Genomic DNA, 144,179 nt, shown 5'->3' on the forward strand with positions numbered 1-144,179 from the left:
TTAAAGTCTTATAGATTAAAGGGATCAACATATTATTACAAATTTAATCATTTTCTTCATTATTTTCCTTACCTTCTATGTTATTTTCTGTCATTGAAAGTGTTGTCCAAATACAATAATAAAGAGTTATTGATTTACCCGATTTACAAGAATTTTATCTTGTTTATGAACCTTCATTAACACGTGTTAGTCCTCCTCTTCTTGTGGATAGGGTGTTTGTGTTTGTATGAATGCTAAAGACTAGATACTACTCCACACTTTTGCCGTTTTAGGTTACCAAAGTTCTGAGAAACCTATTTAGTACTTTTGTCGTTACGAAATTAGAGTGAAGTATATCCAACCAATTGTGCCAATTTCGTAATTCTAATAATAATAATTGAGAAAATAAGTACTTGTAACCCAGTAAGAAGTTAGGTAGTTGTTGGCGTAACGTAGTTGAAGCAGTTGTTCTCCAACCAGAGTTAATGAGATCGTTAAATTTAGGTGATGTTTCTGTTGACTCGTGGTCTGTATTCAATTTTTCTGTACATTCGCAAACCATACTTCAATGATTTGCTCTGTCAATTGGATCGTGCATTTTTGTTTTGGAACATTCTAAAGCGATCAGGGTAAGCGCCTTCTAAAGAGATGTTTGTATGTTGTATAAATCATCTAAATTTGGATAGTTTTATATCCGAGTTCTGTGGTCCAGGGCTAAATTAATACAAGTTTTTGAAAATAGATGTGCAAAAAAATTATGCAGTGATTTAGATCACAGCGCACTCTTTGAACCACCCTCAAAATAATAATGAATGACAGAATCTTATTGTTGTTTGTATAGGTTGGAGTTACTAGGCCCCCTCCATGATCAGGATTCAGGAGTGACGGATAATCTAAACAATAGAAATAAAGTTCTTTTAGGTATGCGATCGGAATAGATTACAGATCGTGGATTTGATTGGAGTTGTTTCACTTGGAATTGCGGGTCAACTATAAATTAAAGGGAGTAGGTGGTTGTTCAGCCATGAATTATTGGGAGTTTAATGCACCCGACACAGTTTTGAGTCACATCTTGACTTTTGAAGGGGTTAAATCTTTTTAAATACCGATTACAGAATTTTTTTTTTCAGCCGATTGGCTATATTATGCAGTAGCTTTCACCCGGAAAGTTGTCTCACACCGGGAAAATTAACTTTCAGGCAGTTAGAAACATTCCTCACCTTACGCCTGAAAATAAATTTTATCTCGCAACCAATTTCTTCGTTTAAAAGGCTGCAAAAAACTTGTCTGGAACTCAAGGATCTAGTAGCTTGTAAACCACGATATTTTTAGTTTTATTTTTCGGTTAATGTGAGTAGATTGAAGCAGCAGCTGTAGGAAGATTGATTTTGGTTCGTCTCATTTTAAAAATGTTTCTTTTTTGGTAGGGTTTCGTAATATTTTTCCTGCAAACTTTGCCCGTATTTTCTCATTGGCATCTTTGACAGCACGGCACAATTTGTGCAGAATCTTGAGGTAAGTCACTTGGCATGGTTTCAGTGAGTTTTTCTTGTTCTCTGTTGGAATATTTACGCGGCTGGATCATTTTCTGTTGTGTTTTTTATTTTATTCTAAAACCAGTCTGTTGTTATCTGTTAAATGAAGACATTGGTTCCAAGGTTTTATCTATGGCTGTTTTCATATATGATATTATTATAATACTATGTGTCACATAGAGATATTTGGAATATGAAAAATGAATTTTACATTTATTTGGTGGTTTAAAATTTTTGTTTATATTGTTTTTCATGTTCTTGAGGTTATATTTGTGACGATTTCCCTGTCAGAATTATTAAGTTAGTATTGAACGAATACCAGCTACTGTTGATGCTGTAAATGCAACGGTTGCCAGAGCTAGTTTTGCATTTAGTGATTAGTAGGGATTGGACCATCTGCATATGCTAAACTTATTACATTCTCTTTCATAAACCTTATACATTGTACATCATATTTCTTCACAGTTTTGTACCATTATACTGGCTCTTGTACTTTAAAGACCAAATGCCACAAGGCAAGGAATAAGTGATAAACAGCTTAGTTTTCCAGATGGGTACATCCTCTCACATGGCTGGTTACTTGGGGAGGACTCAGTAGTACAATTAAGTACCGAAATGCTTTTGATATTATTACATTCTTTTATGAGATCACATGTCTATATTACTTCACAAAAACAGGGATGTCACATTTGAGAGATCATCTTCCCACAGACAAATAGAGCTAGCATCTATGCTTTTGCATCAACTTGCAATGATTCAACATCCTTTTAGAAGCATTTCTAGACATGATTGTGCCTGGCAGGTTTTTCCTTAAAGTATTAAATTTCTGTAACTGCAAGGAAGGATTCTCTCTCAAAAATCTGTATGCAAAAAAAATTCACAGTTTGGCATTTGTCTCTTGTGGTCTCCAGTCGTCCAAATTCCAGATTTCTTCTCCTAGTGCTATTTTTCATTGCAAGGCACACAAGGACTCTTCTATAATCTACTTTTTATGTACCCTTAAAAGGTTTTAGCTGCCTTTCATTATAGAAAGATGCACAACATTGTTTCTTCTTGGTGTTATTTAATATAGGTAATGCCTGTGAGCCTTCGCTTCTTCAATCTTATCTTGACTAATAAGCTCTAATGGAGAAGTAATCAACTCAATACTTTATATTTAAAGCATTTTTACTTGTAGTCTTCTATATTTTGGCACCTATGCAACCATTAATCGTTAGGTCTTGGGACTCCACTCATTTTTAAATTATTAGAAAATGGGAAACTTGTGTCCATACTACTTGTATAAATCATTAGTTGCATTAAGGAAAGATTCCTATGAGTCTATCTCCAGTCCCTCCAAATAGGCCCCAAAAACTCTATTTGCATTTTAGAAAAACACTTTGGAGGAGTAACTTTGCAAGCATTAGGTAAGTTAACTTATCCATTGCTATATATCTTTGGATACGATGGACTATCCTTAAGTTTCAAAGCATTTTGCTTTTGATCTCAGCAACTTGGAAAATAACCATACTCTTAGCAAGTGTTTCCATTCTAGTTTGATTTGCTTTCTCCATTGCCCTCTAGAACACCAAATAGGGATAATAGAAATATGACAATATCTTCTAAACTAGGGCACAAAAAATCCTGAAACTTTTTTTTGCATATAAGAATTTCTCAACAACTCAGATTTAGAATCAGATTACTGATCTGATTTTTCTGCTAAAATAAAATTTGAGTAGAAAATTATAGGAAAACACTCTAATTCTGCCCAGAACTTTCAGAAATGATTTACTTTGATTTTCTTGAATTTTTCTGAGATGAAGATGCTTAAAATATGCAGATTTAGATACAAATACCTCAGAATTTGCCTTCAAACCCTAGCTGTCCTTGCCAAACTCCTAGAAAACCATCGCTAGGTCTGATTCACTTGTCCTTCTTGTTGCTATCCCCAATGATGCTCAGAAATACGAAGGTCTACACCTTGCTGTAGTTACCCCAAATCTGAAGCTTAAATTTCACCTTCAGAAAATGGCTTCCAAACCTAATAATGAATTGCAGCTTTGATAATGACGTGCTGGGGCATCACAAACCAAAACCCTTACACTGAAACACACCCTTCTTTTCTAGGGGGAGCCCATATGTCTCTCTGAAACCAGGGATACTCAAGGGTTTCAGACTTTAAGCCAAAGATTGCATCAACAATAGATAAAAGACTGATAACATATTGGGCCCTAAAAGAACCCTAGAATGTTATATAATAACTCCCGAAAAGATGATTTAACCTCAGCCCTTGATTCATTACCAACTCAGTCCAATGCTCCACATTAAAACCCTGAAAATGAGCCAATAGGCTCCTTGAAAACCCATACCCCATTGGCCTTTTTGTCACATGTTTATTAAAATCACTTAAAAGTATATGAAAACGGGGACAATTTAATTTTTTAGGCTAGGAGTTACTTAAGTTGCATAAAAAGATGTGCCCACAACTTAAAATCACTTAAGCTGGATAAAAAAGACGTGCCCACAATTTAAGAAAAGAATAGAATAGAATAGAATACAAGCCTAAAGCTCCACATTTACCCAATAATGCGCTACATCCTCTTCCTCTTCGGTAATCCAAGGAAAGGACAGCAAATGCATGCTAATCCTCAAGGTTCGAGTTGGGGACATCACAGGTAGCTAGCATAGATTGCAAACCATAGAGCCCCACCAAATCATAGGGCCTCGATGGTGGATGGTTGTTCTATTGGCCAACCTTTGGTAGCCATCATAGAGTGTAAGCTAGATTTCATTGATTGTGAGATGGCTCCTAGATTTGCATCTCAGAAATTATGATAAACCACAATACAATGATCGAAGAGGTGGTGCTTTTACAATACAATGAGTTTACTAATTCTACTTGTATATATAACATAATCCCATAATCCTATAGTTGAAATTATTTCAAACATTATAGCTTTGTGAAATCTTGTCTCTCTTAACAAATCTGAGATTGCTCCACAAAGTCAACGGTCATCAATCATGTAGCAATACCAATTGACTTAATACAAGGCTCACAACATCCCATGATTACGCTATACAATACCCTGTTGTGACTGTACTTTATTCCAGAGAATATATGATTTAGCGTTGAGATTACATGGGAAATCTCTCAAAGCACTTTGGCCTATCCCACAATAACACTCAATATTCAAAACTCTTTTTTTTGGAAATTGTATTGGGGGTTACAAACTACTTGTTAATGATGCAATATGCCCTATATGACAGATTGCGCACTTAATAAGAGTGGAAAATAAAGCCTTCTTATTTACAACAATAAATATTTATTATTTAATAAAAATAATTTAAAATGATGTGTAGAATTTAGTAAAGAAAAGCCCATAGTTGCTTCTTGCTAGTCTTTGCATTTCCTTACTTTGCACGAAATCAACAGAAATCTTTTGGGAAAAAAGTGAGAAAGAATTGGATTTAAAATAAGTGAAAAAATGTAGGAAAAGGGACAAAAACTTGTTTTTGAAATTTAAAGGCATTTCCATAGGATAGAGACAGAGATCAAATAAAGTTGAGAGTTTAGCCCATGAATTGTAGAATACAGATTTTTTTTGTTTATGTTCATATTGCTCATTACATTGCATTTCACAAAACATATATCATAGTGCATATGCTGATAGTTTACAAATTTTCAATTACAATCTAGTTTGTATAAAGTCAACCTACAAACTAAGCAAAAAGTTCCAAAAAAATCAGACGTAGCCAATGACTCTTGCTACCACAAAGAGAACTACACTAGAGGGTTGTAGGTCTTGACGATGACAATCCTAGGTCAGAGCCTCTCCTAATTTATTTGATCATGTAATGTCCCTTTTTGTAAATGCCCTAATTTTTGCCCTAAAATCAAAATTCCAAGAAACTTTCCTACTAGGGTTAGGAACATAAACTTAATCATAAGATATCTCTAATTTATTGGGGAAATTCAATCATAGGGAAGCTAGGATAAGGTGACTCGGCAGGGTGCGCTAGAGATCCTCTATCCTAGGCCCAAGAGTGGATATACCATTCCTTTTGGCCTCATGTGGCCCATGCCATCCATTTAAGGTGTGTACCTAGTGAGGTGTCCTATAACCGTTCCCCTCAATCTTGCCACCTCTAGCCTACTCCCCATGATTGAACATTCTTGATGCATTCATGGGGAGTAGGATAGAAAAGGCAAGATTGAGGGAAACGGTTATAGGACACCTCACTAGGTACATCCTGGGAATTCACAATAGGGTGCCCTGAAAGTCCATCCTTTCTAAGTCCAAAGGTGGTACCCTTTGTACACCTTTGGCCCCATGGGACTCCCTGGTCTTATACCATGAGGCACCATACCTAGAAGATGGCCTGATCATCATTCCCCTACTTGTAATTCCCCAATTTCTCTACCATGGCTAGTTTAATCAGAACACATGAAGAGTTCCAGTATCATGCACACATTCTACATAAACAACAGCAAGATATTAATTAATGTTTGTTGTGATATACATACAGTCATAAACATACAGCCTATTATAAGCAGTCATAAACTGTCAGATATATATTATAGACAGTCATGTATATTATAAACAGTTATAACCAACAGCATATTATTAATCATCAATGAGCAGTTAACATTCATCATGTTGTGCTTAAAGAACTCATAACCCAAAATCTGTAAGTATATTCGAACTACTGTATATTTAGTTACTAACATTCAATCTGATTCCATTTGATGGTTACATATACTCCTCTTTCCAAATCTGCTAATAACATATTTATGACCTGCTGTTTATACTCAGAATTCTGCATTTTAGGATGGCATCCCATATCCTCATACAGGGCAGGTCAGCGATTATGTCTAAGAGATAATGTTGTCTGCATTAGATATCAGCGAGTCTCATACGGTCAACTTCCTATCATGGTCGATTCTCCAAAGTAGCTGACTTCCTTGCTGACTCACGTACTACACAGCTATGACTAAGAGATTACATTAATGCAGTAATCTGAGAAGTTAGAAGTGATTATAATACAGCATTTGACTATCAAGAAGAGATGTGATCTTACTAAGTTGGAGTGATTTCATTATGTTTACTAAATGATGTGATCTGATTACAACTGGTTGATTAGAACAAAACAGTGATTTACAAAAGAATGTTAAAGTGTAATAACCAAAAGGAGCAATTTATAGCTTTGACTAATATTTATCAAATCTGCAATTTGACCATAATTAATAATGCTTCTTAATAGAGCACGATTTAGTGAAAAGAATATAAGTTAAGGGATGCAAGAAGAAGTTATGTCTCCTCAATGAATCGTCTATTCAAAGGGTAGGACTCTTTGATGTAAAGACACATATATGGAGATTGCAAATGAAGGAATGGAACAGCAGACAATAAGAAGAGCAATCGGGGAAGAAGCAAGAGCTTCAGATTTAATAATAATAATTGGTAGGCTCAGATATATTTACAAATATTGGGTATGATGCATAAGGCATAGTCTATGATTTTACTGATTTGATATATTGTCTTCCATGTAGGAATGAATGTAATGAGCATATTATTGTTAATATAATATTTATATAATCCTATCCTTGCTATTATGATATGCATAATAGAGTATATATATATATATATAATTATATGTAAGATTTTTTAATACTTAAAACAACCAACTATACCATTATGGAGGCGGGAAGGCACATATGAGGGATGCAAGTAGCTAGGGATCCACTCAGGTAGAGACACTCCAAGTGGGGCTAGGAGGCCGAATGGTGGGTGTAATTCCATGCTCCTAGGCTTGATGGAATGGCTCGAGGTGCCTTTTATGATCTGCCAAGGGGTTCCATACTGTGGATGGGTTGTTAGGGAAAGTATCATTGAATCCCTCATGTTCTTGATCATAAGAGGATGAATAAGGAAACATGGATAGGGGGTGTAGATACAAGCACTACATTAGGTAGACCACTCCATGTGGGATGTCCAATGTGCCTACCACATGGAGACAAGAGGGTGAGTGTTTGCTCTTGGGCTTAGTGTGAAGATTGCTTCGGGCCGATCCTATCATGCTCCTTCATTCAAAACCCTATCGTGATTAGACCTCTCTAATGAATTATGATAGTTATATGTGTTCATACTTATATGTGTGATTACTAACCCTAATGGAAATAATTGAGATTTATGAATTATATATTTTATATTTTTTAATACCATTGCAAGACTTAAATTAGGGTTTATCCCGTTAAAAAGGTATTTCTAAGGGTAAATATATAACCTCAACTATCTTAGATCTCTTATTTGAATGAATTTTGTGATTCTAGGGCAAATTCTTGGGTAATCCCAAAAGGGGATATTATAATTGGTATTAGAGCACCGTTCTTGCCATCCTATGAATGATAGTTGATGCAACCTAGCCAAAGGGCTCAAAGGTCTTTGGAAGAGAAAGGAGGAAACTAGCATCCATCAATAACCCTACACCCAACAACACTATGAGCGAACAAATGGGCAATGAATCAAGGACCCTCACTCAAGCTCTCATGGAGCAAAAGGAAAGAATGACCCAACTCCTCCTCCAAGCCATCCAAAATATTTGATAACAATAATTCTAGATTCAATTTGAACAATGGGAGGGATACCCAATCCAACCACTTTGAAAATAAGAATCCAACAAGGGTAACAATCCCTAGACCAACAAGACCCCCCTTCCTACCTAAGGAAGAATGCATGAGAGAGGAAGAAGCAAATAATCTAACCATTGATAATGTGGAAGAACTTGTGGAAGCATACTCAATATTAGATCTCGAAGTTAAGAGGGATGTTTAGGGATTATTGTGGTGTTAAAACATGAATTACCCCAAATTGGAGAAGAGGGCAACTTGACAAAGACTTAAAAGAAAGGATTAGTAAAATGACCCTTCCCAAATTTGATGGATCCGGGAAGTCTATGACATGTTCATGGGTCCAAAAGTTGGACATTTACCTTTCACTTAGCCCCATGACAGAAGAAAACGCCATAAAATTTGCCGTATTCCACTTGGAGGGAACAACTCATTATTGCTGGCATCATGGCCTTATTACCCAAGGCCACCAACACATAACAACTAATGATGAGTTCACCAAAAAACTTATCCAAAGCTTTGACCAAAAACACCCTAAATGGTACTTTAGAGAACTTACACAACTAAGGCAACACGAAACTGTAGAAGAGTATGTCATTGAACTACAAAAGCTTTCAGTTATGGTACCATGGGTTTCACAAGGAAAGAAGGGTCTATGCTTCAAGTGTAAGGAAAAATGGGGACTAGGACACATGTGGAAAGAGAAGCCAAACAAGTAATATAGAGGCAATGTCCCACAAAGAAGCAAAAGGAAATCCAGGCAAGAAAACAAGATATGATGAAGATCTTAAAAGCATCCAATCAAACGAAGAAGGGACAATAAACAAATGGAGCTTTGTGGAGGAGCAAATCGAGTAGTTATTGCACTCTTATATCCTCAAGATCTAGAAAGTGATCTCGTAGTAGTATGTCAACTTGAAATCCCTTCATAGGACCCTAAGGTCTCTTTGACAAGCAAAGGCAAAACCTCTTCATACATTACATAGATATGTGCTATACTCCTAATCCCCATCTTAATATGGAGAAAAACTTGTAAACTCCAAAATTGGTTATAACTCATTCAAATTAAAAGTAAAACATCTATGTCTGTAGACCAAATTTGCAACTTGTAATAATATAAAAAATGCAAAGTGGAAGAGGGGTTATGTAACAACCCTCTCGATGATCTAACCATCATTGCTTGATGATGAGCAATCTCAGGAAGGGCGGACTGTCATGCCCCACCTTGACAATAAATGCTTACAAAAGAAAATTGATTTTCTAAAGACTTTACAATTTTCTAATCTCTCAATCTGACCTTGCATTGATACCAGGATGGGTGTCAATAATCAGGAAACCATCCTTATCTTAATCGAGTTCAAATTGGCAATACAGAACTGGCAGATTCTCATCCTTATACAAGGCAGGTCAGCGATTATGTCTTGAGAGATAATGTTGTCTTCATTAAATATCAACGACTCTCATATTGTCGACTTCCTATTATGATCATTTCTCCAAAGTTGCTGACTTCCTTGCTGGCTCACATACTACACAGCTATGACTAAGAGATTACATTAACGTCAATCTGAGAAGTTGGAAGTGATTATAATACAGCATATGACTATTAAGAAGAGGTGTAATCTTACTAAGTTGGAGTGATTTCATTATATTTATTAAATGATGCGATCTGATTACAACTGGTTGATTAGAACAAAACAGTGATTTACAAAACAATGTTAAAACGTAATGACCAAAAGGTGTGATTTATAGCTTTGACTAATATTTATCAAAGCTGTGATTTGACCATAATTAATAATGCTTCTTAATAAGGCATGGTTTAGAGAAAAGAATATAAGTTAAGGGATGCAATGAGAAGTTATGGCTCCTTAATGAAGCGTATATTCAAAGGGTATGACTCTTTGATGTAAAGACATATGGAGATTGCAAATGAAGGAATGGAATAGTAGACAATAAGAAGAACAACTGGGGAAGAAGAAGCAAGAGCTTCAGATTTAATAGTAATAATTGGCAGGTACAAATATATTTACAAATATTGGGTATGATACATAAGGCATAGACTATGATTTTGCTGATTTGTTATATTGTCTTCCATGTAAGAATGAATGTAGTGAACATATTATTGTAATATATATTTATATAATCTTATCTTTGTCATTATGATATGCATAATATAGTATATATATGTAAGATTCTTTAATACTTAAAACAACCATCCCATTATGGAAGGGGGAAGGTGCATATGAGGGATGCAAGTAGCTAGGGATCCATTCAAGTAGAGACACCCCAATTGTGGTTGGGAGGCCGAATGGCAGTTGCCATTTTGTGTTCCTCAACTTGATGGAACAACTCGAGGCGCCTTGTATGATCTCCCAAGGAGATAATGTGGATGGGTTGTTAGGGAAAGCATTATTGAATCCCTCACGCTCTTGATCATAAGAGGATGAATAAGGAAACATGGATAGGGGGTGTAGATACAAGCACTCCACTAGGTAGACCACTTCATGTTGGATGTCCAATGTGCCTACCACTTGGAGCCAAGAGGGTGAGTGTTCGCTCTTGGGCTTAGTGTGAAGATTGCTTTGAGTGGATCCTATCATGCTTCTTCATTCAAAACTCTATCATGATTAGACCTCTCTAATGAATTATTATAGTTATATGTGTTTTTACTTATATGTGTGATTAGGAACCCTAATGGAAATAATTGAGATTTATGAATTATATATTGTATATTGTTTAATACTGTTGGATGACTTAAATCAGGGTTTATGTTGTTAGAAAGGCATTTCTAAGGGTAAAGTTATAATCCACTAGTCTCAAGGGTCTAAAACTTTTACAACTTGTTCAACCACATCCCCAAAACTTGTAGAATAAATGTACTCTGCCACTGCTATGTCGTATATTTGATTTGTGAAGCCAGAATCAATCCACGCATTTGAAATGAACATTCAATTCAAATTTCTTTTTTGGTGGCAAAGAGTCTATAGTGCAAGAAAGTGTGTTTCAAATCTTGTCACCCTTTGTTGAACTAGCTCCTTTCTCTTTGTAAAAGAGTGCATCACACAAAACTCTTGTGTGATTATGGATGAATTTGGTAGCATGCGAGCTTTTTGCAATACCTCCTTAGCCATTCTAGTTTTTCACTGCCCTCTAGGGTTTGGTTAAGGCAATGTGTTGCACATGGGCTAAAAACATAAGAGGGTTATTTTGTCAATCAGCAGTCTCCCAACAAAATCATAAGCAGCTGTATTGCCTATAATAAATTGAAAAACATTTGGTGGCTTCACATCTCTGACCACCTCATCAAACAACTCGAACAATGCCACTACATATTTGATTTTATGTGATGAATCCATAGATTTGATTTGATTACTTTGTGGAAAGAAGTCTGATATATAATTAGTATAGATATCTTAAATACATTTACATGCAACCCGTTACATCTCAAAACTGCAAATAAAGAGCTTAAAAAAATAGAAGTCTAGTAGTGATTGCTTAGGAGAGTAATCTCAGCCCCAGCTAGTGGTGGGCTATTGAGAATATGTAGCAACTCCCCAGATAAGGTAATTTGTTTATTTTGTTTGCAAAATACAAGTGTAGTTATTGATTTGCACATAAAATTGCTGGATGTACTCTCCATGGGGCTGCAAGGCTTAATTATTTTTTTAACAGATCTTGATATGTAAGTTGGATAGAATATTTTCCTAGAATTTAATTACTTTATTCTATATTTTTTCAAGTTTCATGCTTGATACATTTACAACCCAATTCAGAGGTTCATCCTAACCTTGTCATTAGTTGTGGGCACATATAAGAAAAGTAATGTATTCTTGTATAAGTTTCATTTTTGAGAAGGAATAAACAGGAACTATTATAGATTGCTCTTGGAATCTAGAAAATTATTGAAGTTGTTAATCTTGATTTGAAGTGGTTGTAAGTGTTACTGATTATTTTAAATCTCTTGTTGCTTCCACCACTTACCAAAATTATAATTCTAACGGCATGCTTGAAGGAGATTTAGTTTATAGTACATCAGTGACTTGTAAGTTGTTGAGATGGTTATTTTTCTTCTTGTGACATTTAGGAACTTTCAGTATGGATTTTAGTCTAACAAAGATTCAGGATTTATATACAACTTTATGATAATAGTGTGGTAAGGTGACTTAGTTTAAATGCCAAATCATTTTGAGGTGCTTGCTATTTGATCATTATGTGTCAAGTTTAGCAGAATTGGTGAACAATTAAAGTGCCCATGTAAAGGCCGTTAATTATAATGTGAGCTTGTTTGACATTTTTTTGGCTAGCTCTGTTGGTCTTGTTTTGTCATGTTACTAGTAAAAAATATGATGTTAATCTAAATAGTTTATGCATGGAATGGATTGTCAATATACTAATGGACGTTTTCATATTTCTAGATGTATGTATAGTTGTTTTAAATTTTGCAGGTGAGTAATATTTGTATATGTTGACATGACTTGGTATTTCTTTACAAAATGACATTGAATGGCATTTTGTTGTTCTCATCATTGTTGGAGTCTAATTATTCTATATCTTCATGTGCTTATTTTTTAGGTGTAACAAAATACTTTGGCCTGTGGAAAATCCTGAAGGAATTAAGGATGGGAATAATAATGGTCGGGTGCAGGGAGAAAATGATGATGGTATTCCCTTGAATTTCCTATTGACACATTCCTTGCACCTTTAAAAGTCGCAAGGGCTAGTTTATAATAAAAATAGAATTAAATACTTGTAATTTTGAGTCTGCACTCGTTGTGGAAATTGGAAATAATGGACATGAGTATTGAAAGCATGGCCTCGCTACTGGGGCAATCGGTTCCAGTTACGCGGTTTCTTTTATGCTTCTTAGCCACTATTCCAGTGAGCTGGGGATGGCGATTCATGCCTGGGCCTCTAGGAAGGCATCTGTATTCAGCTTTTACTGGGGCCCTATTGTCTTACTTGTCATTTGGGTATTCTTCAAATCTGCACTTCATGGTGCCCATGGCATTGGGCTATGGTTCCATGTTGCTGTGCAGGCATCACTGTGGCCGGATCACTTTTTTTAGTGCTTTTGCCTATCTCATTGGCTGCCATGTTTATTATATGAGTGGGGATGCTTGGAAGGAAGGAGGAATTGATGGAACTGGTGCTCTCATGGTCTTGACTCTCAAAGTCATTTCTTGTGCTGTCAACTACCAAGATGGGTTGTCAAAAGGAGAAGAGGATGGCTTATCGAAGGAAAACGGGTATGTTGTTTCTTTGATATTTTTTAAATTGCTTTTAGGATTTGCAACTATTTAGGATTAGATCCCATTGAGGGGGCTCAGGGACTTCATCTTATATTTCTGCATGGGGGTCCTATTGAAATCTTTTTGAGTAATCCTGTGAGAAATTTAGAATTTTGTCCTTAAAAGTTAGTCATTATCTACACTAGATAGCATTTGTGCAAATAAAGAGGTGGGTTATGAGGCATTTCCCCTTAGGTTATAAGCAACTTTGTGATCTGAAAGCATGCTCTTTGTTAGCATCCTCTGCCTGTCTGATACTAATATTCCCTTTGCAATCCAAAAGCAGATTTCTGTTACTTTATCCAATAATAACATCTTCTTTGCAATCAACATGCAGACTTTGTGCTCACATCCTCCCTCTACTGGCACTAGGATTCTCTTTTCAATCCGTACATTTAGTATTTGCATTCTCTCTCAGTCCAATACTAGCAATCTATTGCAACCCACAGGCATACATTGTGGTGGCATCCACCCTTTATCAGGTATAGTATTTCCTTTACAATACAACAGAGTTTTGTGTTAGCATCATTCATCAATCCAGTACTATCATCCTCTGTGTAATCTGCATGTAGACTTGGTGTTTACACCCTTCTTCTATCTGGTTCTATCATCCTTTTTGAAAACCAATAATGCAATTAGCATTAGCGGCCTCCCTCAAGCAAATACTAACATCCTATTACAATCCACAAGCAGACTTCATGATCCCATCCTCCCTCTATGTGACTCTTATGCCCCCTTTGAAATCCAAAAGCTCACTTTTGTGTTAGCATCCTCAGTTGATCCAATACTACCATCCCCATTGAAATTTAGAAGTATACTTTGTGTTGGCCAATCCACAAGTAGACTTTGTGTTCACATGCTCTCTATCTGGCACTAACTTCCTCTGTGTTTGAACAGAACTTTGAGCATCAGTGTCCTCCATCAATTGATACATTCTATTTGCAATCCACAGGAAGACTTTGTGATTGCACCCCCACCTATCCAGCACAAAAATCTCCTTTGCAATCCGAAAGCAGATAATGTGTTAACATCCTCCCTCAATTTAATTCTAACATCCTCTTTGCAATCTACATGAAGACTTGTGTTCTCATCTTCTCTCTACTCTATGCTAACATAGCCTTTGCAATCCAAAAGCAGAATTTGTGTTAGCATCCTCCTTTGATCCATACAAACATCGTATTCACAACCACAGGCAGGCTTCGTGATCACATCCTCCCTCTTTCATGTTTTAATATTTCCTTTGAAATCTAAAAGTGGACTTTGTGTGAGTATCCTCTGTCGATTGAATACTAACGTTCTCTTTGCAGTCCACAGTCAGGTTTTGTATTCACATCCTCCTTCTACCTATTACTAACATCCTCTTAAAAATTCAAAAGTAGAGTTGGCATTAGCATCCTCCCTTTATCCAGTACTAAAATTCCCTTTACAATCCAAAAGACTTGTCTTTAGAAACTTTCCTCGATCTGATACCAATAGCCCCTTTGCAATAAAAAAACAGATTTTGTGTTAGCATCCTCCCTCTGTCTGGTATTAACACTTCCCGTAAAATCAGAAAGCAGACTTTGAGCTAACACCCTCCCTCTATCTGGTAGTAACTTTCCCTTTGTAATACAAAAGAAGACTTTGTATCAGTATCTAACCTCTAACTGGTACTAACATCTCATACCATTAGACAATCATGCCTTATAAATCTTCTGTTACTTGTGGTTGTTATGTTGGTGATGCCCATTTAAACAAAGTGTTAAATATACTAACACTATGATAAGAGTGTAATACATAATTTATTAATTTTTCAAAATCTGGGTGGGTGAGTTGTAAATTCTACATTAGATGGGACATGACTCCTTGTAAATTACTTCATATTTTTCTAAGGAGCATCTACTCAGATAATTAGGATTGCCCCCCTTCCATGAGAATATTAACTTGCCCACACACACACTAGGGTTTATGCCTCTTGTTAAAACTATGCTCATCAAAATTCAAACACTGATCTGTGAATGGTGCTATTTGTGAATGAATGAAGCAACTGTAGTCTAATAATTAATTGTTAGTCATTGGCATGTATACAATCAGGAAAAACAGGCTTTTGAAGTGCCCTTCAGTTCTGGAGTATCTGGGCTATTGTCTATGCTGTGGGACTCACTTTGCTGGACCTGTTTATGAGATAAAGGATTATCTTGATTGGACAGAAAATAAAGGGCTATGGAGTCATCAAAATGAAAGACCTCAACCCTCCCCATATGGTGGCATGCTTAGAGCTTTAGTTCAAGCATCACTGTGCATGGGAGTGTACTTGTATTTGAGTTCGCATTTTCCTCTTTCTCGTTTCTCTGAACCCATATATGTACAGGAATGGGGATTTTGGAAGAGGTTAGGTTATCAGTACATGAGTGGATTCACTGCACGATGGAAATATTACTTCATCTGGTCCCTCTCGGAGGCTTCCGTGATTGTCTCAGGGCTAGGATTTACTGGATGGTCAGATTCAAAACCAAAGTGGGACAGAGCAAAAAATGTTGATATTCTTGGTGTGGAGTTTGCCAAAAGTGCTGCAGAGTTGCCACTTGTATGGAACATTCAAGTTAGCACTTGGTTGCGACACTATGTTTATGAAAGGTTGATACAGAAAGGAAAAAAACCAGGTTTAGTTCAGTTGCTAGCGACTCAGATTGTGAGTGCTATTTGGCATGGTCTGTATGCAGGTTATATTATATTCTTTGTTCATTCAGCTCTGTTTATTGCTGGTTCAAAAGTTATCTATAGATGGCAACAATCACTTCCAGAGAAGGCTGTCTTGGGCAGAAGGATGTTAACCCTGATTAATATTATTTATACAGCAATGGTGCTAAATTATGCATGCATTGGCTTCTTGGTACTGAGCCTACACGAGACATTGTTTTCTTATGGTAGTGTGCACTATGTAGGGACAGTATTACCTATTGCTTTGATCCTTCTAGGATCTGTTTTGAAACCAAAGCCAAGACCCAAAAAGAAACAGTAGCATGTAACTGCAGGTTATCTGGTTGGAAGTTTGAGGGATGAGAAAGCAGCAAGCAGAAGATATCCATTATAAACCAGAATATAATGGAGTTTCACAAGAATCTATGACGCAGAACTTTTTCCTTTTATCAAAAGGAATGTGAAATTTACAGTCATTAACAATTATGGCATGGATTTTACCTCCTTAACTTTCTAAAATAAGTCATTGCCTTAATTATCACATACTTATTTATTCTCTCTTTCTCTCTTTCTCTTCTACTCTTTAACTCTACAAATTGCTTTCAAATAAGACACTAGATATAGTGACTGTCACATGTAAGACTGTCTTTTCATTTTCAATGGTGTATGTTTTCTTTTTTGAGCAGTAATGAGTTTGCTCGTCCCTTATAGAAGTTTTCTCTATGGTAAATTATCATGCTGCTTGTGTAAATGTTTCTCCATGAAAGTAGGAAACAAGACCAGTTGCCTTATTGATGAGATTTATGGATTACCAAATCATCTAGGAGCATGCAGGGATAAAATATGGTTGAATAATGCCACAACACTTATTCCATCAATTCTTTACATTTTCTAAGAACTTTAGTCTATAACAATATAAATCATCCGGAATTAGAGCTATGCACCTACATAAGGCTATTACAGATATTTGTTTTATTTGATAGTTGAGCACTAAATGGACATTCTTGTTATGATAATTTTTATGACTGCATGGAAAATTTTGAATTCTGGTTAGATTTTTAAATTTTTACAAAAAGCCAAGAACAAATTTGGGGAGTTAAGCATAATAAAAGATGAACTTGCTCTTTACAAGCTAATCTCATCTGTTTTATGAGTTCTACTAATATTCTGAAAGTGTCTTAGTAATAATGTCTGTTTTCTGGAACAAAGGTTATAATTTACATTTTTGTTCTTCCTTGGTAATAAAAGACATCTGGATGTTAACTTAAAAAACAAAGAAATGGAATTAGGTATCTGTTAAGAAGTGACAATTTTGGATGCAATGCTTCAGATGTTCTATACCTTTTGTGAGATGTGAACTGTATGGGAAATTTAAGATGTATATGTTCAACCATTTAATGCTAGCAGTTTCTCTGATTAGATAAAAACGAAGCGTTTTTTGGGTTTTACTTGGTTAGTAGCTTGGCTGGAAGTGGAAATTTGACAGTTTCCAAATTGTTTAGTACACGAGGATATCCTACTTAGTAGGGAATTCATTAATATTTTTTACAAAGTGTGGTGTGACTACATCCTTGAAAGGGGTTGTCTCTTCTTTGTTGACAAGAGATGGATCTTCAAGTGATGCATTCAAGATGTTTTGAATTGTATGAAATAAATCGCTTTCATTACAATAACGTCTTTGGAATGTGTAATTACTATTCCAGTGCAGTTCATTTAAGGTGGCCTACTCTATTTTTTGGATTTAATAGTAATAACCTCACGAGTAGTTTATTTTTCAATTAGTAATTTTTTATGTACTATTATTTTTTTTCTTTTGCTTCTCCTTTATTGTTCTTGGTTTTCCTTTGCCCTTATCACTCCCCTGCCCTTCCCTACTTTTTTAAGTGTAAAGCCTGCAATCGAAATCATAATTCTCTCATCTTGATGATGGATCACTGAGTGTGATCTGAAATGTTGATGCAAAAATTTATACACAGTTGAATCTAAAAGCACTTACAATCGAACGCTATAATCTTGGTTGCTCATGAAGCCTTACTTCACATTCTCTACAATGCTATTTATATTTTCTATTACATAAGAGGTTAGGGTTATTTAAAATTTCAGTTATTTATTGTTTTCTCGTAGTTAAGAGGTTAGCCTTTATGTGATTGAATTGTACTTTACAAATGATAAATGCCTTGCATGTAGAACAAGAAAGAGATTTAGTGTGATATTAACAATAAATAGGCAATTGTTGCCATAGCGCTTTATATTTTGGGCAAGTTGTGATCTTTTTAGTTTATGGTCATTTGTTTGATATAGAAAGAATCAATTCATTCCCCTTTGTTTGGAGTAATCCCTCACTGTTTCATAAGATTGCCTCTTTGAGCTATGCTATAGTGCTACACTTATTTCATGTTTGTTCACTAGGCTAGGGAGTCCTTAGAAGTCTTGATTACACCATCATATAGTGATATGAATTTGATTGGATATATATTCAGATTCAATTGGTTGAATGATTAGCCATCCTGTCAGTTTCAGAATAGAATCACAGATCAGAAGAGATGAAGAAGTGGAATATTTGTTTAATAGTGACATTTTTGGTTGAGTGTAAATTGTAGTTACCATTTTGGCAGCTGGTGAGTTTGTCATGGATAGGAGCAGGTTCAGCAGATATATTTGATTGCCGATTAAATGGTATCATATACAACAAAATGGCAGTGCCAAAACTCTTCCAGTGAGTTGAATTGATTCTTATATCTTTCTGTATGGGAGACGTTCCAGTTCCTCATGTTGACTCTTGTGCTCATCCTTGGGACAAATATATCATGTGGGTATATACAAGATGCTTTAGAGGCATAGAGTTGGAAGCTTGTTTGACACATCTTTAGGGATATATATACCATTTGGGTATTTGTTAGATGCTTTAGAGGCATGGATGGATAGAGAGTCAGAAGCTTGTTTGAAAATTGCATTTCAATTCAACTTATAGTAGAGGTTTTGGCAATTTAGGTTGCTGTACATTACCATTTAGGTATTCGCAAGATGCTTTAGAGGCATGGAGGGATAGAGAATCAGAATCTCATTTGAAAATTGCATTTAAATTCTACTTATAGTAGAGATTTTAGCAATTTATGTTGCTGTACTTTCCTATGTTTTCTAGAGTTTTTTTCTTTTTTTAATTGGGTTTCTCCTTGGTAAATACTGTCATCTTAAATTTTAAGTGATGTTGCTTTCATGTATTTCCTTGCAAGTTGCTGACATATAGAACACAAGTAGATAATAGGTGAATTGGCATGGCCATCACTCCTAAAAAAATCAGTCAGCTGTAGGAAGGTCATCATTTGGAGCCTCAAATAATGTTCAATTAAGCAAAGAACTTGTGAGCACCAAGGTGTCGAACATAGAATTTGTGTTGATAAGCGTAGTATGGAATATCTACGTGGATAATGGTTTCTGTAGCCTCAAATGTTGTTCAATTAAGCAAAGAACTTGTGAGCAACAAGGTGTTGAATATGGAACTCATGTTAATAAATCATAATATGGAATAGCCATGTCGATTATTTATCATAGACACTTCTAGTTGCTGAAATTACTATTGAATAGCCGAGTCCTACCTCTGTAGTAATAAATCTATTGCTGTTATATCTAAATTAATAGATTTTTGCTATTGCAATGCTGCTGTTATATCTATGATTCTATTATACTGTATTGCTGCAGAGAAACCAGTCCATTTTTGCAGAAAAAACAACTTATTATTATAAGACAAGAGGGTCTTTTTCTTATCAATTTCAAATCCCCTCTTTGAAGTCTTAGCTTTTCATTGATACTCGTGTTTGTGTTGGGTTTGCAGTTTTTAATTTTGTTTTATTGTGTCTTTTTTTCTCTTAAGAGTATTGTCATTATGCATTTTATATGAATATATAACAAATATACATGTAGCTTGTGGTTTAACTAGCAGGGTTAATTAATAACCGTTTTGCTCATTCACGCTCACTATAGAACACAAATAGATAATGGGTCAATCAGCATGTACATCACTCCCTAAATATCAGTCAGAGCTTTAGGAAGATCATAATTTGGAGCCTCAAATGTTGTTCAATTAAGCAAAGAAATTGTGAGCAACGAGGAGTTGAACATAGAATTTGTGTTGATAAACATACTATGGAATATCCATGTGGATTACAGGTTCTGGAGCTTCAAATGTTGTTAAATTAAGCAAAGAACTTGTGTAACAAGCTGTTGAATGTATATCTTGTGTTAATAAATGGTACTATTGAATATCCATGTCGATTATTTATCATATGGACACTTATTGTTGCTGATATTACTATTGAATAGCTGAGTCCTAATACTGTAGTAAGTAATCTATTGCTGTTATATCTAAATAGATGCCTGTTATTGCAATGCTACTGTTATGTCTATTATACTGTATTGCTGCAGAGAAATTGGTCCATTGTTGCAGGAAAAACAACTTATTATCATAAGACATGAGGGTTTTTTCTCCCATCAATTCAACTCCCTTCTTTTAAGTCTTTAACTTTTCATTTATACTTTTGTGTTCTTGTTGGGTTTATTACAGTTTTTTATTTTGTTTTATTATTTTTTCTCTTAGAAGAGTATTGTAAATTTGTAATTATGTGTTTTTAACTAGTAATTAACAAATATACATGTAGCTTGTAGTTTAGCTGGCAGGATTAATAACTGTGTTGCTCATCCACCCCGACTATCCAGCATTTGCCTGTGATGTCTATCTAAAGATCAAATCCTCGCTTGTTTCTGTGAATTCTTGATTGTACCTATAGCAGGGGTAATAACTGTGTTGCTCGTTTACCCCCACCATCCAGCATTTGCCTGCAATGTCTGTCCAAAGATCAAATCTTCACTTGTTTCTATGAGTTCTCAACTTTAACATTTTTAATCTCAATGTCTTCACTTCTTTATACTTGTAGCAACACATATCTTCTACTGACAGTCTATTAGGTAACTTGAAAGCACACAGCATGTGGCATGAACAGATGTCTATCGAAGCATTTTCATCAATACCATTTCCATTTACAATTTTTGCATCGGTACTGGCCACCCATGATGAGAACACTTATTCTTAGCCAGTTAAATTTTTAATTAGATTGTAGTAGCTTAATTTTTGACGTCTTTGTGTTTCTTGGAGTGAAAATCTGTTTGCTGGCTTTCCTTTTTCTATGACTCTTTCAAATACACCTTGACAAACTATAGTGTTCCTCTTAGCTTTCTCTTGAACTAAATTTTGAACTAAATTTTGAAGCTGAATTTGATGACAGTGTTGACTGACTTTTACAATTTCCTAAGACATCCAACAAGGCCTATCAAATTTATAAAATAGAAAACTTCTGTTTCATTGCATTTCTCTATGTGATCCTATTTGTAAATTGAGATCAGCAATCTCTTTTGTCTAATTACAAATTGTAAATAAAAAGAAATTTTTTCCAGCTATGCTATTTTTTCATGTTTAGAAAGATCTCAGGTATGTGTCATTTTTCCATGCAACATGCCTTGTCAATCTTGATTTATTGAAAATGCTCAGACACAGGAAGACATACTTTAGTGCAGATAAATTCAGTGCCATTGAGGCCATTCAAAATATTAAGGAAATGTACTAGACTATCCTGTCAGATGGGAAAAAGTTTTATTTGCTTCAGAAAAACTGCTGTATCTAATACATGTTTTGATGAGCTACAAATCATGCATATTTATTACTCATGAAGCATTCAGTCGAATGATCAGAAAGAGAGAAGCCTGAGATGTACTTAATTTATGAATTAAGCAATTTGTCTTGAACAAAAAACAATATGATGCATCATTTGCAACAGACAAGAGTCTGCCTTGAGCAATATGATGCATCATAATAGAGTCCAACTTTCACTATATCTATATCTCAGAAGAAAGGTTTCTCAGAAGCCCATTTGCTGCATAATGTAAAGTTGCAGCATTAAAGTTTCTGTATTGCCCTCTCTTCATGAACAGAAATAACTCAAACTATTATCTGTGAAAAACAAATAAATACGTGTCACTAGAAGTAGGGACACTGTGAAGTATGAACATTTCATTTTTTAGTAAGAAAGCTTTCTCTGGTCGTGCTTATGGAATTGATATCACTCTGTTCTCTCACTGGCTTCTTGAACTGCAGAACATGACCAGATGCCTTTTTTTATGCAACTGTTTTCTAGCAAAATATCTCAACAAGGCCAGGTCTCTGACCAGAATAAATAAGGTACAGGATAGCTTTGCTGAACTTATTGGCATGAGGTATTTGATGGGTTTTCTTTGCCAGCCTATGTTTTAAAGTTTTTCTCAGATATAGTAAATCATACCCACCTCAATGAGTGAAATGTGAGGGATGCTCAATGCAACATTTGGCCCTCTACAATTCTTACGGAGAAATGAATATGCAACATCAATCACAAATTTTTTCAATATTGAGGATGAGTTTTTGGCCTTCACTTGTGAGTGTCCTAAAATGTATGCAGCACCTGCTTCCTTGGCTTCGATAAGATCCATAAGCTCTTTCCTGATTGTGCAATCTAACTTGGGACTCTTCCTAAAGTCAAATTTGACTTGTTTTTTCCTCACTGTAAGAGCATTTTCATTGGGTAAGCTTTCAGGACTTTTATGTAGTGAAAGTATGGAATTTTCCTCTTGATCTGATAAAATCATCTTTATTACAGACTCTACCGGTCTTACCACTCTCACCATATCATTTTCATATGTGTCAGTGTCATATTCAATACAATTTTCTTCGAAATCCATCTGTATAAATTCACTAATTTTGACAATTAACTGATTTTCAAAATCATAGTTGTCCTGAAGAACCTCCTTGTAACCATATCTAACTATGCACCGGAACATCCGGTATTCTTTTGGGCCTATTCTACCTATCAAGTAACGTTCTTCAGAAGGAACATAAGGAACTTGAACTGATTTGATGCATACAAACACAAGCACTTTGTGAAATGCTGGCAAATTTGTCACAAAATGACCAAAGATAGCAGGTATTCCTGTTACTAAGTCAGTGTATATTAGCCCAATTCCAGGGACCCGCACCATCCCAAGACTTGGTCCTGAACTCAATATCCTTCTCATGGAAACCTTGTTTTGTGAATCAAATTCATACTTCTTCAATGTTCCATAGTGCCAGATATACATGATGGCCATGAAGGTCAAGGAGAGTACGACAGGAACCCAACCCCCCTCAGGAACTTTGTACAGGCATGCCGAGATGTATAGGAGTTCAATAGATCCAAAGACAATCAAGAAGGATAGAGCTGTGAGAATGTTTTTCTTCCATACAATGATAATCACCAAAGACATCAAGCAAGTTGTTACAAACATGACAGTAATAACAGCCAGTCCTGCAGAACAGTAGTGACAATTTTATCAACTGTGGATCTCTGCTTGATCTGTTGGTAGTCAAAGATTCGATTTTAAATGAGTTAAGAAAAGCTCAAGGAAGAGGTTCAGATGCTTACCACAGGCATGGCCAATCTTATTTGTATCTCTGAAGCCAATTGTGACTGCAAGACACAGACACATAAGTATCCAGTTTACTTCCGGAATGTATATCCGCCCATATATTTGATTGGAGGTGTGGACAATTTTCACTCGGGGAAAACAGCTGAGAGCAGAACTTTGACTAATAATAGAAAAGGTTGCTGAGATGACTGCTTGACTTGCTACTACTGATGCCAGTGTAGCCACTACAAAGACTGGCCAAAATACTGCTTCTGCAGGAAAAGCATTGTCAATTCAAACTCTATCTGGACAAAATTTGTAAGATATTTTGAATATGTTTCTGAAATGCTAAACATCTATTCCTACTGACTTAGAGAAACAATACAAATGGACATTCTATGCTTTCCTGGAATGGCCTTGTAAAAGCTTCTTTGTAAGTCCCACTTGTGTTTGGAAAGAAAAGCTGCTTCACCCATGTATGCAAGAATTAAACAAGGATACACCAGTCCCGTGAATGCCATCTGCCATAACATTCTAAACATTCAGTGCATTGAAATGGGGAAGTGGATGCACATAGTTTCTCAGGTTCCTGACAGAACATTCACTAACCTTAATAGATAGCTGGGAAAAATGCCCCAGATCAGCAAACATAGTCTCAGCACCTGCCAACCAGTCATGGACATTTTGAGTGAGGTTACTCATAGTTTATGGTACTTTAACACCCATGAGATTCAAAAGAGGTCTCGGTCACATGCTTTGGCAGATTCAAAACAGAAATAGGAACCAACCTGTGATGCACAGTACCACACCTCCGAGTGACACCCATCCTTCCATGCCTGTTTTCTTGAGTAACTTGTACATGTAATAGGGAGAGATTGCTCGGAATATTTTTGGGTTCCAGTGTATTATATTATAGATACCAACTCCACTTATACAGATGAGCCAAGTAATCACAATAGGTGCAAATAGAAAAGCAACCCTTTCTGTTCCATAGTGTTGTAGAGCAAATAGGCCCATTAAAATTACACAGGCAATGGCAACAATGCAATCTGTAAAAATTTAAAATCAATTAAAGTCAGAGATGAAAATTTACTTAAATATGAGCTCTAAAGAACAAAGGGCATGGCAATATCATGCAGTGACAATTCGCTGAAAAATCATTTTCAAATGTCAAGGATGGAGACAAAATTCAGGATCCAATGACACAACTGGGTGCAGAAGATCATTAAGGATTTTCATTTAATTCTAGTAGGTGGGAAATTGTGAAAATGATAGGATCAAAGTGTATGCCCACTTACTCTCATGTAAATTATGAATTTTGATGTTAACACCCGACACAGCTGAAAGAACTGCAAAATCCACAAAATACATGATGGTCTATTAGAAAATCTCTGTACCCAATGGCAGTTATTCAGTTCAAGCCAATATTAAAAAAATTGTTTGGAGAATATATTTCATTGTTCTTATAAAATGGATTCAAGAAAAATATTTGAAGCTAATGCATTCTCATTAGGCGAATTCCAAAGTATTTCTAAATCAAGTTCGTTCCAAACCAAGCTATTGCTTTAGTGTAAACGAATGTTCTTAAATGCCACGACAACCTCTTCTGCAAGAAAGACATATTGGTTGGTAGCATAGTAATTGTAAATAAATTCCATGAAAGCAAATTGATCATTAGACGTTGTGTAGACCTTGATTAACAATGTTTGTGTTGATCCAAAAGGAAACAAGCAGGTATAATAAATGTATTTTGAAACAATTGAAATTGGCAAAGAGATATTCAAGCAACCTGAATGCTACCTCCCATGAATACAAATGTTATTCAAAATCATAAAAATATTGTAGGTACATTGCCTATGTCCGCTGTCCAGAAATATTCATAAAATATTCAAGAAAAATTTGTATAGAAACAAATGTACCTACAATATTTTTATGATTTTCATAAAAATATTGTAGGTACATTGTCTTATGTCCGCTGTCCAGAAATATTCATAAAATAACATATTGTGAGGAAGATTGCAATATCTGATTCAAAATTTATGTCGAACAGCATTACATGTCTCCAAGGTTGCATATTCAAGTGATTTGAAAGAATACTAAAAACTAGATATTTTGCACCTGATATTGCAGGCGTAAGCACTCCATCTCCAATGACCATACAGGTTCCAAGCAGAACTACAACCAGGAGGAAAATTCGAAATCTCAGATGTTTTTCAAAGAATGCCTTAACTGCTGAGCTTTGAGATGTTTCACAAGGTCTCATCAACTTGTAAGTAGAGAGTTGTTCGTCTGCTGGTTGTTGGTTGGGAAGAAGGCTCATTTTAGCATGCCTACAAAGTAACGAATAGAGGGCAAAAGTGCCACCTGCAGAGCCAATACATAATCAATGTATAACATCCACGAGGCTTAACCATAATTGTATCAATTCCAAGTTCAAAGAAAGTATGGTTGTTCTATAGTTTAGTTCATTCTCTTTAGCAACTGCCCTCTGATAGCCATTCTGTAAAATACTAGTGCAGCCAATAGCCGTCTCAAGGAAGTTGCCTTTTAGTGTCGACAATCCTTAATGTTAATCGATTAAATTGTACATTAACAAGCCAGCAACAACAAATATATTGATTCTCATTGACATAATTTTGACTGATTTCTTTCTATCTTTCAGAATTTTTGAAGTGTAAATTATCTTTGCAGTTTAATGTTTAACATTTTGATTACATTGTTAAAGGGGTTGTGCTCAAATGAGTACATTGTCAAAGGGGTTGTGCTCAAATGGCAAGAGACAAAGAGTTCTGAAGATGGAGACCCAAGTTCAAATCCCCCAAAGAGTTCTGAAGATGGAGACCCAAGTTCAAATCCCCCAGAGTGACATCTCAGGGCCTGGTGTGTGTGTTCCAGTGGTATCCCTGCAATTCAAGTTGTAAGTGGTGTCCCCACAGTTGTAAGGAGTATTCCCACTTGTTAAAAGTTATCCCTGCAGTTTGATTGTAATGGGGTGTTAGGTCACAAAGACCAAATCCACATACCAATAATAATAATTAAAAAACATTGTGAGTACATTGTCTAAGTCTTCAGGATATCATAAACCAATCAAATACCCCAGAATTTAATCATAGCTGATAGAAAGTTTCCCTGCTATTAGACTTCCAGAATCGTAGCAGGCAATTAAAATCAACTTACTTTCTACATGCTTGGTTCCAATATATAATATTTGTGTCAATGAAAAAGTCGACTAAACCATGTGGTAAAAATTAATGAGAAAACAAAAAATGAAATTATATTTTTAAGCCTTAGGAGTATACTGTGTATTGATATTTGAATCAATACTTGGGATCACACTCCCTGATCACCATGATCACCTACAAAACTAGCCAAATGGATAATAGATTGTGATCCAAAATGTTAATTCAAAAATCACTACATGGTTTACTCCAAAATTTCTATAATTTTGAAGTTTACTGAATCCAGTCCTGAGACCTGGAGAACTTGTGAATTCAATCCAGTCCTGAGACCTGGAGAACTTGTGAATTCAACTTGGGTCCCGCATTATCCAAAGGGAGACCACAGACCAATTTCTCTTGAAGAGGGAGCTTAGATAGTTGGTACACCATCTTGTTAATGGTGTTCCGATGTAAACTGATTCCTCAAAATCAAGAGTCACGTTAGACTGATTCCAAAGAGTAGGAGGCAAGTTTAACTGTATTTGCTATGTTTAGAAGTAGTTTATAATAACTATATCTTGTGGGAAACAACTGCTACTGTACAAAAATGCCATTTTGAAGAGTTAGAATTGAATTAGGAGTCTTTCATGTGCCTAGTAGAGGATTCGAGAATGTGGAAGTGGTAACTAGATAGGGACTAGCTGAATAGTCGGCAGCAGTAAATACGTACCAGCAGTTACCTGCAATAAAGGGAATGGTTATTTGATGCAAATGGATGATCTGTCCTCAAAATATATGGTAGGGAATTCCTTTCAAATAAAGCCTTAGATTTGGAGGAAAGAGGGATTCGCTGCCTTTAGGCTACAGCCTGGAGGGGACTCTTCCATTGTATGTTTCCAGCAATGCACGTTAGCACAATGGAGAGTTTGGAGATATAAGACAATGCGCAGAAGCCTACGGGGGACTTTGATATCAAGTATTATTAGCTATGCATGTTAGATGGAAAGTTAGTATAGAAACAGCTAGAGCTTTTTCAATAGATAATTATTGTGAGTTGCATTTTCTTTCTACCTTATTTTGCGGTCTTCTGCATTTTGCTTTTTATCTGAATTAGTTTAGCAGTGATAGACGAGAGGTATTTTAGTGTCTGCTTTGTTTGAAGTTTCATTTCACTAGCAAACACTGATTTCTAAATTTTGGAAATTAGAGCTTTACTTTGTAGGACAACAGTTTTATAGAGACAATTTAATATGGCAGTTTATGATTAATATAAAAATTATAGTCTTCAGCCTAAAACTCTCCAACGACGTAACAAATTAGACTTTAGACCTGAGTTTGGTTATGAAGTCGAAATCGAACTACAAAATTTGAACATTAGTCAGGTGAAAAAGCTCTCCTTTTTTGGCAAAGGGAACCTCACAAAACAAATTGGCTAGCTGCTTTTTACATACTCCAAAATCTGTACCCCTACTAGAAGTTCCGAGTGAATTTTGGCAGAATTGAAATTTTTAACAGCTAAACGGTGTGTCAAGTGAATTTTTACAGAATTCGTAATTCTGCTTAATTGAAAATTGTTTCCAAGTAACTTTGGGGAAACAAATGCATACAAGATTTTGATAGCTGAAAGGTGTTTCTAGTAAACTTGAGTAGGGAATAAATATTTCATAGCAAAAAGGTGATCAATGTTAAGTTTGTTTTGACAGAAATCTTTTATAACAGAAAGGTGTTTCACGTGGATTTAGGTGAAACAAAAATGTTTAATAGCCTAAAACTGCCCCAAGTGAATTTTGGTCTAGCAGAAATCTTTCATGAGAAGATATTCCAAATGAATTTTGGCTGAACATAAATTTTTTTAACGGAAAGGAGCTTCAAGTGGATTTTAATAGAATGTAATTTACAGCAACTGAAAGGATTTCAGGTAAATTTCGGTCAGATAAAAATTTTCAAAAATGGAATTATAAATAAATTCTAAAAATCTTCCATGACAATTTTTTTTGGGATAAATTTCCTCCGAATAAAAATATTTCACAACCAAAAATTATTTTAACTCGATGCTACTTGCCCATGTCTAATTGATATTGAGATTAAATATAAATTTTTGCTTGACATAGTAATTATATTTTATATATAATTTTGTTATTAATGATTTAATTTTTTAAATTACAACTTTAATAATATCATATATTTGTAGAACATGTTACGTGTTTAATTTATTTTTCAAGTTTTTTTATTAAATTTGATGAGGTTTTTTTTGGTTTGCTGATAAAAAATTATTAATTATTAATATATAATTTATCTATATTTCATACATTTTAACTTATTTTTGGTGTGCCATTTTCCTGTTAAAAAACTGTTATTTTGAACTTACAAGTCGAAACCCAATAGAAAACTCAGTAAATGCAGAATTAATGAACACTTTTAAAAAGCAACATGACGTTCTTTCCTCTTTAATAAAAAAATTGGAAAGTGCATACCTTCACCATTATCGTCTGCAGTCAAGACTATGAAGATGTATTTAAAGAGGGGAATAAGCGTGAAAGTCCAGAAAATGAAAGACAGAACTCCCAAAATCTCGTCATCATTCTCGTGGAGTTTCAATTTGCCTGAAAAGGTACTCTTATAAACATAAAGTGGCGAAGTGCTCAGGTCTCCGTAAACTATGCCTAAGCTTTGGTAAGCTAATGTCAACACATTCTTGCGTGAACTAACTTCGCTGCGCTGAAATAAGAATTTGAATATATACGTAAGCCAACACGTAAATCTGGTTCAAGAAATCTTTAAAAAGAAGTATTTATAATAATAATTTCAGCCTTTTTAATTTTCGATACTCCAATATTTGACATCAAAACTTCAATTTGTCCATTTTATTTTAAAAATTTCTAAAAATAGGCAAACGTATAAGTTCTAGAATCCAAGCTTGAACGTGTTAATTTTAATGAATTTCTGATAATTTTATAAAATCTTACCACATTTAATATGCCCCAATATGTTAAATTTTATTAATTTCTAGTTAAGATTTGTAAAAATTTACTTAAATTTTCTAAAAATCAATAATCTCAACTGTAATATTCTGAAATGTAAATTTTTTTTCATCATTTTAAAGAAAAAATCCCGTGTGATCCAATCATCGATAAAATGAAAACTTACGCATTAAGTATATTTCAGAAGCAATTTAGCTCATCTTCATAGGTTGTGGAAACTTTATATAAACTTTATAAAAAAAATTGAACGCGATCATATATTTAGAACTTGAAAATTTCAAGTTTATTAATTCCCAAAATAGTTAAATTCAAATTCTTTGACAAAAGATGCGACATTCCACTCATATAACTCAAACTTGTAGGAAAAGCGTCCGTAAATCGGATCGAGAGCAAGCAAAGCAAAACTAAGAGCAAAATCTAATTTAAATACAAAATCCTGAACGTTTCAATTTTATTTATTCCAAACAGCTAAGTAAAGCAAAACAAATTCCGGAGAAACATCTGACGAGCGTTACTAAAACATCTGACATAGTACAGGAAAAAAAATGACAGGAAAAATAAAAACCTTGGTGGCAGAACCGCTCGCCTCCGCATCCATATCAGAAAATTAGAGAAAAGACCGAGAATTCTTTGCAACTGGAGAAGCTGTGAAAAATGTGATCTTAGTACACCAAACTGCTGCAGTGTCCAGTAACGGACAATTTCTTTTCCTCTACTCTCTGGGCGGTAACTACGAGAATCATATTATAAAGAATGGATGGATCATTTCAGCGAGTGCGAAGTGACTAGGAGCACGATGTGACAGAAATCCTGTCACAGAACAAAATTCACGACAAATTGTCCCGGCGGGGAAAGATTAAAAGGAAGAATCAGAACCGCGCAGGAATTGTGTGTGTGTGTGTGTTGTTGAGATGTTTGAGGCATGATTTGTTCGAGAGTAGCTAGGAGGAGACAAAAACGTTGATGGAATGGGGAATAATATTTATAGTGCCTCATCTCTCACGTGGCCTGTGCAGAATGTACGAGACGCAGCCAGCGGGCCCCACCAGTTATCATGTTGTGAATATTCCCGGAGATTCTGTGGACTCTGGTCGCGGTTTTTCCCTAGTTGCGGTCCCCGGGTTTTTAGGGGGTAAAAGTGAAAGTGATTGCTCTTGGGCTTCCACATGGATGGGTGGCCACGTGTCAGTTACAAGAAAATTTTGTGAGCAGTTCACATCAATTCAGATATCTAAAGAGGAGTGGGCAGATAGAAGATGTAGAAATTGCATTCAAGGAGTGGTGGAGTTAGAGTGGCATTACATCATGGAGTGTTCTACAAAGATATTCAAGTCAATTATATTAAGACACTAAATATAAACATAATCTGTTTGAAGAAGAAAAGATAACAATTAGAGTCGACACAGTAGATTCAAGATTTAGGCACAATGATTTGAGCTTTGCATGCTTTTTCTTTGCTGGCTACTTGTGGGTCTCATAGATTGTTTGACCTTGTGGACGTTATTAAAAGCATTCATTCAATGATGGATGTCATTTAGAATAAGTTAAGCATACATAGGATTTCTCTATTTATTTGACATTTGCTTGAAGGACATTTGATTTAATGGCATAGTCCATGTTCAAATCTTCTCCAATACAAAAAATAAAAATAAAAATCAAGATTTTATATATTTAATGAAATTCATGTGTTTGTGAGGATATTTTTATTTGGCTTTTGCTTGAAGGGTATTTGGTTTAATGGCATAGTCCAAATCTTCTACAATAGAGAAAAATATATTGTATGAAATTACTATGTTTGTGAGGATGTTTTAATTCATAAAGCAGAAGAATTTAGCACAATATATGCCTATAGTATTTTGTATTGTAATACTAAAATATTTAAATTATCTATAATTAAATCGACATTTTAAAGACTGGTGTAAATATTGTCTTAATGTTTGTATTTATTTTTCTTTAGGTATTATCTATGTGATAGTTTTACATTGAAGTTTTCATTACGTTTAGGTTTTCAATATGTCCAAGTTTCATCTATAAATTGGAATCATATTAGTTTGTCTCAAGTATGACTCAAATTTATTTATAATGTCTAATGTTTTTTCTAGGTATTATCTATTTGGTTGTTTTACATTTAAATTTATTATTATTATTTAGGTATTATCTATTTATTTATCTTAGACAAATATCTATTTATTGTTCATGTTTAAGTGTATGTGATTTTTTTTAATAATATTATTGTAGTGGAGAAAATTCAATAGATAGAAAATAGTTTACTCTTTCATCTTTATGTTTTACACCACTTTACACACATATTTATGTCTTTAAGAGAGTCTTTTAGAATTAACCATTTTGTAAACACATGTTTATCTTCTTAAGTAGCCCTTGCTTCTAAAAGGTCCAGATCTTAAATAGTGTTTTAGAGAATTTGTGCATTTAAAATACCACTTTAGTTCTTTTTAATAATCACATAGAAACCCAAAAGCACAAGATAGCTTCATTAAAGAGCTTCATTTGATTCTCATTGAGTCCTAGTCTTTGTTTCTCTAGTGAATCAATCCTCAGGGATTGACAATCATCAAAAAAGTTCCATATTCCTATGTAAACAATAGCCTCCCAATTTTTTTCCTTAGCACCACTTAGTTTAATTAATAGAGATAACACTCAAGCAAGTACTTTTGTAGGTAATGAAAATAAAATTATATAGAAGATAAAATTGCATCAATCAAGATAGGTCATTTAACTTGGACCAAATCATGATGTAATCACATTCCATCCTCCAAAAATTATAGATTTTGTTCATCCCAAGCCTCTAATGCCAATTTAATTCTAGATTTAGATACAAGTTCTCTATTATAGCATCTCAATGGTTAAATCATCATTGCATCAATTTTAAGGTAAGCACTAATCTATTTTGGTCATTCTACTTAATTTTTATTTTATATTATTGAGCATCTTTATTTTCTTTTAATCAACCTCAACTTAAATTAAGTTAGGATCAAACTACATTACTTACCTATTATCCTTTCTTTAGACATCTAAATTAATATAGTGTTAATTATCTCCCTATATTTTGGCGAACATGTATCTTCCATGCCTATTCTTTCTTGCAAACTTTTTTTTATTTTTTGATCATATTACCTTATTATTTTTTCTATTTGACTACTCAATTAACATTTAGTACCTTATAAAGGATTTTTCCCCTTAGTTGATTTAACCTTTCCAAATCTCCCCTTGCGTGCTTTGCATTACAAAATTCATATTCATGTTTTCATTAAACTTTGACCTTTTCTTCTATTCATGCATGTATCAAGGATTTAAATGTGTTCTTGCAATTTATTACATTTGATCTTTGGTTCCTTCATGAGATCATGTCCTACCACAAAAATGTGGTGCATATTACATGAATGCATTATCTCATTGTGCAAGTGACTTTTCATCCTTCATAGAACTTATCATTATTTTTCCTTTATTAGATACATTCACTTTTTTTGCTCACTAGCTTTCTAATAATCACATTTCTTCTATGACACATGATAGTGATTTTAACTTAAGTTACTTTCCTTATCCGGTAATGATATACTTGAGGATGATATATTTTGTGGTGATGTAATCCTTCCCATCACTCGTGACATAATTCCTCTCCATCATTGGATCCAGTGCCTATGGTTCATTTATCTTATGGAGACCTCGGTGATGTGTGGGTTATCCATGGATATGCTTTATCTTCTCCTTTATATAATTTTTTCATGGTTGATGATTATGGTATTTCTTCAATGATATATATTAAATTAATAGATAGTGTTATTGATTCATAATGTCATGATAGATTGGCTCATGTTATTTCTACTATTAATAAATACTTAGTGTGATGTAGTCAAGGATAAAGGGTTCAATAAATGAACATTGTTCTTGTAACTAACACTCGCAAGAGATTTAATAAGTTTCTAATAATAATCCATGCAAAAAATTAGATTCATTCTAACATAATGATTTTCTCAAAATAGACACTTTGATTTAATGCATAAGATAGAAATACATGCAAGAATTCTAGAAAAATCCAATGGACTCTTTGTTAGAGATTACAAGAAAACCTACATTTGTGAACACCAAATAATATCTCACAATTTTACTAGATCAAATAACATAAACCATAACAAATATTTACACCACGAGACTTCAAATCTCTACACATATAATGCACCCAAGATTCTAGGGATTTTTTTAATAGAATCATCCCTTGTAAATACCATTTCAACTTACAAAAATAACACAAAACAAGATCAGCTCCTCGAGTACAACACTTGCACTTAACCCAAATGTCAAGTATTCTTACTCCCAATTGAGTTCTTGATGAACTAAAAATAATGAAGAAAATTCCACCCATTCATCATTCAACTTGTAGTCAAACCTATGGAAGTCAACCCTCATTCAATTTTAAAGCACTATTTGTAGCATTCCTCTTTGATTGAGCTCTATCATTAAGTAATCTTAAATAATCAATTAGTTTAATATTTTTTTTTTCTATTAAATATAATACAATCACATTATAAAATGAGGCTTAATCAAAGAGCTCGAAAGATCATGATCAACATATTACCCTAGGATAAAATCTAGTCTATTGTTTGCCATAGTGTCACAAAATTTTTGCATACAATATCAATTCATTATGGAGTCTATACTAAGTATGGAACATACAAAACAAACGGATCAAAATAGTAGATTAATCAAATACAAATTCTCCATCCGGGGAGTTGGTATCCCTTATCATCTCCAACCATGCAGTCCATTCGAAAGGCCCATCATTCCAAAGTAGAGATTTACCCCACATTATGAGATCAAGGTATGGGTGCATTATAGGTTCAGCAACAAGTAAGGTCTGCTCTATGTGAAGGTTGTGGACAAGGGCTCACTGGGGAATGAAATTAATAGAGGTCTTATCAAGCTAATTCCTAAGGAGGGAGATAGGTCTCTTATCAAAAATTGGTGCCCCATTGCATTACTCAATGTGTCCTACAAGATTTTTACCAAAGCATTGGCTAGAAGATTGGAAAATATACTCCCTAAAGTGATTAATCCTACCCAGACAAGCTTTGTCAAGGGTAGATACATCTTACAAAAACTCCTTACATGTTGGGAAGCGATGAATTGGACACTAAACTCCAATCAGAAGGTGATTATGTTGTTGTTGGATTTTGAGAAAGCCTATGATAGGATATCTAGGCATGCCTTTCTTTGCCTCTCCTTGGCTTTTCAATAATTATCAGTTCTGTCATGTCCATAAGCAAAAAAAGAATTTCTATGGTCAGATGGGAAAGGAGGTAAGAAGTTTCATGAGGTCAAATGGCAGTGGTGCAATATGAGTAAGAGTAATGGTGGTCTAGGACTTAATGATCTAAGATAGCGCGTAATTTCTCTGGCAACTAAGTGGATAATTAAGGCCTTGCAAGGGGAAGAACCCTGGAAAATTCTTGTAAGGCATAATCTTTCATAATTTGTCCCTAAAAGAAATACTTCTTGGAAAGGGCTATCAATCAGTGATATTATTACTGGATCATTTGATGTTAAACCTATTGGGTTTGTTGTGTTTAAATCGGTTTGGAAAGCCTGGGAAATTGTTAGGAAATTCATCTCCCATAATTGCATTATATGGGAAAATAATGAGGTGTGTGGGGAACAGTCTATTTGGTGGAATTTGGAACATAATGGGAAGCCTTTGGCTTTGCTTCAAGGATGCTCAGCCAAACTATGGGCCCATAAGAAATTCTCAAATATAATCAAAGATGGGTCTCTAATGAGTTGGAATGATATTATGCAGAAGTTTGACATCCCTACCTCCCAGTATAGAACCTATTATGTGCTCAAATTGACTTGTAACTATATTTCCCTTCCTAAAGTTTGTGTGGATAACAGTCGCAGATATATATCCTTTAGATGGATTGATGGATCTATGCTATTAAATATCAAGACCAAATCAATTTATAAACTGCTTGCTGATAATGAAGATATATTTTCTCATGCCAACACCTGTTGGAACTTGAGTCTTACCTTCGCCCGATGGCACAAAGTTTTTGACTCCCTTTGGATAAACCCAATTGAACCAAAGAAGAGAATGTTCGTATGGCGCTTTATCCTCCAAAAGTTGTTTACTAAGCAACCTAATGGTTAACCCAACATTTGTTCTTTTTCTGTCTTCCTGAAATTGTTCCTCATATCTTTTTTGAATGCCTTTTTGCCAAAGAAGTGCGAAGATTATTTGGTAATTGTATGGGTAGAAATATTATTGTTTTAGATATTATTACTAATCATGTTCAAAGCCTAAAGAAGAATTGTAATATTTTCTAGTTCATCTTCTCTGTTGAAATTCTATGGCTCATTTGGAAATTTAGAAATGATAATTTGTTCAGTGTTACGAGTAGAATTCTCACTGAGTCTCTAAGGAGACCCATTTTTCACACCATTGATGTGCAGGTTAATGTAACTATGAAGCTTGGGAGAAGAAAATTTGAAAAGTGGCTATCGGATGGCTCTACAAGGGTTTTTACATGGGAAATATCTCATGGATTTTCTTGGACCAGGCAAAATGATGAAAGATCCATGTTTGAAGTTGGTCTGGCCAACTTCATGAGGGAGTTGAATGAACAAAGAATGATTAGATTAATAATTTAGATCTTAGTACTTAGTAAATAACTTAAAGCCATGCAGAAGAGGCATAAGTTAAAGGTAAATAAATTAATATCAATGCAAACCTTAATTCATTTAACCATAAGGTCAAAAATTAAATTGATAGGAAATTGAGGTTTAACAAGGCAAGAATGTTAGTAGGAACATTGCTAAAAAAGGGATGATGAATCAAGTTAAAAGGATGGATAATAATAAGAGAAGGTTGATTAATTTCAATCCAAATTTAATCGAGAGAATTTTACAATAGAATTGTAAATATATAATATGAATAATTCTTAAAATATCATCTATGGTACAACCTAAGAGAAATGAAGTTAAGCTAGCTAGCTCAAACTTATTATAGATTAATACATAGATTTAAATTGCTTTACACGATATAATATAGGGATTTAAGTTATTGTCATAATTAATGAATAGAATTAGTATTGAAACAAATAAAGAATGGTAATATATTATAAGGATTTTATCTGGATTGTAAGCTCATTTATCTTATTATGAGAAGAGCACTATGGAATCTATCACACACCTTAATTATAAAGCACAATTGGTATAATGTCTTAAATTCTGCTTGGGATGATTATTGGTCCTACATTATAATATGGACATATGACTCAAGCGATAAAAACAGAGTAACTAGATTAATAATCATACTTTAGATAAAAATAATTATAATATATTCCCAAACCTAATTCATGAATGCTATACTACTAAACATTTAAATGGATTAATATAAATAAAATCCTAGTCCAATTTTTGGGGAATATATTTTTTTTATAGTGCTCAAAGTGTCGTGTCCCACTTCAAGGTATAACACAACCTTAAAAAAAAGAAAGAAAGATATACAACTCCTTTTTCAACATTCTCTCACTTGTTTATACATTGCACAAGGGATTTGCATACCCAATAACAACTTAAGGACAAAAATTGCGAGAACCCAACTTAGTAAAATGACACATTTCTTAACTATCTCTCACTTGTTTATACACGTAAGGACAAAGTATTAATAGAATCTTAAGATTCTATCCAAGTGGGATATCCTTTTCTATATGGACACATTGTTTACAATACTATAAATATTAAATATTTAGACTAGATCTAGGACTTGGAAAGTGTACAACATACCTAGTTGCATAGCCTGAATAGTTTCTCACTCGGTACACACACAAGGCATCATGGACCATTTAAACTTCTATACATTCACAAGTTTCATTAAAGCATTTGAAACAATCATTGACACATCCACCTTTTCACACATAACTCTCTTATCCTCCACCATGTCATGCACAAAATTGGTACTACACATACGTGATTCATTCATACATGAATGTTGACTTTTTTTAAGATAATTAAATTTTGATTGTCACACTAGATTATAACCATATATTGCTTCAAGTTGATGTCTAAACACAATATGTAAAACTAGATTACCTCCTTACATGTGTGAGTAGCTACCATATACTTCTAGTTGAAAGAGAAACCAAATCCCATTGTTTTCTCATACAAATAATCGGACCACTAAACAAAAAACACATATCCACTACTAGATTTCCTACTATCCATGCATCAAGTTCAATTAGAGTCCATAAATCATTATATAGCCATTGTTCTCCTAAAATTTTATCCTCCCTAATGGCTAATAAAAACTAGTGTGTCTAAGATATTGAAAAAGTCTCTTCACCATAATGCAATGCTCTTTCTCTAGATTCGGCACGTACCTATTTAGGATTCTCAATACTTAGGTGATGTCTAGTCATTGGAGACCACATCATACATAATACTACTAGTTGCACTTGTTGTCATATCTCAATTTTTAATTTAATTAATTTTATAGATATTAGGACTATTCATTATTTCTTGTGTCCCTTGGTCTTGTTTTGTTATATTTGCTTCCCCTTCTCTTTTTTGATGAAATTTAATGACGTATATTTTTCAAGTTTATGTTGGTTGTTGTTTAGTCCTGTAGGGAACTTATTAATATGTAGAGTAAACAAAGATATCACTCATGTAATATAAAGTAACAAAACATAACAATGCCAAGTACAAAAGTTTTGAAATATGTATGGGTAAAAGCACAAATTTGTGGTCACACTTTTAGCCAACTAAATAATTTCTATCAAAATTGTTTCACCTTAAATAAGTTTGCATGTTTTTGGGGCATGAATTTTCTTTCACTCTCTGAGCATTATAAAATGTAAACTTTGGATCATTTGTAAAAGTTTGAAGGTTGAAGATACAACTAGATGTCCATAGATAAAGTTGCTTTTTCAAGTTGTTTCAATTTCATCCTTTTGCATTTTAGCTTAGTTTAGAAGTATTTTGGAGCCCATGAAATTGAAATTACCAATGAAGTTAAGCTAGAACTTTGTAATAAAGATTTTGGAGATTATTGAAGACACATACTCATCAATTTTGTAGTTCCAACATTGCTTCTTGCATGTAGCTGGTATTTCCTTTATTGATTTCGCATTGTCATTGTTAAAGAGAAACCGTGCTTACAAGTGATATTATCATTTTAATTCTGATTTGTGTGTGGATATGGTAATTGAAATTGAAATTGTTGTATTTCTTTAAATCTAGAAAGAACCCTTTGAACCTTGCATTGTTAGTATTTTATATTGTATTTAAATAGATTTGGTTACTAATGATTTTATTATCTGTTTGATGATTAACAGATAGAATTGGTAAATTGAATGCCAGTTGCTTTTACTTACATGCCTTGTCCTATCTTTTGAACTTTATTTACAACCCTTGTTAAAATAGGAGTAGATTAAGAGACCGGTGTAGTTTGACATAAATATAACCAGTAGACCCCTTTAACAAACAACCATATTGTCCACTAGTTTGCACAACATAGTTGTGACTTGACTCATAGGACAAAGGAAGATAGTAGTTATTAGGACTTGTCATCTTTTTAAGAGAGGTGATGTGAACATATTTTGCATGTGTTGCATATATCAATTTGGCCATCAACAAGTGTCAATATTAGTCATGTTTTGGCGCCATAACTTTTCCAAGTAGGATTTTCCTATCAAGATCATTGTTCAAATTTGGAGATGCAAACTCACATTGTAGCCAAACTATAATTGTTATGGTGTATATAAAAGGTTAACCACATACATTTATGGGGCATCATCTATTAATTTACACAAGCCCCTCCCCCAAAATTGATTGAGCACTTGTGTTTGAGTGTGGAGATCATAGGATGAAATCCTTTGGCTAGAGAGCAATCTCTTTTAGAAGTCAAAATTGAAGCTTCATTGATTGTGAGTTTTAGTTGCATTTTATTGGTTTGATTTGTTGTTTTCATTTATATGAACATAGAAATTTAATAATTCTATAATTGTTGATGTTGTTTATCATTATATATATTTGTGTGTGTGTATGATTATTGTCTCAAATATTAAGTATTTGTAGAGGATTAAAAATTGTATTTGTGTAAGTGTCTTGGCCACAACATTACACTTGCACATATGACACAACTTATGCTTATATCTCATTTGATATTAAATAGCACTGATCAATAATTTTGTTTGTTCAAATAGGGATGAGAACACTCACTAGTTTACAATCCTACATCCTAAACCATTGCAACACAGAGTTAACATAATTTTATTTGTGTAAGTGTCTTGGCCACAACATTACACTTGCACATATGACACAACTTATGCTTATATCTCATTTGATATTAAATAGCACTGATCAATAATTTTGTTTGTTCAAATAGGGATGAGAACACTCACTAGTTTACAATCCTACATCCTAAACCATTGCAACACAGAGTTAACATACTTCCTCTAGCTAATCTTGAATTTTTAGATCACTCTATCTCTCTTGTTCCATCCCTAAGACAAAATTTTCTAAACCTAAATGCTTCACATCAAATTGAATTAAAAGATGCTATTGTAATGCTCTAATTATATCCTTACTATTAACATATGCAATTAGTCATTCTAATTTAAAATTTAGGTTGTGCAAATTGATATGATAACAAATAACTTCACATAAGGTTGACTCTAGAGTGGTTGTATTTGAATTTTGAATAAAGAAAACAAGACAAGTTATATAAATTCATCCACAAGTAGGATTGCACTTACAAAATTACATTATGCTAAAATAATATAAATAAATTAAAAAAAAATCAATTATATATTGAACAATTCAAATTAAACACTAAAACATTATATTCATGGCATATACCTGAAATGATTTAACAAATATACAACTTTATCCTTACAACAATTTCTACCTTCTTTGTCATGTCCCCTTTCTAGAGTGGACATCGGAGACGGAGGAGTTGGCCTATCATTGGAGTCTCATAGGCTAGCAGAGGTTGATTGGGACTCATTCAGTGCATATAGTGATTGGATTTTGGCTTTACAGGCAATTTGGAGCCAGTTTGGAGCAGTTCCTAGATTTTAGGGGGTATCCCTAAATTTTAGGAGGTCGTGACAGTTGCCAGTCGTGAGGTTATTCATGACCTTTTAGATGGTTTCAGTTTCAAAGAGATTGGGCTTGTTTCCTAAATTTTAGGAACATCCCTAGATTTTAGGGATGAGACTACCAGTGAATCCTTGATTTCCGACTTCAGTCACAGACAGGTGACAGGATGATTTTAGGGTTTGTAATGTTAGTTGGGCATTTTGTGGCTATTTGGGTTATATTTTTAATATTTCCTAAGTTAGCGTTTAATAATTAAATAAGGCTAAGTTGTTAGCCATTTTGGAGTAATAAGGGGATTTTTGGTCTCATCTGGATGCGCATCCTATTGTGTGATAGCTCGTTGGAAAGATCTTGAAATTCTTTAAATCTTTCTCTTTGGTCTCAGGGCAATTCAGTGAGCGGATTTCTGTCTATGGGGAAAAAGGTCATTTTCTAGTAACATGACCACTTTAAAATAAGAAATTATAACATTTCCACTAGACCACGCCACTTGGAGACAATTAGGGTTCGATTTGCAATTGAGAGGGGTTATAAGGGGATAGGAGCTTCATTCTATGATGATCTTTTACACATTTTACATCTTGGATTTGAGATTTGGCTCTGGAAGAGCTTTTCAGCATCTGGGACGCCAACCCCAATGCCTTGCCTGTTTGGGACGTAGCCCCCAATATAGTGGTTTGGATTTGTTTGCAGCTATTAGCATCTTGGAGATTGTACGGCATTCTTTCTGGAGGTTCAGCAATTCTGACAGAGTTCAGCGTGGGGTTTGGGGTTTCTAACCAATTGGGTGTACTTGGCAACCATACGGCTGTACCTGGCAGCCACTTTCCTTCCCACGTGCAGCACTTGGAGGGCTGGAATCTTGCCACAACTTCATTCCTAGTTATGTTACTCTTTCAGCATCCAGGTTGGAATTATGCCTGATTGTAATCTTCCTGAAATTATTGGAAATCTTCATCTGGTCAAATATTTGATTTTATATTCAGAAATCTGCCTTGAATCGAATTTGTTTTGGCTGTATATGAACTTCATTTTCAGTACTTTGTTCATGTACTTGTACTTCATTATTTACTTGTTGAAAAATCATCAAAATACAAAAAGAATTCAACCCTTCTGCAACTTCTGTCTATTTCTGAAAGAAAATATTAATAAGCAGGAAAAATCAATTTAAATAAATAAAAATTACAGCAGATTGGTAAAAGAGATCCATCAGGGATCTTTCATTCTTAACATATGACAACAGAGTGCCCCGACTTATATAAAGATAACAACAAATATAAATAATTATGTTCTATAAATTACAGTATAATGTTTCTTTATATCCCATCATTCACATGCCTTTCTCTATATATTTTTTGTATTTTCTTTTCAAAAGAGACCTACATATCAAAATATTATAGTTTAATTGATTGAATATAATTGATTAGACAAACAATATATTTCTTGATTACGTCATCTACTAAAAATCAATTTGAAAATCATATTCTGTTTAATACCTATAAACCCTATATGTTTAATACAATATAAAAAAAGATGTATAAAGTGAGTTGTACTATTATTAATGTGAAGCTTTGGTGTAATGATAAATCAATGATTCATCTTTTCACTCTCAGACCACGTGTAAGTCCAAATGTGGGAAACTTTTGAATGATTAATGTGAGATTCTCTCAAAAATAAGTACGTCGGGCAAAGCATAGTAGATTCGCAAGAGATTGCAAAGGATAACATTGGTGGAAATTCCATAGAGATATTGGAAGCATATCCACCAAAATGTCTTATCCATAGGAATATATCCTGTGGGCACCATTTGTCCACATATCAACCATTCTATAAAGATGGTTATTATTATAATGGCCACTAGTGTTTAAGTGGTATTTCTTAGTGTAAAAGTTGTGATTAAATTGATTTTAATTTTATGTGATGTAAAGTTGATCTTTAATGAGTTGAATTTATGGTTGTAAGTTTTAGTCTATTTAAAATTATTGTTGTGGATTTGATTTTTGATAAATCAACTTTTTTAATTAGTCATTATTTATTGATTAGAGTATGGAATGTTTAAATTTGGAAGCTAAAATGTTGTATAAAAAATAATCTTTAATTCATTTGAATCATTAAGAGGGTCACAGAGCTCAATTACATATTGTATCATTATTATAAGAATTTATCATTAATATTTACGTCAATAATAACATATTAGATTTTTACATATGCTTTTATAAGTTTCTTCAAACTTGTCAAAAATGTTGAAACGATCCAAAGGTTTGATTAAGACAAAAAAGGAAAAAAACACCTTTTGCACCTAGCAAAACAAACCCTACAAGGGTTTATTGGCACCACCATATTTAGATGCTTGAGACAAACATTTTTTATAAAAGAAAACCGAGTTATGATTTAGATTCGTAGTAGAAGGTCGAATCCACAAAAAAGATTCAAATCCATAATTGTTAGTATTGGATATGACCTAACATAAGATACATCAAATTTTAGAGTATCAAGAATCTTTTGGCACAACTTTGATTGCTAGATGTGTGGACATATCACGTGCACTATTTGTAAGGGAATATTCTTCTAATTCTTTGTGTCAATTTTAACATTTATTTATTGGCATGTTTATATATCATTTCTAAGTTACCTAAGTTTATTTATTTATTATTGCTTCATGTTTTAATCAAACCTAGATATTTTTGTAGGTATGTTTTATTTTCTTATGTAAATTGATGAACCTATAAGAGCTTACACACATTAGGGTTTGGCATTTGGGGTTTATACTTCTATATTATCGTTGATTTGTTTTCTACTTCTATTGCATTCATTTGTCATTCTTGACATAATTCACATTGATTAGGGTTTTGATGCAAGAAAATCCAAGGGCCATGCAATCTTGCATCACACAAAAATATTTGATAATTATTCATCCTTTGATAATATTGAGTTTAGATTAGTCATCGACCTTTCCTTCTCAAAAGAAATAATTCTTCTTTTCAATTTTATTTTTAACGCCATTTAATAGTTTATCGTTTATTTTAATAAATAAATCTCTAAAATCTCGATTACCCTCTTTCCTCTTTGGCTATATTGATGATTCTACTTCTTTGTTTCCCTTGTACACAACATTGAAAAAATTATCTTAAGATTTCTTTATTTTTATTTCATATCAGATTTTATTTAACATAATAGAAAGTACATTAGACTAAGCTCTTACACAAAAAAAAATTATTGACTACATGTGGATGTCAAAAGGATTACATATAGGCTTGACCATTTAGTAGGATCCTAGATATAGTCATCCATTTTCCCTTATCCTAGATACATGCACTCCAATATGTCAAATCTCTCTTCTAGTTCCAAAAGTGCCACTTTGTGGTTTTGTAACTCCTTCCCCTCTTGCAATCTCAACTAATTCCCTCTTATTATTTTATTTATGTGTACCATAGTATATTACTACTTGCATCACTTGTTGTCTTGTGTGCATTTTTGTAGTCTTATATTGTTTTTTTTCTTAAAAACCAATGGATCTATTAGGACATACTCATCTATGATTGTAGAAGCATACCGAGAGCACTTTCAACAAGAACCAAACCCTAAACTAGAATAGTCTACCATCAAACCATGTTCTACATAATTATTGTTTTCTATATGAACTATCTATGCAATTTAACTCTTTTTAATCTATTTATTGCAAAAGCTAAATTATTGCTAAGGAAATGAGTATATTCCATCTAAATAAAATTCACTTAAATAAAATATCACACAATTTTTGTTATCTTTCTTAGATTATTGTTAGGTGTTCATATGTTCTTATAGCACTAGATTCAGTGAAAACTTCAGTGGCTAATATTCGTCAATTGGCTATTTTTTGAAATTTGGGAATGAAGATTTGGCTAATAAGTTCAGCTTTTGAGGTGACTTGAATCGCCACATTTTTACAAATTTTTATTTTTGTGTTATTTAAATCACCAGAGAACTTATTTTTTTAGTTTTTTTAACTCAAAGATTCGCCACAATATTCGATACATAATTGGATCATATTCACCAACATTTTATAATTTATTGTAGAAATTTAAATTAATTTGCCAAAAATATATCATAATTATTAGTTACTTTAGGGTTATATCAACAATATTTATTTGCCACCATTGATGTAAAATATAATGTAATGACCTTCATTGTATTCTATGAGGTAAATTGTACCTACAAGTTGTAATGACCTCAATGAAAATCAATCGTCTAAAAGAAAATTTTGACCCCATGAGTATTACAAATTGTTGGTACATTTTATCTCACTAAATACAAAGAGAGCTATTAGATTATTTTAAGTTAATGGTAGAAACTAAATAAAGTAGATTATACCCCTTAAACTCATTAATGATTTCCACCTTCGGGCCTTTACTTTTCTATAAAAAAATATTTTTTTGAATGAAAGCATTTGAAATAGTAATTAATGCATACTCTTATTATTTTCCAAGATTCGCTAATATTTTCTACCCAAAAAAATTGATATAAAAAAATTTGCCAATAAAATTATATTTTTCTTTTAAAAAAGGAAATATTTGCCAATTAAAATAATTGTTATTTTAAAAAAAATTAAATATTCGCCAAGATTTAATACAACTTTCTGAGAGGGGGTTTCTTAAAGTTATCATCAAGTGTCCTACGCTTCATTTTGAAGAAATTGGTGTGAACCCTCCTTTTCCCCTTTGCATTCCCATGTTGTGATAATTTGTCTCTACTTTTCACATCTCCTTACCCAACTTTTTGTTTAGAAATTGATTTTTTTTAATAGAAAAGTCATTTCCATGAATTGGTAGATTCCTCTAAAGATAACAAATTCATTTCATTTCCCATTACTATGAAAAATTAACTTTGATCTATTTACAAAATTGGTTTAATATTTTCTCTCAATTCTATTTTACCCTTGTGAATTTAGTCTGGTCTTTAAGCCCTCTCACCCCTCTCCCTCATTTGTCTATCTTTAAACCCTAGTTTTCACACTCCCCTATTTTCCTTCTAATTCATTTGAAATTATTCTCTTTTCCCTAAACATGTGTTTTTATCATCATTTTAGTCTTCCCACTCTAATAGAAACCTCCCTTTGCCATTCAATCTTCACAATCTTTCTCCCTATCTCACCTTGCCTAGCTTTATTTCCTTTTAGTCATTTCCAAAATACATAAAGGTTTCAATATCTATACTTCGAATAGCTTTAACTTCTTAATATGAAATTTATTTATAGTTTATTTTTACTTTTGTAATAAAATGGACTTGAGTTTGAAAGCCCACAGAAGAACTAATGAAAGTAGACTCCCCTTCAATCCACTTTGTTTTATAGGGCCCCTTCTATAGATTGTCTTAACAAGTAAAATATGGAAGAATCTAGCAAAAATTGTCACAAAATGTAAAGAATAAAACATGGTGAAAATCTCATAACAAAGTTGTGTTAATTTTTAGCCAATTTTAAGATATTAGACTAGGTCATCCCCTAGACCAAACACCTAGCAAAAAAAAAAAATAGAAGACCAAGCCACTCTATAATTAGATGCATGGAAGCCTTGTCCCTACCAACCTAAATAAGATTCTAATTAACAAATGAAGACCTTCCTTATTAAGAGTTCATCATCTCTTCCCATACATTTAGGTGTAAGACCTTCCTTATTAAGAGTTCGTCATCTTTTCAATATATTCTACTTAAATTTCATCTGATGGATACATTTTTATATCCATAAGAATGTAACGCATGGTGTTGAGAATGCAACTAAACAAATAAAGTTTGTCGTTTTCTAAGATCGAGATACCTCCACTAGACCAAATAGTTGTCTACAATGTTAGGAAAGGACCAAGTAGCCCCTTTGGTAGTCACTAAACCTAGTGGCATAGTCCTCTACTTATAATTTTCTCAAATTCACCAATATCCATAAGAATATAAAGCATCGTGTCAAGAAAGCAACTAAACAATTACAACTCTACCTTTCTCTAAGACCAAGATGCCTCCACTAGACCAAATAGTTGTCTACAATGTTAGGGAAGGACCAAGTAGCCCCTTTCCTAGTCACTAAACCTAGTGGCCTAGTCCTCTACTCATACTTTTCTAAAATTCACCAAGGTGTTGAATAAATGAAGGAATTTTAATGACATCCACAAGATCCAATGATCTAAGGGACCAAGATGCACGAAGCTAGCCCACTTTCAGGTTCTTTTCCATGGTGGTTCTTCTCTTATGAATCTTGAGTAATAAACTCATTGTTTTGTGAAGCCTTGACTCTTCAAAAAGCTCATTCAGACTATCCACCTTTAATTCATTATCAAATTGACTGCGAATATCTTCGTAGGCTACACATTCCTTAATAAAATTCTCTCTCTACTGTACTTTTGTTGCAAAAAATGCATGTTCTTTCTTCCCAATCCTCTTTGGGCACCTTCCATCTTCTTGTTTCACATCTCAAATGCTGAGATCCTGTCCTTAGCATGCAATTAGAAATTTAGCCTTTGCATTAATCATAGATCTCAAGTAAACTTTTTCACCATGTTTCCAAGTAGAATTGAATTATTTAATACAGTAGGCTTTTTTTTCTCCCTAGCTATCTTTGTTGGTGTAAATAATTAATCATCTTGGATATTATTACACTTTACTTAAGTTTACTTAGGTACATGGATTTCATAGTAGTTTGGGTATGAGACACTTGGGTGTTTGTGCAACATTGGGATAGTGTGTGTAGGAGAATTTCCACCTTTTATGGTGTGATCTTGTTGTTACACTCCACATTCAGTGGGTGATCCACCTCATGTGGAATATTATATTGCTTCTCCTACCTACCCACACCTATTTCCTTGCCACCCTTGTTTCTTATTGAGCCACATGTCATGTTTGTGTGTTCACATATCCCTAGCCTTGCCTATATAAGCAGGCTCATCTACATTGTTTGTACAGTTTATTCCTATCATCTATTTTGCATCTTAATAAAATACAGTTTATTCCTATCATCTATTTTGTTCTCTCTTACTTGTGTTTTCCATTGCCTCTTAATCTTGGCAAAATCTCACATGGTATTAGAGCTGGTCCATGTCTCACATGGTATCAGAGCCATTAGAGTGTCATTGGTTTGTCAATTGAGAGAAATTTGATGCTATTTGGGCTTTGCATTTTGGAGCTTTCTATTGCAGGTTATTATTGAAGCTTGATGAGTCAAATCTGAGGTTACCATTGGATTGAGGAGGTCCAAGAAAGTTAGTTTTGCCTTTTGTTTCATCCAAATTTGACTTCGAAGGCCAAATCTAGAGGCATTTGAAGTTTGAAGCTGTGGCAGAAATTTCCCAGAAATTATAATTTTACAGGCAATTTTCAAATAGCGATATCTCACTCATCCGGACTCGTTTTTTCGAGCAATTTTTTTTGTTTTGGGGTAGAATTTTGTGATCTGTACAATGGTGCAGGAGTTTTCTGATTTTCAGATATAGGTTTTTTCGAAAATCGTGATCCCGATTTTTACAACTTTTGAGGCTTCATTTGGGCTGAGATGGACTCTTTTTTCAGGTGTCGTTTTTTTTTAAAGTGCATAATTTTTCATCTACTTTCATAATCAGCCAATTGTTTGCAGTGATTTTAAGTAGAAATTGTACTTTCAGTATTTAGCCATTTTTGGCCTATTTGGTACTTGTATTTTCCTTGGATCTCAATTTAGATCACTAGCAGTATTTGTTGAAGACTCTTATATCTCATTTTGAGAAGTTGTAATCATTGAAATTAAAAGTCCACTTTGTCATTATTTGCAAGTGCCAACATGATCTTTTTATGGGGGGTCAATTGTTCATTTATATCTCTTGGTGAAATTTCATTCAGAGGCATCTTCATCTGCAGTATTCTTTAGGGCTTCTTTGTTGGTGGCATCATTATCATGTTTCTACATTTGAATATTTTATCATGATGTATGCTCTTGCTTGAGCAATGTTGTACTCACACTATCATAAAGTGTCACACCTCTTTGTATTTTGTCATTGTTGACATTTTGATGTAATCCTCTTGTACACTTAAATTAGGAATATCTTGTGAAACTTGGTGCATGGCTCCAGTTGAGACTTAGATTGTACACATTTGTGCATAGCTCCCGTGAGACTTGGATTGTACCATTATTTCTGCCATTTATGAGTATCCAGATGATGCTCAAAGCAGATTGTCTTCATGCCTGATCTTCTTTTTGTTGTAGCGAGTGATTCATCGTCATCAACTTGGTACTTGATTTTTTCACACTTTGACATTTTTGGTGCAACATAGGCTCTCTTTCTTCCTTATGGGGAGGTATTTTGGTCAACATCTTGGACCATCCTTGCAGGAGATTTGACATTGAGGAGGGGCTTCATGGTCTCTTCTTCTCTCTTATGGGGGGGACATATTTTTGTTCTTCTCATTCATCATTGAGAGCATTGTGTGCTTTCATCATCTCTCTTTTGGGGGAGGGTTTTTTCCCATTGGGTTTTTCTCTCTTTCCCCGCTTTGTGAGAGATTTCCTTGCATTGTTTTGCATGCATTTGCTTTTGTACATGGGTACCTAACATGGCATCGTAGTCAGGACCCATCTTGCATTGCTTAGTTGCATTGTTGATTTGAGTCTTCATTCCCCTAAGTTGCACTTAAGGGGGGGTGTTGGTGTAAATAATTATTCATCTTGGATATTATTACACTTTACTTAAGTTTACTTAGGTATATGCATTTTATAGTAATTTGGGTATGAGACACCTGGGTGTTTGTGCAACATTGGGATAGTGTGTGTAGGAGAATTTCCACATTTTATGGCGTGATCTTGTTGTTACACTCCACATTCAGTGGGTGATCCACCTCATGTGGAATATTATATTGTTTCTCCTACCTACCCACACCTATTTCCTACCTACCTTTGTTTCTTATTGAGCCACATGTCATGTTTGTGTGCTCACAAATCTCTAGCCATGCCTATATAAGCAGGCTCATCTACATTGTTTGTACAAGCAATCAATCTATATCTTGTAATGATCTAGTTGATCATATTTTTGCATCTTGATAGAATACAATTTTTTCCTATCATCTATTTTGTTCTCTTATTTGTGTTTTCCATTGCCTCTTGATCTTGGCAAAATCTCACAATCTTGTCCATATGGTGTTCCTAAATTTCTCTAAAACCCACTTTATTATCTCCTCCTTGTTGCTATGACCGACATGTAAATTTATGTCCCACTTGTTCATCCACTTGTTATTTTGTTTCTTCCAGGTCTTTTTCCTACAATTTTGGTCTTCTTCAACAACCAAATTGGGCTACCAATGATTATCCATATTTTCTACCTTTTTCAAGTAGCATAGCAATCAGCCTCAATTGGAAACATACCCGCTTTCGCTAAATGAACTGCGTAAGGTGTCATTGATTTGACTTTGAAGCTATTGGTGATAAGATGCTTTTGAATTCTTTATATTTGCCTCCATTTGGGGTTAGACATGCTATTCCTCCGAACTTCACACCCATAAAGGATAACCGACACCACTAACAAACCAGAAAGAGTTTTCTTAGTCTTTCAATCCCACAACTCTGTTTTCCTAAATTTGTTCTAAATAAGGTATAAAACTCTCCAACCCCCTTGGATCCTCTTTGATCTGCATGTCTCCCTGTTGAGCCTATTATGAGAGTCAATTCCTAAGTACTTGTACTCTTCCACTACCTCCAACGGGCTGCCCTCAAAGATAAAATTGACTTGTTGCTTCTTTTTTCAAAGAAAATATCACAACTTTGGTCTTGCTAGTACTCGCATTCCTACCTCTTGACAAAATAACTCGAGCCTTCAAATGTTCTCTCAGACCTTATGCGGATTTTGCAATAAGAATAAGATCATTTGCATATAACAACAACTTCACACATAACCTGCCAATTGAATACCTTCCCCATTAGTCTGACTGAGCCACTCTTCAAGTTTATCAATATATAAGCCGAACTACGTGGGAGAAATTGGACACCCTTGTTTGACCCCAGTATCAATGTCGAAGCACTCAGACAACCCTTCTTTAGTTTTGATTTTAGCTCTAACCTGCTCATATAGTTTGTGGACAGCAACTCTAAACTCCTTTGGAACCTCGAGTTCATCCATCATGTGCCAAAGCTTTTATCCCTAGAAATGGTATCAAAAGCTTTTTTGAAACCACCAAGCAACAAAAAGCTTCTACACCTTGGTTGTCCCAAACTTTTTCAATGAAATGCCTTAGAGTGATGCAATGTTCAATGGTGGAATGTTGTATATCCTATTTCAAGGTATTTTCTGAAACTATTAGTCATCTATCTTAGTACATTTAAATCCTCTTTTCCCTTGTTTTATCCACCAAGAGTCCATGTTAGTTTCTATCTAAAGAACCACATCTTTCACATGCTATTAATTTTTAGTTTTTTTCGATACTATGGATTTGTGAAGGTAACTGTTGGCCAAATTATAAAATTAGGAAAGCAAACTATATAAATTGCTAATGATTGACCAGAAATCCAATCATTAATAGCTAATATTAGGTGGTCACTAAGATAATTGTATAAGGATACTCCTTGCATCTCAACCTATACACTCAACAACTAATATTTTTTTGTCAAAACATATTGTATATGTTATTTATTGCCACCTAATTTGCATTTCAAGGCACAACAAACCAAGTAAAGAGTAGCTTAGATGATTTAGATATCTAATGAGAGGCTTAGATAGCTAAGAGGTTGGTACTACTCCAAGAAGGGTGAAATGCATCCAAACTTCTATGAAAAATGATTTTTAAATGAAATTTACAACCACAGTTGAAAACCAAGCGACATATAACTAGATAGTGAAAAGATGGCTAGTTTGTAAGCTAGTCTCCTAGAATGTGAATGAATTAACTAAAACCAAGAGATATATTATTAGATAGTGAAAAGACAGCTAGTTTGTAAGCTAGTTATCCCCTACAATGCAGATGAAATCACTAAAAGCAAGGGATCCCTGGGATGAAGATGTCGAGCCCAATACATATATTTAGTAGCACTAAGAAGTAAGAAATATTGTACATAATTACCTATAATTGAAGGCTTCACTTTCTATGTTAGAGATGAGTAGTTCAATCTTAGGGATTAGTGGGTATATCCAATAACATGGATTTTGTGCAGTACTCAGTATAACCAATTCTATGGATTTTATTACAAGGTCATAGAGAGTTCAAAAGACGCTAAGAAAATAGGGGGTCGTGGAAAAGAATGAGCATTTTTGTCTTTCAAGATTATATATTCCGAATTTTTATGTTTTTCAGATGTACCTAGAACGCACCCACCCTCAAAATACCAAAATCATCTCAAAGTCATACATACCAGTTGATATGAGATCATGTAGCATTACCACTTTCCAACTCATAAATATCCTTAAACAGACCCCAATAGTATATTCGCTTCATAAAAAGCTTATGTCCTAACTAACACATTATTAACTCCAATAACCCCCATCCCTCAAGCATTCTCAGAGAATTAACCCATCTCCCCAGGACCTTGCCACTTATGGGTGGTAAATGTGATTGATCTGCAACCAAGAACAGTGCTACCATGCTCATAACCATGTATGCCATGAAATAAAAGATGCAATCTTGATTTCATTTGACAGTCAATTTTCATGGTATGCAAAAATACAAGTGGATTACTACAGAAGTACAACAAAAAGACAATAGAAATCGCTATTGGAAAAACATCCACCAAATGGAAATTTTCTCCAAAAACAAATGCATCACAATGTTACAATGATTTTAATATTCTTAGTTTTGCCCTGTATAACTTCCAAAACAACATAAATTTCAAAATTGAATCATTTTCCTAGCACATTGAGAACCATAGAAAGGTACACTCTTGTCTATACAGCCATCAGACTGCATTTATTAATTAACTGAAAATTAAAAAACTGTTTTTTGATTAATTAATAGTCAAATGTGCAGTCTGACGGCTGCCTAGATGTTGCCGAAAAAAATTGCGTACAAGAGAAAATAGGTCTACGCAGGACCCCACCATTTCAAAATGTATCTCGAAGCCCTACCTACAGTTCATATGTAGTGCCACTGACTACAGTTTTCAACCAGCAAGCTCCTTTCTTATATTAAAATTAACTATTCAAATTTTGATTCGTCCACCTAAGATGCAAAGTTCTAAGTTTTGTCTCAAGCGTCAGAATAGTCGGCTGCAACTAGGGTTAATGTGAGTACAATATCCAAGTCTGCCACTGTTTTAAGCGAAAACATATATACAGACAAGAAAAGCTTTCTTCAAACATTGTGTAATAACAAAGATGACTCCATTTGCATCGAGAAACTCTAGACCACCAGACATTAGTGACAAATTTAAGAAGTTTCAAAATACAAAATGGGAAGATACAAAATTTTGCTATGACAAACACAGAACAACAGTTCAGACAAATATTTGTGAAAGCCTACAAAGATTAAAGCAAGTAACAGACCAGATTGTACTCCCTAGATAACTATCCAATCTGAGGATAAACTGTATAGAAGAGAATATCACAGATAGACCTGCAACTCAATGAGATTAACCAACTTTAATAAACTGCATTAGCGACACACAAGGTGTGATAGCGACTGCTGCTAGTTTCTGATGTTATTACCCTCTTGCAACATCTTTGACAATGAGAAATAATGCAAAAAAAAATAAAACATCCCAGGATTCTGTAAACTAGAGAATAGGTGATATGTGAAGGATTATTTAAATGAGTTCGTATAGAAATGTCCTCCAAATTATTATAAATTAGACCAAAAAACTAGGCTGAAATTGAAGCCGGCATTTTTTAAAGAGTGTAGTTGTTACGGTACATTACTTCTCAATTATTTGTCACAGGCACCCATCCTTCACGATGAAGTTACTTTTTGTATCCCAACAATTTGTCTTAGGCACTCATGCTTCGTGGTGGAATTACTTTTTGTATCCCTTGATTTCTTTTATCACACCATCAGTCAAAGTATCAACATCATAATTTTTACCAAAGAATTTCACAAACTCCATATCCGGGTCCATTAAATACCTGCAAACAGAATATTCACGTGTAAATGCATGTAAGGAGCAGCAAAATAGCATACTTGTAAATACATTTGCATTTTGCATGAAAATTATCTTTCAAAATCATAGTAAGATCTAAAAAAAGATTAAACCATAGCCTTGAGATTGCTAGACTAGCAGTCAGCAAGCAGAGAGCAAGAAGCAAGTTTACCTGCCTTGCCTCACATTATATTAATGTAACATTTGTTTTTTTAATGTAATATGTAACCTTTATCCACTTTTCGAACTCCCTTCCATTATTGATGTATTATTTACCAAACATAAAATATTATTTAAAAACTATATGAGTTCATGACTGAGAAATGGTAGTCTAAAGGATGAGCATAATCTTCTAAATATCCACGATTGACGTTATATACTCTAGCACATGTGTGCCTCTGTCCTTAAAATTTCTTTATGAAGCAAAAGAGCTTGACATACTTTTGTTTGATCATTCAATAGGGCATAGGAAACCTTTCACCCTGATTTATTTCTTAAATTTAATATATATTTCTCTATTAATTTCTCTTTTGTTATTATTAAAAGGAGTCATAATTTTAAAAAAATGCATTAAACTCAAAATTTTAACATTAAGGATTCAAAAGTGTTAATTAAAAACATTTAGCCAAATAATATCTAGAATGAATTGTAAGTAATTGTGGCCCTTATTAGAATATTTAATTATATTTTAGTCACCTATATTTAGTTCCTTGTTTAATAGTCATTTAGTTTTTTAGTTAATTAGCTTTTGCACTTTATTTAGCATTTAGCTTTTTCTTTTTAGTTAATTAGCTTTTAAGCTTTATTTAACGTTTAGCTTTTTAATAGTTCACTTTAAACGACTTGTTCTTAATTTAAAACGTTGTCCTTGTAATCTCTTTATATACGCTTGTTCTTAATTTAGTTAATTAGCTTTTAAGCTTTATTTAGTGTTTAGCTTTTTAGTAGTTCACTTTAAACGACTTGTTTTTAATTTAGAACGTTGTCCTTGTAATCTCTTTATATACGTTGTCTTGTATATTGTTGAATAGATTATCTGATTATTGAATTATTCATTCAATTTATTTATTTTTGCAAATTGAAAATTTTCCTAAAGTTTCTGCAATTTTCGACTAAGGTTTTGACCCTTCAGTTCAAATCGAAATTTTATTCTAGTTGTAGATTCTTGGTGGGTTTTTCGAAGCCTCAACTGGGTCATCATCAGATTGGGAATTTTGGTATCTTTTGGGCACCATTTATGTTGTACATCCAACCTAGGGTTTCTGCCCCTAATTTTTTTGCATTTTTTTGGAAAAAATCGTCTATTTTTCTAGTTTTTTTACAAAAAAAATCAAAGGTATTTTTTTATTTCCTGCAAATTATTATTTTTTTTTTATTATTTTCAGGTAAAATTTCAAGTTTTAAGTTTGCAGAAAATTTTAATTTCTAGGTTTCTTCCAAACCTCAAAATTTGCACCTTGGAATTCGTGCCAGAATTCTCCTCCAGAGAATTCGATTTCTTGTGCAGCTATTTCTATTTTGATTTTTTAATTATATTCTTCTATCTCATGCTTTCACTAGGTTGACCTCGTTCAACCTCCATTTTCGTGATGGCATCTTTGACCAACATCATGTTGGAACACACTTGATCAGATTGATTTAGGCTAGACCTCGTCCTACAGGTCCCAGGGTTTTCACATTTTTTTTCCTCAAAAATTGTTCACAAGGTTTAGAATTTTTTCCCTAAAAATTATTATTCTATCATCCGCAAAGCTTGCGTGGGTTTTTTTATTTTTCGCCATAAAAAATCATGGGAGGGTTTTACTTGATTTTTTTTCTCAAAAATCAGGGTTTTACCACGTGATGTCTGGTATTTTACCACATGATGATGTTTTACCACGTGATATTTGGTGTCTTACCACGTGGTGTTTTGGGTCTTGCCATGCGAAGTTTCAAGGTTTTGTTCAATTTTTTCAACAAAAATCGTTTCAGTTTTTTACCATTTTTTTCCACAAAAATGATGATTTGTATCTTCAGTTTTGGAGGGTTTGCCGATTTTTCCTCAAAATCATGGTTTCAGGTTTCAGTTTGGTTACCCGACGTCAAGTTGGATGGATTTTGATATTCTTGGTCATTAACACTTTTCAGATCCAGGGAGGGTGATCAAAAGACCTGCAGTGTCTTATGTAGAATAGTTAGTAGATAGAATGACCATTAAGGGAGGGTATTAGAATATTTAATTATATTTTACTCACCTATATTTAGTTCCTTGTTTAATGGTCATTTAGTTTTTTAGTTAATTAGCTTTTAAGCTTTATGTAGCATTAAGCTTTTTCTTTTTAGTTAATTAGCTTTTAAGCTTTATGTAGCATTAAGCTTTTTCTTTTTAGTTAATTAGCTTTTAAGCTTTATTTAGCGTTTAGTTTTTTAGTAGTTCACTTTAAACGACTTGTTCTTAATTTAGAACGTTGTCCTTGTAATCTCTTTATATACGCTTGTATATTGTTGAATAGATTATCTGATTATTGAATCATTCATTCAATTTATTTTTCAGCCCTCACTAGTTATGGTTAAATGGTATGGTGAAATAATCCAAACCAAGAACACTTTAAAATATCTTAAAAAGCAAATAACTTAAAACAATAAAACTTTATTGGTTAAAGGGAAAAGTTAAAACCCTATATCGAAAATCAGAACCTCTGTTTTGCCCTTACTTCAGTCAATTTACAATTGCATCATGCCAAGTTTTCGTGAGTCCTTACCTTGCCCAACTCACAATTCTATGGATGAAACCATAAATGTGAACTATCAATAAAGGAACAAGCAAACAGTGGCACTTTCAAAACTGAATTATCTAGTGAAAATTCATTGGTAAATTGATAACATACATTAAGATGCCATAGTTCCCAAGTGTATAGTAAAGTGGGAAATCTAGACAAATTATGAACATACAAGAATTCATCATAAATACTGGATGATGATTTTCCCAATACTTTTGTTGTCATAATTTATAATTATAAGAACTCTGAATCTCCATCTACTAAGCTCAATATACTTGAGAAATCCACAAAATAACACTCAAATATGCAATTGGAGGTTTCAGGTTAGGAAACTCATTACTGACTTGATTACAAGGATCATCTGGAACAGATAGATTAACTAGACTGCAGAATGAACGAACATTCATTTCCCTTAACTGAATATGTTATCATTTAATAGAATATTTGATAACATATTTATCACCTTCTCCAATGAAAAATGTTTCAGCCAGCAAATTAGAGAAAACATGTGTGTTCTAAACTCCAGACAAATTTCAGTTCCTGCCACTGGGACCCACATGCCTCTCAATATTATTGCATTTGAGTATTATATAATTAGCAGTAGGTTGTATATTGTCTTGTTTTATCCTTATATATATCCTTGTTACTTAGTTCCACCTTTCTTTGCATTTATTTACTGTGATCTGCTCATTCATACCAATCACATCCTCTTTCCAAAGGATAAGAAAACAACTTTGATGAAGTAGTTGATTACTCCAAAATCAATTGATGAACATTTTAAAAGAAATGCAGACCTGACCATAAGTGAAAGAAGTAATGCTCCTTCGCATCTTTCTATATTCTGAGACACTCTGGTGATCTACTTCATTTTTCCTGAAGAGAATTGGTATGGTTTGTGATAGCCATCAAAGACACAAATTTACACTGTAAAACTTCTCTAATTTCAATAGTAAGCCACACAAAAGGGCCCCTCGAGCAGGCCAGGGCCTTTTCATCAAAGCCAACCCCTTCCCCAATTAGAATTCGATTTCAGATCTGCAAAGATGCCCTGCTCCATTTTAAACACCAACATGCTCATAAGCCATCTTGATTTTCCTACCACGGAAGAAAATGGTTGCTACCTAGGTATCGAAACCTCACTGCAGATCAAGTTTTCAGTAAGATGAATGAGAAGATAAGCATATGTCAATTCATGGTAGCTTGACTTACACCAAAAACAAATGAGAATTGGAAACCTGATCCAGAAAAGGTGTTTAACTGCTTTCCAAGGTGGACTGTGATTTATGAAAAAAATCAAAACTTATTTGTGGAATGCTGTCCCTGCATTCAAGCAAATTGAAGACCTCCCAAGTACAATTCAAGTTTAAATAAGACAACCACTTCTTCCAAGTGAATATTGGCAAGAGTACTCTCTCAAGAAAACAGCCAGTGGAGAATACATCGTGCTACCTGACTCAACAAAGCTACTGAGAATTCTCAATTACACCAGGGTCTGTGTAAAAAATTGATTTGGCAAAGTTATTACTAAACTGAATATTTCTGGACATGGAAGGCTTTTGAGTGGAAACAACTAATCGACTAAAAAGACTATTCCCATCAAGCCATATCTGCAACAACATGGTTGTCTGGCTCATATTTGCCCCAACAATGAATACCAAGAACAGATGAAACTTGTATATTAGGAACAAAAATCATAAGAGAGCATAAGAAAATAGCACAGTAGAAAGGGACAAACAAGGAATCAAATACCAAACTGAGGAAAAAAACACCCAAGTACCACGAAGGTTCCAAAAAAGGACAAATTCCATAGAGGCTAACACAACAAAAGACAAGTCAGCAACTCATCGGTCAACAATTTGTGATGTTCCCATTTTGAAATAGGAGTTAATAATAAATAATAATAATAATAAATCAAAACATAAAATAATAAAAATATAATATAATATAATTATAAAGTAATTAAGTTAATAAATGGTCAAAAGGCACGGAATGAAGAGTTGTGACTCTCAAACATGAGATATAAGAGGGAGAAGGGATCATTTTAAAAGGGGAAGGAGGAGGAAAGAAATGAATGAAGGATGTGAATCAAGGATTAATGAAAGAATAAAGGAATGGGAAGTAGATACAGAAGTGACTCTTTCAAATGGCAGAAATTATGAAGGGTTGCACTCTTTTAAAGGGTACTAATTGTGAAAGGTTGTCTCTCTTCCAAAGGGCAAGAATTATGAAGGGTTGTACCATAGTTGAACTACTCGCCAAAAACAAAAACTCACCAAGGCCCAAACAAAAAAACTTGGTGAAAACTCAGCAAAAACTCGGCAAAACTCGGCAACTTAAAAATTTGCTTAAATTTAATTAGAAATGCATTTTTTTTGCAAAATTCAGTGAGGAGAAGCATCCAATGACTCAATAAATGAGCACACAAAAGAAACAAGCTGAGTCTATATATATTTGATTAATTTAAATGCAAATTGGGTACAAAATTGCATCTTCTTGTGGAATGTTGATGACTGATAGACTGAAACAATATTAAATAGCAAATTGTTTTTGTAAAACTAAAAGTAAATACTACATCAAAACATTTTACACCTTCCTCTTCCCAGCTTTAGTGAAAACTAGGTGAGAGATAGAACTAGAGGGTCGGGTCCTAGGAGTGCGATGTGGCTCCTCCACCTCACCAAAATGAGGTTGAGGGTAGCACCCCTCGCAGGGGTCTGAGGGTGAGAGAGAGAGAGCGGTAGAGAGATAGGTATAGATCTTGGGGGAGAGAGGAGAGAGTGGTAGAGAGATGGGATAGAGGAAGAGTGATAAGGAGATAGATAGGTCTAGAATTCAAGGCAGATAAAGTGAGTGAGATAGAGAGAGCTACAGAATGCTCATAGGAGCCTACTGATTACTGAAATTTGACTTAAGTCTAAAGATATAGAAAATCTTCTAAAACCTAAAATTTGCATTATAACTCCTAGAGATCTGAAACCACTCTCAAACATCCTGTCAATATATACATGAAATATAACTTAAAGTATAAGAACTTATACTTAAATGTTATATTTCATGTATATATTCTGATGAAGAGAATGAGACTGACTTGAAAAAAAACATGTCTGGGCCTCTTTTTTTAATGCAGCCAAGTTTTTGCTGAAAACTTGTCGAGTTTTTGTGAAAAACTCACCAAAAACTCAGCGAGTTTTTCCCAAAAACTCGGCGAGTTTCTTCTAAGAATCAATGGAATAAATACTCGCCCAACAAAAAAACTCGTGTCCATCTAAGGGTTGTACAATTTCAAAGGGTGGAAATTGTGAAAGGTTGTGTCTCTTGCCAAAGGGCAGGCAAGATGAAGAGATATGACCTCTCCCTCCCACGGGAAGATACAAAGGGAATAAGGTTCATTTGAGGAAGAGATGGAAGGGAGATCAAATTGGAGAATAATATATTATTTTCAAAAGCAGCAATGAAAAGTGGTGATTCAATTGTTATGAAAGGTGGTGACTCAATTTGTATGAAAGGTGGTGACTCTTCCACCAATAAAGTATAAAGGAGAGATCATTCCAAGCATTCAATGATCACTAATTCAATCATCACTCATCACTCATGGATCCACAAAAGCAATCATCAATTATCAAATCAAGCAAACAATCAATCAACAACTCATACTATCAAATCAGCATTTAGTGAATCATCATTCACCAATATATGAAACCAGCATCCATTACATCATCACTCTTCAATCACCTAATCAACCATCACTTAATCATGACTCACCAATACTTTGAGTTATACGATCAAAGTAATTCATTCAATCAAAGAGATCAGATCTGACATTGATAACCAATTCAAGCATACAACAGTTTGATCTTGTATCTGTGATTTGGTATGGGTTTTCTTGTGATGTACATAGCATAAGAATATGTTTATGATTACTCACTGCTGAATAATGTATATACAGTCTAGGAAAATGACACTACTATACGATTGCTTATATATATAGGAAAATGTCATAATGTAGGACTCTTTGTATGTTTGATTAAATGTTATAATCAGCCACATCAGAGGTTTAAAGGGTTTACAAGGAGGGGAAACAGCATTGGGATACTCTTCTAGGTACCCCACCTCATGCCATGCCCCGTCTATCAATAACCCTTAACTGTTTTCAAGCAAGGAGAAAAACAGAAAACAAATAAATCAAAGAGGCACCAATGACCAGAAAATTGTCTCATTTACGAGACTTGACAAATTTCTGGCAACCTAGTTCAAACAATAGCAATACAAAGGATTGATTGGCTATATAGAGGATGATAGCATTCATGCTTGAGAAGTATAATACTTTAATCGCTTCCTCTCCTAAATGACAGAACACACAATTAGTGAAAACAATAGGCTAAATGCATTATTACTAGGCAGATTGGTTAACATATAATTAAGGCAACTCCAAAGGTAAGCGTTTAGTTATGAAAGGTTCAGCAGTTAAACAATGAAGATTCGTGTCTCCCTCTAGCAGTGCAACCGCAGGAAAGAGACATGACTTCCCATCACTGATGGAGGGATACAAATAACCACTCCAACACCCAAGGAAGGGACATTGAAGGAATCAGATTTGGCATTCTATAAGATATTGAAATATACAGCAGTTCAGTTCAATACTATAGTTTGCTATGAGACTTCTGTACATTACATAGTAAATACTGTATACAAATTATATCTCTGCATACTATCGATTAACCATACATTGCTGTTTATGACTACTTATATAGCATAGTGAATATTAATTGTATCTGCTCACTACTGATTAATGTTTTGCTGTTGCTTATGTCTGATTATTATATGTAAAACACATGCATAATACTGGAATTCTTTATATGTTCTGAATATTAAAGTCAGCCATGGTAGAGGAAAAGAGGGATTGCAAGAGGGGTAGGGCGATGTTGTACTCTTCCAGGTACGCCACCTCATAGTGGTGACCAAATGGTCCCGTAAGGCAAAGGGGGTACAAAAGGTACTGCCTTTGGGCTTCCGGGGCACCCTGTTGTGAATACACCTCATCCCTCTATCATGGTGAATTAACACACCAAGGAGTTCAATCATAGGAAGTGGGAAATGGATGGCAAGATGAGGGGGAACGCGTATAGGACACCTCACTAGGTAAACTACCTCATATGGAAGGCACAAGCCACATGAGGCCAAGAGGGATTATATATCCGCTCTTGGGCCTAGGGTAGAAGATCTCTAAGACACCCTATCGAGTCAACTTATCCTAGCTTCCCTATGGTTGAATTTCCCCAATAAGTTAGAGGTATCTTATGATTAAGTTCATGTCCCTAAACCTAGTAGGAAAGTTACTTGAATTGTGATTTTAGGGCAAAAACAAGGGCATTTACATAAAGGGACATTACAAAGGTATCAGAGCATGATCCTGCCAGCCTCCAGGTGAAAGATAAATCAGTTAATGCATTCTAGCCAATAAGAAAGGTCTAGCAATGCATATATTCATGTGTATGCTTCATGTCTTCATACATTCATGTGAATACTCTGTGTTTTCAAGTGAATGGTTTGTGTTTGGCTCTATATTTTTAGTTAATATGAGAATAACAAGAGTAAACCAAAAGGACTATAACGGTCATGGATGTGTGTCATGCTTCTAATCCTCTTCTCAATGAGGAATCAACCAAACACAGTTCTTACAATTACAATTGATGAGAGAAAACAACTCTTAAGATTACAAATCTTCAAGGGTTAGTTAGGAATCCTCACATTGGGAAAATTTAGTTAAAGTGATCAGTGTTGTCGGGTAATTAAGCAATAAGACATTTAATGTAATTAGAGTTAATGACGGCAGTTAACCCGTCGGTTGTCGACAGTTGACACCGGGTAACTGACCGGTCACCTTTATATATTAGCGAGTCCTTGGTCATGGAGACAGAGTTAGTATGGTCATTGTCATTGTACTAACATTATTATGAATCAATGAAGATCTGAGTTTCTTTATATTCTGTCATGACGTATTCTGTCATGTCTATTATTTCTGCAATGCATTGAATTACACTTTATTGGCAAAACAATCAGTGCTTAAGGACAAGCAATTTTGGGAAGGGCAGACTATCATGCACCGTCTATTAACAACCCTTATTTTTTCAAGCAAGGTGAAAAACAGAAAACAAATAAATCAAAGAGACACCAATGACCAGAATATCGACTTCACAATTTTCTGGCAACCTAGTTTGAACCATAGCAATACAAAGGATCAATTGGCTATAAAGGATAATAAAGTTCATGGTTGAGGAGTACAATACTCTAATCGCTTCCTCTCCTAAATGACAGCAAGCACACAATTACTGAAAACAATTGGCTAAATGCGTTATTACTAGGCAGATTGGTTAACATATAATTAAGGCAACTCCAAAGGTAAGCATTTAGTTCTGAAAGGGCCAGCGGTTAAACAATGAAGAGTCATGTCTCCCTCTACCAGTGCAACCATAGGAAATAGACATGACTTCCCCTCACCAATGGAGAGATATTGAAATACACAGCAGTTCAGTTCAATACTATAGTTTGGTATGAGACTCTGTACATGACATAGTAAATACTGTATACATACATACATCATACATATTATCGATTAACCATACATTGCTGTTTATGACTGCTTATATAGCATAGTGAATATTATTTGTATCTGCTCACTACTGATTAATGGTTTTCTGTTGCTTATGTCTGATTATCATATGTAAAATGATAAGAAATCTGATCAGAGACAAATGAAGCTGCAAATATTTTACACACAATAATACGTGGTGCTTCTTATTTTTCAATCAAATACATTACATATTTATAGGATTCACAAATCCTATTTTATACAAATCTTGAAAAACAATTTCCCTAGTTATATTAAGTTGTTTTAACAACTCAATATAGACACATATACATACCACCAATATGATAATTATTAAACAAAATCTACCAAACCTAATTATTATATGCATTCTATAAATGATGCAATATTCCTAACACCTATGTGAACATTAATTCCCAACATAAAACACATGCATAATACTAGAATTATTTATATGTTCTGAATATTAAAGTCAGCCATGGTAGAGGAAATGAAGGATTACAAGAAGGGTATGGCAATGGGATACTCTTCTCAGTACACCACCTCAAGGTGGTGACCAAATGGTCCCATGAGGCCAAGGGGATACAAAGGGCACTGCCTTTGGGCTTAGAAGAGATGGGCTTCCAAGGCACCCTGTTGTGAATACACCTCATCCCTCTATATCATGGTGAATTAACACACCGAGGAGTTCAATCATTGGAAGTGGGAAATGGATGGCAAGATGGGGGGGAACGAGTATAGGTCACCTCACCAGGTACACCACCTCATATGGATGGCAAGGGCTACATGAGGCCAAGAGGGATGGTATATCCACTCCTGGGCCTAGGGTAGAGGATCTCTCAGACACCTTATCCTAGCTTCCCTATAATTGAATTTGCCCAATAAGTTAGAGGTATCTTATGATTAAGTTTATGTCCCTAACCCTAGTTGGAAAGTTACTTGGAATTGTGATTTTAGGGCAAAAACTAGGGCATTTACAAAAAGGGACATTACACTTCATGATGGTCACCACGGGGTCCGTGAGGCCAAGGGGGTACAAGGAGTGCTTCACGTGGGCTTAGAAGGGAAGGATTTCTGGGACACCCTATTGTAAATGCACCCCAATTCTCTATCCTGGTGGATCACTATGATAAGGAATCCAATCATAGGAAGTGGAAAAGGATGTCATGATGAAGGGGAACGGTTATAGGACACCTCACAAGGTACACCACCTCATATGGATGGCAAGGGCCACATGAGGCCAAGAGGTAAGGTATATCTGCTCTTGGACCTAGGGCAAAGGATCTGTAGAGCACCCTATCAAGTCACCTTATTCTAGTTTCCCTGTGGTTGAATTTCCCCAAATAGATTATAGATATCTTATGATTAAATTAATGTCTCCAACATAGTAGAAAAGACCTTTGCTTTTCATGTTCCTAATTAAGAAAGTCTATTTTATGAATTGTGTTAAAAATGGTTTCTAACCTTTTTGCAGGGTCTCAATTGGGTAAATGATATCACTAAACCTATTCCATTTCTTGTTTTCACTTGGAAATTGTGATTTTGGGCAGAAACTAGGGCATTCACAAAAAGAGGACATTTCATTATATGTAATAGGCTGCCCCTATTTGCTTCAATCTCTTTCCAAACAGCCTTGAGTAATTTTGTCAAACAGTTGCCATGCATTCATCTTGTGTACTGATTTTTTTCCTTAATGAAATGGTCTGCTGTTTGTGTAATACCTGGTGCGTTTTGGCATAATAGTTTGCAAGTATTTATCCCAGTATTTATGAATATCAACAAGCTCATTCAATTTAACTCTTAAGGCAATAAAGACTCAAACTGTCCTTGAATTAATAATGCTTCAAACTCCAAAGTAATACAGTTCTAATGTATGTTGTTATCAACTTATCACAGGTTATTCAAACAAATCAGCTCCATCATAAATACACAATATCGGTGAAAGAATATCCCAAACACAATATCAACTCAAAAGAACATGTCATAACCCTGCAGTTGAAGAACAAGTCCCAGCTGCTGGCTAAACGCCATAATGATGACCTGTTGCAGTCCGCAACTACTCCCACATTCCTCACGTCCCAGCCAAAGCGCTGATCATCTCACAGTGGCAGCTGGGCAATACATATCCCACATACACTAGCGGCACTCTAAATGTCTGATTTCCACTTCAAAGTGCATGCCAAAGAAGAACACGCAGCTACATGTGCTGAAGCGGCCTGAACACAGCAACAGTGGCAACCATGTGGACTGGCTGAAGGTTATCCTGAGGATCATATTAAAGCTGAACCAAGATGTATCGAACCCCTCTTCCATGACACTAACAACCTGCTATACCATTCTTCAGCACTGAACTTTTTAAAAGGCTGCCATTCACAAAGTACTGCGATTTTCCAACTGAGCATTCAAGCTCTTCTATTCATTCAATCCAAATTTGTTTTAATTTCCCAACCCTGGTCTCTCACAAGTGTAGGAAATGTTGCAAGGGAGGGTGTACATCCTCCAATGCCTGAGAAAATCTCCAGATTTCTCCAAGAAACTCAAATTCCAAAAAAACCACAATTTCCAAGATATCTCAATCAGCATTAAAAGCTCTCATTTATAACTCCATTTGGGCCCAATTCCCAATAAACCATAAATGTGGGATAAAAGAATGTCATAATAAAATATTGATATCCCCTTATGTCTCCTCATTGTAAGGGGACTTTTAATTTTTCCCTTTAAACATTAGTCCCAGCATTTATTAATCACTTAAAGTTAAATATTTATATTTAACTTTAGTAACTTTTAACTTAATTCCCCAAATAATTATTGGCTCATTAAATTTGCAAACCTGATGACAAATAATGATCACCATAAATACTGGCATTATAAAATGCATCAAATATTTCCGGCCACTAAGCCACTGCTGACTTACTATAAATAGTAAGTATCTGGAAACCCTATCAAAACACCTCCGATTGGCCTGAAACTAAAATCGACTAGGCCAAATCCCTAACTGATCTGTGCAGAGTCTTGGTTAGCCCTCGGGATCAAGGCAAAATGGGCTAACGAAGCATCATCTATTAACTGGCTAAAATGGAGACATTACATTTTAACATCATTTGTATGTGTGCCAAGGTAAATTAAATTGCTTTGGTCACTTTGAAAGTTTTGTATTGTGGGTTTACACAAAATTAGGAATTGTGACTTCGTACATATACCAAAGCATTTGTCCTTGTATTTAAATCTATTCAGTTTTTATGTACTTACACTACTTAATCTCTACATTTAGCTGAACAGCATAAGCATGGAAGTTATTGTAGAATTTTGAGTCAGTAAAAAAACATAAAAACCTTCTGCCTTAAATTGAAATGCATATCAGCCTTTTGACTTAGGCAAATCCAAAGCACATACCTGTAGTTTTGTTCAACATGAGCATGAAACATCCAAGAAAACAAAATAAAAATTGTTAAAAAGTACATATTGTTCAAATTGGGTTGTTTTTTTGTTATAGGGAGCCTCCCTTTCTAATTTGAAGAACATGTACACAATACAAGCCATTATGTTTGTGTCAAGGAGGAATATGTGAATAAAAACTCTCAAAACATATCTACTCACCGTTGGAAGAGCGTCCATTTCATCTTCCATAATGATTCTCTACCTTCTAGAACATTGTATAGTCATATTGTGTGTGTGTGTGTGTGTGTGTATCATGCATATTTATAAAACTACGGTTACAGTTAAATAGTTTTACTATACATTACCAACTTACCTCTCAATGATATTCTTACTTTCTGGACAATTATTTAGCATTATTCGTTTCTGCTTATAACACATTATGTTCTACAAATTTAAAAGTGTTGTGCACTGGGTATGTCCTACAGTATGGATCCCTAACGTAGTGTCAATGTAACCCACATGATTGTGGATGACTGTAGGGCTTGAATTTAAATTATCGATTATACAGAAAAGTAAAATATAAAAAGTAGTGTAGGCTTTGAAGAATGGTGAGAATATGAATATAGTAATAACTAGAAGTCAAACTTAGCAGGCATCATTTTCATCATTGAAGCAATAACTTACATTATTTTATCCTAAAAAAAATTACTAAATGCACATGAATATGGGAGATTCTACATACATGATAATAGAATGGTCAACAAGGTAATCATCTTCTTCCTCCTCTGTCTTCATATAGTAAACTCGGTATTCTCGAGCAACTTGTCTTATATCACTCTGATTTCCTGTTAGACCTACCAAATTCGGATGGAATTCTGGAATCATGCAAAAACAGCAGTTAAGAATTGACTACATATTTCTCTGAATAAATCAATCTCAAGCTATATTGAAGTAACAAATCATTACACAGACCACAACCTATCCAAGCATTATGGACCAATCCAATCATCCTCTACCAGAATATGAGCATTTGAAGACCACATTGTTTTAAAATAAACTTCACTCCAGCCCATTACAGCAAAGAGAGCATTATTTTCAAAAATATACAAGACAAACATGACAAATATGCACGAAGGCAAAAGTTTTACATGGCATCCCATCTGCTTCTCTCAACGTTGGATGATTGCTAAAAGCAAGTGATAAGAATGGCACTATAAAATAAATGATGAAGCTCAACAATAAAGCTAAAGTGAGCAAGCATCACATTCTAAAATAAAGCTCTCGGATAGAAAAAGTCAAAACAATGTCTACTTTGTGCATAATCAAGAAACACAATTTGAACCAAGTTTAGATTGGTACTAGAAAATTACCTTTGACATACTCACGGACTTGCTCAACCGTATCCCTATCTGGATCAACAGAAATAAAGACAGGCACAACTTCCATATGTGCTTTTTCCTCTGCATTATAGAAAACAGAGATTTTGTCAAATGGTATTTCCAGTAAATCAAAACTCTTTAAACATTACATACAATGAATAAAATATAAAGTTCATAATAAACGTTAAAAAATTATAATTAACAAACTAATTTAATTTGAAGCTGGCAATTAATACGTGTAAGTCAAAAAGGAATTTTCCAGCTGTACATCAAAGAGAATATAACTAATCGTTTTTTAAAGACCACACTAGCAAGAAAATATTGTATTGTAATTGTCATCCTAAATAGCATCAGATGTAAAATTGTATATCAGATGGGTAATAAATTACTTTGAAGCCCCTTCACAAAGGCATCACGAGATATTTTTCACTATAGTTTAAACTTAAATACCATGTCTAGGAATGTTTCATATAATACCAAGGTTACCAGGAGACAGGGGTACTTGCAGACTTCAAAGACGACTACTGCTACGGCAATTTTCAAAAATAGGGGATAGGGCACTAGGAGACGGCATTTTTTTTATTAATATATGTAGTGTCATAAAATTGCGCCTCCTGCTATTTTAACCACATTTTAGGTCCTCACCTCGGCGACGACATCTTCTTCCCCAAACAAGACCTGTTTCTACATTTTCACCCTTTGACCCCTTCCTGTTTGAGCCCTAAGATAGCCTCAGGACCATGTCCTGGCCCCAAGATAGGGCAAGACAGGGGCGTGGTTAGGGTGGCCCCAAGATAGGTCCCCTCGGCCCCATCTACACTTCAGGATCCTAAATCTCCCCAATGTCGGCCTTTTATGAGATGAATTAATCTTCAAGAGGCATGTATAAAAGGGAATTGGTTTTCTCATTTGCATAAGGAGGAATGTGAGGCAAAATTCAAGTGAAGTGGATCATAAGCAAGCATAGAGGATGATATACATCAAGCATTCAAGTCTTCTTCATTCATCCATTGGAGCAATATTACAACATTCATTTGCAAGCATGTATGTGTGTTAGGGTTTTGTCATGTTACATGCCATTTCATGCAACACTTGTGATTACATTCAAGAAGCAAAGCAATCATCATCGACAAATTGCAGATCTACAAGGTATACATTTCCATTGTTTACATTCAAGCATTTGCAATTACTTTCTTTCAAGGTTGATTCTTCAACCGGGGTTTGACTGAGGCAAACCCCTATCCACAACCCCCTTTTCCTCTCTTTTATGTGTGTAGGTTGCAGGTGCGCAGCTATAATTGCAGGTTTGGGCTTCATTTGCAGAGACGGAAGAACCCTTTTCGTTTCGCGGATTTTGTGGAGGATCATGTACGCTCCCGCCACGGTCCCAACGAATTTTCTCCAAATTTGCAAGGCAGATCCGTATCAGTCTAAATTAGCTCAGATCCAAAGTTACGACGTGATCCTGAACTGGTAGCTCTTCATTTCACTCATTTTCTCTCTTTTCCACATAGTCAACAAGTCAACTTTCTCATTTACAAAAGAGCACAAACCACGCTTCAACCCTTGCAATCCACTTGGAATTCACATCCTTGTTTCCCTTGGATTTGAATATAGTGGATTCAACCCCTCTTTTGAATGTAAAGTTCCTCCAAGTGAAAATCATCCTAGTGGCTTCCTTTCTCTCTCCTAGGTGGGAAGTTTGATCTTTTTGCAAATTTTAGAGGTTAATTGCATAAAAACCCTAATTTTTCCTTTTGAAGAAATTAAGCTTGTGAAGTGGAACATTTTAATTGCTTGTTTCAGATTTGATTTCTATTTCAAATTGCAATTCAAATCTGTCTCTTTCCTTTGAAAATTCAGTTGTCAAATCATAAAACCCTAATTTTTAAGATCTTTCTATTTTCAACCTTTGACTACAAATTTGATAGATGTAGACATCTCCAAATCAGCTATTTTTTTTCGATTCTGCATTAAAATCATAATTTCTATCATCCTTGAAAATTTTGAAAAAAATTGGTCGGACCTTGTGCACTTTCGCCACGAACCTCGGCTTTTTTTCCAAAATTTCAGGAGACGGAATTGACTGTATTTTTCTGCTCATATCCAAAAAATTGGCATACTTTATCAATTTTAACACCCTCTAAGGTCGAACACAAATTCAAATTTCAAATCTGCAATTCAAATTCCATTTTCCCTCCTTTATTCAATTTTTTTTTTATGCATGTATGGGGTGAAGATTATTATGGTTAAATGACATGAGTTTCTTGTTTGATCATAAGTGCATATGGAGTTCCTATCTTATTTTGCTAATTCAATTTCGAGTTACATTAAAGATGTTCATGATGTTCCCTTTCATGCATATGATGATAGTTTAGTTCTCCCTTTCATTCATAGCTATGATTTACCTTCTCCCAAAATTGATCTCATTAATGAGGGCACATTGGTACAAAAAGGGAATATGGAGACTTCTTTCAAAGATCTCCCTCCTAAAGATGAATCTTTGGAGAATTGTGTTCCTTCTTCTACTAAAAAGTACCTCCCTCGTAAGGATTATTTGGTGCAAGGAGATGATATTATGGCTACTTATCCTACTGATACCATACCTTCTTTTCATGATCTTCCCTCTAAAGATGAAGCATTAATTACATATGATAATCCTCTTTCTAATGAGTGTCTTGAACATGAAGATACCTTAGAACAAGAGGATGATATTATTTCTCATCATAATGCTCTCTCTCCCAAAAATCAAGAGCCTAACAAAGATCATATAAATTCCATTCATGTTCCTAGGTGTTGGTGTAAATAAATATTCATTTTGGATATTATTACACTTTAATTAAGTTAACTTAGGATAATGCATCTCTTCGTAGTTTGGATTTGAGACACTTAGGGAAGTGTGCACATAGGGATAGAGCTTGTAGGAGAAATTCCACCTTTTGTGGTCTTATTTTGCTGTTACACTCCACATTCGGTGGTTCATCCACCTCTTGTGGAATATTATATTATTTCTCCTACCTACCCCTAGTATTTCTTACCTACCCTTGTTTCTCATTGAGCCACATGTCATAATTGTGTGCTCGTACATCCATATGGCCTTGCCTATATAAGCAAGCCTATATTCACTGTATTGATTAGTCCAGTTGATCATTTGCATATTGATGAGAATACAGTTTTGTTCTTGTCATTCTATTGTCTCTCTTTTTATGCTTTTCATTGTGCCTTTGATCTTGGCAAAATCCTACATGGTACCAGAGCCATTGGGGCCTCATTGATTAGTTTTTTGGAGACATTTTGGAGGCTTCTATTTTCCGATTTGGGGATCTTCATTTTTTTGGGGCGTCATACAACGATTTGGACATCACCGTTGAATCCGGGAGGCCGTTTCCATGAATTTTGACTATAAAGTCGACCTATTTTGGTGAGAAAAAAATTTTCCCCCATTTTGGCTATTATTGTACGGATTTCGAAAAAATTTTATTATTTTTCGAAAAAAAAAAAGAGAAAAATTTCGGAAAAAAAGTGATCAAAAAAAAAAAAAAAATTTGTTTGTTTTTTGGGGGTCTGCAGACCCCCCCGTACTCCGCAGTACCCTGCACGTGTTGCAGGTGTTGCAGGCCATACCTGCGCTGCCGCCTCGCTCCGCACGCCGCCGACCCTCCGGCATTGACGCCTCCCACCGGCCAGGACCACCAGCTCCCGCCCAGACCTCCTCCCGCCTGCCACTAAGACCACCCGCCGGTCGCTGCGCCTCCAACTCGCCACGCGGAGCCCAGTCAGCTGTCGGGACCCCGCCACACGGCATACACGCAGCTCAGTTAGCTGCCCAGACCCCGCCACACGGCACACACGCAACCCAATCAGCTACCACGTCACCCACCACGCATAGCTGACGCAGACCGCCACATCAGCAATCCGTACGCCCAGTCAGCTCCCCAGTCACCGCGCCACGTCAGTAGTATGTATGGTACGGACGCCCAGTCAGCAGGGAGGTGAAGTTTGTGCGACGGTCATACGGCCGTCAAATTTAAGCTTGTAAATTGTTGACGTCAGCGCCACATCAGCAGACTTTTGAAATTTTTCGACCCCCTCTCCATTGAGCTTTTCATTTTTGCAGTCCAACTTTGAAAGGCCATATCTTGCTCATTTTTGCTCCTTTTTGGTGCAATTTTTTTTGAAATGGGCTAAAATTTCGTGATCTTCTCAGTGGTGTGGTTATTTTTCTGATTTTGGTGCACAAGTTTTTCGGAATTTTCGGATTCTCTCAGCTGTACCTGTCCAATCCTCAATTCTGCAACTTCAAAGGCCTCGTTTGAGCTCATACGACCTCCTTTTCAGGTGCCGTTTTTTTTGAAAGTGCATGTTTTTTCGTCTACTTTCATAATCTATGATCAGATTTCAGAGATTTTGAGTGGAAATTGTACTTTCAAATATTGGTCTTATTTGGCCTATTAGGTACTTGTAATGTGCTTGGATCTTAGTTTAGATCTCTTGCATTATCAGTTTGAGTCTCTTTTGGCCTTATTGAGGCAGTTGTAAAATTGTAATCAGAAGTCCACTTTGCCATCTTTTGCAAGTGGCCCATTGTATACGCACTAGTTATAAAGTGCCAAATCATCACTTTTGGAGGGGGTTCTTTGATTGAGTAAATTTGGGGGGGTGTCTTGTGTGATTGTGCCTCTCTTTGTGCTCTTTCATTTTTGTTGCAATGAGTCCTCATAAATTTCCACCTTTAACTCCACATAATTATGCATCATGGAAAATTAAAGTATGGAGCAAATTAATGGAAAAGGGTCTCATTCATATGATCATTCCTCATTTGTATATATCCAATCTACAATATCGATAATCATATCATAGCATGGTATATCGGCTTGCATTATAACTGTGATCACCGATGATTATCGGGTTAACCATATATCCCGATTTATATCGGACATCTTCTCAGCAGCAAACAAATAATGATTATCGAATTGTTATCGCGTGACAAAGTATGCACCGCTTAACATATAACTATTAGTTAGTGATTGGTGTCGGTTAACTTAGACACCGATTGACATCGGTTAATATGCCACGCAAACACCGATCGACATCGGTTAAACATACCACGTGAATACCAGTTGGCATGGAATGCTAACTTACGTAGACCCCGATTAGTATTGGGCTGGTGATTAATATGAACACCGATTGATAGTTGTATGTCAAATGGTGCGATCAAGTAGTGTCTTGATCGGTCATGTCTATAAGACATGACCGGTCAAGGCACTACTTGATCCTCCCCTCTTGCATATATATATCAATTGATATTTGTGAAGAGGATATTGAAATCGATAAATGCTCCTCTCACTTGCCATACAAAAGAAGATAGTCAGAGTTATAATATAAATAGAAATACATAGATAGAGAGAATACAAATTAGAATACATCTTGCATATTGAATTGAAAATTGAACATCTTTACACTTTTGTGTATTCCACCTTGTAACAAACAAGTGAGATACATTGAGAACATATAATTCACTCTTCTATATTGTCCTCGTGCAATTGCAGCTCAAGATAGCAATCGTTTACCTTGAGATTACCTTTCCTGCCTCCCACTTCACCTTTGCATATCAACCCTTTATACTTTATATTCCTAGCCAACATGTATACCATATATGAATTCATATAAAATGTCTTTGTTCTTTCTAAGTTCCTTAGCTGAATATCCGAGTTGTCACTTATCATCTTTACCCAGTTTATCATTATCAATCCGGCTGAAATCTCCTCTATGAAGTACAACATTCATGTTTCAATTAGTGCACCTTGAGGATTCCCCTTGATCATATTCAATAAGAATATCATATCACCATATTCCTCCTTGAAATCTGTACTTATGAGTTTCTTCAGTAGCTTGGAGTGATGTCTCCTTGGTTCACTGACCCATTTGTTGTTGATGAGAGTCATACATGAATCCGGCTTCTTCTCAAGCATTGCTTGAGATTCCTCCTTAGTTCGAGTCAGCATTCCTTGGTGGTAAGGAATTCCAAACTTTCCCTGATTAAATCTTCATCGAGCAATGCAAGCACCACTCCTTTAGGTGGTTTTTATTGTCCTTGATTGCAGGTCATAATGTCTTGCACACTTGACCATCAATTCATTCCATTGCACTACTAGTGGAAAACCTGTTGCTTGATATATTCCATTCCTCATCATGTTGGCTGCCAAAGAGGATGGCATTTGATTTCAACTTCTGTACATCCTTTACTTGATCTTGGCCATATTTAGTCACTCAAAGTTGGTATCTCCAACTTTTTTCCACTTAAATAACATTTGAGATTCCAGATAGAATCCTTCAAGCACATTCATCATTTGTGTCTTCCTAGCAGCTACTCCGGACTTCAACCCCAACATGATCCTATATGAAGCTCGAAATTAATGACCTTGAAGAGCTATTAAAATGCTGAGGATGATCAATTAATTTCAAAATTCCTTAAGTTCTGATTTTGCTTATAAATTTAGAATTCAAATCCTACGTCAAAATTCAACACTTTGAATGACACTTCACGAAAGGAAACATGCTTGACAATATGTGAAATGAAAATTCTCACAAATTATTCCTGGAAAAGTTCTGATTTTAATTCAGATTGCTGAATGTTTGCCTTAAAATTTAATTCTTCTTCCTCAGTATAGGAAGATCTGGGCTTTGATCTTTGATCGGCCCTCTTGAATTCCTTCTTGCAATGATTTATTATTACAATTATCATCTTAATGTTTGATGCAATTTTGAATATCTTCTCCCTTTTGTGTGAATTGAAACAATTTTCCTTAATGCAAAGTGTCTCTCCCCTTGATGCAAACTTAGAATGTCAGATTTGAATTTGATTTTGAATGAGTGCTTCGTTCCTTCATTATATATGTCTGGCTATCAATGATCGCACCCCTTCACCATCCTTGCAGAGCCAACTTGCTTAGAAACATTTTATGTTTTCTTAACATTGGTATTTGTTTTGCAATTGATGGTTAAGTCAGCATCCCCTTGAAGCGATTTTTCAATAATCATAAATCTGAAGCGCTTAGTTTAGTTGCAATTGAAGGGTGGAAATTCAATAGGTATAGGGACGGAATTAGTCCCTATTCAAAGTTACATTATCCTTAGTTCATTCCACCAAATGCAATGGTGGAAAACGATGGGTATAGGGACAAATGAATCCTTATAGAATTTGCACAATCCTTGTTTGGAATTTGATAGGAATCTATCCCATGAACTTCGCTTGTGATTACCTCTTTCCACCAAATGCAATGGTGGAAAATCGATCCCCATAAGAACACTTTAGGTGTTATAGAATTTACTTACCTTTGCACGATTTGTCTTTGAGTGGAAATCCGATCTGAATAGGGACTATTTGATCCTCATTTAAATTTTATTTGTCCCTATGAATTTGTTCAAAATTTTGCAATCTTAACCCCTAGTGGAAAATCAATGGGTATAGGGTTATGAAATTTGATCAATCCTTGGCAAATTTTCACTTAGTGGACATTTGATAGGGATAGGGGCAATTTAGTCCCTACTTTTTTATTGATGCTTGCAAAGTATTCTCCCAAGTGGAAATTCAACCTTTGTAGTGACAAATTAGTCCCTACTTTTGTCCTTACTTTTGATGCAATCCCCCTTAGGAAATTTTATCTTTATGGGGAGGGTGGAAAATCGACCCTCATAGGTATTAGAATAATATCTTTAATTCTTTATTATTAATGGTCAATTATGTAACATAATGTACATATTAGTTACCTTCTATTTTCTTCAGTTTATGATTGTTTTGGTATAGAAACATCGTCCTTGTGAAATTTGATCAATCCTTGGCAAATTTTCACTTAGTGGAGATTCAATAGGGATGGGGGCAATTTAGTCCGTACTTTTTGATTGATGCTTGCAAAGTATTCTCCCAAGTGGAAATTCGACCTCTATAGGGACAAATTAGTCCCTACTTTTATCCTTACTTTTGATGCAATCCCCCTTATGAAATTTTACCTTTATGGGGAGGGTGGAAAATCGACCCTCATAGGTATTAGAATAATATCTTTAATTATTTATTATTAATGGTCAATTATGTAACATAATGTACATATTAGTTAGTTTCTATTTTCTTCAGTTTATGATTGTTTTGGTATAGAAACATCGTCTCTATAATTCGTGTCTTTTGTCTGGTCCCTACTCGCACCTCTTTCCTGTCACATTTTTTTTGTGTTCCAGGGCTTGAATTTTTTGACATGATTTACAATCACAATTGCTTCTTCTCTGCATCAACATCATATTCTCTTTGACGAAATTCTTCTACACGCGACTTGCTTCTTTCCACAACAAACTCCCAGCTCGCATGTCGGCTCTACTCGTGTTTGTGAGCCCCAATCCATGCGACTTTCGTTTTTTGTATGCACGACTTCTGTTTTTATCTGCATGTCACCTATATTTTTCGCATTTTCTCGTGTTTCAATGCTTTCGGACCGCGATTTCTTGCATGGGATTTCTCAGTGTTTTCTTTGCACATGATTCAATTTCTAACGGCTAGGGTTTTTCTTGTGACCCTCTGTGTTCTGTGCCAACTAGGGTTTCAGCTTGACCCTTCAATATTCTGCAGCCACGACACATTTTTTTTAGAACATCATGATCTGTTTGTTCTACCACATAGGATTTTTGCTAAACCCTCTGATTTTTTGTCGGAATTAATTTTCAGCAATAGATTCCTTGTGGGTTTTTCCCATATTTTTTGGGTCTTTGTTGGAATTTTTTGGGTCTGTCAAAATATGTGCATTGGGATTTGTGCCAACCATACTTCATTCAATCTCGAAGTCTGTACCTGAATCTACCTCAGATTCTGCATTGGGATCCATGCCTCAAGTTTCGTACTCTTCGAAAAACAATTTTTCACCTCTTCAATGATTCTCGTTTTTTGTGCCTCTGAAAGCATGCAAGATGGTGCCTTTGACCAACATAATGTTGGAAGGCAGTCAGTGATTTAACGGCAAAAATAACAACACATGGAAGTAACGGATGATGACGATCTTTGAATATCATCGCCTCGATGATCTCACTATGGATAGACTCGTCCTACCGTAGCTAGACAAGATCAAGATAAGTTTGGCGCACACAACTCAGAAGCGGTCATACTTATCAAACTTTCTGTTACTAATGATCAGCTGCCTCAAGTGCCATCCAGCAAGACAACTACAGAGATCTGAACTATTTTGAAGGATATCCATAAGACATCAAATAAGAGCCATGCGTTCTTTCTGAACCAGCTATTTTCTATCATGATGGATGAGTGTATGTCCTTACAGGGGCATTTGACGAAGATTAAGAACATTCGAGATCAACTGGAAGCAATTGATCAAAAAATGGAGGAAGAGGATATGGTAGTTATCACCCTACAAAGTCTACCTAAATCCTATAAGCACTTCATAGAATCACTCAACATTACTTCAATGAATGTTGACTTAAAGTTTCCAGACTTGTGCACCAAACTTCTGCAGCAGGACCATTGGAAACAATAGTTTGGTAGTAGTGCCACTTCATCCTCCACAGAACAAGCCTTTGCAGCCAAATTCTTTCACAAGGATAAAAGAAAATCTCAATCATCTCAGTAGAAAAGTCCCAGTCAGTCTCAGGATAGCTCGAAAAAGAAGAAAGTTCAGTGTAACTACTACCACAAAATTGGTCACTTGATCAAGGATTGTTAGAATCGGTTGGCTTCTGAACAGTGGAAGTAGGAAGGGTCTCAACCTAAGGCCAATGTTGCAAAGCACTCAGAGTAGAAAGAATCTGCATTTTATGCTTCCATGGCAAAAAGACCTGCAGATCGTGTGAAATCTTCTAATTGGCATATAGACTTCGATGCATCTCAACACTTCACTCATCAGCGTGATTGGTTCACAGACTTCTCGCCTTTCACTGATTCAATCATTTTTGGAGGAGAGAGTATACCAACATGGATAGGACTTGTTAGGAGAGAGAGAGAGAGAGAGAGAGAGAGAGAGAGAGAGAGAGAGAGAGAGAGATTATATTTATGTCCACAAATATCCAAAAGCAAGTCAATGTAATTCAAGAGTATAGTAGTTTACAATACAAACTTCTAGATAAGAAGCCCACAAAGGGAAAGAACCAAAGCAAGGAAATATGAAACAAGGGACCACCCACACAAGTGGTCAAGAAACACGTACATATAGTCAGGAAGGGGCAATAAAAACATAGATAAAAATTTAATAAAAACTAGAGATCATCAAGTATTATTGCCCACACTAGAAATGGTGAAGTCACCAATGCCATCACCAATTACTATGAACAAACTAATAAAATATGTAATAATACACATTAGGGAGTGTCAAGGGCATAGAGGGTCAAGCATAGTACTCAAACTAGGAGCACATTGACTCAACAATTAAAAAGGTTCAAGACCATAAATAAGAGAAAGAAAGATCTTGAAGAAACTTTTCTTCAAACAACTATACAAAATTATTGAAGCGATATAGAATAAAATGACTGCCTCACGACAATTTCTCGTCTTTGCATTGATTCCCAAATATTATAGTGCTGAGATCCTTTTTGTGTTGACAAGGGTTGCCTTATAGAGAGATTTCAAGTCAACGAAGGGCAAAAATTCAAAGACTCTTCCTTAATCCTAAGTTGTGGGATGCATTAGGATTGAGTTCATGCACTTTATAAATGCCAATGACTTTAGTATTGATGCTTATAGTTATTGGTATTTTCATGGCCAATCATTCACACCAACAACCTCTTGCAATAAAAATTTTTAATTTTATTTAAAAAATCATCTTTAAAGTTTCATTTATAAATTTAGAATTTAAGTTTTATAACTCTAACTCTCTGATTTTGTCTTACTAGATTGCTTATTCATCTACATTTGAGAGTAATTGGTGCACATACTATGTCCACTCGATAAAGCACAACTAATTGCCCTCAAAAACAACTTGCACCTTATTTCATACGAAGTGACTAAAGAGTAAGGGGACACAAGGAAATGGGAAATCAAGTTAGAGCATATTGACTTGGAAGTTTCTACTTCCCAATGTATTGCAACTTATATCAAAAGCGAGCCAACTAGCGAGCATGAATGTCAAAGGCAGCACTTGTGATTCTTCTAATATACCAGTACCGACATCCTCTAGCGTGGATGGTTATGATGATATTTTTTAAGATCTACATGACGGGAATGCCTAATCAATGATGGCTGATTGTAGATTATCATTTTCTTCATTTTTTATTGGAGTTTTGTTTATATGAAATTATCAATCTCGTGGATCCAAACCCAAATCCAAGTGAGTACCAAGATAAATAACTTCAATTAACAAGTAGCAAACTGTGTACGAGGAAAAAATGCACCATCATGAAAAAATGGTTCAACTAATATGAAAATCAAAGGACTCCCCAACCTCTTGTTTCTTCCTCAAGTAGAATTGTTTTTCTTAAACCCATCAATGCTTGAGGCACACAACTGGAAATTTTACATAGTATTTATGGAAGGATATGGCCTAGGTAGGAAAGGAAAATGGACACAAAAAGTAACAAACAATGAGTAGACTATGTTCTTGTAAGTAGACTTCTAATGTAGATCCCAAGTATTTTTGGGACTCCTTCCTCAATTTATAGCCTTGATCTAAGTTTGGAGAACCTTGGATGATTGTCTTAATATATATGCAATATGTCTCCAACCATAAATGGATCCTCATTTTATTGAATAACTACATTGATAAACGAGGAACCAATCTGACCTAGCATAACACAAGTTGCCAACATATTGATCACATTGAAGTCTTCAAGATACGATCAAGAACTCTATTAAAACATATGTTTTTTAAATAAGGAATGGATCGAATCTACTTTTTCAAGTACAAACACTAAGTTTGTCGTTCTAATGTGGCCATTTGACAATACAACTTTTAGATTCTAGTCAAGGAGACTGCAAAAGTAAGCTTTTGTTATTTAATTGTATAAATTATTTTATATGCCTGTCTTTCAAATATTTATTTTGCAATTCACAAAGCCATTAGTTAGTGTCATTTTCATGGTCAATGAATAAAAGACTACAATGGCTATGTCTATAACCAAAAATGAGAGTGTGAAGAATGTCATTGGTCACTTTTATGGCAAAAGTTGAGTCAATGAAACTCAAGGCCATTAGAGAGGCTATGTGTGACATGCATCCATAAAATTGCTCAAACATTTTTCATGTCCAGTTAGATCTCATTTTTTTATTATTGTCTTTTGCTATTTTTCTACATTATACAAAAGTTGGGGGTGCTCATCATCAACTTGCATAGGAAAAGAATTGATTTGCAGAAGTCGGTTTGATTGGGCAGGCTGTCCCATAAGCTATCCTTAGCCTCGTGGACGGTAAAATTGTCTTCTTCTTCTTCATCTTCTTCATCTTCTTCTTCTATATTTCTCACTTCATGTGCATGGTGGGAGTGTTTAGCACTAAAAAGTGAAATTTGTATAGATCTATTGTTAATGTTTAGTGAAAACCATGCAGTATTTTCATGTTGTCAAAATTATTGGAGTATATTTAGGCACATAGACTCCAAAGAGAGCAACAGATTATTAATGAAAAGATTGAATGGCCTCATATTTGTCCACTGCAACATTCACTTTTGTGACAAGCAAATTATAAGGGTTGGTTTATCCCCAACTGAATTGGTGGAGATTAATCCACAACCAGATTGGCTCTTTGGTTTTGCACGCTACAAGTTTTAAGAGAAGGGCCATTCATGCATGGATTCAATTCATCATGAAGGAGGAAGCATTAATCATGAGGGCAGAATGGGAACAAACCCATAAGAGCAAAGAATATCACTACATCATGTGTAGATAGAATAGTTGCAATTAATTGTGGTACATATACAAAGCACTATCACGAGGGCCACTTTATAGTGATTGATGTTGTAATGTCCCCTACTAGGAGTAAGCATGTTTCCCATTATTTAACCATATATCACCACTTATCATGCCTTCAATCAGATTATTAAAACCAGAGAACAATTAATTATTCCTAATACAATCAATAATTATTATATTTAGGCCCCATCCTTACTTCTTTCCTAACCCTAATGTAGGACGAGGATTTACTGTCTACAGTGCTTGGAAACCAGTCTACAAGTAGGCTCCCTCAAGGTTTCAAGAGTCTGTCCATACCCCATTTTGGGCTTACCTATCTTGTGAGGAATTACTCTGCCTCTCCCTACACACACCAACCTATCCTCTCACAGGCAATAGCAAATGCTTAAAGACTAGGCCATTGATATAAAAGTCTTTCATGCTCAGTTACGGGTTCTTGCCAAAAATGGCTGGGTCCTGGTCCTGGTCCAAGCCTGGTTCGACCTGGGTCCCACCCAGGTCCTCCCCAGGCGGCTGGGTTCCCTGTGGGTAACCCAGCCGCCTGGGCAGGACCCGGGTGGGACCCAGGTCGAACCCAGGAGGACCCGGGTGAACCCAAGCCTGTGGGTTCCCAAAAATGGAGCCCACGGGTTAGAAAACAAATAAAAGCAATTAAAAAACAAATTTTTTAATCTTAATATTTGTATGTTTGAACTGTGAACATATATAATTTTGATGTTTGAAGTTTGAACATATATATATATAAAAATAAAAATAAAAAATATCTATATATGTACGGACGAACCCGTACCCCCAAAAAAAAAATTTTTGCCAAATCCGCGAATCCGTACCCGAATCCAAACCTGAATCTGAACCGGATGCGGTAACTTAGCTTTCATGCATTATGAATGTATAAGAAATTGAGTATAAATTTGATCTATTATTATGATCAAATGCAATCTTATTGACCTGTTCCTCATCCATGGACTGATGTATCTTATTTTATGCCTAATACATTCATTCTTTTAATGCCACAGAAAATTGTTGAGTCTTATAAATAAGACAATTTTCTGTATATATACTTATTTATGAATATCTGATCTTATTTGATTTTTGCCCTTCTTTCAGTTAATCGCTGGATATATTTTCCAATCTCCCCTCTTCCTTGAATGCTGATCTGATTTGTATACACCTCAAGGTGAAGTGAAAAGGTTGTGTCTTTAGCCATGGTCACCAACTTCCCAAGTATGCTGTCCCTTCAAACTACCAGATGCCCCTTCCTTGGAAATAAGTATTGTTTTATGTTTATCCTTAAGCAAATCATTGACTAATCAACCAGTCAATGTTTATTAACATATTAATGTTTATTGATGTAAATGAACTAACTATTCGCTGCCTTTTGTTAACCTTTATTACTGTCTTTGTAGCATCTTAATCACTACCTCAATATTAATCACAATCGCTGTTTTTACTTCACTCCCGTTGCCCATTGATAATTCTTTACTTATGGGTGGGCCATGACATCACGTATCCCTTCTAATTATTGTCTTTTAGTATGTTTTGTCTTCTAGTGTATTTTGTTTTCTAGTGCCCTTTGTCTTCTAGTGTATTTCAAATTTCAGGGCCATTACAGATGTTGGGATGAAACATGCAAGTTCCTCAGCCCTAGCTTATGATATATGTTATGTTCTTGTTTTGTAAAAGCATTGATATGAAAATAAATGATTTCTTTCTTTTTTTTGAAAAAACAAGTGTATGTATTCCAATATGAAAACGAATATCTCAAATCAAAGTATTTACTCAGTTATAGGTGCATGCAACCATATGCTAGCAAATCATCATGTACTTTTCGATTATTGTTAGACTAATCAATATGATTTTCTGCAGTGCCTTTGCCAAATGAGAGCCCCGATCCAAAATCCAACTGTAATATCAATGTCTTGTTACTATGCTTTCAAGATATTGACCATAAATGGTAGTCCTTAATTTTATTGCATAATGCTTGTTTACCAACCCATATAAATAACACCTCTTGTATCTAGTACATTCTATCAGGATTTACTGAGGAAGAGAATGTAATATGCCTAGGAATGTGATATTATCATAAAGTAATGAAATAGTTGACCAGTGGGCCACACAACTCATGTTTATTAATAACTTTAGTGATATGCCCAATCAATAACTTCAGTAATTAATAAGATGGGTAACTTGTGAAAAAAGTTACATTTTAGTACCGACCTCTAAAATAATAAGAGAACTTTACATGAAGACACAGTTGTGAAATCATTAAGGATTATCAAAAAGTATAAGATGCTCGAAAATATTTAATTATTAAAGGAAAAAACTAGAGGATGAAAATCCCAAAGTGCTAGATTATTTTCAACGTTCTTCCACCCACTAGCAAATGTTTAAAGAAAATTGTGTGCTATTTGGGTTCCCTGACCTTTTAATTATTACCAACATACACAAGAAAATAATGAGTGCTCCCAGAGATTACATGATTTAATCGCAAATTGAGAAGATCGGTGATTTAGAAGGCATTATATAGTACAGAATTTTCAATGGGGAAAGAGACTAGACTATGAAACCTGAATGCAATGGATCACATTTATTGTTTCTCCTACTAACAAAGGCTTCAAGGTGCTTGTTTGCTAAGTAGGACAAATATAGTTAGTTTAATGACTTCTCATGAAGGTCAACTTGAGATGACTGAAGGTGCACACAGTCCAAATCCCATCAAAATTAAAAATCTAACCTTGATATTTTTATGGACATTGACTTAGAAGCTATAGTTTCCATTGCCAATGTGTAAACCAGGTGTAGACACAATTATTTTCTAATGTTCACACAACATATCCTAATATTAATGGAAGTTCACTCATTTAAGTCCAATTTGAGATTGATAAGTGCTATTTAAAATTTCTTTATTTGGTCATTTTTGTGCATGTGTTTCCAAAATATCTGCCTGGATCCTGAATCCATCTCAGCACCCAAACCTGCACCATCCAGACTGGAAACTGTACCCATATTGGCAGCCAAATATATCTTTATCTAACATGGCTATTCAATATTCATAAATAATACAGATGATCAAGTACAAAGAACATGAGTCAATGACATACTTATCTTATCAATTGCTGAAACCATTTTCTGAAGCTCATCTGGGCAGATATCAGGGCAGTGAGTAAAGCCAAAATAGATCAACGTCCACTTTCCCATGAAATCATGTTCTGTTACAGATTTGCCCTCATGGTTCACAAGGCTAAATGGACCACCAATTGCAGCTTTGCCTACAGATGGCCCCTCCTTTATCTGTGCAGATAGATTGTGGAGTTCTGCAATACATTAAGGTAAAAATCAGTATCACGTTCCACAAAGACCATAGCATGTGAATCCCTACAACACAATGGAATAACAAAAATATTTCAAGAAAATAATTTCAAATTAAAAGCATGACATAACTGAAATTACTTGGCAAAACAGATTGAAACATGACAAAAAGCACTAAGATGAGAACTTTAACATCAGAATCAAGATAATGTTTTGCTTATTATAAATATTAGATGCTATGTGTGGTGTATTTTAAACGAAAAAGAAAATTTTATGATTTCCAAATTTCACAAATATCATTTGACAAAAAGGATTATATATATTCTGACTAAGAAATTTATTTTTGTCTCATACGAGTAAAGTGTGGAAAGAAAGGAGTAGAAAAAATATTGATGCATAAGCATCCAGGGGTGTAAGAGTAATTCTGCATCAACCAAAAAAAATTATTTAATTTAGTTATGTTTGGTAAATTCAATAAGGGCTAAATGCAAGCTACCATATGGCTCCATGCACCTAGGAAAGTGTCCAAGGGGACATAGGTGGTTGAAATTATTTACTATTTGTGGCCTATGTGTAAAAACAATTGGAATTTTCATGTGTGGGCACATGTTTCTGTCATTTATAAAGAAATAATCAAGAAAATCCCCATCTTGGCATGGAACTGAGGAAGGGGAAGAGTCATGCATTCATATGTATTGGGTAGTTGAACACAATTCTTCTACTGGGACGGGGTAGGGGTGGCGGTGTATGAAATCGCAGAAGAAACAATCTTTTTCTTTCTTAACACCTTCAACTTTTAAAGAACTTTATGAAACTTTGATCTGAAAACTGAAAGAGATTGAAACTGAAACAAGAATGAAATGCAATCACACAGAGAAGACAATGTACAAAATTTACGTGGAAACACAGGATGGGAAAACCACGGTGAGAAACGCTGCTAGGATCTACTGTCCTAATCCAGCCTCACAGTTAAAAGAATTTACAAACTTTTAGGGTACCAACCCAAAGAATCACCAAAACCCTTATCAAAGCACCAACTTTTCAGAATCGCAATTCACCTATCTTAGCAACGACTCAGTTCTCCTAGAGCATCAACTTTTTGAAAAACAATTACAAATTTTACTGATTTCAACTTCAGTTATCACCACATTTACAACAGTAGAAACATAAGAATGGACTTTTACAATCTGATTGTCTGCACCCTTCAGATGAACTATGTAATCTCGCACTTATACACAAAGACCTGCAAAATTTCTCCAAAACACTGTCAACCTTCACAACAACACCAACCTGCAAAACTGAACTGATCTGAAACTGATTGGAAACTGTGATAATGTTAGAGTAGAAACATATATATGAGTCTTAAAAAACATGCTGATTTTCACCACTGCAATAATATTTATTGACTGTGTATACTCAGTAACAGCACTCACAGATCTTCCAGTTATGATAGCAACTTACATGCACACGTATTCTTCATCAAACTCTTACTTCATATTTCACAAAACTCATGCACTTCTTTTCAGTGACATATACACATTGAGATCTTACTTAAAACAAGGTGTTTTATACATAATAAAGACTTGTCTCAACATTATCTTCATTAGATCCACACTTCATATATATAATGTTCTCTTTCCCATCGATAGGAGAACTTCTTGAACTAACTAACTTCCTCATCGGTTGGGAAGTTCCAACTACCTCAAAACAAATACAACTGCCATTGGATTATTTAACTTTAACAAGTTTGTTTCTTTATAATATCATGTTTGAGCCTTGCATCCAACTGCTTATACGATGATAACAAAGGAGTTTGTAAACACAAAACTGCCAAGGAAAAAACAATTACAACTGTGTAACCGATACATATCTCTATTTAACAGCAACTCTCCTTTAGACATATCCGATCAAAACATTCTGTAGCACAATCTGAAGATAAGAACCAGACCAATCTAAATCAAATGTTGATACAATCATTTTGCAAGTAACTATATTCAGATTGAGAGTAAAGATGGTATCATTTTGTTGTGTATTGAATATTTGTGCTGCTGTTAACATTATTAATATTATTCTGAAACCACAGGTACTGTACCAAAACAGGTTTCACATCATCACTATGGTCAATTTGACATCAATGACAAATATGCCAACAGTGGTTACATAGAAAATTGAAAAGACACCTTTTTAGGCACCCACTTCGGAAAATTGAAAAGACACCACCTTTTTAGGCACCCACTTCGGAAAATTGAAAAGACACCTCATTAGGCGCCCTCCTAGGGAAGTTGAATATTCATCTATTTGCGATGTGCTGCAATTCTTGATTGCCATGTGTTGCTCTCCAAGGGGGATGATGGCCATGTGTTGCTCTCCAAGGGGGATTGGGATTTCCAAGAGGCACAAGAATGCTATAAAAGGGAGGCTTGGGCTAATGTTTAAGCATCCAAAGTTGAGTAGATCATGCAAAGTGGAGTTGACCATTCAGAGGGAGTGATCATAATAAGTTGAAAAGAATTCTCCTTCATATACGTATTACGAATTGAGTAGTAGTTCTAGCTTGTTGGATTGGTAAATCCCATGAGGCTAAGCATTGTATTTCTGAATATTTGTGTTTTATTGTATTGATGTAATAAAAAATCAGTTGTTTCTATTCTTGCAATTTTCTTTGTTATGCTACACATGAATCTTGGATAGAGTAACCCTGTTGATGTGTTTTTCATGCACATGTGAACACAGAATAAAATAGCAAGGTATCTTATCCTCTCTTGAACAAAGTTTCCCCGAATGCTAAAGATTTCGCCTAAGGATCAATCGAGGCAACTCCAAGATTCTGGTACGTAGGGTCTCTACGTGTGGATAAGCTCTTGTGGTATGATGTGATTATGCTGGAATCACAAGGGGACTTACATTCGACTGCATGAGCATTTAATCTGCTGGAACTTGAATCCTATCTACTAGCTGGAAGATAAAGAAATGGCGAAAGCATAGGGTTTAAGAATATATTTTAGGACCTAGAATGCAAGGCTATAGATGAACGACTAGGTGGAGTCCTACTGGGCTAGGTTTCACCATCAAACTGAACAATTCAACACCAGCTCAGTGCGATCTTCTAAGGGATGCTTCGAATATGTTCAAATCGTACACCATCAGACACTGATCACCATTCAATTTAATGCATGAACAATAGACGCGTAACGACTTGAGATTAAGCTCATTCTATGACAGTTGACCACGCAAGGCACACTTACAATCAACAAGAGGCTAGTGGTTTGGACTAAGCGGGTTCCACGCGAGTGCATTCAATAACTTCCTTCATTCAATCTAATTATTTACCATCTAAAATGAAGATTCAACAAGAGACCATGCATATTGCAAAGAAACGACACATTTCACCATAACTTCAATGAAAATGGAGTTCATTTACAATTTAGGCAACAATTTCTTGCCTTCTCCTCGTAATCTACTCTAATTGCTATTCTATTCATTATTCTAGCTACTAACTCCTAGCTATTAACCTCTATTAACCAACTATTAACCTTTACAAATGAAGGGCTAGAGCTTTACATAAGGAGCTCTTTACAATTTGATGGCTCTGATTGATTTAGAATGAATGGCTAGGATTACAAGATAGAAACCCTAATTAGAGTTTGTTACAACAAACTCTTTTAGCCAATGAGAAAATTACATTTCATGAGTGTGGTCAAATAGGAAACTGAGGTAGGTGCCTCGAAGTTTGTACCCTCACTGGTGAGTCGGATACATTGAATCTGGACATGCTGAGGTGGAGCTATTCGACTAGAGGAACAGTGCCTAGGATGCCACCTTGTCTGACGTTTGTATCTTGGTTGATCCTCCTCTGTCTTTGATGCGATGAATGATGTACCTCCTTGACTCCCATGTGTTTGATGAAGCCTCCTCACTATCAAGTTTTCTTTCTCTGGTAGCTCATATCGCCTTGAAGTGTTTATAAGATCCTTCTTCTTTGTCATCCTGTGGTTTCTTCATGTGGTAGAATGGAGATCTTGAGGGGATAGCTTGCAACTCCTTGAACACTTGAAGTCTTCCAACGCTTTACAAGCACCTTGAGTCCTCGATAATGATGAAACTTGAAGAGGTCGCCCTTGTGTTGGCCTGATCTTTCTCCATCTTGATTTTGTTAATCTACAAAACAAACAAAGGATGATTAAGTATACATGATATATTTGTTCTAACCTGATATTTCTCACCTTAAACTATCAACAAGAGGGCATTAGAATGAAATTCACTCAAGATCCTCTCCAGGGACAGGCCCTATAGTGAAGTTCGCTCTGGACCCTTTGGAAGGGTCAGGAGCGATACTGTTAAATGCACAAATCTTGACCATTTCCTTCAACCTTACTTCTAAGCTTGGCTTTTGTCTCTTCTCCTCATCTCAATCTTGCTCCATTACCCTCAAAGTGATGTCAATTTCAAAGTGTTTTGGCAAGAAATTAGGCTATCTTAGGATTTCACTCTGGACCCTTTGGAAGGGTCAAGAGCGAAATTTCTCTTCTGGGCTCAATTCACCTTCTCTTCCACTTGGCTTTGTCTTAGACTCAACCCTTGATCCATTTCCTTCCATAGTCTTGCAAATTTACCCAACCATCCAATGACTTAGGTGAAATCTTAGGTCCTTGGGGAAATTTCGCTCTGGACCCTTTGGAAGGGTCAGGAGCGAAATTTGTGAATTTGCCTTAGATACCACTCAAACATCCAAACTTCTCCCTCAATCACATTGCTCTTACCTCTAACAAACCACCTTGAGGAGTTCCTAACTCAAAAAATTGGATTACAAGGACATTTTAACCATTTTGCCCAAGTACCCCTGGAAGGATAGGACCTATCCTAAAATTTCGCTCTGGACCCTTTGGAAGGGTCAGGAGTGAAATTTACAATTTAGGCTTAATTTCCTTATTTTATTCATTCCAACTTGTTCACAAGGCAACAAATAGGTCATTCTTAACTCAGCCAAGATGCAGTGGCAAGCTTTGAGGTCTAAACTGGGAGCAAAAAAGGCTTCAAAGGAAATTCATTCAAAATCATCATCACTTCCTTGACTAAATGCCCTAGGTCTCAAAAGGTAAGACTGCTAGCAAGATATGAGGACTTCCTCAAACTCAACCCAACCTAGAAACAAGAACAAGGCCTGACCTAGAGAAGGCTTTCAAAGAGACCCTGACTTGGACCACCTACTGACCTACCTCAACTCAAGCAGAGCCTGCTATCTCAATGATCCCTCTGACAACTCTCCAATCCAAAGGCTAATAGTCAAGACCAGGCAAACAAACTAACTAACACGGCCCTAGAAAGCAAAAAAGGAGGGGTCCCCACTTGCAATGGGGCGATGTGTGAATATGTCACAACAAACCCTCATCTTGTGTAAAAAAGCCTATGTTTGGGGTGTGATAGGGGAGCTCCTATATCATGGTATCAGACCGAAGCTTCCTGAGTGTGCAAACAGAGCACCAAACAAGAGACAGTTTGCTCCAGGACCTGAGGGTGGAGTGTGAGAGAGTTTGCTTCCAGATGTAGGTGCAAGTTGAAAGAGGAGCTACTTAAAGGATTTGTTGAGCAGAGGTTCCTGAGTTTGTAAACATATCGCTCAGTGTGAGGCAGTTTACAACAGAACCTGAGGGTTTTGGTAAGAAGATTTGTGTTAAGTCTTTTTTATGCTTTGAAGATGGAAAAGAAAAAGAGGAAAATGAAATTTGTCATTGGTTGGATTCTGACGATTCCTATACTTGAAAAAAAGACTTGAGAAAATCAAAGCAAGAAAGATAAGAGAGGAAATAAAAGTGATGCACCAACAAATAAAGCAGAAAAGAGGAGACTGTGATTTTGAATATTTTACTAATGATGTTTTCGTTGCAGGAAAGAAGGAAGAAGTAGCAAAGTGCCTTGCATGTGGCACTGAAGAAGAACAAGAAGCTACAATGAAGCACATGAAAGGTCCAATACTTAAAGAGAATGGAGAAGAGTTTGCAGCGGAAGATTCATGTTAAGGAATGGAGGATGAGATAAAGGAGGTTGCAGTAGACAACAAGATGGACTTTGAGGGTCTCTTTTTTGATAAGGATGTCATCTTTAAAGAGGAGATTGCAGAAATCAATAGCTTCTTGGAAGCTAATCCTGAGAAGGAGAAGAAGATTGCAGCAGATCAACGAAGATAAGGATGTCATCTTGAAAGAGGAGATTGCAGAAATCAATAGCTTCTTGGAAGCTAATCCTGAGAAGGAGAAGAAGATTGCAGCAAAGGCAAGTCTTAATGAAGGCTTGAAAATGTTGACAGTAGAGAAGGAAAATGAAGAAAGAGTTTAAGCAATGGATGAAACTAAGGTAAAATTTGATTTTTCTGATATTGTTATGAAGATGGATGTAAGCATAATGAGGTAGCTGCAAAAGAAAGTCCTTTAGAGGACATAGAAAAAAGTGAAGAAGATGATTTACTAATGACAATTGCAGCAGTAGAAACAGAGTGGAATGCATTGATGGCAGGTAAAAGCAACGATACAGTTGAAGGCATGAAAGAAGACAACAAAGCTAAAGTTGCAGCAGGTGATCAGAAGGTAAAATCGTTTCTTATTAAATTTAAGAAAGATGATTTGCATGTTGAGATGGACAAGTTAGTGAATACAGATGAGATGTTTCAGATGGATTTTGTTAGTGTTGATTCTTATGCAGACAAAGATATGTATAATGTTGAAAAGTTTAGTGCAAATGCATTTTGGAGGAAGTGGCTGACTATGGTGGGTTGGATCCCACAAGATAGACAAGACTAAGAGTAAGAGTTGCACTTGAGGGAGGAGGAGTGCAGAGCAAACATGGTGGAGGAGGTCGGGTTACGACAGAGCTGATTCCACATTAAGGAAGAGGATTAAAGAGCAGAGTTGTCGGCAAAGGAAGATGCTTGTTTCGCCTAGGTGCTGGAAGAGGAGAAAGAAGAAATTGGAGGTACCTGGTACAATGATGGGGTACATTGTGTCATGTCCCCTTCTATTAAAAGTTGGTTTTTGGTCAATATTAACTCATTTTATTCTTCCATGGGTTAATTGGACAAGCTTAGGCAGAAAAAGTAATTTGATATTTATGAATGTCCAAATATTTTCAGTATCAAAAGGACATTTAGATATTAAATTAAATATTTGGAAACAATTAGTGGGGAATTGGATTTTGTGTCATAATGGGAAGTTTGAAATATTTCTATTTATGACTTTCCCACCAAGTGAGGAAGAGAAAATTGTAATATTTCTAATTAATGATTTTCCCACCAAGAGCAAATTTCAAAAGCAAGAGTGGAGTGTGAAATTAAAATATTTCTAAATAATGATTTTCCCACCAAGTGCAAATTTGGAAAGCAAGAGTGGAATGAAAATTTGTAATATTTCTAATTATTGATTTTCCCACCAAATTGGCCAAGGACAAGATAAATACAAAGCATATTTGGGAAAATGGATCTTTATGCCATTTTCTACTTCTCAATTTCTTATAGTATGAACTTCATCTTCTGCAAAATTCTTCAGTGGACGGAAACCCATAAGTTTCAGGTGGATAGTGAACGAAACCCCATTGTTCACATAGAGCAACTTCATCCAGAGGTTGCATTGGAGCTTCAAGATTTCAGCAGTTTTCCATTGTGTGTGTGTTCAGGGCTTCATTTATATTGTTGCAGTAATTCCAGATGTGTTTTGAGGGCTTTGCTGCTGTTATTAATCTTGTAACAAATCGTTTTCCATGTATTTTCCATTTGTAAATCAAACAATATCAGATTGTGGTGTTTACAGTGACACTGGTGGTATTTGGTTCTAATAGTTTTGTGGGTTTTGCTTATAAATTGGAGTTTGAATGTATTATTTTGCTGCTACAATAATCAGTTTCAGACCTAATTAAAGGATGCACATATGAGAAAAAAATTGTTTTCAATAATGTTCTATAAAGTTCCATTTTAACTCAGCCCTTCCTGTGCAAAAGTAGCAATATTTGGGTGTTTTTGGTGAAGTTTTGAGTAATATTTGTGAATCTATTTTCCAGATCTAAGAGCAATATTAAATTTTTGGTTGGGGACATTACACGTTGATGGTTGTTTACAACCTAAAAGGATGGCTCTACCATCCAACTCCATTTTGTGAGACTAAGCTCACAAAATTTTCTCACCCCGAGTGTCTAAAGCTAGAGAACCCAGGGGTGTAATAGCAATCTTGCATCAACCAAAACGATTTATTTAGTTTGGTTAAGTTTGGTATTTTCACTAAGGCCTAAATGCAATGCACCTAGGACAGTGTCCAAGGGGACAAGGGGGGTTAAAATTATTTAATATTTGTGGCCTATTGTAAAAGCAATTGTAAATTTCATGTGTGACACAGATTTCTATCATTTATAAATAAAAATCGAGAAAATTCCCATCTTGGCATGGAAATGAGGAAGGGGACAAACCATGCATTTGTATGTATTGGGCAGCTACATAGAAAATTCAAAAGGCACCTCTTTAGGCACCCACTTTGGAAAATTGAAAAGACACCTCCCTAGGGGCCCTCCTAGGGAAGTAGAAGAGTCATCTATTGGCTATGTCTTGCATTTCTTGATTGCCATGTGTTATTCTCCAAGAGGGGTGTAGGATTTCCAAGAGGCACAAGAATGCTATAAAATGGAGGCTTGGGCTAGTGTTAACGCATCCAGAGTTGAGTGGATCATCTAGAGTGGATTTGATCATTCAAAGGGAGTGAACTTTTGAAGATGAGAGGAATTCTCCTTCATTTCTAGCTTGTTGGATTGGTAAAGCCCATGAGGCTAAATATTGTAATTTCTGAATATTTGTGTTTCATTGTATTGAAGTAATAGAAAATCAGTTATTTCTATTCTTGCAATTTCTATGCAACTTTCTTTGTTATTCTTTGCATGTATGTTCAGGGTGTGTTAGGATCCCCTACAACAAATATATATAAGCAAGATTTTATTTGCCACCTGAAGTTTTCCCTATCACTCAAATTATTTTTGTGAGGCTTTGGCACAGCAGAAACTTTTATTAGAAGGCCAAGATTCAACAAAATGGCCCATGCCATTTAGGTTTTTGGAAGTTTGCATCTCTAAGTCATTTGTGAAAAATAGTGGCCTTTAGTGTATTTTGTAGTTAAGCAAGTGAGACAATGCCAGCAACTGAATAATATTTTCCAGCGTGAAACAACTTTTCGGGCATTTATTGGGCTTGAAAACCCACGAGCCCTATTGCCTATAAAACCAAAAATTCAAAAACAAATATAAGGCTAAACATGATCATCATTTAGAAGAAGCCATATGATAAACTTCACGAGAATACATAACAATATCTCCCCTTATCTAAATCTCTTCAATAAGCACAACTATCTGTGATTTTTTTAAATACACCCTCTTGCTGATTACAAAAAACATCAAACATCAAAAACTCAAATACGGTTATAACCACATTTGAATGGTATGAAATGTTTCTCACTAATAAACAGTGAAAGGTAATGCAAGCCAAAAATATATATTTTTGCAATCCACTCTGTCAGAAATAAATTTCTTCTCAAGCTTTCCACTAAATTTACACATTTAGACATCCCTACTCACCATTGGCAATCTACCTTCAATACGGCGCTTTTTTTCCTGATCATAGTAGATAATCAATCCAGCTCCAGTAAGGATCAATAGCAGCAAACTCATCCAAGTAACAGGCTGCATGCATTATAGAAACTATTGCATCAGGTCAACAGTACTTAACTTTTATATACACGGATGCAAAAAGTACAATTGTAAATAGGAAAAAAAAAAAAAAAAAATTAGTTGAACTTTGAAATAACGCTCAAGATATTCTTCCAATATTTTTATTTAAGTCAAAAAGAGACTGGCGTCTTACTTTTGATACCATTTTCTAGTCAAATATGTGAATATGAATAAAAAGTTGCAAGTTTCAAATTAACTTATAGGCAAGAGCAGATAATAGTGTCACTGGACCACACTTAATAATGATAAAAGTCTTCAATCTCGCTTGAGAGATTGGAGCCCTAATTGGTTTCCTAATCACAAATAAATTCTTGCACCTTAAGCACTTGAAACTGAAAAGACTTTTACATTATAGTGGGGATGTAAACATATCTTATGGAATTTGTACATAGCATTAAAACAATTACAGTAAATTTATATAGCTCAACTATGTGATCATGGAAAACCAGGCAGGAAATACATTCTAAGTAAAATTGTAAATAGAAAAAAACACATTAGTTCAATTTTGTAATAACGCTCAAGATATTCTCCCAATATTTTTAAGAGACTGGGATCTTATTTTTGCTACCATTTTCTAGTCAAATATGTGAATATAAATATAAGGTTGTAAGTTTGAAATTAACATTTCGACAAGAGCAGATAGTATTGTCACTGAACCACACTTAATAATGATCAAAGTCTTCAATCTTGCTTGAGAGATTTGATCCCTAATTGGTTTCCTAATCACAAGTATATTCTTGCACCTTAAGCAGTTGATACTGAAAAGGCTTTTATAATATAGTAGGGGATGTAAACATATCTTAGGTAGTTTGTACATAGCATGAAAACAACTAAAGTAAATTTAAATAGCTCAACTATGTGATCACAGAAAACCAAGCAGGAAATACGTTCCAAATTGATTTTGTATATGATGCAAATATTATTCATTACAATGCAAGAATCTTGATGTCAATAGTACTAAGTGTGATGACTATAGTTTTAAATTGTATAGCAATCAAACAGAAACTCAATGGCCTCCCCATTAATGGGGTATGAGATACGAAGGCTTACAGAGAACTGGTGAAATGGTCTTCCACTTTCCCAAGATTTGTTAAATTATAAATTTTGAGAGTCAGGCTTGGCTGGGGTTGGATGTATACTTAGAGATCACAATGGCCTTTTAAAGGGGACATGTCGATCTAAATACTTAAAATAATTAATGTATCAAATTCATTGGCCTGATAGAGGGGTTGAAGTTTGCCCACTCTCAAGGTCCTCAACTTTTGCAAGTTGTGAAATGTATCTGAATTCTATATGATTCTGATACTGATTTCTAAATACTCATGCTGAAATTAACTAAAAGTAAATACAAAAACCACAGGTGTTTAACAGTGATTGTAAATATAATTGACAATGAATCATCAACCAAAAATGACACTGATTTTCCAACACCAAAATTTCATTCACAAACTGACTGCTGTATGGCAGACTTTACATTCATCAGTAATTCATTCATCTACAACAGTAGTGAACTCAATTAACAATTATACAATATGCAGACCTGGAGACTGTCAGTTATGATAATGGTGGTGCTATAATTTGGCTCTTCCTCTTGTAGATGCGCACTTCCTACCAATAAGTCACTGAGGTTTTCATCTCAAAAGAACAAGTGCATGCATGAAGTGAAATGTTCAGCCGATCAAGATGATTCCCATTGAAAACCTTCACCACATATATAGGCGATAGCCCAAACATAACAACAGGTTGGCCTGGAAATAAAAAATATAATTCTCGGAGAGGTTGGCCTGGAAAAAAAAATATAATTCTTGGAGAGGTCGGCCTCAAAGAGAGAAAATATTTATTCCAAATAAGTTGGCCCAGAAGAACAATATTATTTAATATTATTAATTTATATGATAAAAATATTTAATATTAATATTATTTTTAAATTATTAACATTATCAATTAATTAAGGTTTAAAAAAACTTTATTACTTGCTGCAAAACAAACAAAACAGCTGCTCACTTGGGGACATAACAAGTTGAGGGAGATTCACAATTGATAATTAATGCAATTCTAATGGTTGGACGCTTAGTACAGAGCACACTTAGACAAGATCAAGACTTACTAATAAATCTCACTCAATTGGCTTAAAGCAGTTCCTAAGCAAGTATTGAACATGTCCCTCCCCCTTAACCAATCAGTCTTTAAAGGACACAATTGCATCTAAACCCTTCTTCTCAAGGACCCTTTGGACTTATTATCCTCTATCCTAAAGTTTTCTGCACTGTGCAGAATCTGGATAATCAGATCATTTGACCGCATGTGTGTTGTGACCATTTCACACATCGCCCCATCGCAAATGGGGACCCCCCTCTTTTTGCTTGTTTTTCGCTCGTTTTTGCTTTCGTTTTTAGGATTTTGTTAGTTAGTTAGTCGTCTGGATTTAGGGTCAAGCCTTAGGGTTTTAAATTTTGTCTTTTCAGGCCAGAATCCAGTCGTTTTTGAGAGTTTTTGAGCTTCCTTTCTAGGATGCAAATTTTGAATGCAATGAATTCGCCAAAATGGTCTAATTTTCAATTGGAATGTTGATGCAGAGCTTAAATTTGTCTAAGTATTGAAAGTGAAATGTGAATTTTTTTGTCCGATTGAATATTTTGACCAAATTTTGACCTTTTTTTATTTTGATCCTGGGCATTGGAATTGATTTGTTTTCGCCTCGTGAAATGTTAAAATGTGAAAAATCATGTTATTTTGGCCTGTAGGAGCAAAATCGCTCCTGTCCCTCAGTGAAGGACGGGAGCTCGTTCTCAAATATCTTACTATTCCTACAAGGTCAAGATGAATTACGAATTGGAAATGATAGAGAGAGGCGAGATCTTTCCATTGAATATAAATTGAAGATTTTCATGAGCACAGAAATGCCTCCAGGAGAAAAATCGCTCCTGTCCCTCAGTGAAGGACCGGAGCTATAAATTCAATTTTGCCTTGTCCTTGCAAGATTTCGATGACTTAACAATTTGAAAGGGTCCAAAGGAAGATGCTTTGCCAAATGAATATAATTTGAGATGCAAAAATGAAGGAGAATGACCTAGAATGCTAAAATCGCTCCTGTCCCTCTCCAAGGGACCAGGGCGAGGTACCTTGTAGCTCTCGTCCCTCTCCCAGGGACCAAAGCGATTTCCTTCATTAGGCAAGATCCGAGCTAAAATCAAGGCAAGTTTACGTACAAAGGCAAAGGAAAACATGAGATGAACGCGTTGAATACAAATTGAAGATTTTTTAGACGTCCACAAGAGTGCTAAGACCCAGTTCGCTCCTGTCCCTCAGGAAGGGACCAGAGCGATTTTTGTTGTAATTGATTTTTTGGCCAAGTTGCAGACAATGTCAGGGCATGGACGAATGGAGTGGAGCATGACGAGTCCGTTGAATATAAACTTGGAACCTGGCAAAGTGAAATAAGAGCCACAAAAGGAAGTTCGCTCCTGTCCCTCTCCAAGGGACCAGGGCGATACAGTGGTGATGTTGCTTCTTATGCGAGTTCAAGGTCGTTCCTCCCTAAGTTCAAGATCGATCCAAGTCAAGACAAGGTGGCGAAGGACATTTCAAGGCGTCTTCATCAAGCACAAGCGCTTAAAGGTTATCACAATGAGGAGATTTGCACCCTAGGACCTAGTTCGCTCCTGTCCCTCAGGAAGGGACCAGGGCGATGTTAGATATATTGGTCATTGTGTGCAAGATTTACGTAAGGACAAGATTTCGCAAGGTCTTAGAGGGTCCACGGAAAGATAGAAAGGTGATGCATGAAGATTTCAAACGTTAAATAATCGCCAAAATGGACTTAGGGACCATATCGCTCCTGTCCCTCTCCAAGGGACCAGGGCGATTTGCTTTGGATCCTTCGTTTTGCTTCAAGTACGTGCTAAGTCAAGACTCCATAAGGATAAACAAGGTTCAAGCCATCATTTGAAGATAACATGCAAGAGTTTTGAACGTCCAAACATTGCTAATCAAGGTAAAAGCTCATATCGCTCCTGTCCTTTGGACAAGGACCAGGGCGATCCTATCAAAAGCGCTCATATTCCTCCAAAATCGAAACAAGGCGAGGTTAAGCGAGGCAAGGGACGACGTTTGGAGGACATCACAATGAAGATCGAAGATCAAAAATGCAAATTAAACGTGAAAAAATGAAGATCGCTCCTGTCCTTTGGACAAGGACCAGGGCGATGAACATCCAAAAGGGACCCATGAACGCACACAAGGCAATCAAATTCGAAGGACCATCAAAATGATCAAATGTTGAACGTGGAGATGAAGGAGTTGGACGTAAAAAAAATGCAAAAATCAAGACAAAATCATGGATCGCTCCTGTCCCTCTCCAAGGGACCAGAGCGATGAGGTACGTCCCCTTTGTTTTCATAGTTTTGGCGCCAAATAAACAAATTCAAATTTCCTTAAATGCTAAGTTCGATAAAAAATTGAAAATCCTATTTAAACTAGCATTTAATATGGTGTTGATCTTTTATTAATTATTTTTGCCTGTATTAAAATCGAAATTTGCAAATAAAAAACGTAAGGCATTAATAATTAATTAATTAATTAATATAAAAATCGATTTCAAGCGCTCATTTAAGGAGGTCGGCCTTCTTATTTTATTGAAAATCATTGAAAATCATTTAAAAAATGGTTTTATTTACCAAGTCGGCCAAAGGGGGTGAATGGGTGAAAGCGCTATATATGGAGGGTGAGAGATATCATTTTCACATAATCATTTTTATCCTTCATGCGAATTGAGGAAAGCAAAGAAGGTGCGAAGGGTGCTTGAAGTGTGGAGTGCGAATTACGTTGAAGACCAAAGGTGGCGCTTAATTATCTAGGGTGGTGCGAACTTGAAGATCCATTTGAGCGATTTGTCAAGGGCGAATTTGCCAAGGATTGAAGACCACGTCAAAGGTGCAATTGAAGATCACGTTGAAATCCAAAGGTGGCGAAGTTGATTTTTGAGGAGATAACATTGAAGGCTATTTTTACCTCAATTTTGCCTAGGCGATCTTTTCCTTTTTGCATTCTAGAGTTAGCTCTCTATTGAGGTATGGCGATTTAATTATTATTGCTTTATTCTTTCGTCGTCATATTTTAAATTTTGAAGTTTTGAATTTTGATTTTCTTAGCTCAATCGTTGTTTTTTAGGAAATGATAACTCTAGAGACTTATCATGACGTTTCCTAAAAAACTTCTCTCTCTTATTTATGTTATTCATTGCAAAATCAAGTTCTTATAATGAAATGTTGTGTAGGTATGGCGACCCGAAAGGCGGGAGCATCCACCAGCCGCTCAGCTCTCATGAAAGAAGATCAGAAGACCGAAGAAGTGGAGACCAAGATCGTGTCAAAGTGGAGCAACATTGGAGATACCAACTTGGGGAACTTTAGCACAAAGAAGTTCCGAGAGGTCCCTTACATCGGCAAGCCATCACCTGTCGCCCGGAGAATAATCAAGAGTGGCATCATCAAGGCGGCCGGTTTTCCTCCAGCTATTCAGTGCCACGAGTTGATGATCGAGTGTGCCCGTCACTACAATCCACAGTCCAGGACAATTGTGTCCAATGAGGGAAACACTTTGGCGTACCTTTCAGAGGAAGCCATAAGTGAAGCCTTCCATCTTCCAGAGCACAGGGACATGATATACAAGAGCATTGAAGGAGCCAGATCAGTGTACGATGATGATCCAGATGCTTGCCTAAGCATAATCAATAAGAACTGGCTACTTAAGAGTCGTCCCTGTCTAAGCAAGGTACCGAACACACCGCATCGGATTGATTTCCAGGAGGAGTACAGAGATTTGATTACCATGCTCAACAGAGTTACAGGAGCACCTCATGCCTTCTATTTTGAGAAGTGGATGTTTTACTTCATCCAGGTGATTGTTCAAGGAAAGGGTACGATACATTGGGCTAGGATAATTAGCCATTGCTTAGACGTACAGTTGAGGAGACTCAGGGCTGCTAAGTCCTTCCACATGAGTTCATACGTCATCTATGCCTTAATCAGGAGCGTTGAGTACGCAGGACTACCTCACAGAGGAGTGATTGGAAGAGGACCCGGCGAGGTCAGAGCTTGTGAATCCTATACCTACTTGCATCATCCGCCAGGGAAGAACTACAAGTTAGTCAATGATACTTTCACGATGAACATCACAAGGACGTTGCAAGGTGGAATTCACAACAGATTATCTCAGGATGCCCAGGAGTTCATCAAGAGGTACAGTGCTTGGTTCATTCAGTTTCCCAAGTTCACTTACATTAGAGTGCATGGATGTCCTTTACCTCCATACATGTTGCCGAGGTACCCGACAGACAAAATTGTGTTACTTGAAGTAACAAGGCAGTTGGCAGCATATGTGAAGGCATTCAGACACAGACATCAGAATGGAGTCCAGGTACCTATTATTTTGGGTAATTCAGTTGAGGTATGTCCTAATGTCTTAGCCATGGATGACGCAGAGAAGGAGTTAGCCTTGTATTCTTTCTCGTCTTTTGCTTGGAGAGAGAGCTTTGATCCATATGGACATTTAGAGGAGACGGTCGGTAGAAGATTTAGACATGAGCATCAAATTGAAGATTTTATGATGAACCTCCTAGATGATCTTGAAGTGAAACGTAAGATACATTCTAGATTGCCTTTGGATTTCATCAGGAAATGCAGGATTTACAGAGTGGCCGACCAAGCTCAGGACAATGGCAGGCACATTCAGTCCTCCTATGATCGAGAAAGTAAAACAATAGGTTTGAATTGGAATGAACCCGAGCTCGTGGACTTTGATGCTTTGATGGCACCAGTCTTGTCTTGTACTCGCAGATGGGTAGACGTTCAACATCAGAAGTTGAGAGAACAAGGCATAGCTATGTCTTTTACTTTGGAAGAGAAACCAGCCGAAGGTGGAACAAGTGTGAGTGAAGGCAATCCTGATCCTAGGAATTCAGGTGAAGGTAACCTTCGATGTGCCAGTGAGGGCAATCTCCATCCGAGAGGTTCGAAGAGAAAGGAAAGATCAGAAAAGAAAGAGCCTTCCAAGAAAAAGCAAGGGGCCAACAAAGATCAAGCACCAGGTACTTCTTCTAGACCAGAGAATAGAACAATTCGAGTGGAAGAGTCCATGGAGTCTATGGTACAGAATGACAGGCAGGAGGAAGGACGGGCACAGCATGTTTCATCCGATGGATCTCTCCAAGACTATGATTTAGATGATGATAATGAAATGACATCTCCTCCCAAAGAAGAAGAAATAGTACATAAAGAAATTCAAGTTCAAGAGACAAGATCGAATATCCCAGATTGGTTGAAAGAAAGATTGACTAAGGTGATCGTCGTAGAGGACGAAGACAGTGCAATTGATTTAGAGAGCCTTGTTGGACGTTCACATGTAATAACAGAAAAGAAGAAGGCTACAAAGATGTCCAAGATGATTCGAGATGAGACTGGATCCAGAAAACTGCAGATAGCTACACCGGCAGCAGATAAATATGAGGGTGAGATCCTAGCAGAGGACTATCATATACAGACTATTGAGTTAGGACCGTCCACAGCAGAGCAGACAATGGATGATGCTACCGACACATTTGAAGCATTGAAGGACAAGCTTAGAGAAGAAGTGGAAAAGAATAGAAAGCTTGAGAGAGAGGTCGGTGCATGGAGGACATATTTCAATCACATCAATGAACCTTTAGGACGTCAGGATCCAGTTAGATCACCAGTGCAAGCATTGCCCCTTCAATCAATCAATGAAGCAGAAAGATTCAGGAACCTGGTCCAGCGTACATGTAGTTGGATGGATAGATCTCATACAGTGGCCATAGAGTTTGTTACAAGGATGTCGAAGATCATTCATCAGGCTATCCAAGTTCTTGAGATAATCCACAAATTGGTGGTAACAATAGCTGCATTTGCCCATACCAAGGACGTTACCATCCCTGTCTTGAAAGTTATAAGACACACATCCAGAAGAATTTTAGCGCAAGAGAGGATCTTGGAAGGTGATTCTCACAGTTTGTTTCAGTGGTCAACCTTACTCCATATAAAGAGTGTTCTCTTCGAGGACATCAGTGTTAGATGTGGCCAAGTTGAGGAGGTGATCAATCCGATCCAGGACAGAGTATTTGAGGTACTTCGTACCATTCTTGGCAGAAGGATCGAGGTCGAGACAGATGTGGATATGCAGGAATTTGAGGATAGAATCAAGATCATCTTTCGCAAGGACGCAGATGTTACAAATGAGCAGTGTGATCAGATGTATGCCACTATGCTCTTGATTGATAGAACGAAGGAACTTGAACCTACCTGGGACGCAGCTCTTCTAGATGCATTCGATCAGATTATCCACTTAGAAGAGAGTATCAAGAATCTTCCCGAGATTCCAATCACAGAAATCGAAGGAATCGTGACAAAATTCATTGCATATGCTAAGAAAGAGAATTGGAAAGGGAATAAGATTCTAGATGAAAGGTTGTTACAGATGACATGACATCTCATTTCTCATTGGTTGATACCTCCTAGATTTTTGTGCCGAATTTAATATTTGGCTATGTATTTAATATTGTGCAGTAAAAAGGAGGTCATTTGTAACAAACCCTAATTAGGGTTTAGGTGTCATGATCTTGTCCATTGATTTGTTTTCAATCTGGACCTTTCATTGTAACTGGGGATGCTATTTATACCCCCATTTTTCATTTCATTTAGGGATAGTCAAATTATAGTCAATAGAGTAAGAGTCAATAGTTGATGTAAGAGAGATTAGAGTTAGAAGCAATTTTATTTTTGTAGCAAGATTGAGTCTTGAAGAGAGAAATTCAAGCAATTGTTGTACATGATGACTTGGAAATCAATAAAATATTGAAGTTATGGTGTTTTGTTGCAAATTTCTTGAGTTATCTTCATGGTTGTTTGGCATACTTGAATCATGCTCAATCGAAGTAGATTGTTAATTTGAAAGACTAAGTGTGAGATTTGATATTTGGTAGGATTCGCAATCCAAACCACTAGCTTCTTGCTGATTGTAGGAACGCCTTGCGTGGTCGACTGGAGAACACTTTGAGTCCTTAATCTTCAATTATCATTGTGTCTTGGATATGTACCTTCATAGTAGTGTCCTTGGTCTTTGATGCATTGAACATCATTATATTACCTTAGAAGATCGCACTAATTTCAATTGAGTTGTTATCTTATGGCAAAATTGAAGTTGGTTGAATCTTGCCAAGTCTCATCCATGCTAAGTCATTCATAGGGTTAGGCTAGATTAGACCTCCTTAAACCCTATCCTTTTGCTATTTTTTAAAAGTTCCTTTTAGTTTAGTAAAATCTTCGCGCTTTGAATACGTAAGACCCCTTGGAGGAAACAGCAAATCACATCATACCACTAAAAAAGCTTGTCCACACGTGGAGACCCCACTAAAAGAACCTTGGAGTCCATCTAACTGATCCTTTTTGCAGATCTTCAGCAGTTAGAGACTATTTTCTCAAGAGAGGATAAGATACCTATTGGTATTTTATTCTGTGTATGATTGTGTATAAAATACACGTCAACAATGTGGAACATGTTTTTCAATTGAATGTTAAGGAGGAGAACTTGAACATTTGTGCCTATTTATTTTCATTTCAGCTGTGCCAATGCTTGTCACCGTTGCAGTAGTGTTTTGATTTCTCCTTTATTTCAAGCTGTACACCAAGACAGATTCTTTCCTTCTCATGGTTGGGCTCATCAAATGGTACTCTGATCCAAATGTCTAGATCTTGTAACAAGATGATTCTCTTTTACTTCCAGATTTGTATGTTGATGTCCTACTGGTCAAAAGAATTTCTTCATGCTCTATTGCAAAAATGAAAACCACCCTGCATAATAGAATTTGTATGTTGATGTCTTACTGATCACAAGAATTTCTTCATACTCTATTGCAAAAAGAAAAACCACCCTGCATAAATGGTTTTCTTTGACTGACTTGAGTCTGTTGCATAGTTTTCTTGAGATTCAGATATCTTAGGCTTCTTTCAAACTTAGCATTACACAATCGTAATACGCTCTTGATTTGTTTTCACTGTTACACATGGTTGATTGCTATCCTACTTCCACTCCCTTTCTTTCTAGATTTAAACTTGAGCCACAATGTTCTTCACCATTGGTTGATCCTACTTCTTATCAATAGCTTGTTGGCAGCCTCATCTACCGAACGCACACATGGGCCCAACATTTCATATTGCATGGGCTCTTGAGTCCACAAACTTGAATCACAATGTTCTTCTACATTGGTTGATCCTACTTCATATTTATAGCTTGTTGGCAGCCTCATCTACCTGACTCACACAGGGGCCCAACATTTCATATTTCATTGGTTCTTGGTTTATGCAAGCACCCCATGAACTGCACTAGAAGACAACCAAGTAGATTCTCCACTACATATAGGGTAATCACAGTTATAGGAATCATTATGCAACAAGTATGATATTCACTTTGTTGGGTATACTAATTTAGACTAGGTGACTGATTCTCAAGATCACAGATCTACTTCAAGCTACAACTTCTCACTCAGTTCAACTCCTATATGTTGGTCTCGCAAAGAGTGGCATGCTATTGCTTTATATTCGACTATGACCGAGTACAAAGGGCTATCAATGCCACCATTAACACCAAGCATTAGGGGCTTCTAAATGCCACTACTAAGGCGATTTAGCTTCAACATCTTGTCACCAAGTTTAGTATTCAATTTCAAACAGCCATCTATAATATTCAATGACAATCAAGTTGCTGTTCAAATTTAACAAAATCCAGTCCACCATCAATAGATCACGTTGTGAACCATATCTGGGGAGCTTTTATTCATTAACAAGCCATTGATCTCCAACACAGCCAAACTACCAAGTAGATTGCTAGCATCTTCACCAAACTCTTTACACAAAACAAGTTTCTTTGGAGTTGTGGGAGGCTACTAAGCAAGAGAGCTACATAATCCTCTCTCTCTCTCTCTCTCTCTCTCTCTCTACTTTCAAAAGGATGTAGAGATGTCTTCTCTTCTATTTGGGGGTGTGGGGTGTCTTCATTAAGGGGATTCCTATGTAGATGAGTACCTCGTCAAACTTCATTTGTTAAGACCCATCTTTTGACCATCTTTTGTTAAGGGGATTCCTATGTAGATGAGATCAAAGTGGACGGCATTGTCCATGTGAGCAACTCCTCTTTATTTTTGGTAGTTGGAGTTACTTCTCCTATTGGTTGTATTTGCCTCCCCTCTTATCCATATGTAATGACTTACTTTACATGTCTTGATCATGTTATTGTGAGCTTTTGGTTATGAATTATTGCTTTGAAACATTTTTAGTCTCATGAGTATTTGCATGCTCTCTCATCCTTGAAACTCTCATTTATGCTATTATGATCCTTAAATCATTTGTCAAATGGAATTCACCTGATTATAGTTACACCAGTTCTTGGTTGTTTCTTGATTTCCATAGAATCTAACACTAAAGTCTAAGTGTCTTAGCATATTGAATGTGTTTGTAGAGCTAAGGAAGGCATTCTAGAGCTTAAGGTTGAGATGATATTCCAACAGATAGCTGTTCGCAAAAAGATTGACAAAGAGAGCTAAAAGGTCTTCAATATCAGGCTTGAAGGATTTTAGACAAGGTAAAAAAATACCAATGTTCAGGTTGCAAGGCAGCTATGTTTATTATAACCAACATCCTTTTAATTATCCATTTCAGATGTCCTGTTCTTGTTTGAAGGATGGGCAAAGTAGAGTTTGCTGCAATGGAATTTAGGCCATAATGCAAAACTTCCATAAGGCCATTCAATTTTCCCTTATTGTAATAAACTTTTACGGCAAATTTGGCATCTTACACAAAAGTTCAAGGATATTTTACACCCATTATATATGAAATTCCTTCAAAGAGACATAGTGAAAAATGTACACATTTGAATTTGTTTTTTAGTCTATTGGATAATTTCTATTTTTTGTCGTTTCCTAATGTTTCAAGCTTCATGGGAGAATCAGGTGACATCTCAAGTTTCATGGGAGATCTAGGTGCGCAGTAATCATGCCTCATTGGAGTTCTCATTGTTTCTTCAATGCAGCTCCAAACATAAGTAGCTATAAATAACTCCTAACTAGAAGTTCATTTTGCATGTCCAACCATCAGCCATGTACTTTTATGGGTTGACAAAAAAATGTGTACTTACAATTTAAAACTAACTTTAAAGTAGCAATATTCGTAGCTTCTCAAAGCTAGAACACATATTTTTGCAGGTCAATAACATTTGTAAAAGGTTTTATTCTAAAACTTATACAGCTGTTAGATCATCCAGACAGGCTTTGAAAAAACAGAAGATTTCTTGTACCCATAAGTAAACTACTAGGACTATTCTATTTTAACTCTGACCGATGAATGGCACCTTTTACCGGTCCACACAATCAAATCCTTCACATCTTGCATGAGCGCCTTTCTATCATTTAGACAAATCAAAACTCAAATGATGAAACGGATATGAGAAGGAAAAAATGTGACTGTAACTCGTACTCTAATATCTCTAGACCATGTTCTGACTTAAAATCACTATAGCCAATGTCAAGTCATTGAAAAGCATGGCATTTAAGTAAAAAGCAGTATAATATTTGATCTTGCAATCAAAAAGTGATTATGCAACTCTGATCCATTCAAAACAAAAATTACAAATATACATGTTTGATAGCATAAAAACATAACTTGCATATCACATCAAATATGAATAAGCCTGAAACAAAATAGTGCACAGAAAACTCTGAACAACTATTCCAAAGACCAATAGAGGTAGTAACTTATGAACTTACCCCTCCTCGAACTGACCTTCCCTTGGAGCCTGTGCTGTCTGATCCATCTTTATTGCCATCTTTCTTAGGTTCTTGAGGTTGTTCATTTGGAGTCTCCTCTCCCATTTTTGTAGCATTTGAGGATATAGAATCTAATCCTTCTTTATCTCCTGGTTTCTTGGGCACTTGAACAACTTGTTTATCTGGACTCTCTTCCACTTTAGTAGTGTCCGTGGACATATTACACGAACTGACTGAACAGACAAACTTCGCATATCCTTCTTGTAATAAGATCTGCAGATAATTACTCCATATTAAGAGTACATTGTATCATACCACAAATCCATAGCATTCACCCTATAGTTAGAAGTAGCAATCTTTAGATAATAGGATGCCCATTTCCCATATAAAATATCTGAAACTCAACTTCATAAGCTAAAGCATCCATAAAAAAAAAATGAACTATTTAATTTAAGCAAGTAAAGATTCATTTACCTGCTGGAATTCCAATGATTTACTGCATTATTGATGTCACTCTTCATCCACAATTCAATAGTTAAACTCATATCAAGCTTATTCAAATCATCTCTAGTGTTTGTCAAAATTACAAAAAACTCCGGAGACAGCTCCACTTCATCAATATTACTAAAAACCCCAAACACTTGTCACATGCCTACAGATTTAGATTATAATACATGTGAACAAGTTGGAGGGTTAGGATTAGAAAGAAGAGGATAATGAATTAATTAAATAAATAAAAGTATTCAATAAATTAATAGAGGAGAGGGAGCTAGATTAAATAAATAAAAATATTTATTTAATTTAGGAAAAAGGTGAGATTAAATAAATAATTAATTTTTATTTAATTTAGAAAAGGTTAATGAATTAACTAAATAAATGAAAATATTTATTTAATCAATAGTGGAAAGGGCCAACAAATTAATTAAATAAATGAAAATAGAACTAAAAACATGTCGTTGCTACAGCTACCTTCTGTGTTTAAGGTTCCTGCAGAGGAGACCCAAAGCGGATTTGAATGGCATCAAGGGCAACATGTTTTTGGGGGGAAAGGATGACGATTTGCTTCCTCTTCAATTGATGGTAAGGGCAGCTTCTGTGATAGAGGAAATGGCACAAACCATCCCCGCTATGGTGTGTGGAATGATTACTCAAATAGGGGTGGGCAAGACTGAAAGGCAGCACGACTAAAGCAAGTGAACATTAAGGGTTTGGGCAATGTGCAAAGAACATACAGAGGGTTAGTAAGAATAGCATGGCCTTGGACAAAGAATGGGTTGAACCATTAATGGACAAGCCAGTGGTATGTCTGGATGAAGAGATTGGAAAAGAGGTGATAAGAAATATGAAGTTTTTTTTTTCTGAGAAGGGCTTGATTGGGGAATTTTAGGGCTTTTGCCCAAGCCTTGGTGAATTGCATAAATGGATATTAGAGTTTTAGAGCCCCATTTTGGAGGGGGATGTACAAATTTTTCCCAAGGCCCGAGAGTTTTTTGTGGCAGTGTTTGATAATGAACAAGACAGGAAGAAAATCTTGTGTGAGTATCAATAGAGCTGGGAGGACAAGCACGTGCTGTTGTTGAAACCTTGGTACCTAGATTTTAACCCTGCCACTGAATCCTTCGACAAGATACCAAAATGGGTAAGATTTCCAAATCTTCCATTGCATTTCTGGTTTTAATCTTTTTTTGAAGCCGTTGGCAATTCTCTGGGTAGTTTTTTGGGGGTGGATGAGGGTTCTTCAGGTTTCCTCAATACTACCTATGAGGGTTCTTCAGGTTTCCTCCATGCTACCTACGCTCGCATTCTAGTCAAGATGGATATGACAAAAGCTCCTTCAGCAAAGTTCTCTGAAATTTGCAAATGGCAATTGGTTGCAACTTGTGGATTACGAAGGAATTCCTTTCAAATGTAGAAAACGTTTTTAAATAGGGCATGTGGCTTCAAAGTGTGCCAAGAGGAAACAGCACAAACAGGCAACCTGATGGAGGGAGGTATCCCCTCATTATTATACAGTGGAAAAAGATGTTGTTGAAACACAATAGATGTAAAGGGAAAGAATGTTGCAGAGAAACAACAAAGTATGGATTGAAACTATGAAGGCCTTGGGAGGAGAAGAGACAATGATTAAAAATAGTGTGAAGGTTGGGTGTTGCTCCGTGGCAGAGAAAGATGATAACAAGTTTGTTTACAAAGCACGAATAAGAGGGAGAAGTCTTTTGTGGACAAATCCAAGGAGGAGGTGCTAGGAGTAGAAAGGTAGGAGAAAGGATAGACAATGGTGAAGAGGAAGAGGGGCAAGAAAGTTAAGGAAGAAGAAACCTTCAATATGCTTCTTCACTCACATGATAGAAGCATAGTTAAAATCGAGAAATGATTTGTTGACCTGTTAATGGGTCTTTGCACTTTGGCACTTTGTTGATCCGGGGAGGTAGCTCCCTCACCTGGTTCGAGCCAGGTTAAAATCCTGATATCTTAATATAAATAAATCATATTTCACCAATCAAAAAATATATAAAAAATATTTATTTAAATAATAGTGTAATACTGGAAAGATAATTAAATAAATAATAATTATTTATTATTTATTTAATTGGGTTAGAACAATTTTAGGCATCTACAACTACAAGATCATTTGTTCTAGTCTATGTCTTCTTTTTACTTTTACTCTTCCTTTTGGTTAAGGTCTGTGTTACTATAAACAAGAAACAAGAAACATGACAACGAAATGAAAAACAATATGTACAAGATAAAAGAAGATTGCTTATAAGAAATGGGTATATATATAAAAAAAAATCCAAAATATGATGTAATTATATGCAATTGTTTATATTAATTTTATTTACTATTATATTATAAAAAATAATCATATCATACCATTATATTAATATTACATAATATTAAATGTTATGTATATTTAAAAATGTATAGAAAACAAAAAAATAAAAAAATACACAGAAACAGCATTCGCAACAGAAAACACGTTGTAGGTTCTTAAAAGATGAAACAGGACTGAACCATTACATTTCTGGTAACATAATTTAAAATTAACGGAGAACATCACCAGGCCAAGACCAGCACTGGGAATGCACAGGCTCAAATCGCAGATGTACTATCGTGGTCACACGTCTGCTGAGTTGCGGGTCATCTTAAATTAGGGGATTAGAACTTGATTCATGCTCTTTACAAATGCACGGCTTCAGCTAATTTTTCATTTTATCATTATAAATTCAAAAAACAAACTATAATGATTGGAATGGACTTACCCTAGGTGTTAAATCTCTGGATCCAAAAAACTCTGGGCGAGGAAAAATCGAAGGTCCTGCATGCTCCCTGGCTGAGAGGAACGACGAAGATCTTGTGCTGGAGAAACGAGACTGAATGTAAGCAAATCTAGAAATTCTTCGAGAAACCCTTGACCCCATTGCCATTGAGATATGAATGCTTTCGGTTACTTGATAAAATGTCTGATAAACCCTAAAACCTGTAAAACCTCGACTTTCTTTTGTTTCACCGATTCAATATATACGTTTGCTTACAAGTAAAAATGCTATTTGTGATTGCGAATTTTGCATATAAGGGCCATTTTTCATTTAGGCTTGTGTCTCCTAGTGGTTATTTTTTAGTCTTTTATATATATTGATGAAAGATTAATATAATTTAAATAATTATCTAGTGTTTTTTTTTTAATCTCGTTTACAAATTCATATACACTTATTTATTTGATATTATATATTTACATTAAGTCTTATATACACACTATCTACTATAATATATTTCTTTTCTATCACAACACTAGTTTGTAATCATAAACTCATGTTTATAGTAATGGACTTATTTTGTATTAATTTAAATTTAAAATTCAAAATTGGTTCCTTCTCAATTTTATATTTCTCACTTAAGGGTGATTGAACACAAGTTTGTATGGTAGATTATCATGTCCTTATATTTAAAGCACTATAATCATTGAATAATGTTGAACATTATTTGTATTTTCAATTTGCAATTGGTGCTCTAAAAGGAACCTAGCTTTATACAATAATCATTCTAAAGGCATTTTCATGACTAAAGCGTGTTCAATTTCAAAGGATTGATCAAGGCATATTGCCCTTGCAACTCAATCATATGACAACCTGGAAAAGGTATTCAAGATGTTCATCAATACCACCTGTATATGGTGAAAAATTGATGATGACAAACTATTGCAAAACCACAAAGATCCAACCACAAGAAAAACCCTAGTTCTACAACAAAAGCATTCACCATACACCAATGAAGAAACCTAAGAAAATGCAAACGAACAAATTGAAACAATAATACCACTCACATGCCAAATAAGGTTTGATCTCCATTATCTCCTATCTCCATTGATCTTGTTTGATATATTTGCTCTCAGATTTTTGTATTGTGCACGAGAGCTCAACAAATAACAGATTGTGGTTGTAAAGTCGCTCGATTGCATAAAGATTGTTGGATTAGATTAGGATTGTGAAAAGATAAATGAATCCTCTTATATAGAAGACACTTTAGAAAATGGAGGGATAAGATTAAGAGGTGAAAATAAATGGTCGGCTAGGATTAAAGGGTAGATAAAAGAAATAATAAAATAATGAAGGGGGTAGGTAGAGGAATATTAAGAGATAAATGACATGTGCCATGAAAGAAAAATCTATTGAATTAATTAAATGAATAAAAATTCATTTAATGAATAGAGGAAGTGGGACCATTTTTTTTTTTTTTTAAGGTAAGTGCTATCAAGTATGGGGATAGCGCCCTCTATTAAATTTCTGGAAAATTACAGCCAGTTACGCCACCCACATATGACAAAAGGCGGGTGAGTTGAATCATCCTGACAACCCTATGATCTGACATTACATCTGGTAACAACACAAAAAGACCGAACAGAGACAAAGGACAGTATAGTCGACACAAGTATATCAAAAAAAGACAAAGACCAGTTGATTCCCAATGTGATTAGAGCAGTGACCAAGTGCAAGGTAGTTATTCATCTCCCCGGAGAGCTTGGAGAATAAGAGCAACATATTCACCAAGACTGATAACATTTGCAGTAGAAGCAGTTGGGAACCACCATTCATCGGAATTGGTAACATGCTTGAAGGGGTCCATGTTTCCATTCAAAACCGCACACCTAAATATCTCCCAAGCGTTTTCTACGAAGGTCTTCATTCGCTCCCTTTCCTCGGCCTTCTCCATTCTTCTTCACGTTGTACTGCCCTTATTATTGTTCTCGAAATCTGAGCCATCATCCTCCTCTTTCTCCTCAAAATTGTTTGCATCCTCACTAGAATCAAAGGGCAAATAGTACTCGAGCTGGAAATACATTTTTAATATGCTAACCTTTATATTTTCATCCAGGCCAAGAATACCATTGGCAACAATATTCCTTGTAGTCACACAAATCTGTCCAACTTAATTAAATAAATATTTGCTATTTATTTGATTAAAAATACACTAGCCATGAGTTAATTAATTAATATTTAATTAATTCATCTTCAAAACATTCTCCTATTGATTAAATAAATTATTCAATTTATTTTAATTAATTCATTAAAAACCAAGTTCACAAATCAATTAAATAAATAAAATCTATTTATTTAATTAAATCCCCCTATTCCTCTTTTAAAATAAATTAAATTAAGCATTTATTTAAATCATTAACCCCCCCCCACTTGCATTTTCCTACAAATGCATCTTGCACACATTTATTGAAATAAATAAATTTTTATTTTAATAAAATCTTATTTTCCCTCACCCACCAAATCCACTTGCAAATCTAATCCCCTTCTAGATTCTTCTAACCCCTTCCTAATTAGCCTAATCCATCCCCTAATTATTGTCACATTCCTAAGCAAAATGGAGTCACTTCTCTAAGACTTCAAAAGTATTTGAAAAGCATTTAATGCTTTGTGTGTTCAACAATTTAACCTCCAAAGTCTTCCAAAACCACTAATGGCTCTTACATGACCATTAATGGCTCTTACATAACCATTTATGGTTATTTCAACTTGTCTCCCCAAACATTTATTGCTTTGACCATGTTTATCCCTCTTGCCTTTTGCACGAGAGTTTATCCATTGGTTAAAAGCTTTATTCTTTGAATAAAGAGTTTATTCATTCAACTAACCTTGACCTTAACTCCCAAGGTCATGTCAAGCATTTAATGCTTATTCCCTCTCCTCTCAACCTATCTCACATTGACACTTGTCATCCTAGGATTGGGTTGAAAGCCCTCACATGGATTTGAAATCATTCAATCCTGACCCTTGTTGAGATTGTTCAATCTCAACCATCCATTGCTCCATTTTTCCTATAAATAGAGCTCATTTCTTCATAATCCAGATCCTGGAAACTTGTATGCATTTAACCTATAGGCATTTTAGAGAGCATTTAGCATAGCAAACTAATATATTGTTATTTTGGTTAAAATCAATCATTTTTAATAGCATCTAGTATTTTAGCTTTTCATTTTACATTTGGAGCAAAATACTCAAATCTCAATCCTCCATAAGCATCCATAGTGCAAAAAGCTGTTGAGAGCTACACTATTTTGGAACTTGGAGAGGAGAGGAACAAAGGAGAAGGAGCCAAGAGCATGTTAGGAGGCATTTGGAGATGCCTCATCATATTTGCTTCTTTAGTTAAATATTCTTTCATGTTCTTAGTATCTCTTTTGATATGTCTGTTTAGATTAGCTTTTGGTTAACTAACACTAACGATTTCGTGTGTCTTGTGTTGTTTGTCATTTGCTAACCTTGTCCATTTTGCAGAGCATCATTCCCAATAGACGGCTTCACAAAATCACACATCAACTCGACAGATCACTCCCTTAAGTCGGTGATGTCAACTAAGGGAAGAACAACTTCTTCATAAATGAGGCCATCGCACCAATGCATGTCAAAATTCAGAGTAATCCCCATCAGCCCCTAAATTGCCTCATACACATACTCCTTTGTAACAAATAGATTTCGAATTTGAGCGCTCACATGCTTTTCACAGTTGACACAGCTAATCTCCCCAAAGTGTGTCATTATCCAAGCTCATTAATACAAGCGGCATCATTTTGTGAAGCATTAATCTTTATAGAGTCAAATACCTCGGGAAGTTTTCTTTCCAAAATCCCCAAAAAGCAGTGTTTTGATACTGTTGTCCGATTTTCTCATAAATAATAATGCGATTGTGTCACCACTACTGCGTAAAAATCCTACTAGTATCTGCTTTTTGGGATATGGAAGGCAGTGAAATCATGCCACTGTACCATGGGACTAAACTAGAGTCTTGTCTAGTGCCACCTCTATCCAGGCCCAGACAGTCATCCATCCAACGTACAAGTCTCAGCCGATACTATCTCGTGAAGAATCCAATTTGATGTGATTAAATATGTCATTACTTGCAGAGTGTTGATCAAAGGTAATCTTGTTATTATTACATACCACGCCTAAGTTTGCAAGGTAATCGGCCATACAGTTCCCTTCCTGGTACACATGCTTAATCTCAAAAGTGTCAATCAATACCAACAGATTGTTTATTCGAGGGAGTCATTTGCTTAACTTCCAGCATTGGAAATTCAATTTGATAATGTTATTTATAATTATTTGAGAATCTCCCTCAATGAGCACCTTGGAGATACCATTTTGTACGCAAAGGTTTAATCCAACCTCTAATGCTTTGATTTCAGCCTCGTTGTTAGTAGCCATGCCCAGTCCACCATATACGCTGTGAACTATCTTACTGGCATTGTTCCTAATTACAGCTCCAAATCCATCATCTCCGAGGTTACCCTTGCTAGCTCCATCAAAATTTAATTTCACCCAATCCTTCAGTGGGGCCATCCATCTGATGTCCCTCCTATTCACTCTATTTTTGGTGTTTATGATTAAAGGTTGTTTGAAGAGCCAGATCTTTTCCATTCTACGGTCCCAATCGTTATGGGTTCTAATTCTCTGCATGACAGATTTCCCATTTATCATTTCCTCAACAACACTTTTGATGTTTTCAATGACTTTATTAACCGGGAGCATGGTTTCTTTGAAGACCCTCCTATTTGTTTATTTCCAAATGTGCCAAACAATTAATGAAGGTCCCACCAGCCACAGGTCGCTCCACCTTGAATTATAGATCCTTGGCCAATAAATGAGGAAGTCCTCGAGTAACTCACATCTGACGATTTTAAGATTGGTATTTTCAAAGAACCAATTCCAGCAAGCCTCCACCATGGGACAATTGAAGAGTAAATGATTGGCAGATTCTTCATTTGCTCTGCACATAACACACATGTTGGGTCCGTAGATACCAATTGACTTGAGTCCGTCCCCGGTGAGGATCCTATTATGAAGGGCTAGCCAAAGAAATACCCCCGCTTTAGGGAGAAGCTTATTACTGCAACATAGCTTATGTGGCCAATCCGTCCATGTACCCCTTTGTCTTTGTACCTCATAACCCAATTTTACAGAATATTCTCCTGATTCGGCAATGCTCCAAAACATCCTATCCTCATCATTAGACAACAGGATACATCTACTTTTTAGTACTTATTTCAAAGATTCGCATAGAATCAGATTGCCAATGGATATATGTTTTCATACCCTCTTCCCACCCAATTCCATATTCTGCTTGAAGTAATCCTCAACAAACACACCATACGTAGACTCGACGAGCTCAATCCAATCCCGATTAAAACTATCAGATAGTGCAGGTGCACCATCCCATGAGTCCCTCCAAAATTTTACAGATTTGTCATTACCAATGTGCCATGAAATGTGATCATTTATAATGAATCTGCAATCCCAAAGAAAGTTCCAGGAGGCGGATCCCCGCTCTGCGTTTGCCACAGTGAGTATACAACAAGGGTTCTCGGAATCCAAGTATTTCTTCCTGAATATTTTGCACCATAGTTTATGCGGTTCTGTGTACATCTTCCAAGATAACTTGGCACCCAACACAATATTTTGTAGTGTTGTTTTCCTTAGTCTAGCGCCGCCATCCTCTTTTAGTAAACACATGGTATCTCAGTTAATGAGTGGTATCTTTTTTTGTCTTTTGCACCCTCCCAAACAAATTTCCTAAGCAGGTTGTCAATATTCTTACCAGTAGCATAGGGTATCTTGAAGCACGACATACAATAACTGTGAATTGCTGATAGGATAGACTTGACCATTGTAGTCTACCAGCTTGTGTTAGCCATCTATTCTTCCAAAGCGTTGTTTTAGTCAAACAAGATTTCAAAACATCTTCCCAAATCTGAGATTGCCTACATCCTTTCTCAATTTGAACCCCCAAATATTTGATTGGAAGTTGAGAAACTTTTATTCCCAACAGGTTTGAGATCCTTTGTTGATCCTGCATATTAGTGTTGAAGAAGAATAGTTGCGACTTGCTTTTGTTCATCACCTGCCCGGATTGTTTAGAGTATAAATTCAGTGTGCTCATAATGTTCTTGGCTTCGACCAGCGAGGCCTCCCCAAAGATTATTGTGTCACCAGTAAATTGGGAATGAGTAATGGTATCCAATTGGTTGTGCACTTTCATCCCTTTCCATTTGTTGTATGCGTGTCTTTTTTGTATCAATTTCCTAAGAACTTCAGCAATAATCACAAAAAGGGCAGGAGATAACGAGTCTCCCTAACGCAGGCCATTCGTAGCTCCGAAGAAGCCACACATGTTTCCATTGACAATCATTGAAAAATTAACAGTAGATATGCAAAATTTGATTTATTTGATCCATTTGATAGGAAATCCAAATCTTTTCAGGACACATTAAAAAATCCCACACAACTCGATCATATGCTTTGGCAACATCAAGTTTAATGACCATACCTTTATGTTTCTCTTTGTATATTGAGTGGACGACTTTTGAGACCAAAATGATGCTCTCGGCAATCTCCCGCCCAGGGGTGAAGCCATTTTGGTTTTCTGAGATGAGTTTTGGTAATATTTTCTTAAGTCTTTCTGTCATGGCTTTGGAGATAATTTTGTAAATTGTATTGCATAGTGAGATGGGGCGATAATCCATCATCGATTCACAGTCCTTCTTCTTGGGAATCAATGTTATCAGGGTATGATTGATTTCTTTGACAAATTTCTATTTATTTTTTCTGAATTCTTCCACCACCAACCAAATGTCCTGTCCCATGAAATCCCAAAATTTCTGAAAGCATTCGGTAGTTATACCATCTGGTCCAAGTGCCTTATGTGGTGGAGGGAAAAAGTTGCAAATTTTATTTCTTCCAAGGTATACAGAGCTTGTAGCATAGTGCAATCTTCATTTGTTATGAGTGTTTCAATAACCTCATCAATTAAGGAATATGTCGAATTGGTATCAATGTTTCTGCTCCCCAAAAGATCAATGAAATAACTGATGGCAGATTGCTCAATATCTTTTGACAAAGTACATACGTTGTCATTGCCATCCATGATGGATCCAATTTTATTGTTTAATCTTTTGGCCTTGGATGAGGCATGAAATTTTTTTGTGTTCAGGTCCCCTTTTGCAATCCATAATTTTGTAGATTTTTCCTTCCAATATGACTCCTCTCTTTTAAGGATTTCCAAGTTCTGATCTTTTAAGTGCTTTTCAACTTCGAACTCTTTATTTGTCATGCCCATTGTCATCACATGATTACTAATGTCCCCCAATTCCTTCTCAATTCTGGTTTTCTCCACAAAAATATTTTTAAAGGATAATTTGTTCCATGATTTGAGCTTATTTTTCAAAAAATGCATGTGTTTAGTGAATCTGAAGCTTGGGGATCCAGAGAAGATATTACCTTCGAGTCACCATTCCCTAAGATTCTTCAACAGTTTTGGATCACGCCACCACATGTTAAGAAATTTGAAATAATTCTTACAAGGGTTATCGTGAGCAATTGAAAGTGAAATAGGAAAGTGATCCAACCCTATTTGATGTATAATGTTAGATTCCAATGAGAAGTTGTCATTCATCCACCATTCGCCAACCAAGAACCTATCAAGTCTTTTGGAAATTCTGGAGAAATTAAGTCTTCTATTTGTCCAGGTGAATCTCCCATTTTTGGGAATGATATCAATCAGTTTGCAGTTGAATATAAAGTCCCGAAAATCATCCATTACCTTGGTAGGTTTTCTTAGACCGCCCACCTTATCATCAATATCCAGGATGGCATTGAAATCACCAGCAATTATCACCTTATCATATGCTAACAAATTAACCTGAAGGGAAATCTCAGTCCAAACTTTCAGCTTCTCCTCAGTTTTAGTTGGTCCATACACATTAAACAAGGGAAATTGAAGATCTGATCTGCTACACTTAATGATACAGGCCATCCAATGATCGCATGAAGCAATGAAATAACATCGATGAGAGATGGATTCCATAACAAGCCCAGACCACCAGTCGATCCCCTAGCATCTTGGAACATTCCTTCCCAACTATAGAAATACTTTACAAATTTTGCTGCTTTCTCACCATTGAGCTTTGTATCTTGCAAAATTACTATTTCCGAATCGAGCTTAGTCAAGGATCTTTTGACCAAGAGTTTTTTGTCAGGGGCAGATAAGCCCCTGACATTCCATGAGGAGATCTTCATTTTTCTCCAAGGGAGGGGTTCTCTCCCTTGGATACTTTCAAGTAATTCAAGACACTAACAATTCCTTTTTCATTGGCTCTTTGTTCTCTGACCTGCCTATTGCTCTTCCTGCCCCTCGTTCCTTTGGAATGACCAAGGAGGATGTTTGCAGATTAGCTAATGCATCTGGGGTCTAGAGTATCCATATCCTCAATTTCCTCAAATGGTTCAGAGGTCTCTGAGCAAGAATCCACCAGACCATCCACAATACCATGATCATTTTGTACCATATCCTTTGGAGAATTCTCTTGAATTGTCCTATCCAAATTGCACGAGGTGTTATTTTGCACCATATTGAGGATTGGCACCAGATTCTACAGAACTGAGTTATCATTTGTATGTTTTATTAGGGTATTGGCATCATCTTTAGGCGCTTCCAGCATTAAAAGTTCATCATGTGAATGATCCTTCTTTTTCCTCCATTCTTGCTTGGGTTTCCTTGACAGTATGTTAAATGCTCTTCTCACAAACATTCTACATCTATCAGATAGGTGAAATTTACTATCGCACCTGTGACATGCCCTAATTTCTTTCTCTACCTTGACCTATTGATTCCATTCTCCATCCGATGCTAGGACTGTGATAGGTTGTGGAATGGTCTTAATAGTTGCAATTTATAACCTCGCGTATGTATAGAGATCATTTTCTATAATCTCCTCATCAATTTCTAGAAGTGTACCCAGGGTTCGACCAATTTTCTCCAGACTCGAGTCGCTCCAATATTCAATTGAGAGATTAAATAATCGGACCCATACTGGTTTTTCATAAACCGCTAAAGGAGTGGGATCGAAGTTAGGGGTCCAAGGTTGGATGTATAGTGGATTATTGCCCAAGTACCAATTTTCCTTTTTCGAGATATGATTCCTTTCAGATTCTTCTGTGAAGACAGCGACGAAGAAGCCTTTTGGAAGAAATTTAACTACAATGCATTTTCCACAATTGTTATTAACCCAATCGTGAATGGTTTTCCTGGACATCTTTGTTCCAATAAATCTGGCGATGACCGCTTGTTTTTCAAAAAATACTCTTTCATCTGCCACCTCCTCTATTAGGTCAATTTTAATCTTGGATCTTGATTTTTTTGTGTTTATTTCCTCACAGTATCCACTTTCAAGGGTTCAATTAATGTTGTTGCCCTCCTTAGGAACCTTTTGCGCTCTTATCTGATCATCCCAATCAACCTCCAAGATCCTCCATTTGATGGGATTTACCAACAATTGCTCGTGCCCGTGCAACTCCTCTGTGCTCCTGCCTTTCTGATTTTCGTGGTTCAACTGCACATTTTCGCTCTCCATTTTATGAGGAAGTGGGACCAATTAAATAAATAAAATATTTATTTAATTTGGGGAAAATATAATTTAAATAAATAAAAATATTTATTTCAATAAGGAAAGGCTAGAAGAGGATTAATGAATTAATTAAATAAATAAATAATCTATTTAATCAATAGAAGGCTTAGGATAAAATAATTAAATAAATAAAATATTTATTTAATTAAGCTAGGAAAATTTTAGGTGTTTACACCTATAAATACCGAGAATACAAAAGAGAACAAACTACCTTGAGTGAGGCAAAGGCTTAGAAATTACATATCTCAAGTTTACAAGCACTGGATAAGATCATAGTCACAAATTTGTATCTTTAACAGTTAGAGTCGACCCTACATACTCAAAGTATAATATTTAGATTCTTAAGTGAATTACCAATTTGCTAATTACAGTTCTAGATTCCAAGATACATTAGATTTAGATCCATGCCCATTTAAGAGTCATCTTTAATTATCAGGCTAATTTTTTTTTAGTCAAATATCCCAATCACTTTTACTCAATATTCAAGTTGGGTCGACTTTTATTTATTTACTAGGTTTAATTTGTGTTTATGTGTGCATTTTATAATATTTTCTTGATGAGTGCATGCTTATGCTAAGAGGTGGGTGAATCAGTATCGGACAATTTTTACTTTATTAAAATTTAACAATCATAATACGATCAATAACAACAATCATACACCATCCATACAAGAGATGACAGAGATTTACGTGGAAACCCTTTTGGGAGGCAACCACAATGAAGACCTACTTGGATCTAATGTCTAAATCTAATCTCACAAAAATAATAAAATTATCTCACAATATTTGCAGACACCAACCCACTATATATACTGTTCAACCCAACAATAAGAATAATAACTCTAGTTGAAGTCTCAACCCGAAGTTCAGACATTCATTTGGTAAAGTCACTATTTTCATAGCTAGTGTTCATTTGATTGTCAACCCAAGGGATGTAATACTTGAAATGGATCTGCACTATATGAAATTCTTCTTCTTGAGGTCCAAAGAGGAATCGAAGACTACCTTTTGGGAATTCAGATTCAGGGTGATTCAAATTCTCTGGGGTTTGATAAAGTTCAGCAAAAGGATTTATATTTGAGGAATTATTTTATGCATGATTAGGATGATTGGGCATAAATCTACCCAGAACATCTCTTCTTCACCTATGCATGCAGATTCATGAATTTTTTTCGAACAAACAGGTATGCCAAAAAAAAACAATTAACTGAAAACTGAAAAGAAAATAACCATAACAGGTTCTTAGTTTGACACCATCCCCGACAACGACACTAAAAATGTTCAACCCAATAATAAGAATAATAACTCTAGTTGAAGTCTCAACCCGAAGTTTGGACATTCATTTGGTAAAGTCAATATTTTCATAGCTAGTGTTCATTTGATTGTCAACCTAGGGACGTAATACTTGAAATGGGTATGCACTATATATGCACTGAGTTCCTGCGATAGCTATTCTGCATCACTACAACAACTAACATTATGCGGAAAAGAATAATCAAGAATTGAAACTATAGAAAGGCTACAGGAAGACTTCTACATAAACTCATAAAAGCAATATTGGATAAATTCAATGTTGATAAACGAAAATTACTCTGTTCTGGCTTGGCTGCAGGATTGGATAAATTCAATGTTGATAAATAGAAATTACTTTGTTTTGGCTTGGCTGCAGGAACAGTCAGTGGATCTGTTTCCAGTGGCTGCAGGAACAGTCAATGCAAGAATGTCTACTGTGGCTAAGGAAAAAAAACTAATTTTAACGAATGCATAGGAACACTCACCAAGTGGGCCCCCTTGGATGAGTGATATCGGGCTTCCCGAAAACAACTCTTAAAAGATTAGAACAACACAATTTTATTCATCGTTCTTTGAAAATCATTACATGGTTCAATACGAAAAGAAACTCAAGAATGCTTATGAAAAATCCTCTGCTCTATTCTTCCCCCTTTCTATCTCACCTCTGAGAAGAAGAAGAGCTTATTATTAAAAATAAATCATCTATCGTAGACAACACAAATCACGCCGAAAAGAAGAGGTAGATGATTGACCGAGAAAGGAGATAGCTGGAGTTATGCTATAGGAAACGCGGATCTAGACCAAACCATAGTCATAACATATTGTGGTGGTATTTACAACTTCAATGTGCACTTAAGTTAGACATTGGTAGTATCGCTTGATTGCTCCTCTTATGTCGTCCCTTACGCTTGCTCAACTTTTCTACAGTTTGATCTTCAGTCATCTCTTGAGTATCCTTCCCTTCAACAGGCGCGATAGGCGAACATCCACCGCAACATCATTTATTCTCTGCACTATAAAAGAAATAACATACAAGAACATACATACACGTTTTATTTAATCAATACATCTATTAATTTCACATATGATATTGTCCTAAATAATCTACATGGCAACATGAATAAATTACATGGCTATAGGAATAAACTGGCAGAGATAAAACATGATTTAATAAGTTCAGGCTTAACATATGGAATGCATATAGTCAACTTCCAATACATCACTACTACTATGCAAACCAAAAGATGACAAAAACTCAAGAGTTTTGAGGATAGAAATATGACAATGTATCAACTCATCATATAACAATCACCGCTTACAAAATTTGTAGGCACCAACCTACTAGAGACACCAATCCTCGAGGGTGAGCACCAACTTATCAAGAGACATCAATCTCTTTGATTAGGAGAGACCAACCTCTTTTACACCATAAATTCACCTTTAGCGTGTTGCTTCTTTAACAAATGATGAACAAATTCACCTTCATAGTGTTGCCCTAATTCAGATTTGTTCTGCATTATCTCATGTCTTCCCTAATTCACACTAATTATGCTCTAACCTCAAGTGATGTAACATTTTTGTACTTTACTACACATCTGCTCACTTATTCGATTCTACTTTTCTATACACTCAAGTTGCTCTACAATACATTTGCTCTTCTTTATGTCCAAATGATAAGCATTACACTTCCACGTATGCTTCACATCCACATACACACTAACTCGCAAAAATAATTCTCATTTATATACCTAATTTAGGTTCCAAAATTCAATGCAATAAACTCATAAGTCAAACACCTTTTTTTAAAATGTAACCTTACTAGGTCAACCAAACACATTATTCAATTTCTCTCTTAAAGAAAATTCAAACATTGCAATGTCAAGTCAACTTGTTAGGGGTCAGAGTTCTCCTCTACCTCATAACAAAGAATGATAAATAAGATAAGCGTCTGAGTCAATCACCGAAGATCGATTACCTTAGCTAAAGAATAAAAACTTAAACTCCTTCATTGAGTATCAAAGGTTCTTCATAGCTCATTTCATCGAGCATTAAACACATCAAAGCACACACCCAATCAATGAAGCCCAAATCCTTTTTAGTGATCGAGGGTCGAACATTAGGTGTTAGTCTTAACAAGTTCCAAAAACCTTCAAAAATATTAAACCATGAGTCTGAACAGTAGTGATCAATGACCAATCAAGGGTCGGGGTCCAACCTCCCTCATCCTTTCCAAAAAAAAGAATTTAACAATCATTAAGTAGGAGCTTTGATCAACGATGGGTATTAAAATAATTTTGAGGGTTGGGGATCAACCATACACCATACTACATACCAAACACAAAATTTGTGGATGCTAGACACCAAGTTCTAATGTTGAAGAGATAAAATACCATTTCAAGGGTTGGAAGTCAAGGATCCTGCTTAACATATGCCAATCCACAAGTATCAATTCAAAGGCTCGAGCACCGAGGCTTGACAAACATAAGTATTTTCACTCAAAAAATTAACTTTAACATATTAGTGCATCAATACTCTTTGACATCAATGACAATGTATCTAACTATCAAAGACAACATTGACTTTTGACATCACTAACAACACTTCCAACAATATCCCCCTTTGTTAATTGATGGCGACCACTAAGCCATAAATTCCAATGCTCTGCCTTTATGCAACTCTCCTTTCTGTAGGTCTCCTCCTTGGGGTATCTCTCCTGTTTGACATCAATGACAAGGGTTTATTAAGTACTTGCACATCTCTTCCTATTTTTGTTCACCTTTTCCTTACCAAATATTTTTTATTTTTGACATTAAAAGCATCATTCTCATTTCTTGTAGCACTCCCATTCACTCTAGATCTTAGTTGTTCTTCCTCTTCTTGTGCTCCTCCCCTTATTGCAGCTCTTTAAGGATGAAAATAACAAATTGTTTAGCTCCCCTTGAAATTGTGCTTCTCCTTAAGCACTTAAAGATAGGATGAAGAAGATTCTATTTGCGACTTCTAGCTGAGATATTCAAAAGTTTATTTTGTAATGACCTTACTAAATATATCTGATATTTGTTCTTTTGCAGCCATGTATTCCAATTTGACATGTTGTTATACAACCTTCTCTCTTGATAAATGATACTTGATAAAAATATTTTTTGTCCTTGAGTGTATAACTTTTTTTTAAAAAAATATTTAATACACTAATTTTGTCACAAAGTATTAAAATTGGATTATCATATTCTACCTTCATGTCTTGCAATGTTTCCTTCATCGATAGAACATGTGTGCAACATGACATTGTTGCTATGTACTTTGTCTCTCTATTGTAGATAGAGAAACTGAAGCCTACTTCTTACTTAGCCAAGATACAAGACTATTTACTATAAAGAATTATCCTCTACTTGTAATTTTCCTATCATTAACACTACATGTCTGATTTGCATCTATATATGTTATTAGGGTGAAATCTTCACCTTTGGGATACCACAAACCAAAATCCATATTGCTTTAAATTAGATATCTAAAAATTATTTTGATTGCTTGAACATGAGTTTCTTTTGGTGGTGATTGAAATTGTGCTATCATTCCTATTGCTTGTGTGATGTTTGGTCTTGATGTTGTTACACGTATTAGGTTGCCAATCATTGATCTAAATAGTGTCTGATTTTCTTTAGGAGATTCACCATCTTTACTCATCTTACAACTTGTAATAATAGGTGTGTTTGCTTGTTTCTAATCTTCCATCTTGAAATTTCTAACATCTACTTGATATACTTTGTTTGTGAAATGAATATGCCTTTACTTGATTAATAAATTTGTAAACCAAGAAAGAATAAAAACTCACCAATCATGGACATCTCAAACACTTTTTGCATATCATCAACAAACTCTTTGCACATAAAATGATGTCATCATCATAAACCACTATAATTAATTGAATTTCTCATTCATTCTTGATGTACAAATTGTTATCAACAATTCCTCTTTTGAAACCTTGTTGCTACACATATTTATCTAGTCTTGATTACCAAACCCTGACTTCAACCCATAAAGTTCCTTCTTTAACATACGCACATGATCATGGTTTTCTAATAACAAAAACCCTTCAAGCTATTAGATGTAAACTTCTTCCTCTAAATTTGTATTGAATAGAAATGTAAAGACGTGGACATCCATAACAAATATAATTGTAAAAATTCTCATAATTATCCATAAATGTTAAACAGGGATTAAAATACATCAAGTTTGAAATACAACACCCTTCTCATCAAGAAGTAAAGTACAATAACAAGACAATGTAGGTTGATTACATCAAATTATGTGACAATGAGGTCAATTACATGAAATAATATATAAAATGATGCTATATATCAATGTCGCATTTGATCGTTGCAGACTCCTCCCCATCAACTTCTTTGAGATGAAAATGTGATCCAGGTGCTTTTTCCACCCAAGAATGAATTGAATGCTTCCCTGATGTTATTCATGTGCTAAGAGGTCTTGACCCTGCCCAAGGTACCTAGCAATATAGAACCAATGTGCATGATAGAATCCTAGTGCAACATGTTGCATCTATAAAGCGAAAAAATCGAACCCTAGTTGTTCCCCCCACTCCACTCCAAGGAGAGAGAAGGGAGGTCCCTAGGGTTGATGGTTTTCACTTAGGGGAGACTTTACATTCAAAAGAGGGGTTGAAACCCATGAGATCCAATCCCACACAATGCAAGATTGGATTCTAAATGAGTTTCAAAGGTTAAGACATCAAGGATACCCTCTTTTGTAAAGAATGTAGATAGAATGATTGAATTAGGAATGCATGTAAAGTAAGAAAGATTCGCTTATAAACAGAGATGGGGACACAGGATGAAGCTACGGACCTTGAATTAGCAGTAAAATTTCGAGACGGTGTTGTTCTGCAAATTTGAGCGAAAGTTGATGGGACGATGGCGCCCGGCGTGCACACGGTCCTCCGAAAAATCCGCGAAACGAAGGTGGATCTATTCGTCTCTGCACAAGGATTCCAGATCTTCAATTACAACCGCGTACCTGCAACATGCGAAGGTGTAATGTATGTAGTATGTTGTATGTTGTATGTGATCTCCTCTTCAATGGTTGAATCCTTGTCTTGAATGCAACACTTAGCCTTGAATGGAGACTTAAAATGCTCAATTGCTTGAAGGAATGCTCGAATGCTTGAATGTTTGAATGTTTGAATATCGCTTCCGCGTCTTTGCACACATATGTCCTCCTCTTTTTTGAGAGGGGAAATGTAGTTTATATACTTGTCAATTAGGGTTGATAGATTGATTTTTCCGACCTTGGGCCGACCAGGAAACATTATTTCCCAATTTGCAAACTTAAGGACCCGATGCCCAAAAGAGACCGGGCCCAAAATAGGGCCAGGGACCAGGGCGCTGGGCGCCATGGTCCCACCTCCCGGGACAGCAGGGTGCAAGGAGGGATCATGCCAAGATGCAGAAAAATGCAGTTTTTGATGTCACAAGCAGGTTTCGGGGTCTCCATTCAGGTTCAACGTTGCGCCGCCATCATGAAGACCCAAATGCAGTCGAAATTGCAAGTGTCGCAATTTCAGGATGCTACAGCATCTAACTAACATTTCACATATCAAAATGCAATCCTCTTATCATGATATGTTAAAGAGTAATATAAAGCAATCATCTAGCATAAAATGATCAAAAATAGCTTTGGCCCAAGTATTTTAAGTCAGCTACCAACAGGTAAATCCAAGTTGAGATCTACCCTTCCCTATATTATCATATTCGATACTTGTCTATTTAACATACATAATTCCACTATAATTAAAATGAAAAAAATGGCCCTCCTCAATAATCAAAATAAATATCACATATCTAAATACGATGCATGGTTGTTTAGACATTTTACACAAGCACTCTAAAAATACCACACGTAACTTAAGATCCACATAAATACCATAAAACCAAACTTTCACTAATTCACTAAAATAAACAAACATAATTTAAATTTATAAATTCCAAACTATTTGAATATAACTTCAATAAAGAATGTTTATAACCAAAATTAATGCTTGCTTCATATCTAAAATTAACATTACGAGTCATAAAATCTATTCTTAAGGAATTTATGTCTCCCTTAATAACTAAAAAAATCATCAATTTAAGTTTATGAAGAGTATTATCATCATGTTTACTTGGCATAAAATGAAGAGTATATTATATAGTTTGCAAGTTCAAACTAGCTATAGGAAGAGAATCCTTAGGATCTTAGTCATAAATTATGTCATTCATCTATTGGCACATATGTTCCCACAATCTCTAAATATTCTTTAATGAGATACTAGTAAATCTTTTAAAATAGAGCCTAGAGAAGATTATCCAACATAATAACTCATTTCAATCAGTTGAGAAAGTGAAATATATGCAGTCTATAAGCATGTTCTATATAACTTTCCAAACTAGAAAAAAGGTTTGAGTAATTGTACAAAAAACATGTTTGTTGCATATCATGTGAAGTCAAAATAAATAACATGTAAAAATTTATAACTACTATTAAAAAAAAATACAATCTACTATTATTTGAGTTTGAGGAATATTATCATCCTATCATTCAAAACACGAAGCATACTCACTTATATGATAGAAAAAAAAATTCCATGAAAAATTACAAAGAATAACTGAATTAATAAATCTATTATTTAAATGTATTACAACCTAAACAAAGACATAGCTTCACATGCATCATTTGAAGAACTTTAGACATGGATATTTAATTAACATAGCTAAATTAACTAATGTCACACTTTAGTCTTTCAAAAGCATACAAAGCTTGTAGAAGTTGATGATCAACCATAGGAGCCAAGAATAATTTGCAAGCAAAACACCTATCACACAAAAGAGATCAAACAAACATTGTATGCTCTATAACAACTAGAGAATTATATATTATTGCATAAAAGAATTGAAGATTCAACATTGAAGGTACAATTACGATGAATGAAAGACTTTCTCTATAGAAAGCAAGAGATGCCCTGATCCTAAAATTAGAAGAACTAACGCAATACAAAGTAGAAGCTAAATTAAGCTCAACTACAAACTTAAAAAGTTAACTAGAAGTGCCTTTAAGTGAACTCAAACAAAAAAAACATAACACCTAGATAAAATAAAGCACCTAAGTTTAGCTTAAGTGAAAAATCAATTAAAGGACCTAATTAATAAATAATTAGATAATTATCCTAAAATTACTCCAACACCCCCCCCTTAAGATTAATTTAGGGATAAGCTAAAGAGGTACCGATGAATGCAAAATACATGCATGAATGAGTCCGGACAACAAGGTTTGATTAGGTACCCATGTACAAAACAATGCAAATCAATGCAACTCACTCCAATGAGGTCTCTCTAAACGAACAAAAGGAGAAAAACCATATGGGAAAAAACCCTCTCCAAAAGAGAGAGATGCGATGGAAAAGAAAAGGGTACTACATGTGACTAAGATGGAGGACTCCAAGTGGCCCCCCAAGTATAGAATCGGTCACATAAGTACAATAAATATCCCCCCCATAAGAGAGAGAATCAACTAAGAGTCCTCTTTCTCAATTTTGCACTGCTTCAGTTGTAATCTGAGAGACTTGAGTTTGCTTAAGAAGTTCTAGATGTTGTCAAAATCATTGGGATTCAAGCTAATAAGCTCATTCTCCAACTGAAAACCCCTCAATGTATTTTTCTTTCCAAACAAGGACTTCAATGTGGTCCAAATGTCATTGGGTGTTGTGAAAGACTCAACATGAAAGAGAAGATCTGGAGAGATAGACATGCATAATGTTCCAAAAGCCTCGTCACACCTATTAAACCATTTTCTCTTCTCAGTAACACCTTTAGGCTCAACTTTCGTACCCATGGTCACTTCCCTTGTTGTTTTAGGTGAATCTCCATTTGTTGTTTCCAACAATGATAGTTGAATGGAGTAAGGACAACAATATGATTTGGATCCATGCAAAAATAAAAGAAGGTACAAAAATGGATTGATATAGCAGTATGTATCCTCTCAATGCCAAAAAAACAAACTCCTAAACTTGAAAGAAATTCATATTTAGGAACCAATAAGTGATCACAATCTTTTGGACTGTGTATCAATGCAATTATCAAGATACGTATTTGTTTATGTGTATCCATACATGATAACAACCACCATAAAAAGATTCGAAGAGAGAATAATATAAAGAGTGGAAAATATTAATCAAGTATATCATTTCTTATTGAATCTTTGTATTAGAAAGCTCAAACTTTGACAAACTACTAGGCCAAATAATAACTTAGATGATGACATTTTTAATTTGCATACAATTAGTGAGTGAAAATAAAACAGAATAAAACAAAATAAAATCATTCATTTCCAAAATACCGCAAAAATATAGTAATTATATATTTTGTATTTCAGTCATATAAATATAGGGAGATCCACAACATGTCTATATTGTAAATGAAATCAAAACAAATGTTTTTTTTTTTTAAGTATACCAAGTTGTAAATGTTTATGTTTCTATGCCTGAATGTCATGTGTTATTAAACTAATTAGCAAATAAGAACGAAACACCAATTCTCAACTAATTAACAAACAAACATAATCAATGAAAATCAATACGAAATAAGAAATGAATTCAAATAAATGAAACTCCCTCATCCTACATCTTTGCTTCCATTTTGCTTCAATTTGAGTGGTTGGTGGCTCTCAGGTATTGCACCAATTTCCTGCATACAAATACTTTGAAGACCCTGATTATGTGATTCTAGCTTGAATTGAGAAAATGATGTTGAATTTATAGTTTTTTAACACAAAGGGGGTGAGAAATAGAACTCAAGTGTTGATTGATAGACAACTAAAATTGATTGATCAGTGAACTAGTCATGATTGATTTGTTAACTCAATAGATTGATCTGCTAAAAGGATTGATTGGAGTGTGAACTCAATAGATTGGCTAGTAAACTCATTTGATTGATCAATAAACTGAATAGACTAGGGAGATGACTGAATTGATGGATTAGTCATGAAAAGTTGATTTTGAGTTAAAAAAGATGATTGATGAGTTAACTGAGTTAACTGATTAGACAACCGATTTGATCAATCAGTTTTGATTTAGCATGTGTTGTAGGAATTTGAAATTGAATTTGATTTTCATTTTCAATTTGGATTTGAATTTGGTCATTCGAATGCTGAAATGCACATGAAATTAACTGAAATTCAGATTTGGTGAAATGTGAATTTGAAAATATGATCTAGATGAAATGATATGAAATTCAAATTTGGGAGAAATGAAAAGAAATTATAATTTGGGGAATTGGAGGAATTTAATTAATTGAGGAGATTGAATTAATTAAATAATAAAGATTATTTAACTAGGGAATAAATCATAATTAATTATATAATTGAGATAGGGTTAATTGATTAAATGATTAAATGATAGAAATGTAAATAATTAGTAATGATAAATGTGATGATTAGTGAAATAGTTAATTTAATCAAATAATTAAAGAATTACTTAATTAAATAGATAAATAATTAGTGTAGAATTAATAAGACATTTTTAGGTGTCTACATTTGCCCATGTTTGACACAATGTCAGAACGACGTTGTTTCAAAGAAAACAAAAAGAAAACTGCCCTAGTATGCCCCGGTGACACTTAGGGTCTAAATATGCCCCCCCCCCCAAAAAAAAAATTGATTGGAAAATTGTGGAATGAAGACCAGTTTTTCGGAAATGTGCTAGATAGTGATAATATGAAGTTTGAAATGGTTTCGATCTCGTTTGCTATGTCTACAACTGCGTTGAAGTTGGAGGGGTCCACGGGCATTATGTTGAGAAAAACCCTAATCTTGAGCTTATAAATTGAAGATTGGTATTGATTTGAGCTCATTTGCACTATTTTGTTTTGCAAGAAGTCCTTAAAGATATTAGTGCTTTCGGCGTCCTTGGAGCGAAATGGCAGGTCACAGAGCGAGGCTGCATTTATTCGTGCGAGTGTGGTCTTATCAAAGACCTCCCGACATTGGTGGCATGGTGATTTGTCATGATTTTTTACTCATTTATGTCTGTTTTTTCCAAAATTTCAATCGTTTGATGATATGTAGTCTTTCATGAATTTCATATTTGACTGTCGATTTTACCGCAATTGACATTAGTATTGCGCAATTGATGTCAATGTACTGCATTTGATATTTTACATCACACTTGCTTCTCTTGATTCACATTTGCAAGTTTTGCTTAGCAATTCATAATTGTGTTTCACATTTGCTAAAATTAATTCACATTTGATAAAATCATTACGCATTTGCTAATTTTACTTCGCAGTTGATACAAGTATGCCACATTTGATAGTAAAGGCAAATTTTTCTTATGCATCCTAATAATTCGATGATGTAACTGATTCAATATTATGTTTTCCAAATGCAGACGCATTATCCAGTACTGCTTGCTAGACAAACGAGGCCAGATGGTCTTTATCGATGTCATGAGTTGGATCTAGAGGATACCGCTTTGTTATGACAGGTTGGATTGTATTACATAGCGCATTTGCCTGGGGTTATGACCAACATGGCCATGATTACTGCTTTGATTGAGCGGTGGCATTCAGAGACATGTTCTTTTCATCTATCGACAGGTGAGGCATCCATCACACTTGAGGATGTGTGGCGTATCTTACACATTTTGATATTTGGTACATGAGTTACTTTTGATCGCCATGATGGTGTTTCTGCTTTGTGTACATTGTTCGAGTGTGAGGACCAGGATCTACATATTCATGGTCATTACGAGATTCGTTGGGATTATTTTGATTATGATGATCTCACCGTTGTTCTTGCCTGCACTATTGTTGGATTGTTAATCCCTGATAGACGTACCCATGGTTTTCCTATTGGATGAGGACGAGTCATACACGATATGATTATTGATAGACATGTGTTTGCTTGGGGTCCTTGTCTTCTTGCCACTTTGTATCATCAAATGCATGGGATTGTTTACTTGCAACAAAAACCAGTTGGATGTGGCATTAATTTGCTCCAGACATGGGCTTGGGAGCACATAGCTATCTTTCGTCCTACATTACATATTGATTTAGAGAGAGATCAACCATATGCTTTCGCTTACACTATTGGTGTGAGACATAGGGCATCAGGTAACATCTTGTATTGGCGTCATCAGATTGATATCTTACAATATTTCTCATGGAGACCTTATCTTACTTGCCCTGGTTGGACTGATGATGGCCAACATCTTCCTTTTTGTCGACAGCAGAGATATCTTATTGGTCGAGACGTGGGTGGTCACAGGGTTATTGACATGCATCTTCCTGGCCATGTACTCTGACAATTCGGGGAGATAAAGGGTATTCTGTATGTGACAACTTATTTTGCTCGCACTACTCGAGAGGTTGGTGATTGGGGTGCTTGCGTGCAGCCTTGTGTTGCTATTGATGAGTTTGATTCTCTTGCTCCTATTTTGTGGGGATGGCATGTTGGTGTAGCGGATCCAGGGTCCACAACACAGTATAATGTATGGTGGATACAACATAGGCCTATACCTTTGACAAATACGACAGTTCCGATTGGTGCTCATCATATTAGATATGGTAGGGGTCCCAGGGGGAGAGGGAGAGGTGGGGGTATAGATGGAGGAGGTAGAGATGGAGGTGGTAGAGATGGAGGTGGTAGAGGTGGAGGTGGTATAGATCTGATAGCAACAGTTGCAAAGCAGGTGGATAGTGGAGAGGAGGATGTGGATATTAGCAAAGAGACTGCATCTATGAGCAATTCTGATGAGGGCGATGAGTCAGGATCAGGCTCATCGACCAGCGATGGGGATGAGGGTGGGGATAGTGGACATGATATTGAGATGCCCCTGGCTATGGAGTCTAGAGGTGTAGAGAGAGGAAATGAGGAGGGATTGAGAGATCGGGTTAGGTGTTCAGAGGACATGGTCGCTACTTTGAGACAACAGTGGATGGAGGATAGAGATCAATATCGATAGGTGATGGAGGAGTTGACTGTAGAGATGGATCATATAGCTGCTGAGAGAGATCGACTACAGAGGGAGAGGGATGAGGCAATTAGGAGATCAGATCACCATGGATGCATATGATCAGTTATTTGTGTCGGTGACAGAGGAACGTAGCCAGGCAGATAGATATTTTGCTACTGCACAAGAGGTTATTTATTATAGGCAGGCTTATGAGAGAGTTATTCTCGAGGGTTAGAGGGAGCCTAGTTTTAGTGCTTTCATGGGGAGGAGATTGAGTTGGTCTACCTCTTGATAGACTAGCAGTGGAGGAGTGATGGGTTAACCTAGGGCATCGTCAGGAAAGACTGGAGTTAGGCGAGATGCACCTACTGATAGAGGCAACATAGGTTAAGAGATTTGATATTGATGTTGTAGATACAATGTATTTTGACACATTTCTATATGATAAATGATATGCATTCTTGATAAGCTATTTGATGATGAACTTCATGGTCTAATGTTACTTTATTGTGTTTTATGCTATTGTGATGATGAATGCAATGTGAATGTGGTATCATGCAATGATGTGATGTACCTTTATTTTGCGATGTATAATGGTTGATGAAATTCTTATTATAATGCAATGGACTAACCTTATGAAATGATATATATGAAAATTTCATGTGATGATGTTTATTTTTGTTTATCAAAATAAGTGTTGAAAAATCGTGAATTTGGAAGAATTGTTAGTTGTTGGACATAGAATAAATATGAAATGATCAATCAATTGAATCAACCTTTGTTTATTCCAGAAATAGATATGATAGATTTGAGTTAATAAAATTTTGATGAGAAAGTCTTCATTGCTTTATTTGTAGTGCAATACGTTATCATCATTGAGCCTTATTATGTAATAATGGAGCTTATTACACCAGGGTATGAGGAACCAAGATGTATAGATATCCCATTGCAAAGAAACAAACATGTAGCAGACAAGGAATGAACCCTCCATTCTGGGAATTATGCTAGGGGCCGAGGTATGTGTGGGATTCACAAGCTGAATGCTCCTATCACAAACACCCACTATTGCAATTGCCCTAGAACTTCATTGGTTCAAACTACAAACAACAAACAAAGAAAAGGATCATGCCCATCATCGCTCCTCTAGTCACTTTTTGGACATCCTTGAGTAGCTAAAAGCAATGATCTTCGCTAATTGATAAAAAGAGTCAACCAAAATAAATAAAACTCAACAGTTGGACTGACTGTGCCTTTGCTTTGATATGTTTGATGTGATTTTGATAATGTCTGGTTTTAGAAGTTTTGGACCCCATTTAAGACGGACCTGTCTGGTTTTGAGTGTACCAATTTTGTTTAAGACAAGATGTTGATCACGTTGATAGTTTGATAGTGATTCGATAGATAAGACTGTTGATCAACTTGATTGCAGATGTTTTGACAAGATAGTTGTACCCTTTGTTTAACTTCATGCGAAGCGTTTGCTAGATATTTGCTAGGGTGTTTGATTCTTGTGAGACAATTTATTGCAAGTTTTTGATGTTTTGGGATTTTTAGTTTGTTTTTGATTGATTTTTTATATTTGATGTTTTTGATTGATGGTTTTTAGGACTTTTTCTTATTTTTAAAACTTTTTCAAGACTTTATCTGATTTTTGGGGTTTTTTCATGACTTTATCTAATTTTTAGGGTTTTTTCGTGACAGTGTCTGATTTTTAGGGTTTTTTTGAGACTTTATCTGATTTTTAGGGTTTTTTCAGTTATGCCCCCAAGTGCAGACCTATGATGATAGCATGATGATACATATGGAGAAAATTATTTTTTATATATATTTTTTTTATCGATAACATAGTGTATTATATTGCTTAGAATAGAAAAGTATTACATCCAAGGAGTAGATAGACAATCTGCAATACCAAGGGGTCACGCCCCTACTACAAAAAAGAACCCAAGCATCATCCTACCAAGACCCATAGCCACAAAAAGGGTCGCATACATATACAAAAAACCACACATCAACCCCGTCCAACCCAACCTAGCAACAAAACCATCCCAAAGCTTCTTCTCTTGAGAAATTGGGAATACCCCTGCTGGGACCGGCCTCCTGCGACGTGCTCCCTCCACCTGGCACCGTTCCAGGCCTGCTTCCACACAGTGACCCACGCTCCACCACCTTTGCCAATTTCTTTGGAAGCTGGTGCCGCACCAAAGGCCTCCCATTCTCGTCCAGGGGGGCCTCGGACCGAATGGGAGTCACCTTCCCACAGATCTTAACACGTTCAATCAGCCCCAACTGGTGAACAAAGTTCACGATCTCAGCCCAGCCATTTCTTGCGTCCTCCTCCTGCAAAGCGACCAGCCGAGAAGCCGACCAGATGACAAGAGGCTGCAGCCCCCCAATGACCACTCCAATCCTCCTGCTCGGGCCTTCCGCCATCTTCAACCCCAAACCAATGACAGCTCGGGCCACCACATCCTGCAAACCTCATGCCCATTTGGGTCTTAATACCAGGGAAGTAATTCGTTGCACTTCCTCAGTCGACTTCCCCACTTGCAGGGCCAAAGCAATAAAAAGTGACGAAATGTCGAGATTTGTTCGAGGTCACCAATCCTGGGTAAGAAATTCCTCTCCCAACAGAAGCCTAACTGCCCTCCAAAAATCATCTCCATCCACTCTGAAGATGTTTGAAAGCCTGATCCTCGAGACCGGCCCACAAAAAGCAGGCAATTGTCCATCCGATTTGACTTCCTTAGTCGACTTCCCCACCTGCTTGTCTAAAAACCACGCTTCCATTCGCCCTCGAGCTATCCCATTCGCCACAACCTGAGAATCACCTTCCAAATGAAGTTTCTTGACTCCCAACTTCCCAGCCATTAGGATTGCTTCCAACGCTGCTTGACATTCAACAACATTGTTCGATCCATCCACCAATCTTTTGGCTGCAATGGCCAGAATGTTTCCCTGATCATCGTGAGTAATCACCCCAACACCCAAGGTCCCTAGGTTACCCCTCGACGCTCCGTCAAAATTGATCTTAGTCCACCCCTTCTCAAGCGGAGTCCACTCCGGGATTGAATTGCCCTTACTCTGAAGATTAGCCCTCAGCAGCCCATTAACAGGCCATTATTTTTTATATATTATGCTAATGCAGGATGCATGACAAGAATGCAGTTCCTATTCGAACAAGGATGAGTGTGTGTGTCTTTCATTCTGAAATGCACTAATTGGATTAAAGGTGTGAAACGTTTCAGAGATAGGAGTTCAATCCATTCTCAAAAGACTTAGACCATCCAACCTAACATACTATGTAACCAAGATTTATGAATGGAGGCGCGGAAAACTTCTCCATCGATTCTTGAAATATTGATCTTCTTTTGCCCATGTGTGTGCAATTGAGTTTATTACGACTTTTATAATTGTAGTCACATAAATCTGTCCACTTAATTAAATGAATATTTAGTATTTATTTGATTATTTAACCATCAATCAATAATTAATTAAATTAATATTTAATTAATTCATCTTAACCCTCTTCTCCTATTAATTAAATAAATTATTCAATTTATTTGATTTAATTCACTTAACCAAATTCAGACCATTAATTAAATAAACAAATCATATTTGTTTAATTAAATCTTTTCTCACATTTAAATAAATTAACATTTATTTAAAACACCTTTATCCTCCACCCACTTGCATTTTCCTACAAATGCAAGTTGCACAACTATTTTAAATAAATTATTTATTTAAAATCCTATTTATCCTCACCCACTTGAAACCTTTAATGGTTTCCCTTAAAGTCTTCAAACTTAATGGCTTCCTTCTATAGTCTTTTAAGTCTTTAATTGTTTCCCTTAAAGTCTTCAAACTCAGTGGCTTCCCTTAAAGTCTTCTTAAGACTTTAATGGTTTCCCTTAAAGTCTTCAAACTCAATGGCTTCCTTCTAGAGTCTTCTTAAGCCTTTAAAGGTTTCCCTTAAAGTCTTCAAGCGTTTAATATTTTATCTTCCTTTTTCTCGTTTAAATAAATTAATATTTATTTAAATATCTATCCAAATGCAAATTACACTATTTAATTGAAATAAATGATTTTATTTTAATTGAAAATCCCAAAATTCCTCCCACTTGCATTCTCCTACAAAATCCACTTGCATGCCTAAATCCCTTCTAGATTCTTCTAACTCCTTCTAATTAGCCTAATCCTATCCTAATCATTGTCACATTCCTAAATAAAAGGAAGTCACTTCTCAAAAACCTCAAAAGTCTTCAATAACCATTAAAGGCTTTATGTCTTCAAATGGTTAACCTCTAAAGTCTTCCAAACCATTAAAGGCTCTTACATAACCATTTATGGTTAACTCACCTTTTACCTTTGGTTAGAGACTTTCCTCTAACTTAACCATCCTTTTAACTCATGGGTCTCTTCAAAGCATTTATTTCTTTGACTAAGGTAACCATTTAACCCTTGCACATTCATTTATCCCTTAGATAAAAGGAATATCCATTAACCTAACCCTAACCCAACCCCCTAGGGTAACCATCATGTCCCCTCAAGCATTTAATGCTCCTTATCTCTCCTCTCAAGCCTCCTCATGGCGACACTTATCAACATAGGATTGGGTTGAAAGTCTCACATGGATTGAATATCTTTCAATCCTAACCCTTGTTAAGATTGCTCAATCTTAACCCTTCATTTCCCTATTTCTTCTATAAATAGAACCCTTCTCCTCAAGCAAAGAAGGAAGCATTAAAGTATTGTTGTTATATTGGTATTAGCATAGAGTTTTTTTATAGCATCACTATCTACACTTGCATAGCATTTGCTTATCGTATTCAACCATCTTGAATCTCCATATGGCATCCATGGCTAGTGCTAAAAGTTGAGAGCTACACTCATGTGGAACTTGGAGAGGAGAGGAACAAGGGAGGAGCAACTATGAGCATCTTTATTAGCATTTGGAGGAGTATAGTTTATCTATTCTATATTTGTATGCTTTATATTTCATGCTTAATATCTCTCTTGATATGCCTGTTTAGGATAATCTTTTGTTGCTAACACTAACGTTTGTTTCTTGTGCTCTTGTGTGTGTTGCCATCAAACAGATTTTATAATCCTTTTTGCAGAGCATCAATAACCATAAAAGACCCTTGGAATCCTATGTGGCTAGCTACATGAGTTATTCTGACTTCAAAAGCATCCTAGATAGAACCTCGCTACCAGTAAGCTTTTAGGGTTCCGATGAGGTTATACACCATAATCTCTCAAATATTGCTCCATTGCCAGCAAGCGTCCATAGCCCTGATAGAGTTACTTACATTTTCCCATAGTCAAGCTTTTATCGCACATGATATTTTAGTTATATATCATTGTTTATGGTGCCTTGAGATGGATATTGGCATAACACTTTTTTTTTTCTGTTGCCTTGACTTGTCAGTAATGAAACCTCCTTGGGTATGACAATTACAGTGGCGCTGAAGCATAATATTGGATTTTTCACTAGCCACGTGACCAACTAGGTATCTGTAATGACTTAAAGCTTTTGATTAGTGTGTGAGATATAAAAATTAATAGATTTCGGGTAACAAGACTTGATAGTGAAACTATGACCGAGGATAAAACTTAACCACAAGGTGACGTTGGAGATGAATGACTAAAGACCTTCTAAAGACTTCACGAACAAGTATCAGGGAAATGAGACAACCTTCATTCCTTTCAGTGAAGACAGGTGAATGACTCAGACAATCATAATGTTTTAATTGATGCAACTATATGAGAAAGCAATAATAATATGTAGCTATATGTTGTGCAATGGTGATATGCAAGCAACTATGATGTACTCTGAAATGAAGATATGCAATGCAATAAAGAAATATGCAAATGAAATACTAAAAATTGAAATGAACGCACCCTTAGATGTAATATCTTTTTAGGTGCATATTGTTATTGAGTTGGTATGAACTTTGTGTAGATAATTTGTTGGTCTTTGTTTGAAGAGTATGATGAACCTGTCTTTTTCAATAAGATATTTAGCTAGGAGTCTTTCATGTAGAGTGTTTGTTATAGCCTCCTTATTTTCAAACCAATCCAGTTGTGATAGACCTTCTTGCCCCTAGTCTTTCAAGTGTGGGTGTATGAGGCAAATAGATTTGGGTTTTGAAGTTGTGACATGAGCAGGTGTTATGCTAGTTTTTATTGATGCACTTGAAGAGTATGATGAAGCCAACCAGGTGTTGATCGTATTAGCTAGTGTTATGCTTGTTTTTGTCACCACATTGGCATTTGATGATGGCGCATATATAATTGTTGACAAGTTATCATGTGTAGTATGATTTGGATTGTTGATTTTATTGATAAGGGGTTCATGAACAATTTTTGTATTGGAATCATGAGAGAGACTAGGAGAAATGATAATGGGATCTTGTTTAGGAGGTGGATGTTGGATGGTACTTGAAAGAACATCTTGCTCTTGAGAAACAAGGGTGTTATTGTGAGTGGAATAGAAAAGAATGGAGGGATCATCATAAGATTCTTGATAGGTGGAGTCTTCATAAAAAACTGGGTAGGATGAAAAGGTTTGTTCTTGATCTTGATTTATTTCATGACCGATTTCTTCTAATTTTGGATTGTCCTCCTGACATAGGGAAGGAGTTTGGATATTCATGGGAGATTCTTGGAAGGTTTCAACCTTTTGACTTGATGAGAAAGGATCTTGAATGAGACTCTCTTAATAATGACTTGGATTGGATTGGATTTATGCTATGGATATCCTTTGGGAGATTGTGCTATTGGATGATGATAGAGTGGATTGGTCTTGTGTAACCTTAGGGATGATGAAATGGTGGATAGATGTGGTTGATTTGGACTTTGGTTGAAAGGGATTTGGTTTTGGTTGAAAGGATTATGATTTTGGTTGAAAGAGGTTTGGTTTTGGTTGAATGAGTTTTGATTTGGACTTTGTTTGAAAGGGATTTGATTTTAGTTGAAAGGAGTTTGAATGTTGGGTTGGTGTGAATTTTGATTTGGAATTTGGTTGAATGGGGTTTGATTTTGGTTGAAAGGAGTTTGATTTTGGTTGAAAGAGGCTTGATTTTGGTTGAAAAAGGTTTGATTTTGATTGAAATAGGTACTTTGAGTGTTGGGTTGATATGATTGGTATGATTTATATGTTGGGTTGAAAGAAGGTTGACATGACTCTAATTTTGGTTGAACTGAGGTAGGAATGATTTTGTTGAAGGATGAAGGTTAGCATGTTTGAATGGTCTCACAAAAAGAAGAAGGTTGGCCTGATAATGATTCCCTTGTGGTTATCACCCCCCTCATCATATTTTCTAACCAACCCCTATGGTTGCTAGGACTAGTCATGTCTCTCATTTGTTGTTGCAAAGTATTGATTCGTTGAGCTAATATTTCTATGGATGGTGATGGAATAGGAATGGAAGAGATGAATTATTCACCTTCCCTACGAAATGCATAACGCCAATCCATGATGTTTGCTTGATTGGTTTGAACCTAAGATCACAACATGTAAGATGTATTCTTCATTTCTTTTATGTTACAAAAGTTTGATTTGATGTTGATGTTGACAAGCTTGTTTGCTACAAGGTTTTGATCTTGTTGATGTTGACAAGCTTGTTTGCTACAAGGTTTTGATCTTGTTGATGTTTTCGACAAAACTTTGGTTGAGATTCCACTTTGTTTTGGGTATTTTCTAAAAATTTTGAACTTGGTGAAATTTAGCAAAGGACACAACAAACACATCAAAAAGAATAAAACCATGAAAAAGAATACTTGTTTAAGGAACTTTTTTCAAATTTCCATGAATGTTGGAGTCTTTTTCAAGACCCCATTTTGTTTTCGTTGTATTTGGGCAATTCAATATCACATCAAGCAAACTCTCCTAAGGTTAAAAGGTCACAAGTATTATCACAACCCACATCTTGATACTCCGTCAACTCAAACAACCTTGTCACACACCTTGAGGTGCGTCCATTTTTTTGCTTTTTTCCAAAAATTAGACCAAAGAAGATTGCTCCCCGATTGGCTCATTATCTTGGGAGATATATGGTGAGTGTCTTGGGGGCGGATTCTTCCCCACCCTTGCACTGTGATAATTCAAGTGTCTGGTTATTGACTCAATTGGGCTTCTAATTTCTAAGGTGTTTAGAAAGGGTTCTGTTTGAATGGTCACAATCAGCAACGTCTTACACTCCATTGAGGGAGGTCTCCCAGTCTGTAGAGGTTACACTCTACAACATTGTTGTGAAAACATGTAACACTCATCGCATATGATTTTCATCACATACACATTTATTTATAGTGGCTTGGATTACTTGGCTTTAGTCATTGCCACTTGGGTTGTTCCCTTCTCACCGCCCCCTCAAGGCAACTCGGGAAGGCATGCCCTCTAAAGGATGTAAGTATACAAATTGATTGAAAGCATAAAAGAAGAGAGTCTGGTTTTCTGATCACCTATTGAAGGGGAGAGCGTAATACCTATCCCTTCGAAGACACAAAAAACAAAATTTATTTTTATCCTTCCATTGCAATGATTTTCTATTCTAAGTGGAGATGTTGCTCCACACAGACATGGTGTTTATTTTTAACCTTCATAGCAATTTGTGAAATAAAACATGTTGTTTGTGGTTTATTTTACTTGCACCAAATTGAAGTGTTTCTAAGCTACCCTTGCAGAAAATGTTGTTAGTAAGCACATGGTGGGCTATCCAGCCTACTTTTCCAATTACAGAGTTCTGTCTTTTTACAGACAAAGATATTCTGATAAAAACTAGAACTGAAACATGACAGAAAAAGAAAAATTGAATCTAACAATTGCGAATTAACTACAGAGCAAATGTGAATTGATGTCAGATCAACTGCTAATTTATATATCATCAATTGTGAATTATTGTTTAAGCAATTACAATGTGATGACTAGTCAATTGCTAATTGATATAAGATCAATTGCTCATACTAAAAAGTTATTTATTTATTTTTAATTTTTTTAAAACAGGAAAAAAAGATAGAAGATAGAAGGCTTATTCTGCAATGATATTGTCCCACACCACGCGATCCATCACATCAATCTCATCATAAAATTTGTACTTTGTTAAGAAACGGTGGATGTTTCTGTGATATTGAGCAATCTCCTCTTTTTCTTCGATTTCACGGAGCTCCCTTTCTACCTTTAAGAGTCTTTGATATATCCTTTGTTGTCTCCTATGTTGTTTTGCCTTCCTTGCACCTGAAATTCTGAAAGTTACCTTTCCTACCATTGGATTAAATACATCTTATATGAAGAAATTGAAATTTCTAGAATTTGATGAAATTTATGGGTTAGATGTGCAAGACTAGGTAATGAAGAAACGACACGAGACAATTTGATTTTGCAATCCTCTATGGCAATTCCAAGACACTTTTGCAATTGTGGTGTAATGTCTGATCAATTGCAATGCATTATACTAGCAATTGCGGTGCACTACTGGCAATTGCAAATTTCTGCTTAATCAAGTGTGAAATCTCGATCTTGTTCACCATGCACAGATCTGCAAAGTCATTTAAAACAAAAAAAAATAGGTTAGCATGATTCACGTCGGGTCACCATTGTTTCTACACTTGAATGTCATGCGTTATTAAGTTAATTAGCAAATAAGAACAAATCACCAATTCTCAACTAATTAACAAACAAACAAACAAACAAACAAACATAATCAATGAAAATCAATACGAAATAAGAAATGAATTCAAATAAATGAAACTCCCTCATTCTGCATCTTTTCTTCCATTGTGCTTCTCTAATTTGAGTGGTTGGTGGCTCTTAGGTATTGCACCAATTTCCTGCATACAAATACTTTGAAGACTCTAATTCTGTGATTCTAGCTTGAATTGAGAAAATGATGTTAAATTTATAGTTTTTTAACACAAAGGGGGTGAGAAATAGAACTCAAGTGTTGATTGATAGATAACTTAAATTGATTGATCAGTGAACTAGTCATGATTGATTTGTTAACTCAATAGATTGATCTGTTAAAAAGATTGATTGGAGAGTGAACTCAATAGATTGGCTAGTAAACTCATTTGATTGATCAGTAAACTGAATAGACTAGGGAGATGACTTAATTGATGGAATAGTCATAAAAAGTTGATTTTGAGTTTAAAAAGATGATTGATGAGCTAATCGAGTTAACTAATTAGACAACTGATTTGATCAATCAATTCTGATTTAGCATGTGTTGTACGAATTTGAAATTGAAATTGATTTTGATTTTCAATTTTGATTTGAATTTGGTCATTCGAATGCTGAAATGCACATGAAATTAACTAAAATTCAGATTTGGTGAAATGTGAATTTGAAAATATGAAATTAGATGAAATGATATGAAATTCAAATTTGGGAGAAATGCAATGAAATTAGATGGAATTAATTGGAATTGTAACTTGGGGAATTGGAGGAATTTAACTAATTAATTTAAACAATTTAAATGAAATTATTTAAGCTTAGGAGATTGAATTAATTAAATAATAAAGATGATTTAACTAAGGAATAAATCATAATTAATTAAATAATTAATATTAATTAATAATTGAGATAGGATTAATTGATGAAATGATGAAATGATAGAAATGTAAATAATTAGTAATGATAAATGTGATGATTAGAATAAATAGTTAATTTAATCAAATAATTAAAGAATTACTTAATTAAATAGATGAATAATTAGAGTAGAATTAATGAGACATTTTTAGGTGTCTACATTTGCCCCTCTTTGACACAATGTCAAAATGACGTTGTTTCAAAGAAAACGAAAAGAAAACTACCCCGGTATGCCCTGGTGACACTTAGGGTATAAATATGCCCCCTCGGAAAAACTAGTTGGAAAATTGTGGAATGAAGACCAGTTTTTTCATAAATGTGCTAGATAGTGATAATATGAAGTTTGAAATGGTTTTGATCTTGTTTGCTATGTCTACAACTGTGTTGAAGTTGGAGGGGTCCATGGGCGTTATGTTGAGAAAAAACCCTAATTTTGAGCTTATAAATTGAAGATTGGTATTGATTTGAGCTCATTTGCACTATTTTTTTTTGCAAGAAGTCCTTAAAGATATTAGTGCTTTCGGCGTCCTTGGAGCGAAATGGCAGGTCACAGAGCAAGGTTGCATTTATCCGTGCGAGT

General features: G+C 35.4%; 3 protein-coding genes across 9 annotated transcripts; 1 reads left to right on the forward strand and 2 right to left on the reverse strand.

Annotated features, from left to right (window-relative positions):
* Positions 1-339: 339 nt before the first annotated feature.
* LOC131047050 (lysophospholipid acyltransferase 1) lies at positions 340-16,643 on the forward strand. Of its 5 annotated transcripts, none has more exons than XM_057980864.2 (5): positions 340-483; positions 821-900; positions 1,407-1,494; positions 12,691-13,364; positions 15,480-16,643. In XM_057980864.2, the coding sequence occupies exons 4-5, from the start codon at positions 12,907-12,909 to the stop codon at positions 16,405-16,407; spliced, it is 1,386 nt and encodes a 461-aa protein (XP_057836847.1). In that variant the 5' UTR covers positions 340-483; positions 821-900; positions 1,407-1,494; positions 12,691-12,906; the 3' UTR covers positions 16,408-16,643. The 5 variants fall into 5 exon arrangements, with proteins under 5 accessions (XP_057836847.1, XP_057836850.1, XP_057836844.1 ...); XM_057980861.2 differs by having other exon boundaries at positions 346-608; XM_057980867.2 differs by lacking the exon at positions 1,407-1,494.
* A 5,067-nt stretch (positions 16,644-21,710) lies between these two features.
* Positions 21,711-30,620, reverse strand: LOC131047039 (potassium transporter 1). 3 transcript variants are annotated; one of them, XM_059207860.1, is made up of 9 exons: positions 30,257-30,619; positions 29,185-29,428; positions 25,671-25,916; positions 24,851-24,901; positions 24,341-24,601; positions 24,162-24,214; positions 23,959-24,073; positions 23,570-23,824; positions 21,711-23,452 (listed from the first exon to the last, which is right to left on the reverse strand). In XM_059207860.1, the coding sequence occupies exons 1-9, from the start codon at positions 30,287-30,289 to the stop codon at positions 22,395-22,397; spliced, it is 2,316 nt and encodes a 771-aa protein (XP_059063843.1). In that variant the 5' UTR covers positions 30,290-30,619; the 3' UTR covers positions 21,711-22,394. The 3 variants fall into 3 exon arrangements, with proteins under 3 accessions (XP_059063843.1, XP_059063844.1, XP_059063845.1); XM_059207861.1 differs by lacking the exon at positions 25,671-25,916 and having other exon boundaries at positions 30,257-30,620; XM_059207862.1 differs by lacking the exon at positions 29,185-29,428.
* A 22,690-nt stretch (positions 30,621-53,310) lies between these two features.
* LOC131047041 (protein SCO1 homolog 1, mitochondrial) lies at positions 53,311-110,344 on the reverse strand. Its single transcript, XM_057980839.2, has 7 exons — positions 110,015-110,344; positions 106,752-107,024; positions 93,784-93,874; positions 83,965-84,177; positions 67,967-68,056; positions 67,339-67,471; positions 53,311-53,838 (listed from the first exon to the last, which is right to left on the reverse strand). Exons 1-7 carry the CDS (start codon positions 110,177-110,179, stop codon positions 53,730-53,732), a joined length of 1,074 nt encoding a protein of 357 aa, XP_057836822.1. The 5' UTR covers positions 110,180-110,344; the 3' UTR covers positions 53,311-53,729.
* Between the last annotated feature and the right edge of the window lie 33,835 nt (positions 110,345-144,179).

Source organism: Cryptomeria japonica, chromosome 7 (genome assembly GCF_030272615.1).
Source record: "Cryptomeria japonica chromosome 7, Sugi_1.0, whole genome shotgun sequence".
NCBI classification, from domain to species: Eukaryota; Viridiplantae; Streptophyta; class Pinopsida; order Cupressales; family Cupressaceae; genus Cryptomeria; species Cryptomeria japonica.

What these genes read in the sequence shown, in the direction of transcription:
- LOC131047050 (XM_057980864.2), top strand. Translation starts at nt 12,907, where the DNA reads ATGGACATGAGTATTGAAAGCATGGCCTCGCTACTGGGGCAATCGGTT. An exon ending in GGCTTATCGAAGGAAAACGG is followed by an intron (nt 13,365 to 15,479) that starts GTATGTTGTTTC and finishes GTATACAATCAG; the next exon opens with GAAAAACAGGCTTTTGAAGT.
- LOC131047039 (XM_059207860.1), bottom strand. Translation starts at nt 30,289, where the DNA reads ATGGATGCGGAGGCGAGCGGTTCTGCCACCAAG. An exon ending in GCTTACGCCTGCAATATCAG is followed by an intron (nt 24,902 to 25,670) that starts GTGCAAAATATC and finishes TGGATTTTGCAG; the next exon opens with TTCTTTCAGCTGTGTCGGGT. An exon ending in TAAGATTGGCCATGCCTGTG is followed by an intron (nt 23,453 to 23,569) that starts GTAAGCATCTGA and finishes ACTGTTCTGCAG; the next exon opens with GACTGGCTGTTATTACTGTC.
- LOC131047041 (XM_057980839.2), bottom strand. Translation starts at nt 110,179, where the DNA reads ATGGCAATGGGGTCAAGGGTTTCTCGAAGAATTTCTAGATTTGCTTAC. An exon ending in AGTCCGTGAGTATGTCAAAG is followed by an intron (nt 67,472 to 67,966) that starts GTAATTTTCTAG and finishes GCATGATTCCAG; the next exon opens with AATTCCATCCGAATTTGGTA. An exon ending in GTTGACCATTCTATTATCAT is followed by an intron (nt 53,839 to 67,338) that starts GTATGTAGAATC and finishes TTCTGTTTGCAG; the next exon opens with GTATTTAATGGACCCGGATA.